Consider the following 134,343-nt stretch of genomic DNA (forward strand, 5'->3'; position numbering starts at 1 on the left):
CACACTGCAGCCTGCAAAGCCCCCAGCCACGTGAAGCTCTGGGTGGGTCGCTGGTTATGCTGACACTAAAACCGTCTGATCCCCCTACCACGGGCACCACAGGGATGGGGGAGCAGTTACTCTGTCATTGTCCAAAGACACTGTGATCCCGCCAGAGAGAGGCCATCTCCAGGATTGGGTCAGGCACAGAATTTGACTCAGGTGGCAGCGGAAGGAAGGAAGGTGGACTGGATCTGAGGTCTGGGGAAGCAGAAAACCAGGGTGTTGGGCGGCTGTGGATTGAGAAGACCGGGGAGACTGACTTGAGGGCTGCACAGATCTCTATGTTTAAGGGCTGTGGGGCTGGAAGGGAGAAAATCAGACTCCCCATATCACCAGCCATGTGGCCAGGATCAACTAGACTATACCACAGTAACAACCCCCAAATTCCAGTGGCTTCACCCAACAAGTTTATTTCTCACTCAGTCCATGTCTGGCTCAGTCAGTGGGGGCCTCTTCTACAGTCCCTTGGACACACAAGCAAGTGCCATCTCAACATGTGCTTCTGGAAGGGAGAGGCAGAAAGAAGGAAATCAGGGGTCTCTGTGCCAGCCTGGAGACGATCCGCATCCCTTCTGCTCCCAACTCAACCAAAACTCATCCTGTGACTCCACCCATCCACAAGAGGGCCAGAGGCTGAGCCTTCAGTGTGTCCAGAAGGAGAACTGGATTTCGGTGGCAATGCTAACAATTACCCAGGCTCTGAGGCTTCACAAAATACTCACTATTCCACTTCTCAGTCCACTGAATCCAGACATTCCTTCACCTCCTGATGACGCACTCTGGGAGGTGAGGGCAGGAATACACGGCTTGGCTGGATGGTGGGTTGAGCCGGGACACTTCTGTCTCCAGAACAGATGATCCACGGATCCACTGCTGCCCCCTCACTGCAATCCCCTGGCACCGCCACCCTCACCCACCCCTACACACACACATCAAAGCAGCAAAACAAAATGAGAGCCAAATATTTTGGTTTTTATTGAACTCACTGGGCTCAAGGACAAAAAGAAAAAAAATGGGATGAAAGAGGAGTAGGATGAAAGCTTGAGAGAAAGACAGATCCCCACAAACACCCCAGGCCTGGGAACCTGTCCCTGAGAACAGCAGTTAGGGGTCCAGGCAAGCTGCTTTCCAATTCTTCCCCTGCCCTTAAAGGTGCTAGCGACAAAGGGGACCACATGTCAGACCCAGGCACACAGTCCTTCTGTGCCCAGTTTCCAGGCTTTTCCAGAGAAGGAAGCTGGGCTGGTGGCTCTAGGCTTGCAAGAAAGAGAACGTAGAAAGGCATGGTAGGAGAAGGAGTTTGGGGATGGGGGAGGATGAGGGAGAAAAGCTCAGAAACCCAAGCTGGGCATTCCAAGAGGCTGGAACAAGAGGCTGCCCCAAGTAGGACAAGAAGTGAAGCGGTTCCTTTCTTTCGGAGGGGCTACTGCGCATTGGACTTTAGTCAGCGGCTTTTAACCCTGGACGCTTCTGTGCTGGTCTCTCACAGCTCAGGGCCCAGTTTGTATGATGTCAGGGCCATCTTGGCTGCAACGGTCCCCATGTGCAAAAGAGAAGGTTCAGGTGAACTGAGAACAGGGAGGATAGAAGGGTCTGGAGGACCCTGAGGAACTGGTCCTCCTCATGCTTGGACCTTTCTTTCTTCTTGGGTAGTATTTGGGAGTGGTTAGATGGAGACGCTGTTCTCAATGAGGGGAGGGTCCAGGTAGGTGTAGGGCAGCGCCAGACCCTGGTTCCGCTCCTGGATGTCCCTTGAGATCTGGGCCAGGCGGCTCTGGAAGGCGGCGATGCTCCGCCTCGGGGCCTCCTCTGTGAAGTGCTCATCTGGGTAGGTGCCCAGGGGCCTCTGGGAGGACATCAGGTAAGAGGTCAGGATGACATTCCGGATGGGATGGGGAATAATGAAGGACCACATGTAACAGCAAATCCAGTCAAGGTGGCTTCTAGTAGCACAATCCAGTTGCAGCCATTGTAAACACTTGCCCCAAACTGCCACCCCATGATCCTGACACGAGGCCCCCCAGCACCCAAACCCCAAACAGAGTAGGGGACAGAATGTGACGTAGGAGCCAGCCAACCCGAATTCAGTACTGCCTCTGCTGGCAAGCCTCTGCCTGTTACTTTGACTCTTTGAGACTCAATTCCTGCATCTGAAAATGGATGGGTTGAACCAGAAAAAAAAATTTTTGAGGCAGGGTCTCACTCTGTTGCCCAGGCTGGAGTACTGTGGTGTGATCATAGCCCACTGCAGCCTCAAACTCCTGGGCTCAAGAGATCCTCCCACCTTGGCCTCCCAAAGCACTAGAATTACAGGCGTGAGCCGCCGTGCCTGGCCTAGAAAATCTTTAAAGGTCCCTTTCATACCTGATCCAACTGATCTGTGAACTAAAAGAATGAACCACACTTCTCATACAACCTAGATCAACATAAACACTGCCCAGGAAATATACCCAAGAATATAACTATTACTTCACAATTTCACAAAATTCAACTCCTGAAAACAGCCAGCATCCTGGTTCTAAGGTATCTTCACAATCAATCACCGTGATGGAACTTTTGCCAACACAATCACCATCATCCTCCACTGCCACAATTTACAGCACGGCCAACCACAATCGAGAAATATCACTATGAGCTCCAGTCACTGCCATCCTGTGTACAGGACTGTCCCTCCCTCATGATCATATCACACAACCAGCTCATCACGACAACGCAGAGGTCCAGCCTCCTAACCAGCACACACTTCCTATTTACTAGAACCTTCATATAATTGTTGCCAATACTACTGATCTTTTTTTTTTTTTTTTTTGAGACAGAGTCTCGCACTGTCGCCCAGGTTGGAGTGCAGTGGTGTGATCTCAGCTCACTGCAAGCTCTGCCTCCCGGGTTCACGCTATTCTCCTGCCTCAGCCTCCCGAGTAGCTGGGACTACAGGTGCCTGCCACCATGCCTGGCTAATTTTTTGTATTTTTAGTAGAGATGGGGTTTCACCGTGTTAGCCAGGATGGTCTCGATCTCCTGATCTCGTGATCTGCCCGCCTCGGCCTCCCAAAGTGCTGGGATTACAGATGTGAGCCACCACACCCAGCCAATACTACTGATCTTTAACAAATTCTTTTTCTTGTTTTGTTGGATTGGCGAAGCCCTCCAGATCAATGTTAAATAGCAGCAGTAATAGTGGGCATTGGGTATTGTTTTCTTGTCTCTGACTTTAATGAATAGATATCTATGGTCTCACCATAAATACAGTGTTTTCTGAAATATACTTTTGGTTTTTTTTTTTTTGAGATGGAGTCTCGCTCTGTCACCCAGGCTGGAGTGCAGTGGCACGATCTTGGCTCGCTGCGACCTCCGTCTCCCGGGATCAAGTGATTCTCCTGCCTCAGCCTCCCGAGTAGCTGGGATTACAGGTAGCCACTACCATGCCTGGCTAATTTTCTTATTTTTAGGACAGATGAGGTTTCACCATGTTGGCCGGCTGGTCTTGAACTCCCAACCTCAGGTGATCCACCTGACTCAGCCTCCCACAGTGCTGAGATTACAGGCGTGAGCCGCTACACCCAGCCTAAAATATACTTCTAATCAAAAATCCTTAAGGGGGTTGCATTTTACACTGAGTTTTTATTAGTAATGGCTGTTCACATTTATCAAATGCTTTTTCAGCACATATTGAGATAATTATATGGTACACATCTTTACTGACGTAATGAATTATATTGCTAGATTGCATAAGGTTGAACCAACCTTTCATTCCTTTCATTCCTAGAATAAATTAGACTTTATCATGGTGTATTATTGTTTTATTATTTACTATTGGCCTTCATTGGCTGATATATTTTTAAGATTGTTGTAGCTAAGTGGAATAAGTATATATATATATTTTTTCTTTTTTTTTTGAAACAGGGTCTCACTCTGTCACCCAGGCAGAAGTGCAGCGATGGGATCACAGCTTACCGCAGCCTTGAACTCCCAAATTTAAGCAATCTTCCCACCTCAGCCTCCTGAGTAGCTGGGATCACAGGCATACGCCATCATGCCTGGCTAGTTTTTTTGTTTTTTGTTTTTTGTTTGGAGAGACAAGGTCTCACTATATTACTCAGGCTGGTCTTAAATCCTGGGCCCAAGCGGTCCTCTCACCTCTGCTTCCCAAAGTGCTGGGATTACAGGTGTGAGCCACTGCACCCAGCCTTATAATTTCATTTTTGTAATAACAGCTAACATGTAAGCACTTTACGTGAACCATCACAACCATACATCAACCCTTAAGACAGGTATTCTTGTTATTCTCACTTTAAAGATAAGGAAATAAAGCTTAGAGAGGCCATTACATAACTAAAGTCATATGGGTGGTAGGTGTGGATCTGGGACTAGAGCCTTCCAATGAGACCCACTGCCCTTCCTAAGAGTACTACCAGCAGGGCACGGTGGCTCACGCCTGTAATCCCAGCACTTTGGGAGCCCGAGATGGGCGGATCACCTGAGGTCAGGAGTTCGAGACCAGCCTAACATGGAGAAACCCCATCTCTACTAAAAATACAAAATTAGCCAGGTGTGATGGTGCATGCCTGTAATCCCAGCTACTCAGGAGGCTGAGGCAGGAGAATCACTTGAACCCAGGAGGCAGGGGTTGAGGTAAGCTGAGATCGCACCATTGCACACCAGCCTGGGCAACAAGAGCGAAACTCCATCTCAAAACAAACAAACAAACAAACAAAAAAGAGTACTACCTTTGTTAGGTGCTGACTCTATAATTCAACAAAATAATTGAGGAAACTTCCACCTTTTGCTATGCTTTCAAGTAGTTTGAATGATTTAGGAATCATTTGTCCCTTGGAGGTTTAAAGGGATCAGATCTTTTAAAACCTTTTATAATTTGTATGGTTTTTTCATCTCTTCTGGAGTTAAGTTTTAGGTATTTTATTTTCCTAGAAAAGCACTCATTTCGTCTAGATTTCCGAATCTGTTTGCATAAAACTGTAAGCAGTATTTTATTATAATTTTATTATAATTTTAAAAATCAGCTGGGCACAGTGGCTCACACCTATAATCCCAGCACTTTGGGAGACCAAAATGGATGAATCACGAGTTCAGGAGTTCCAAAACCAGCCTGGCCAACATAGTGAAACCCCATCTCTGCTAAAAAAGAAAATACAAAAATTAGCTGGGCATGGTGGCGCACACCTGTAATCCCAGCTACATAGGAAGCTGAAGCAGGAGAATCACTTGAACCCGGGAGGCGGAGGTTGCACTGAGCCGAGACCGCGCCACTGCACTCTAGCCTGGGTGACGGAGTGAGACTCTGTCTCAAAAAAAAAAAAAGTAAAAAATCTTCTCTGCATTTGTGGTTATATGCCTTTCCCATTCCTAATGCTATGTATTTTTGTTCCCTTTCTTTCTCTTTTTTTTCCTCCTTGATTAGAATTATCTAGGCCAGATGCAGTGGCTCACACCTATAATCCCAGCACTTTGGGAGGCTAAGGCAGGAGGATCACTAGAGCCCAAGAGTTCAAGACCAGCCTGGGCAACATAACAAGACTCTGTCTCTACCAAAAATCAAAAAATTAGCCAGGCGTGGTGGTGCCTGTGGCCTCAGCTGCGTGAGAGGCTGGGGTGGGAGAATTTCTTGAGCCCAGGAGTTTGAGGATGCAGTGAGCCGTGATCACGTCACTGCACTCCAGCCTGGGCGACCCTGTCTGGAGTTGACCAGGCTTTTTTTCAGACAACCTGACCCTGTCGAAAGAGAGAAAGAGAGAGAGAGAAAGAGAAGGAGGGAAGGAGGGAAGGAGGGAGGGAGGGAGGGAGGGAGGGAGGGAAGCAAAAAAAATAGTGCCACTTCTGGGCCTAGACTTGAAGAAATCTGAAAGCTTGTTTTCAATCTTGGAAGCCGGCCACCGTGCTATGAGGAAGTCCGGCTATCCTGCTGGAGAGAGACCCCTTGGAGAGTCCTGGGGGATAAGACAGCATATGGAGAGAGAGAAAAACCACACAGGTGCACTGAGGCCCCAGACATGTGAGCAAAGCCTTCTGGGAGCTTCCAGCCCAGCCCGGTCACCAGCTGATCGCATGCAAGTGTTTTACCCTAGCCAGTACCCTCTGGACTGCCCAGCCTAGCCCTGCCCAAATTTCTGATCCAGAGAATCTTCAGAAAAAAGAAATATGTCTATAGTTTTTTTATTTTATTGTATTGTGTTTTTTTTTTGAAATAACAAGTTTTATGTTTTTAAAATCAGGTTGACATCTAATTTCTGTTTTTCTTTTCTTTCTTACTTAAAGATGGGGTCTTGTTATGTGGCCCAGGCTGATGTGCAGTGGCTATTCACAGGCATGGTCATGGCACACTGCAGCCTTGAACTCCTAGCCTCTAGGAATCCTCTCACTGCGGCCTCCTGAGTAGCTGGGACTACAGGCCTGTGCCATTGCACCTGGCTTAATACTTGATTTCTAAAACTGTAGCATAGCCATCAAAAAAACAGAACACACGCACACACACCAAAGAAAGAAAGAGAAAACAAAGCAGAAGACAGAAATATGACACTGGATTCAAAGCCTACTTACTAGCTCTGCGCTGTTGAACAAATTGCTGAATCTCCCTGAACCTCAGTTTTCTCCCCTGTGAAGTGGAACTACCATTTATTGAACATCTATATGCCAGCACAGTGCCAAGCTTTTTTTTTGAGATGGAACTTCACTCTTGTTGCCCAGGCTGGAGTTCAGTGGCACCATCTCGGCTCACCGCAACCTCCGCCTCCCGGGTTTAAGTGATTCTCTTACCTCAGCCTCCTGAGTAGCTGGGATTACAAGCATGCATCATCATGCCCAGCTAATTTTTGTATTTTTAGTAGAGATGGGGGTTTCACCATGTTGGCCAGGCTGATCTCGAACTCCTGACCTCAGGTGATCCACCCACCTTGGCCTCCCAATGTGCTGGGATTACAGGCGTGAGCCACCACGCCCAGCTGCCAAGCATTTTAAATAGAGCTATGTATTTGTTTCATATTTTAAAATCATGTACACAAAGGATCTGATTTAATAACTGAGACATGATAGCTCCTCAGTGACAGCTGCCACTATTATTGTTGTTATAAGTTTCCAAGTTAAACTTTCTATAGTTTATAGGAGAGAGCCCTCCACCCTCATCCTGTTGTCTACTTATCCGTCATCCCTCTGGGAGCAGATAGGGACAGGAAACAGAGTACTGCCATTCCCAGGATATAAGGTAGCAAGTTAAAACTTGCCAGGAAGATCAAACATGTGGGATCTTTCTTTTTTTGTTTTTGTTTGTTTGTTTGTTTTTTGTTTTTGTGTCACCCAGGCTGGCGTGCAGTGGCGTGAACATGGCTCACTGCATTTTTTACCTCCTGGGCTCAAGTGATCCTTCCACCTTAGCCCCCCGCCCAAGCAGCTGGGACCACAGGCACACACTAATATGCCCAGCTAATTTTTGTGTTTTGGGTAGAGACAGGGTTTCACCATGTTTCCTAGGCTGCTCTTGAATTCCTAGGCTCAAGCAATCCACCGGCCTCAGCCTCCCAAAGTGCTGGGATTGCAGGCACGAGCCACTGTGCCCAGCAACATCTGGAATCTTTCTAGCACCAAAGGGAGTCAAGCGTGAGAAATAAGGATATTCACCTGTTAGAGAGCTTGTGTGCAAGACGGCTGGATGGAAACAAAGATGATGGGAACCAGTGATAAAGGGCTACTTGCCTGGCCTAAACTCAGATATTGGCCCCTCTCTAGCCTCCTGCCTCCAAAGTTGCCCTTTGCATCCATTCACACAGCCACAGGAGCACCCTAGCTAAAGCAGATTTAACCATTGGGCCTCAGGCTTAAAAGTCTTGATTGGCGGCCAGGCGCGGTGGCTCACACTTGTAATTCCAGCACTTTGGGAGGCCAAGATGGGTGGATCACAAGGTCAGGAGTTCGAGACCAGCCTGGCCAACATGGTGAAACCCCGTCTCTACTAAAAATACAAAAATTAGCTGGGCACAGTGGTGGGTGCCTGTAATCCCAGCTACTTGGGAGGCTGAGGCAGGAGAATCGCTTGAACCTGGGAGGCGGAGGTTGCAGCAAGCCGATACCGCACCATTGCACTCCAGCCTGGGTGACAGAGCAAGACTCCATGTGGGGGGGTGGAGGAAGCCTTGATTGGCTCCCCTTTGTCTTCTAAATGAATACTGTGCAGACAAAGCCCTACCTTCCTCTCCGCTCTGCTATTTCCATTTGTGATCCTACAAACACACCAGTGATTTCTCGCCTTCGTTCCTTGGTCCTGTCCTTCCCCCTCCCTAAAAAAGAACCCTGCTCCTCCTCTCTGTCCAACTCCTACTTGTCCTGCAGATTTCAGCTTAGATGTCACTTTCTCCAAGAAGCCTTCCTGGGTTCCCCCAGACCCATTTAGGTTCCTCAGGGCCCTGTCCTTACCCCTATCACCGGACTGTAAGCTCACAAGGACAAGGTTCATAGCTGCCCATAACAGTGTCTGGGTCACCACTGGTACTCAGGAAGTGTGTGTTCAATGGAGAAATTAACATGTAAGTAACTCCTACAATACGGTGGTGCCCTTTTTCATTGACATGTATGTCTCCTCAACTAGACCACAGGCTTCTTGAAGGCAGGAAGTTCTCATCCAACATTATAGGCCTGGTGCCCAGTGCTATGTGGACACATAGGAAGTATCCAACAAATGTTTGTTGAATGTTTGCATTAACACATGAGTAGTTGATGGATGAACAGTCAGATAAATGGATGGATGGACAGATTGGTAACTAAACTGGTATTCGCTTCAGTCTATGTCTTTTGGGATTATCATTTTCTGAAGAAACTGAAGAACCCAAGGCAGTTCTGCAGTAAACATAAATCCCGTCGGTCAGTCCTCAAGCCCCCAGACAAAGCCATCACCACCCCCACTGGTGGCCCTAAAGAACCCTACTCCCCTCAACACCCCCTATACACACCTGGTCCTTGGGTTCTTGGCTAACCAACCAGAAGAGGAGGAGGTTGTTACAGCTGATGTTCACTTCAGGGAGGGTGTCTAGGTAAGTCTTCAGGGTGGTGGTCCCCTTGGTCTGGGGTGGGGGCTGCCTCATGGATGATGGAGCATTGGGCATCCAGGCCCCAAAGTCATGCTGTGGAGACCCCCATCCCAGTTGGGTCAGTTGGCCAGAAGGGGAGTATCACCTCCCTCTTCATCATCCCTGATTCCACCTCTACCATCCTAGAGGTGATAGTTGGGAAACGAGGGGATCACGGAAAGGCAAGAGAGTTGGGAAATGAGGGGATCATGGAAAGGCAAGAGAGGAAGGGGTAGGGAGTGGAAAGTCCCAGAAGTGGGGCAGGAGGCCAGCTTACTCCTTGTCACTCCCCGCCCAGTGTTCCAGGACTGGGTGGGGTGAGTCACTAGGGAAGGAGGTGGCCCCAGAGTGGAGGTAATCCTAGAAAAGGGCCTTGGGTTGGCATGCCATACAGAGCAACCTGCTACTCCACCTGGCTGGGTTCTAACCATGAGAGGAGCCCCTAAGTTCCTCTCCCAAATTAACATCAACTTGAGTCACCATTACGACCTTGGACCCAGCTCCACCCAGTCATCACCCAATGCCAGCCCTTCACCCCACTCAGCTGCCCCTCCAACCCCAAGTCTAATCATAAACCCACCCCAACTCTGACCCACCCAAGCTCTCAACCCGAATTCAGGCCTCAAGTCCATTGCTGAGACCTGATGTCCCCAGGCCTGCCCTTTGTAGCCTCACCTGCCCACTGTTGACAGCAGCATGCTGGGCAGAGCAATTGAAGATGATTGCAGTGAGGAACTTCACCATCTCTCCTGGGGTGCACAGCCGGCTTGGGAAGCCTGGGTGTGGGGAGGAAGGGTAGAGGGTGTGGATGGAAGGTACTGGATTCCTAGGGCCAGCTCAGGACTGGGGGTCACCACAGGGGGAAAGTGAGGAAGTAGGGAACACCGAGCCACGACTGTCTTGTTGGGCTGAAGTTAGGGATGGCCATCACCAAGGTTTGTGGTCTCTGAAGTGGGTCAGGATAGGAGATGGGGGCTGGGATATGGCCAGAAAATCCCCGGCAGGCAGGGCCAATGACAGAGCCAGCTTCAAGCCCAAGTGCCCAGCTGCCTCTCCCTGACTTCCAAGGCACTTCGATCCGCAGCCCCTATTAGGATGTAATGATTTAATCCTACCCAGTTCACCAAGATTTGTTCAAGCACCCAGTATCCAACCATCCTCTGCTGGGCTTAGCAGCAGAGACCGATGCAGAGGGCGTGTTACTCAAAAGCTCACAGTAACGGAAGCAGAAGGAAGCTTCTAAGACCAGAGCTTGGCTCTTTGAGGAGAGGGCAGGCAGGGCAGAAAGGGGCACCAGGAGCAGAGTGGTTAGTGGAGGCCTCCTGGAGGACAAGAGGGGCCTTGTGAGTTGAAAGATGGATGAGCCTTGAATGGAAAAAAGACAACAGAGAAAAGCATTTCAGGACTGGAGAGGGGAGAGCTCCAAGGCTCAGCCCTTGGTCCCTTTGTGCTGTGCCTCACTCATCTCATCCAAGTCCATGGCTCTAACCACCTCCCACTGGCCAACAACTCCCAAATTCCCATCTCTGGCTGTGCCTGGCTCCTGAGCTCCAGACTCAGCCGTGGGCATTACCCTGCAGGCAGCTTACCTGACGTCCCCACCTAAGCATGTACACCACCTCACACTGCACACTGGCAAGAACAAATGCCCGTCAGATTACGTCACCCTTCGCTAAAACCCTCGGAGGGCTTCCTATCTCACTCACCTTGTCATAGCCCTACTTGATCTGGCCCCAGCCCCTTCTCCCACTTCATCTCCTTCCTGGCTGTTCACTTATTCGACTCCAGCCATGAAGGCCTTCCTGATAGTTCTCAAATGCACCAGCACATTCAGAACTCAAGGCCTGCACACTTACTATACTTCTGCCTGCTACTCTTGCCCCAATTATCCTCAGAACTAGCACCTGTACTTCCTTCAGGCCTCTACTAATGCATCAGCTCCTGAGAGGCCTGCCCTGGCCACCTCCCTGAAACGATCTCTTTACCTTGACACACCGTATCCCCTGATGCTGTTTCAGTTTTCCTCTTAGCATTCATAACCACCTGACATATGCTTGTTGATTCTCTCTTTCTCTCTCCAAAAGAATGTTAAGCTCCACTAAGGCCAGAATTTTTGTCTTTTTCACTACTAAACCTCAGCACCTAGAACAATACTTAATAAATAGCAAGAGCCCGGTAATTATTGGTTGAATGAAGAAATGCATGAGAGGGTAAGAAGCCAGAGCATGGGAGGCAGAAGTGGGAAGATTGCTCAAGCCCAGGAGTTCAAGACCAGCCTGGGCAACATAGCAAGACCTTGTCTCTACAAAAACAGTTTTTAAAAAGGTAACTGGATGCAGCAATGTGGTGGTGCATGCCTGTAGTCCCAGCTACCAGGGAGGCTGAGGCATGAGGATCACTTGAGCCTGGGAGGTCAAGGCTGCAGTGAGCTGTGATCATGCCACTGCACTCCAGTCTGAGCAACAAAGTGAGACCCCGCCTCAAAAAAAAAAAAAAAGCCAGAGTGGGAAGTCATGGGGTATTAGCAGGGTGAGGGAACAGGGAGGGGACCTAATTGGAGGTGAGGCTGCAGCGGCATGCAGGGCCATGTGGTTTCTGGGCAGTATTTCAGAGGATTAGCAGGGTGGTGGCCCTGCAGGCTTGGCGGGCAAGCAGTGAGAGGTGGGAGAGGTGGGACTGGTTGAGAAGCAGCTGCCACAATTCCAGAGCACTATGAGGAAGACTACAACTAGGGTGGTGACAACAGGGATCAGCCACCTAACTGGATTTAGGAAGACAGAGAGGGGAATATGAGTCAAAGAGAACTAAGGTTTGGAGTCAGGCTGACTGGACAGAGGCTGATGCAACAGAACAGAGAGGTTGGGAGGCAAGACCAGACATCTGCCTGGGAGTGTGTGGGAGTTTTCTGAAGGCTCTGTTCCTGGTTGAGTCTCTAAACTCAGAGGCTGAGAACAAAAAAGTAAAGCAGGCAGACACACCTGTAGTGTCAGCTACTTGGAAGGCTGAGACGGGAGAATCGATAGAGTGCAAGAGTTTGAGACCAGCCTAAGCAACAGAGCAAGACCCTGTCTCAAAAAAACGAAACCAGAGCGAAAACAAAAAATAAAAACAAAGAAGGGGACAGACCATCTATAGGAAATTTTCTGTAGTTCATATTGCCTACTTTTCCCCCATCGGAATATGGAACCTGACCAAAATGGTGAAAGAAACCCCATCTCTACTAAAAATACAAAAATTATCCGGGCGTGGTAGTGTGCGACTGTAGTCCCAGCTACTTGGGAGGCTAAGACAGGAGAATCACTTGAACCGGGAGGTGGAGGTTAACGAGTGTGTTTTCCCTTTTTAAATACTGTATGTGAATCTAGAATAGGTTTGTACTCATTGAAAGAGCTGTTGTCAATCTGAAGAATGTTCTGATGCATTAAATCAGAGAAAAAATGTAATAAAGTAAGACAGGAGAGTTGAATTAACCTCAGACTGACTGAGGTTAATGAGTGTGTTTTGCCTTTAAATACTGTATATGAATCTACAATAGGTTTATACTTGTTGGAAGAGCTGTTGTCAATCTGAGGAGTGTTCTGATGCATTAAATCAGACACAAATGAAATAAAGTAAGATAGGAGAGTTGAATTAACAGTAATTACATCCCCCTTTGGGCCTTAAGTAGGAAACAGACACCCCCAAATATGAAACAACTGCCCAAGGAGGGAGGAGCTGTCAGGATCAGCACTGATCATGATTAATAGGAGGTTTGCAAAACACAGGGAAGGGTCACCCTTTAAAAACTCCAAGGCCGGGTGCGGTGGCTCACGCCTGTAATCCCAGTACTTTGAGAGGCCGAGGTGGGCAGATCACCTGAGGTCAGGAGTTCAAGACCAGCCTGTCCAACATGGCGAAACAGCGTCTGTACTAAAAATACAAAAATTAGCCAGGTGTGGTGGCAGGCGCCTGTAATCCCAGCTACTCGGGAGACTGAGGCAGTAGAATGTCTTGAACCCAGGAGGCAGAGGTTGCAGCAAGCCGAGATCGTGCCTCCACACTCCAGCCTGGGCGACAAAGTAAGACTGTCTCGCGCCGGGCGCAGTGGCTCACACCTGTAATCCCAGCACTTTGGGAGGCCGAGGCGGGCAGATCACGAGGTCAGGAGATCGAGACCATCCTGGCTAACACGGTGAAACCCTGTCTCTACTAAAAATACAAAAAATTAGCTGGGCGTGGTGGTGGGCGCCTGTAGTCCCAGCTACTCGGGAGGCTGAGGCAGGAGAATGGCGTGAACCCGGGAGGCGGAGCTTGTAGTGAGCAGAGATCACGCCACTGCACTCCAGCCTGGGCAACAGAGCGAGACTCCGTCTCAAAAAAAAAAAAAGACAGACAGAAATGAAGAGAGGTTGGTGGCTGGAGGGGCCACGTGGCAGGACAGGAAGGGGGGTTTGAGAGAAAGTTCCCAGAATCCTCTGAAGTCCAAGATGGCTCCTACTGCACGTTGCAGAACATTGACAGAGCTCAGGAAGCTGAAATGAATGGGTGGGCTTGTGGAAAGTTCGAGGGACCAGAGGGGCACAGAGCAGTGGATGCAAGCAAGGGCTTTGGAGGCAGTCGGAGCTGGCTCGGAACCCGCCTTGCGCAGCCTTCTTTGTGCCTCTTTCCATATCTGCTAATTGGGGATATTAATAGTATCTTCTTCAAAGGCTGGTCAATAAATAACTGATGGGAGTAGGGGGTGGCTGAGCAAGTGCTAGCTCATCAGAGCTACACGGGAAGTGGGATAGAGAGGGGATACCTGAGCTTTCCCGGCCCAGGAACGCCTGAGCAAAAATCTCGCCAACCCAGGCCTGCAGCTCCGAATCCTGCTGCACAGATGCGTCACTGGGATAATAGTAGCCCACGATTTCTGAGACAAAGCTGCAGGAAAGAGAAGCTGGTACCACTGGAGTAACCACGGGCTCAGGCCTGGCCAGAAAACCGAGGCCCACTGCTGCTCAGGCGGCAGAGAGACAGATAGCCATGGGGGTTCAGTGGGGACCCCCAGGTGCAGCTGGAATCTGAGTGGCCGGGCTTCCCTTAAGTCCCACTCACTGCTGAGCCATGGGTGCTCCACACCTCCTTCCTGCACAGGGGCCTGGGGGCTGGGTAGGGGAGTGTACGAAGAGTCTGATTCATGCTGCCACCCCCCTCCCCACCCAGGAGGAAGGAAGACCTGCCTGCCCGAGGCCCCAGCCCATGCTTAAATGATGCATCAGCCCTGATACTCTGACTCCACTGGACACCCGCTCCTTCCCCTGCATCCACACACCCCCAAGCCCCTCTCTGGACCGCAGCTACCTGCCATTTCAGACGGGACCCCAAACTCAATTCATACCCTCAAGAATTCCCTATGCTAGGGTGTGAAAACACCTGAAATCCCCAGGCGCCATGAGCGCAGGGACCACAGTGTCCCAGGCCAGGAGACCGTGGTGGGACTGCTGGTCCCGCCCCGCACCTCGCACCTCTCAATGGCCGCCCAGATCTTCAGGCCGTCGTCTCGGTAGTGGTAGTTGGGGATAGCCAGGACGCCGCGGGCCCGCAGGCTGTCCGGAAGGCAGAAATTGGTGTAGGTGAAGTGGGCCAGGCCCGTGCTCATGAGGTAGATGAGGCCTTGCCTCCCGATGGACGTGACCTGAGGACACAGCACAGCTCGGCTCCCGGGCCGGCCCAATCCCCACCCTAGTGTCTGGGCACGAGATAGGGCTGGGGACTCGGCCAAAGGAAGGCCTTCTTCGGTTCGTGAAGCAATCCACTGATCAAATACCCACGAGGGCCTGCCTGACGCAGGCTGCGCAGCTTGACGCCCCATTACGTGCGTGGGAGGAGATCCTTAGGTATTTGGTAACTAAAAGAATGAACTGAAAGCCGGAGAGCCTGGCTGGGCTCAGGGTCAGCTGAGGGTACTGCTGGGGCTCAGGATGAGGCTGCCCTGCCTGTGGACTCGTGGCCCGGCGGGGCTGGGGGCGGTGGGCGGGGGCGGTGGGGCTGCCGGGCCGGGGGGGGACAGGGTCTGTGAAGGGGGCCGGTAGGAGACCGGAGACCGGCGGAGTGGGCGGGGCTGGTGGAAGAGGCAGGGATTGTACAGGTGTCCTCACACCCCGGGTGTCCTCACAAGGGGCTTGAGCGCAGAACAGGGCTTGGGGGCGGGTAGCGGGGCAAAGCGTCTTCCGGGGCTGAGATCAGTGACCCGGCAGGGAGGCCGCACCTGGTCCACGAGGCCCTCGGGGTTGAGCAGCGTGGCCCTCGCGATGGTGTTCACCTGCAGCGTGTATCGGGTGTGGGGGAGTAGGAGCTGCGAGCGGAGCGGATCAAGTAAGCTGAAGGCCGGGGACAAGGCCGCCCGGCCCCTGCCCCGCTGGGCCCCCACCCGGGGTCGCGGACCTTGTAGATGGGGTGGCAGAGCGGCAGCTGGCGCAGCGTGGCCATGGCGAAGGCCTCGCACAGCAAATGCGTGCACAGAAAGTGCGTGTTGTTTTCGTGCACCAGGAACTCAGAGTTGCGCACCCACGTCTTGGCCAGCAGCCAGTCCCATTCGGAGTCAGTGGGCAGGAAGATGGGGCTGTTGGGCCCGGGGGTCTGGCTGAGCTGCGTCCGAAAGGAACGAGGGGTGATGGGGCTCCGGGCTGCCGGTTCGCGCCTGAGCCCCCATCCCGGGGCGGCGGCGCCGGGCTCACCTGGATGGCCAAGGGCACCAGCGCCCCCTGGGGGCTGAGCCACAGCAGGCACAGTGGGGCGGCCACGTACTGCTGGCGGCCGTTTAGGCAGTGGGTGGGGGCCTCCGCCAGGATCCAGTAGTCCGCTAGGAAGATGTTCCCCCTCTGCAGAAGGTACACAGAGGCTGAGTGTCCCTCCCTACCCGCGCTCCACTTCCCTCCCGTTTCCCTGCCCACTTCCACCCCAGAGAGGAGCTGAGGTCCCCAGCTGAGGTCTCAGAAATTCTTGGTGCCTGAATTAATGGCCAAAGTGGGGTACCCCGCCCTTCCCAGAATGTCCGGAATGAGGTCTAGCTGAGTCCCTCCTTGTGCAACAGCTCGCCTGCTAGGACAAGCCAGCGTCCTCTCCTCCTCACCTCATACCTAGTCCTTCCCACTCTCAACTCAGATGGAATCCCCTTCTGACATCTGAGCGCCATGTTCATCCAGCAACAGCTAAATGAACACATGAGAACTGACCAACCATGTCTCTAGCTTTCTGGAGGAGAATGCCTGAGGGCTTGACTGCCCCAAAAAGACTGGGTCAGCCTCTTCTCCGACAACCTCAGAGCTCCTAGTTCTCCGTGATTTTCCCTGATGCATCTGGAGACCCTACCATTGGCCTGTCCTAAAACAGCCTTCCTCTAGGCCTCAGCACCTCTTCAGGAGGCCTCAAAACAAGGGCAAGCCTTCCTCCAAGATGTCCCTGCAGCCACCCTGCGCGTTCACACCATTTCACCAGGCCCCATCTCAGGCCTCAAAGCCTCCCAACTCCAATCTGACCCTCATCCATATCTGCTCTACTTAAAGTGTGCAGGACCACGGCTGCCCAGAGGATGAGGCCCACAGGTGAAATGCAGCCCGGGCCATTTCCATACCCTCCACACACATCCCTTGTCCATAATGGTGACACACCCACCTCCCACCTATCAGGCCCACTGCCCAGGTCCTTACCCACCTCTAGCTCTGTCTGCAGGCATGTGTCCTGTCCCAGCAAGGGGGCCACCATGTCATTGGTGACAGGCAGCTTGCTGGGCAAGCTGGAGATGCAGTGGAGCATGACAGGATTGACACCATTCAGGTACTGGTACCCGAAGAAGTGATCTTCACACCAGTGCTCTGTGACATACTCTGGGAGACAAGAGAGGGGACCAGTTGGTCTAGAAACTACTTCCCTAGATCCTAGTCCTGCCAAGTCCTTTGCTCATCATTGTGGTTTAGGTTTTCTTCCCAAAAACTCTATGAGGTAGGAATCATTATATCCTCAATTTAATACTAGACCCTAAGGGTCAGAGAGATGGAGTGATTTGCACAGCTGAGTGGCAGAGCAGGGATTTGAACCTAAGCCTTTCTGGACCCAAAGCCCGGAGCACTCGGTGGTTGGAGTAGGGGAAGAGAGTCATGTGTCCCTGATCAGGATCAAGATTCCCTAAATGACTGCGACCCTCTCCCAGGCAAGCAGAGTGTCTCTCTCTCCTGACTCCTCTGTTTTTATCCCCTCCTCAGAGAAGGTGCTTTGTTCTCCAGAGGAATCTGGAAGATGCCATCAGTGAAGCCAGGAGCACCTCCCACTCAAATCCAGCAGTCTCCCTGGGAGCGCTGGGAGAGGGCCCTTTCCCAGGAAGGAGAGGAAGGGGTCTGAGCACGAGATAAGGTGAGGAGCAGACATCTCCTGCCTGGCTCTGCTCACTTGTCGTGAAGGTCTTATGGCACCAGAAGATGTTTTGCATGTCATCCAGCTTCTTCCAGGAGCCCTTGCGATCCAACAGCCCTCGAAGCTTCATTCCCAAGGACCTGATGGGAGAGGAAAAGATGAGGGTGAGGTCTGGGGGCTAGAGTCTGCTGGGAATCACTGTGTCCCCCTCTGCCTGGAGGAACTGACAGGGTCCGTCCCCAGAGTAGAGATGCCTAACAATCCACATGGGAGAAAAAGTCTAGTGCCCAGTGGAGGCTCTGTGGCCTCGGAAGACCCTGGTTCGTATGCAGCCATCCCTAAGACAGGTCATTGCACTTGCACATCAAGTTGGCACACACGGCCCTATGGTGCAGACAAGCCGCCCTCACTGGTGTTTTGGCCTGTATTCTCCAAGCTGCCCTCTTGTCACAGACCTCCACTGGCTCCCCTCTGCCTACAGGACAGAGCCCCAGCTGCCAAGCCTGACTAGCCCATGGAGATCCCCACTTGCCAGCTTCTACCAACCTTTCCAGCATTTTCTCCCACCCTAGGCATTAGGCAGGGCCAACCAAGACCCGCTCTCCAAACATGCAGAGACATGCTTTGTACACTGGTTGGTAGAAGAGGGACTGACACGTGGAGGGATGCATACTCTTCATTTTGTGGATGTCTGTACTGTTTGAATTTTTACAGTGAGCATTATTTTTTTTCCTTCTTTTGAAGATGGGATCTCCCTGTGTTACCGAGGCTGGAGTGCAGTGGCTGTTTATAGACACAATCATAGCTCACTGCAGCTTCAAACTCCTGGACTCAAGCAATCCTCCTGCCTCAACCTCCCAAGTAGCAGGCACCACAGGTGTGCCCCACCATGCCCTGCAACATTATTTTATAATATGGAGAAACATGCTTGAAATTAAAACGGCTTTCCCCCACTTCCAGGTCTTCATTTAAGCTGCACCTCTGGTAGAAAGCCATCTACTCCATCTCTATGATAAAAATCTATCTGTTCTAGGCATGGCTCAGAAGCAAAGTCCTTTATGGAGCATTGCCTGAACACCTCCTTGGACACATGAACTCCTCCATGAACACATGCCTTGGATCTTTCACACTCATCATTTCCCACATTGTATTGTAAGCCCAGTGGACATATATCATCCCCATTATACTATGAGCTCCTTAGGGCAAGGACTTGGCTGTGTCTGCCCCACCATATCCAGTTCATAATATGCACTCACTAAATAAGCTAAATCAAAGGAAAGGGAATGGAGGCCAGACGCGGTGGCTCACGCCTATAATCCCAGCACTTTGGGAGGCCAAGGCAGGCAGATCACCTGAGGTCAGGAGTTCAAGACCAGCCTGGCCAACATGGTGAAACCCTGTCTCTACTAAAAATGCAAAAATTAGCCAGGCGTGGTGGTGCATCTCTGTAATCCCAGCTACTCGGGAGGCTGAGGTGGGAGAATTGCTTGAACCCAGGAAGTAGAGACTGCGGTGAGCCAAGATCGAGCCACTGCACTCCAGCCTGAGCGACAGAGTGAGACTCCATCTCAAAACAACAACAACGACAACAAAAGGAATGGAACATGGAACAAGTAGGCCTGTGGCAATAGGTCAATAACATAGGATGTATAAAGATGTAATGTGGGCTGGACGTGGTGGCTCACGCCTGTAATCCCAGCACTTTGGGAGGTGAAGGCAGATGGATCACCTGAGGTCGGGAGTTCGAGACCAGCCTAACCAACATGAAGAAACCCCATCTCTACTAAAAATACAAAATTAGCCGGCATGGTGGCACATGCCTGTAGTAGTCCCAGCTACTTGGGAGGCTGAGGCAGGAGAATCGCTTGAACCCGGGAGGCAGAGGTTGCGGTGAGCCAAGATCGCGCCACTGCACTCCAGCCTGGGCAACAGGAGTGAAACTCTGTCTCAAAAAAAAAAAAAAATGTAAGGTGCCCTGAATTGTGGGCACCTGGGGAAGGGAGGGCGGCAAGGGGGGATGAATGATCTGACAGGCCCCGGAACGATGTCACCTGGGCTCCTAAGCACTCACTCACTCACTGCACAAACACTTGCTGGGGGCCTGCCCAATTAACACCCAGTGGGTGGGAAAACCACGAGGAGTTCAATCATGAAAGCAGAGGCTGAGGAGTCTGGGTTCAGGGAGAGGGGAACTGGGGAGCACAAGGGGGAGACAAGGGCAGGAAGGGGGCAGACGGCATGTAGAGAGGAAGACTGTGGGGCAGGGAGAGGGAATGAGTCCAGAGAGGAGGGACTGGGGCAGGGAGAGGGGATACTGGGGATAGGGAGAAGGGGCAGTCTGGGAGCACGGGGAGGGGGATGGATGGGCAGAGATGTCAGATGTTCATTAGAGGGGCAATGGCCTCACGCAGGGATGGCATTGAAGAGCAGCGAGATCGTCTTGGTGGCTGAGTATCGAATATTGGGCTCCATGTACATCAGGGATGGGATGTCAATTTTCATGGGGAAGCCAGGCAGGTACCGATTCCCACTGCTGGGGGTCGGGGCAGTAGAAAGACAGAAACCAGTCAGTGGGCCCTGCAGCCCAGCCCCTTAACTCCTTCCCTCTTTCCTGCTTTCCGAGTCCCCGGGTCTCTCTTATTGCCGGCTCCTCCCCTGCTCTCTCTGTTCCTGAGCTAAAATAACCTCCTCACTCTTGTCCCCTCTGCCAGACCCTTTGGGGCCATCTCCCATCCTGATGCTTGAATGAAACTGCATTGTCATAGACCGCTACCCCTCTTCCTGGCTATCAGGACCCCATCCTCCCGACAGATCTTCCGCTTGACTTCCTTTCCCCTCCTTCCCAGGCTTTAATCTTCACCTGTCACCCTGGTCTACACAAGTTGTCATCTTTGTCAAGGCAAATTTCTTGTCTGACTCCATCTCCTGAAAGCTGTTGACGTCTACCATGCAAGGGAAGCCAGGAGCATAGATCTTCCAGCTTCCAAGGGAAAGAGGTCAGAGATGGCAGGTCATGCTCGGGATAAACACAAGCCTTAGCTTTAAAGACACGACTTCAGATTAAAACTTCAAAAACCACCTACTTTCTGGATGGGTGACAAGGAATTGGACATTTCTCCATGAAAGCACTGGGCTTCACATAGGGTAGCATTTGAGGATGGCATTAATGCCCACACTGGGTTAGAGATGGGTTTGTGTTGAGATTAAAATCATGGCCGGTTTAGTGGGGGAGGATGAGAAAGGACTGAGATTGGTGGATACTTCAGGTCACTTCCCATATTGGGATCTGGGTTACATCAGGGACAGTTGAGGGCTGAGTATGGATTCATTGGTGGTGTTGGGACAACTGTTACTATTGGTGTTCTCAGTTCAGACTCAGGGTCACTATTAAAGTGGGGTTAGGTCCAAATAAGAGTCCTGATCCAAGCTAGGCACACGAGGTTGAGAATGAGGTTAGAGTTAGGAACAATCTGATTAAGGCTGAGGTCACAATAAAGATGGGGAAAGAAGTCAAATTAGGCCACCCTCACCGGTAGCATTCTTGTCGGGCCCGGAGCTCCCGTGTCCTGTGATCCAGGAGGAGGGGAAGGGAGTCCTGACAAATAGTTCTTGCTGTGGGGAATGAAAATTACTCTTGGTATAAGTCTCTTTTCAAACAACATCTTCTGCAAATATTGCCTGAACCCCCTGACCCTTGAACCCAATCCGACAGCCACATCCCTGTGAAACATGTGGCGGTGCCCCCACGTTCTTTGAGTGTTCATCAGTAGAAGGGATTCAAGACAGCTTCACCCCCAAATTATAGCAATCTTCCCGATTGTTGGCATGTTTATCTCCCCTCCAGACTATAAACTCCCTGAGGGCAGAAGTCGTCTTGTATGCATTTTTCTTTTTTTTTTTCTTCCGTATTCCCGGTTTCTAGCATGGTGCCTGGCACCATGTGTATAAGATGCACTTTAAATGACTGATGAACAAATATATTTTGTGAAGCTATGGATGGATGTGCTGTGGAGATGGATGAGTTTATAGTGAGGTCTATGGAAAACTTATTATGGACCATGGGGTAATATTCATTTGCCTCACTTTGACCTAGAATATCCCTCCTTCATCCTGAGCCTCCTCCCAACACCCAGAGCAGCCCTGCTGTTGCCTCTCCAGATCAGATAGCTCTGGAAACTGAAGATACTCAAGCCCAGCATCCGCGGAAGGCCCCAGAAATTCAACAAGGAATCCTAGCAGCACCTCTCAGGGACTTCATCCACACTAGAAAAGCTAGTAGTAGGGGAGGGAATGGGGCCTCTCCAGCTAAAATCTCTAAGCAGTCAGGGCTTCTCTACCTGTTAAAATCTAATGACTCAGCGTGCAGGTTAGTTCCTCTCAGAGGTCCGGAGGAACTCACTCTGGAGAAGTGCAGAGGGAGGCTGTGGAAAGCAAAGTGCTTCCTATGTGTATGAGAGAAGGGCGCGTGCCTATATGAGTGTATCTGTCTATGTGAGTCTCCAGAAGAGTCAATACTGTCTGGAAAACCCTCGCATTTCAGGGCTTGAGAGGCTCCCTTTTTTCAGAAAACATCTACTTGGGAGCCCAGAGTTTCTGACCTCAATCTTATTCCCTACACTCTGGGGCTTTGTGAGACCCCACTCCTAATCCCAAAGAACACCTTCTGCAGTACAGTGTAGTCCTCGTGCCCGGCCCACCTGTTCCCGGCCTCAGCTCCACGGTGCGGTAACCTTCAATCCACTGATAGCAGGGGAAGTGGGATACAGTACCATCCGGTTCGGTGACACAGATGCGGCTGCAGTACCAAGAGTCCTTGCGGAAGAAAGCGTAGCGCTCCTTGTGTACACGCAGCAGCAAGAGCTCACCAAGCTCCGCTGTGCAACGCACCTTGTACTTCTGTACCTAAGGAGACCAAGACAGCAAGCAGGTGAGAGGCGGGGAACTGCCAAGGCGGTCCTTGCGCCTTGCAAGATGCATCTACACCGAAGCCTATTCGGGCATACAAACCTGAGCTGCTCCCAGCCCCTACTGGGCTTTTGTATAAATTAGAAAAAGGTTCCCCGGGCCGGGAGCGGTGGCTCACGCCTGTAAACCCAACACTTTGGGAGGCCGAGGCGGGTGGATCACCTGAGGTCAGGAGTTTGAGACCAGCCTGCCTGATGAAACCCCTTCTCTACTAAAAATACAAAAAATTAGTCGGGCGTGGTGGCAGGCGCCTGTAATCCCAGCTACTTGGGAGGCTGAGGCAGGAGAATCGCTTAAACCCGGGAGGTGGAGGTTGCAGTGAGCTGAGATCGCGCTACTGCACTCCAGGCTGGGCAACAAGAGTAAAACTCCATCTCAAAAAGAGAAGAAAAGAAAAAGGTGCCCGAGCACAGTGGGCACTGCATTTCACTAGGTTCCTAGGCCGGCTGGGAACCCTTGTGGAGGCCACCTGGGGCTGGCAGAGGCAGGCAGATCCCCTCCAGATAAGAGGAAACCCAGGCTCAGAGAGGGGAAGCGACTTGCCCAAAGCCCACTGTCAATTATGGGAGGAGTTTAGGAGCCAGGGGAAGTCCCTCGACTCCAAGTCCAACGCTCCTTCCTCTCCACAGTCCTACCTGGATGGAGTTCGTCATCTCCAGAAAAGACAGCGACCTCAATAGGGAAGGCGAGGAGGTCAGGGCCGGTATCCTGAGTTCAGCAGGATCTCAAGAGTCCAGGAGGAATACTCCTCCCGCCTGCGGCCCCTGCCCCTCAGAGGTCGCGCTTCCCTGTCTCCTTTGTACTCACCGATCCAGAGGCGAAGTCCCTGCCCATTCGATCTAGCCGCTGCTTGGGGCTTTCACCACACGTGCCCACCAGTGTGACAGAGATGTTGTCCAGTGTGCCGGCCCTCAGGTAGGGACCAGTGGTCACACACAGGCGGTACACTGCCATGATGGGAAGGAGGAAGGGATGCCCTGGCAACGCTGGCCGCGGCAGCAGCCGGCCTGGAGGAGGAGAGCGGCAGGCCGGACAGGGCTGGGTTTCTGGGTGGAGGGCTAGGGGCTGCGGGGCAGGGTAGGGCTGAGCAAGGGCCCAGCTCTCTCTGGGATGTTCCTGGGCTCTCTCTCTCCGAAGCTCCCTGCTGGCGGCTCGGGCTCCCTCTCCCCGCCCACAATCTTGCACTCTAATACTTGTTTGCTTGCCTCTGACACAGCCGGTCCCTCTGGCTGGCTCACCCAGATGGATATCAGGAGCCTGGGTTCCACTGCGGAGGGAGGGACCAGATGCTGAGATGGAGAGAAGGAGGAGGTGACGCCTGTATAATTGGAACACTGCCCTCCGCCTGGTCAGCGGCCCGGACTGATGCCCTGGAGTACTTGTCCGCCCACTCCCCAATGTCCCCCAAGATCTGTTCCTCCCCATTCCCAGGCAGAGATGAGCACAGGGCACCTGCATTCCTACGTGTGAATCATCCGTGTAAATCACTAAACAGTGGAGAGTTGCACTTGGTCATAAATCACACTTGACTGCAGCCACACGCAGGTGAGTCGCACACGCATTCCAGCACATGTCAAATGGTCAGGAACAGCTCCCCTATCACCCCATACACCGATCCCCCCACGCCTGGCCCTCTTTGTCCCCAGTCTTTGGCACGCCCGACCTCATTCTCTGCTCTGGAGTAGGGCAGGTAAGGAAAGCGAAATACAGCGCCGGCAAACAGCGTCTGAAGGCCCCGCGTGGCATTCTTTCCGCTCCAGGACCGCCCTGGGCCTGCGGGATCCTGGGCGGGAGCCCGGGTGTCCGGGATCTGGGCCACTTGGGACTGGGGAGGAACCTCTCGGAGAAGCCCATAGCCCGCAGCGGCCCCGCGCGGCCAGTTCCGGCGCCGCACCGTTCCAGCCTCTACTATGCTCCAGTCCCTGCGTCCCAGCCTCGGCTGGGGCTCTAAGAACCGGAGGCAGAGAAAGCTCAATCAGCAGCAGGCGACTTTCACCCGCCGCTTCCGAATCTGTGCCAAAATATTCTGCACAGATAAAATTTTCTGTCGGTTCTACAAGCCTGGATTTTCCTATAGAGAATTCTCTTATAAGCAAAGAGTAAAAAACCACCGCAGAGCCCGGATAGCTCAGTCGGTAGAGCATCAGACTTTTAATCTGAGGGTCCAGGGTTCAAGTCCCTGTTCGGGCGGCTTGTTTTTGCTTTTGGGTACCGCACTTAGCATGAAACGGTAAAAAAAATAGTCACTAGTTTTTAAAGCTAAGTGGGACAGAAACTTGGTTTCCACAAAATACAGCTAATGACGGTGGAGGGTAATAAACGTAGTTTAAAAACAGTACATACGCGAGCCGTATTATCGAACTTAAATTTTCTGGTAGCCACATTACAAAGAATAAAAAGAAGCAAGCGAAATTAATTTGACGGATCTATTTTACTTACCCTAATATACCAAAATCTTATTTTAACATATAATCAACATTTTAAAAATATTAATGAAATTTTAAGTCTTTTTGTTTGTACAAAGCCTTCAAAAGAAGATGTGTATTTAGAAGCTGGCAATACATCTGAATTCATATATTTCAAGTGCTCGATAACGGTGTCTACCATATCTAACAGCAGGTTTTTTGTTTTCGTTTTAAGTGACGGGTGTGGAAGACACGCAAAATAGAATGTCCAGTAATGAACACAATCTTGACAACCAATAAGAGAGAGGTTCCATGGTGTAATGGTTAGCACTCTGGACTCTGAATCCAGCGATCCGAGTTCAAATCTCGGTGGAACCTTAAGGGTTTTTTTGATGTCAGCATGTTGAATACTATTAATTGATTTTCACAGAGAGGACACTCCAATGACCCAAAATAATACGACAAAAAAAAAAAAAAAAGAAAAGGAAACTAGTATACTACCAATTATTTGTGCTTTTCCCACCGGGTAATTGAGTCCTATAACACAGTGTTAAGAGAACATACAATAAATTATTTAAATATGTTGGAAGTTGAGCTAACATTTGAAAACACGTTAAAATAGAGATGTTATAAAGAAACGAAATATTGCTTCAGCATCAGGTAGGTCTTAGCTTGAGGGATGGATGCAGGCCTATGATCTGTCTGGAAGACCAAACACGGAAGTTGATGGTGAAACCATTACCACGGGAATTCGTAAAATTACTTTCTGCATGTAAATAGATGTAACTTAACGCAATTGTTATCAGGTGCTTAATCCACCAGAAAAACTCCGGCCTGGCAGCGGTGGGATTCGAACCCACGCCTCCGAAGAGACTGGAGCCTAAATCCAGCGCCTTAGACCGCTCGGCCACGCTACCTGCACAAAAACTTAATGTCCCCGTTGTCCTCCTAAGAGACTAGAAGTAAGGAATGGGGCAAAGCTTAGCGTGTCAAATTGATCCGTCTCCTTTTCCACATCTTTTAGACTGGAAATGAAGAACCATCGAGACTCTGGACCGCACAGCAGCAGATGGCAGAACAGATAAACGAGAAGAGACAAAAACACACAGAAATTTACAACAAAACTAGTTTATTTGGGTGGGACTGTATGTGGGAGAGGAGAGCGCCTGAGCTGGAAACACCCCCCAAAGCGGGCAGCCGGAGCTCTGCACTCGCTCGCTCACCCATTTTCGGTTGCTCTCCCTCCCTGTTTTTTCGACCTATGTGAGCCCTCTCACCTGGCTAACATGCTTTGCGCCCGCTACCTCTACCTGGCTCGGCCTCTGAGATCCAAACCGCGCGCTCCTGGCATGTCCCACCCAAGTCCCTTAGCCCCACTCCCCAACCCTGCCCCGTTCCCACTCTACTACCCGTAAGCTACAAGACGCCACCCCCTACCAGGTGGCTCTGTGGCGCAATGGATAGCGCATTGGACTTCTAGTGACGAAAGAGCAATTCAAAGGTTGTGGGTTCGAATCCCACCAGAGTCGGTTTTATTTCAATTTTTCCTTTTTATCCGTTTTTTTCTTAAAGGCCCCCATCCCTTCTCCCCCTACCCTATCTCTCTCTCTTTCCACCATGGTTTCAATTTCGATCTCAGTTCCCGCTCTGCTCTCTTCTTTACTTACCTGTCTGCCCCGGGACTTGGGCCATGGAGAGCAGGACTGAGGGTAGGAGACAGAAGGGAAGGGAAAGTGGGCATGAACGTCGAGATAAAGGCAGGCCCCTGGCTCGGGGACACACGGGGATTTAATAACCACTTTATTCCATGCACTAGGGACTCGGGAAGGGACTGGGACTGGGCTGAGGGGCAGAAAGAGTACAATCCTAGACGCAAGGGAGAAGTTGGGGCAGGGAAAAGGGACAGGAACCAGGGAAATATATATTTATATAGATACTCTAATATAGACCACATCTCACCCGCGCGCTGAGCCCGCGCGCCCCGCCGCCCTCCCCAACACCTGCTTGCCCGGAAGCCCGGGTCCCTCTGCTGCCCTCGGGCTGGAGTCTCTACCCCACCCCTAGACCCTGCCCCCACCACCCCCCAAAGCTCAGGGCCAAGGTCTCCAGAAAGCGGGCGGCGGGGGCGGCGGGGCCTTGGGCGCCCCGTCTTGTCTGTGAGGCGGCGGTGGCGGCGGCAGCAGTCCTGTGAGGGGCGCCGGCGCGCCAGAATCCCCGGCGCGCGGGGAGCAGAGGGATGGGGACCATGCGCAGCGCGGGCTAGGGGGGCCCTGGTGCATTGGGGGGCGCTGGTGCAGCGCGGGGCCAAGGGCCGGTGCGGCGGGGTCCAGGGACGGGCGCGGCGCTGGAGGCCTCGGATCTACCGGCTTGGGCCGGGGCGGTTTGGGGCGCAGGTAGCCGTGCAGCGCGGAGAAGAGCTGGGCGCGGGCGGCCGGGCTGGCGTCGTGCGCGAAGGCCGCCAAGCGAAGCAGGCACTCGCGGAAACCGGACAAGTAGCAGCTGGCGAGCGCCTCGGCGTCCTGGACTGGGGACCGGGGAACCCCTGGAGCCGCGGCGGCGGGTGCGGCCGGCGGGAGCACAGGTGAGCAGGGCAGGGGCCCAGCAGGGGTGAGGGAAGGGGCGGGGCGCAGAGATACCAAGGCCGGACAGGCGCACAGAAACAGGAAGCCAGATGGACGGAGAGAGGGAGAAAATGAGGGAGACACAGAGACAGACACGCGCGGGTGTTATTAACCTCGCCTCGGAGCAGAACCGGCCACTCCCCAAGCCCACCATCCACCACAGGGCCCGCCCCCTCTGACCCGGCCGGAGCCTCCTGGCATCCCCCCGCCTCCCTCCGCTGCCCCACCCCCGTGCTGTACCCGGGGGCTCCACCCGGCTTCGCTCCCTCAAGTAGCCCACGGCGAACTCCAGTATCTCCGCTTTCTCCAGCTTCGGGTTCCGGAGGTTCTACAGACGGGAGGGGAGGGCGCAGAGACAGAAAGGGGTGGGGAGAAAGGGGGAAAGTGGCAGGGGGAAGAAGGGAGGGGCGGATGCGGGAGCTGGGGGTGCCCCCGATCGCATTTGCGCACTGCCCACAGAACGCGCGACCAAATGCGGAGTGGAGATGACCAAGGAAAGTCCTGGCCCACCCTGAGACGAAACTGTCCAATCCGAGGGGTTGGAACCAATGCCCAACGCGTGAGGAGGAGATTTGAAACCGCAACCCAGGGAATGAAATTAACCACCCAACAAGAACAGAAGCTGGCTGATCAGAAGCTGGCTATGGGGGAGGGGGAAGCGGACACTTAGAGACCCAAAGGGTGAAACTGACCCGCCCCGGGAGCGAAATTTACAGAACCAGGCGTGAAACTTACAGACCCGAGGGGAGGCGAAGAAGACCGCGTTCTGAGAGCGAGTGGGGGTCTGGGATGGAATTCCAAAGGCGGGACTCGGGTGAGGATGCCTTGGGGCCAGGGTTGCCAACCAAGCTTGTGTCTCCACCCCAGTGGGAAGCCCTGGGACGCGGGAACGGGAAGCTTGGGGACCCGGGGCTAGCGGAGGGACTGACCTGGTCCCGGGTCCGCTCCAGCAGCAGCAGCCTCAGCTCTTCCAGGCTGCGGTTGATGCGGTCCCGGCGCCGCTTCTCCACAAGCGGCTTCAGCATCTGCGACCAGCGGGAAAAGGAGAGCGGGCCGACCGGACCGAGACTCAGTGCGGCCGCGCCGGCGTCGGATCCCGCCGCTGGGAGAGCCCGGCTTCCACCCCGGCCCCAAGACCCCAGATTGCCTAGGGCCGGCCCCATTCGATCCCTCTCCGCTCCCCCTCCCAATGCCCCTAGATCAGTTTCTGTAGCTCGCCTCCCCGGATCTTCGCATTCTCCTCTCTCAGTCTCGTCCTCCCTCCTCCCCTCTCTGTGTCTCTCCTCCTCTTTTCTCTCTACGTCTCCGTCTCGTGCAGTTTCTCTTTGTCTCAGTGGAGAACTTTGGGGACTCTCTGCGCGCAGGCACGTGCGCCGCACGGTGCCGGGCTCAGAGCTGGCGGCCCTGAGTATAGAAAGGGAGATACCTAGCGCGACCGCGCCGCCTCTTCTCCCTCAAAACCCTCCAGGCCTTCACCTTCTCCACGGTTCTCCTAAAATCTTCCACCAGTCTGGGACCTCTGGAACCAACGCCCCGGGACCTTCTCTACAAGACCGCCTTGGCCCAGCCCCGCCCGGCTCACAGCCAGAGTGGAGCTAGTGCCTATCCTCTTCTCTTTTCCCACCCTCCTCCCTTTGCTCTGCCCTCTACTTGCTTATTTTACTCCAACACCGGCCCCCTCCCCAGGCCACAAGGTGCCGACACCCATTACCGAGGCCCCTAGTCCTATGTTTCCGCCGCCCACTCAGGTCTGGCTCTGACCCCTGTCCCCTTCTTCATATTTTGCAGCTTCCTGTCCAGCTCCTGGCTCCTGGAGTTCTGGAGCACCGCTCCCGTTCCACCCCTGCGTCCCCAGCCTCCCTCCAGACCGATGGCGTCAGAGGCCCAGTCCCCTGGCCAAACCAGGGACCTCTGCTCCCTCCCCTCCCGCCTCTCACCTTGGGGCCGTCCCTATTCTCAGCTCGATCCCGGGTGACCATTGCTCCTCCGGACCCTGTGTGGACCGGGTCCCTGCTCGCCTGGAGCCTTATATTCCTCGGCCCCAGGGTAGGAGGGATAGGACCCGACCCCGCCCCCTTCGGCACCCGGATTCTGCCCCTCTAGGACCCGGCACGAGGCTCCCGGAAAGAGGAGGAGTGAAGGGGGGAGGGGAAGGAGAGAAACTGGCCTGGGAGTATGGGAAGTGAGGGGTGAATGGAGGCACTGGCTGGTTTACGGACCATAAGGCTGTATAAGGAGGCGGGACCCAGCTGAAGGGAGGAGGCTAACAGGGGCAGAGCTCACTTGGGGATGAAATTCAGAGTTCCTCCAGAATTGCAGCTTTCTTGGAGGCTTACTGTACCCTCACTAACCCTGAAATAGAAGTTAGCACCTCTCAGCCCCCAGGCTGAATTTTATACATCATCTCCGAAGTTCGCTTCCTAGTCGAGACAGGGAGCAACCCGAGTGTGCTGGGTGAATCTGTCCGACTCAACCGAAGCTCTGCCGGGAGGTTGGAGAGGCGCTCTCTTCTATCTAAGCCAGTTACATTCAAGTCCCCGAACATCTGCGCGCCCACTATGCGGACAGGGCACTGGTCTAGGCTCGGGCGAGTCATAGTGAGATACGCAGGAGAGACCCAGCTTATCCCTGCAGGATCTAATGGAAAAGACCATGTGACACCAAGTAGCTATTACAGAAGCCCAGTGAAGTAGGTGCTCCGGGAAAAGGTCTCCTTGAGGATGGCTGGACTGAGGAGGAACTTCAAGGCAGAGGGAGCAAGTCTTTGAAACATAGGTAGGAGTGGAGAGGTCTTTCCACTTACAGTACATGTATTTGATTCAAAACTAGTCATAGGAGATTCAGGAGTGTAGCTGATAGGACACCTCACGCAAGTGTGCCCGCATTGCTTGCTTCTGGAGGCCCCTGGTGACTGTAGGGTAGCAGGGACCAGGCAGTTTTACTAAGGGAAAAGCAAGGGATACAAAAAAGGGATCAACACCCACCTCAAACCAAGAGCATGACCCTCCGCAGAACGATGCCTGACCACTCGGGGGCTTCAGGACAAAGTGCCTGAGAAGATAAATCAGAAACTGAACGGGACAGCCAGGTTGCCAGGGATAAAGACACGGAAAGACAGGGTTGCAGACCGAGACGGAAGATAGCTGTGAAGTCAGAGACCAATGGGGTTTCCTTCAAGCCCTCCCAACGGCCCTCCGCACCTTGGTTTTGTCACGGAGCCTTTCTTGCCATAGCCCGAGCCGGGAGAGGCACAGACCTTGAGGAGGGGGCTCCCATTTGGGATCAGAGCCCCCAGCACATCCCACCTCTCCGTCCTTCAGCCAAATGGGAACGCAAATGTGTGTCCCCATCAGCCCCCGCCGCCCCCCTCCTTGGGAACCTGGGCTCGGGCTGAATTTTTCTCACCTGCACGCGAGGCTGGGGGCCCCCGGCTGTTCGCACTCGGGTGTGGGGCCGCCCCTGGCCATATGGGGCGGCTTTATGGCCCGGTGGCCGGATCCGGACGAGAGGAAGGATGACTTGGCGCTCCACCCACGTCAACCATTCGGGACCATTTCCCTGGCCTAGACCGTTGTCTGTCCCGGTCCGCCTCAACCTCTTACAATCTCAGATAGGATCCCGGCAAAACTTACAAACCGCGCATTGGTGGTTCAGTGGTAGAATTCTCGCCTGCCACGCGGGAGGCCCGGGTTCGATTCCCGGCCAATGCACAAGCATACTTTTCTTTTCTCCCCTCCAAAAAGAGGATAATACATTTGGTAGCATTTCAAAGAAACATCTTCAATTAAATATTTCTACCAAATATTAATCTTAGCCTTTTGACTGTAGCAGAGTTTGCAGCCCCAGGCCTAAACTCCGATTCCGCACGCCCTCACACTCCCTTCCTCCCAGCCTGGGGGTCCTGCAGCATCCACACCCCCCTCCCTCCGCCCCCGGCCCGCACCTCCGCAGGCGTGACCCTGAGAAAGGACACAGTGCTCGGATCCCTGCCCCGGGGGTCCTCTCGGCCCCCCGCGGGGGAGGGGCCAGGTCTCCCCGCCCCCCACTCTAAATCCCTTGTTCTTTCCACCTCTCTTCCTCTGTTATTTTCCGTTCTCTCTGAAGCACGCTTCCTTTTCTTGAGTCTATGGGTCTATGCCTCTTTTGTCTCGCCTCCTTTCCGAGTCTCTGAGTGCCTCTTAGCTTCTCCATCTCTGTATCTCTCACGTTTTTTCCAGATCTTCAGCGACTTCTGCCCTGGGTCTCTCTGGGTGTCGGTGGTCTCCTCCCTCCGCATCTCTGATTCCGCATCTCTCGGCGTCTTGGCGTCTGCATCTCCGCCTCTGGCTCTCTCGGGTCTCTGGTATCTCGTCGTCTCTCCGAGTCTCTGTCGCCTCCCGGGACTCTGCGCTCCCACGCTCCTGCCATCCCCTGGGAAGCTCGCTAACACCTCCAGGTTCCTGCCACCTCCCCTCCCCGCCCCTTCCCGGCCGCTTTGATGCCGCACGCGTCGGGCCCGAGGGCAGGCGGGTGGGCGCACGGCCACCTGCGGCGACCACTTGTGAGCGGGGCGGGGCGGGGCGGCTGGGTGGGGCGGCGGGGCTCCCCGCGGTCCGCTCCCTTCCGGCGCGCCCCGCCTCCCTCCGCTCGCCTCCTCCTGGCTCTGTCCGCGGTCGCTGCCGGGGCCTGTGGGCTCGGGGCTCAGGTTCGCTGAGTGAATCTGGGTCTCGGCCTTAGTCTATCTGGGTCTCTCTCTCTCTGGAACTCACCCTGGAGCTGTCTCTCCCGTTTCTTTCAGCCTGTTTTATTTGCGCCAGGGTCTGGGTCTCTGTCTCGTCCTCGGATTGTATCTGTGACTGCCAATACTCTCTTCTTAGCGCTAAGTAGTAACCGTGGCCTCCAGAAGGAAACCGTTAAAAAAAAAAAAAAAGTGCATCCATCTATATGCCTGTGTGCGCAGCTGCTGGATTTATTCGGTCAGCCCATATTTATTGGGTGCCTCCTGTGTGCCGAGTACTGTAAAGGAGTACATTGGGTCTGGGCCTTCCTGAAGCTTATATTACAGTGGGAAAGACAGACAATAACTACGAAAGCAAAAAATAACATAAGATAGCTTCAGATGGTTATAAGGCTGTGGGAAGAAAACAACAATAACAACAACAAAAAGGTCGTGGCGATTACTTGAAAGTGAAGGGCTACTTTACTCTGGGTGGTAAGAGACAGCCTCTATGAAGAGGTGATATTTGATGCCAGCGTCGTCAGCAGACTTGAGTCCAGGCAAAAGGATCTGCAAGTACAGGCTCTGAGGCAGGAGAGCTATTTGCTGGTGGGAGCTGGAGACAGAGGTCCGGCGAACCCGGGATGGAGAATTTGCAGAGTGGCAGAGATCAGATTGGAGAGTCAGGCGTAGCCCATCCCACAGGATCTTGGAGAGTATTGAAGGAGTTTGGATTATAACGGCAATTGGAAGCCAGTGGAGGATTTTCATCAGGAAAGTTATATTCTCTGACTTATGTTTTAAAGATCACTTTGGGGCCAGGCGCGGTGGCTCACGCCTGTAATCCCCGCACTTTGGGAGGCCGAGGCAGGTGGATCACCTGAGATCAGGAGTTCGAGACCAGCCTGCCAACATGAGTAAACCCCGTCTCTACTAAAAATTAGCCGGTCGTGGTGGCATACGCCTGTAATCCCAGCTACTCCAGAGGCTGAGGCAGGAGAATCGCTTGAACCCGGGAGGCGGAGTTTGCAGTGAGCAGAGATCGCGCCACTGCACTCCAGCCTGGGTAACAGAGCGAGACTCTGTCTCAAAATAATAATAATAATAATATCACTTCGGACCGGACGCTGTGGCTCACGCCTGTAATCCCAGCACTTTGGGAGGCTGAGGCGGGCGGATCGCTTGAGCCCAGGAGTTCGAGACCAGCCTGGCCAACATGGCGAAACCCTGTCTCTATTAAAAATACAAAAATTAGCCGGGAGTGATGGCATGCGCCTGTAATCCCAGCTACTCGGAAGGCTGAGGCAGGAGAATCGCTTGAACCCGGGAGGCGAGGTTGCAGTGAGCCGTAATCGCACCACTGCACTCCAGCCTGGGCGACAGACCCAGACTCTGTCTCAATGAAATAAAAAAGAAAAAAGAAAAAAAAAATTAGCCGGGGGTGATGGTCCGCGCCTGAGAGGGGAGGTTGCAGTGAGCCAAGATCGCGCCACTGCTCTACAGCCTGGGCGACAGAGCGAGACTCTAGATAGACAGACAGACAGACAGATAGATAAAATTGAAAGATCGCTTTTGTTGCTATTTGGAGAATGAAGGCAGAGGGCTCATTTAGGGGGCTGGAGCAGTCTTCTCGGCAATGCCTTGAGGTGGTGGTGGGGAGAGAAAACATGAAGGGGTTACTCTTAGGTCTTTGTCTCAGGTACAGTCATGCATTGCTTAACGTGTGGATATATTCAAAGAAATGCGTTGCTAGGCAATTTCATTATTCAGACATCACAGAGTGTAGTGATGTAAACCTAGATGGTAGAGCCTTCTACACACCTAGGCTACACTGTACAGCCTATTGTGCTCCTAGGCTACAAACCTGTACAGCTAGATCATGGTACTGTACTGAATACTGGAGGCAATTGTACACAATTGTAAGTATTTGTGTACCTAAAAGGTAACGCATGGCACTACAATGTTATGATAGCTATGCGATCTTTGGGTGATAGGAATTTTTCGGGTTTTTTTTTTTCTTTTTGTTTTGAGGCAGAGTCTCACTCAGTTGCCCAGGCTGGAGTGCAGTGGGGCGATCCCGGCTCACTGCAACCTCTGCCTCCCGGGTTCAAGCGATTCTCCTGCCTCAGGCTCCCGAGTAGCTGGGATTACAGGCCCGTGCCACCACACCCAGCTAACTATTGTATCTTTAGTAGAGACGGGGTTTCACCACGTTGCTCAGGCTGGTCTCGATCTCCTGACCTCGTTATCCGCCAGCCTTAGCCTCCCAAAGTGCTTATCACCGTGCCTGGCGATAAGTATTTTTTTTAGCCCCATTATAATCTTTCTCTTGTTGCCCAGGATGGAGTGCAATGGTGGGATCTCGGCTCACTGCAATCTCTGCCTCCCGGGTTCAAGCGACTCTCCTGCCTCAGCCTCTCGAATAGCTGGGATTACAGGCGTTAGCCACCATGCCCGGCAAATTTTTGTATTTTTAGTAGAAACAGGGTTTCACCATGTTGGCCAGGCTGGTATCGAACTCCTGACCTCAAGTGATCTGCCCACCTCGACCTCCCAAAGTGCTGGGATTACAGGCATGAGCCATTGCGTCCGGCAATCCCCATTATAATCATATATATATATATATGTAGTCCATCATTGACCAAAACATTGTTATGCAGCGCATGACTGTAACTGGGTAGGTGGTGGTGGTGGCTTTTAACTGAGATGGGAAACCCTGTAGGGTCGGGGAGAGGTTTAGGAAGAGAAACCAAGCATTATACTTTAGCCATATTAGTTAAGACATCCTGGCCAGGCGCGGTGGCTCACGTCTGTAATCCCAGTACTTTGGGAGGCCGAGGCGGGTGGATCACGAGGTCAGGGGTTTGAAACCAACCTGGCCAACATGGTGAAACCCCGTCTCTACTAAAAATACAAAAACTAGCCGGTTATGGTGGCATGCGCCTGCGGTCTCAGCTACTCCAGAGGCTGAGGCAGTAGAATCTCTTGAACCTGGGAGGCAGAGCTTGCAGTGAGCCTAGACTGCGCCATTGCACTCCAGCCTGGGTGACAGAGGAAGACTCCATCTAAAAAAAAAGACATCAGAGTAGAGGTCAGACATAGGTTAGGGATATACAAGTTTGGGGATCAGAGCTGGAGGGTAAATATGCTGGAGTGATTGGGAGATAGATGTCTTTTAATGCTATAAGACTGGAGCACCTAGAGAGAAAGTGTGGCGGGAAAAGGCTGAACATGGGCCGGGTGTGGTGGCTCATTCCTGTAATCTTAGCACTTTGGGAGGCTGAGGTGGGTGGATCACCTAAGGTTAGGAGTTCGAGGCCAGCCTGCCCAACATGACAAATCCCCATCTCCACAAAAAATAGAAAAATTAGCCGGGCATAGTGACGCACGCCTGTAGTCCCGGCTACTCAGGAGGCTGAGGCAGGAGAATCGTTTGAGCCCGGGAAGCCGAGGTTGCAGTGAGCCAAGATTGGGCCACTGCACTCCAGCCTGGGCATGAGAATCTTCTCAAACAAAAAAAAAAAGAAAAAAGAAGAAGAAGAAAAGGCTGAACATGGACCTCTGGGGCACCCCAACACTTAGAGATTGGTTGAGGAGGAAGAATTGGCAACAGAGACTAGAGTGATCAGAGAGGCAACAGGAAAAGCAGGGGGAGTGGGGTGTTCTGGAAATCCAGAAAAGAGGGTGTATGAAGAAGGAAATTTTGTTATCTATTGCACAGAATGGTTAGTAATAACGTATTGTATATTATGAAATTATTAAAAGTCTATTTTAAATGTTCTCACCACGAAAAAATAAATAGATGAGGTGATGGATGTGTTAATTAGCTTGATTTAATCATTCTACAACGTATCCTTATATGGAAACATCACATTTTACCCCATAAGTATATATAAGTATTTGTCAATTAAAAATAATAAGTGAGGCCGGGCGCAGTGGCTCACACCTGTAATCCCAGCACTTTGGGAGGCTGAGGTGGGCAGATCAGGAAGTCAGGAGATCAAGACCATCCTGGCTAACACGGTGAAACCCGGTCTCTACTAAAAATACAAAAAAGATTAGCCAGGCATGGTGGCAGGTGCCTGTAATCCCAGCTACTCGGGGGGCTGAGGCAGGAGAATGGTGTGAACCCCGGATGCAGAGCTTGCAGTGAGCTGAGATAGCGCTGCTGCACGCTAGCCTGGGCGACAGAGCGAGACTCCGTCTCAAAAATAATAATAATAATAATAATAAGTGAATGAACACTTTTTTCTTTTTTTAACCTGTATCCAACAAGAATAAGTAATTTTTTCCTTTTTCTTTTTTCTTTTTTTTGAGACAGAGTCTCAAAAGTCTATTTTAAATGTTCTCACCACAAAAAAATAAGTAGATGAGGTGATGGATATGTTAATTAGCTTGATTTAATCTTTCTACAATGTATCCTTATATGGAAACATCACATTTTACCCCATAAATATATATAATTATTTGTCAATTAAAAATAATAAGTGAGGCCGGGCCCAGTGGCTCACACCTGTAATCCCAGCATTTTGGGAGGCCGAGGTGGGCAGATCTCAAAAAAAAAAAAAAAAATTAGCCGGGCATGGTGGTGGTGCCTGTAATCCCAGCTTCTCGGGAGGCTGAGGCAGGAGAATTGCTTGAACCCGGGAGGCGGAGGTTGCGGTGAGCTGAGATCACGCCACTGCACTCCAGCCTGGGCAACAGAGCAAGACTCCGTCTCAAAAAAAAAAAACTGTGCATACCTTCAGCATTTAACTGCAACTGATAAAGGCCAGTCTCTACTCTGGCTGCTCCTGCTGCCCGTCCATCACATCACCACTCATCCCCAGTGTTAGAGTGGCTGGCTGTGAGCATTTTGGGGGATCTAGTTGTGGAGAAGGTGAGTTGGATTTGTGGGATACATTTAGATGATTTGTAGTCACTTCCATATATAGTTGTTTTTTTGTTTTGGGGTTTTGGTGTTTTTGTTTGTTTGTTTTGCTTTGTTTTTGAGACAGGGTGTCTTGATCTGTCTGTCCCCGAGGCTGAAGTGCAGTGGTGAGACTGCAGCCTCAACCTCCAGGGCTCAAGTAATCCCCCCACATCAGCCTCTGGAGTAGCTGGAACAGCAGGTATGCACCACCACACCCAGGTTTTTTTTTTTTAATTTAAATTTAAATTTAAATTTTATTTATTTATGTTTTTTTTGAGACGGAGTCTCGCTCTGTAGCCCAGGCTGGAGTGCAGTGGCGTGATCTCCGCTCATTGCAAGCTCCGCCTCCCGGGTTCACATCATTCTCCTGCCTCAGCCTCCCCAGTAGCTGGGACTACCGGCGCCCGCCACCACGCCCGGCTAATTTTTTTGTATTTTTAGTAGAAACGGAGTTTCACTGTGTTAGCCAAGATTGTCTCGATCTCCTGACCTCGTGATCCACCCGCCTCGGCCTCCCAAAGTGCTGGGATTATAGGCGTGAGCTACCGCGCCCGTCTAATTTTTATTTTTTGTAGAGACTGGGGTCTCACTATGTTGCCCAGGCTGGTCTCAAGTGATCCTCCCATCTTGGCCTCCTAAAGTGCTAGGATTACAGGCATGAGACACAGTTCTCAGCCAATATTGAGTTAAGTTAGCCTCCTCATCTAGGGTAGGAATGGCTTCCAGGGATACTCCTATTTCCTTTGCCCGGTCACTAGGCTTCATGCTGGAAGTGTGCAGGGCCAGAGGACACATGTGATATGAATGTCTGATGGCTCTTGACATTATGAGTCATGGGTGGTAGAGGAGAAACAAGATTTGAAATGTAGAGAGTTAGCAGCTAGTCTATGGAAAGTGTTATAGAGCTGTGAGGGCAGTAACTACTACAAATAGCTGGTTTGGCACAGTGGCTCACATCTGAATCCCATCACTTTGGGAGGTCAAGGCAGGTGGATTGCTTGAGTCCAGGAGTTTGAGACCAGCCTGGGCAACATGGTGAAACCCATCTCTGCTAAAAATACAAAAAAAAAAAAAAAAAAGAAATAGCCAGGTATGGTGGCCTGCTCCTGTTTCAGCTACTTGGAAGGCTGAGGTGAGAGAATCAGCCGAGCTGGGGAAGTCGAGGCTGCAGTGAGCTGTAATTGTGCCACTGCACTCCAGCCTGGGCAACAGGAGTGAGACCTTGTCTCAAAGAAAAAAAATTAAAACTGTTATTTTTCTGGACAGTGTGGCATTTGTCGTCTTTTATTTTATTTTTACTTATTTATTTATTTTTGAGACGGAGTCTTGCTCTGTCACACAGGCTGGAGAGCAATGGCACCATCTTGGCTCACTGCAACCTCCGCCTCCTGGGTTCAAGCGATTCTCCTGCCTCAGCCTCCTGAGTAGCTGGGATTACAGGCGCGTGCCACCACGCCCAGCTAATTTTTGTATTTGTAGTAGAGATGGAGTTTCACCATGTTGGTCAGGCTGGTCTCGAACTCCTGACCTCATGATCCCCCCGGCTCAGCCTCCCAAAGTGCTGGGATTACAGGCATGAGCCACTGCACCCGGCCATTTGTCACCTTTTACAATTTGTAAGTTGTTGCAATTTCTCATTTCACTCTAAATATTATTTTTTGTACCTAATTTTGTACTTTTTTCCTTTTTTTTTTTTTCTTTTTTGAGATGAGGATCTCAATATGTTGCCCAGGGTGGTCTCAAACTCCTGGCCTTAAGCGATCCTCTGGCCTTGGCTTCCCAAAGCGCTGGGATTCTAGGCCTGTGCCACAACACCTGGCCATATTTTTCCTTAAACACTTAAACAGTTGTTTCCCTCCCCACCTCCCCCTTCTAAATTATTTAAGCTTCAGACTCCCGGACCTAGGGCTGGGTAATTTTCTGTAGCTCGTTGGTCCAGTGCAGATGTGGCCTATGAAGATGTTCTCCCACTCCTATCCCCAGCGTATCTGTGTCACAGAGTGTCAGTGGGGGTCTCCGTGTAGTTGCACGCCTCTGCGTCAGCGTGGGCCTGACACAGTTTGTGGCTGTGTCCATTTACACCGTGGTCTAACAGCGTGTGTGTGGACCTCTGAGCCTCCAGCCTCTTCCTGGCTGCCCTTTCAACAGTGGGCCACACTGGGGCTTGGGGGAGGGGAGCTCGTGTCCCACATGCGCTGGGCTTAAGGAACGCAGGGGGTGGGGAAAGAACGGAGTAGCCGGTAGAGGGTCCCAGCCTTCCCTCCCCCGTTGTGAAGTCTCCCCAGTCCTGGTTTCCAAGACTTAGCTCCTCCCTCTTCAGTTCTTCAAAAGGAAGGCTGGTTTCCTGGGAGCCCCCGGGCCGTGGGTAGAGGGAGTTCCTGGAGGGTTGGGTCCTGGGGGACTGGGGGTTGGGAAGTAAGGGGACCAGGACCCTGGGCCAAGGAAAGACCGGGATAGACGCTCTCCAGGCCCACAAGGCAAACTTAAGGTCTTGCCCCGCTCAGCTTGCCTTGGGTGGCAAAATCAAAGAAAAGAGAAGGGGCAGCACACACCCAGGCAGAGAAAACAGGGCAGTGAAACCACTTAAGGAACTTAAAGCCCCACAAACACAAAAGGTCTGGATCCCTGAACCTCCTTTATTCTTCAGCACATATTTATAGGGTGCATACTGTGGGGCCTCCATCTGTCCTAGGCCCTGGGGATATAGCCCCAAAAGAAACAGACAATGATCTCTGCCCTTATGAGTCATACATTCTTTTAGGGGAAACAGTCAATGTACATTATACAAAGCATATCATTTGTTAGATGGTGCTATAGAAATAAATTAAGCTTGGGTGGGGCGCAGTGGCTCACGCCTGTAATCCCAGCACTTTGGGAGGCCGAGGTGGGCGGATCACCTGAGGGCAGGAGTTCGAGACCAGCCTGGCCAATATAGTGAAACCCCATTTCTATTAAAAATACAAAAAGTAGCCAGGCGTAGTGGCACATGCCTGTAGTCCCAGCTACTAGCGAAGCTAAAGCAGGAGAATCACTGGAACCCGGGAGGCAGAGGTTGCAGTGAGCCAAGATCCGGCCATTGCACTGTAGGCTGAGAGACAGAGCTAGATTTCACCTCAAAAAAAAAAAAAAGAAAAGAAAAAAATCAATCAGAGAAGGGGAGTGGAGAGTGAGAATTTTAATTTTAAATGTCCTCAGGGACGATCAGCGAAGGATTCATTGAGAAGGCGAAATCTAAGTGATGACTGGGCAGGTTATGGGATAACTGGGGAAGAACATTTCAGACAGAGGGAACTGCTAGCACAAAAGCCCTGAGGTGACAATATGTCTGGCATGTTCAGACTTTCAGAAATTTTGCAAGAATAGTACAAAGAATTTTTATTTATTTATTTATTCATTTTTTGAGACAGGGACTCGCTCTGTTGCCTAGGCTGGAGTGCAGTGGTGCCATCATAGCTCACTGTAGCCTTGAACGGTTGGGCTCCAGTGATCCTCCTCAACCTCCCAAGTAGCTAGGACTATGGGTGTACACCGAATGGCCTGGCTAATTTTTCTATTTTTTGTAGAGATGGGGATCTCACTACATTGCTCAGGCTAGTCTAGAACTCCTGGGCTCAATCAATCCTCCAAAACTCCAGGATTTGCACAGGCGTGAGCCACTGCGCTTTATTTATTTATATCAGTATTAATTTTGGGTTTTTATTTTATTCATTTATTAGAATCCATCACAATCTTTATTTTAATGCTCAAATTGTCCCAGATTTAGCCAATGGGAGCCCCTTTGGCTGCAGACCCTAGCTGTTGTGTCTTTTTTGATACACACTCAATATTCTTTGAGCATTTCTTTACATTCTGGTGCAACAAAATGTTCCAAGATCGTCTTGTAATTCCTCAGCCCCAGTCCTGGAATCAGCCTCGTCTCTATGGAGTCCTGGTTCATTTTAGCACAGAGTGGCATTTAGTAACCAAGATCTGGGCATTTAGTATGGGATATCATTGTTTCTAGGCTCACTCAGTGGACAGAGCTAGGAAATATGTGTATGTGTATATGTTGTGTATGTGTATATATTTATTATATTTATTTCTATATCTGTACACATAAAAACCATGAATTCATATTGATACCTCCATGAGAAGACTTCAAAGAGAAATGACAGAATCCGATTTATGTTTGTTTGTTTGTTTGTTTTTGAGACGGAGTCTCACTCTGTCACCCAGGCTGGAGTGCGGTGGCACGATCTCAGCTCACTGCAACCTCTGCCTCCCAGGTTCAAGCGATTCTTCTGCCTCAGCCTCCCGAGTAGCTGGGACTATAGGTGCACGTCACCATGCCCTGCTAATTTTTGTATTTTTAGTAGAGATAGGGTTTCACCATATTGACCAGGCTGGTCTCAAACTCCTGACCTCATAATCCACCTGCCTTGGCCTCCCAGGTGCTGGGATTACAGGTGTCAGCCACCACGCCTGGTCCCTGATTTATGTTTTAAAAGGATCAATCTACCCAATATATTAAGAGTAGAGGCCAGCCAGGGGCGGTGGCTCATGCCTGTTATCCCAGCACTTTGGGAGGCTGAGGCGGGTGGATCAAGAGGTCAAGAGATCGAGACCATCCTGGCCAACATGGCGAAACCCAGTCTCTACTAAAAATACAAAAATTAGCTGGCCATGGTGGTGCGCACCTATAGTCCCAGCTACTCGGGCGGCTGAGGCAGGAGAATCGCTTGAACCCAGGAGGCAGAGCCGTGCAGTGAGCGGAGATCGTGCCACTGCACTCCAGTCTGGGTGACGGAGCCAGACTCCATCTCCAAAGAAAAAAAAAAGAGTAGAGAACAGGCGTGGTGGCTCACACCTGTAATCCCAGCATTTTGGGAGGCTGAAGAGGGGTGGGGGGTGGGGATCACTTGAGGTCAGGAGTTCGAGACCAGCCTGGGCAACATGGTAAAACCTCCATCTCTACTAAAAATACAAAATTTAGCTGGGCGTGGTGGTGCACGCCTGTAGTCCCAGCTACTTGGGAGGCTGAGGTATGAGAATCCCTTGAACTCAGGAGGCTGCAGTGAGCCCAGATGTCTTGGAGGCAGAGCAAGACACTGTCTCAAAAAAAAAAAAAAAAAAAAAAAGTAGACTGTCATGGAACTAGCCAGGAAATAACTTAGGGAGTATTGCAATAATCTAGGTGAGAGATGAGTATGCCTTGGACCATGGTGTAATGGCAAATAGTGAAATGTTAGACTTTTTTTCTTTTTTTGTTTGAGACAGGGTCTCATTCTATCACCCAGGCTAGAGTTCAGTGGTGTAATTACTGCTCACTGCAGCCTCAACCTCCTGGGCTCAAGTGATACTCCCTCTTCAGCTTCCCAAGTAGCTAGGACAACAAGCATCCTCAGCTAATTTTTTTTTTTTTTTTTTTAATTTTCACAGAGACTGGGGTCTTGTTATGTTGCTCAGGCTGGTCCTGAACTCCTGGACTCAAGAGATCCTCCTGCCTTGGCCATCCAAAGTGCTGGGATTACAGGTGTGAGCGACCACACCTGGCCGTAACATATTTTAAATAGAAATTGCTCATTTGATGTAGAGTAGGACAGAAAGAGAACAATCAGGGACAATGGTAAGGTTTTTAGTCTAAATAACTGAAGGAATGGAATTTCCGTTTACTGAGATGAAAGGACCACAGGTGAAGGAGGTTTGGGGAAGAAGCCTAGGAGTTTGGTTTGCATTTTTTTTTTTTTTTTTTTTTTTTTTTGAGACGGAGTTTCACTCTTTTTGCCCAGGCTGGAGTGCAATGGCCCGATCTCGGCTCACCGCAACCTCCGCCTCCCGGGTTCAAGCGATTCTCCTGCCTCAGCCTCCCGAGTAGCTGGGATTACAAGCATGGGCCACCACGCCCGGCTGTTTCTGTTTTTAGTAGAGACAGGGTTTCTCCATGTTGGTTGGGCTAGTCTCGAACTCCCGACCTCAGGTGATCCGCCCGCCTCCGCCTCCCAAAGTGCTGGGATTACAGGCACCAGACACCGCGCCCGGCCTTGGTTGGCACATTTTAAGTTTGTGATCTGTATTAGGTTTTTCCAAGTGTAGATGATATGTGGGCAATAATATATAAGCATCTGTAATTCAGGGAGGAGTTCTGGAGCTGGAGATGAAAATCTGGGATGTATTAACGTATTACCTGATATTTAAAGCCACGAAACTGGAAATGACCAAGGTAGTGGGTACAGATAGAGAAGAGGTCGGAAAATTGAGCCTTGGGAACAGTCCAACATTTAGAGATCCAGAAGGTGAGGAGCAGCAAAGAAGTCTGAGAATAAGCTGCTGATGAAGTGGAAGGAATATCAGAAGGGCGTAGTGTCCTAGAAGCCAAGCGAAGAGTGTTTCTAATGGAAGAGTGAGCATCGGTATCAACTGCCGCTAAGTAATCGTCAATAGATTTAGCAATGTGATGATCATTCGGCAACCTTAACAAGGGCAGCTTTGATGGGAGCGGTGGACACCTGATTAGAAAGGGTCCAAAGGAGAGTGGGAAGATGGAATTGGATAACTTGCTCTGTTTGCTGTAGAAGGGAGTAGAGAAATTGAGTGGTAGCTGGACGGGCGTGTGGGGTCAAGATAGCTTTTGTTGTCTTGCTTCTAAATTGGGAGAAATTAGTGTCTGTAGGCTGATGAGAAAAATCAAGTAGAGAGGGATTTTTTTTTTTTTTTTTTTTTTGAGATGGAGTTTTGCTATTGTTGCCCAGGCTGGAGTGCAATGGCGCGACCTTCGCCTCGCGGATTCAAGAGCTTCTCCTGCCCCAGCCTCCCGAGTAGCTGGGATCACAGGCGTGCGTCAGCCACCACGCCCGGCTGATTTTGTATTTTCAGTAGAGATGGGGGTTTCACTGGTCTCGGACTCCTGACCTCAAGTGATCCACCCGTCAAGCCTCCCAAAGTGCTGAGATTACAGGCGTGAGCCACTGCGCCCGGCTGAGAGGGAAAATTTGATGGTGTAGGAAAAAGAGCGGTGTCCTTGAGTGGGCCGGGGGGATGGGAAATCTAGTAAAAGTAGGGGTTGGCTTTAGGTGGAAGCATTCTTCTACAATAATGAGGGAAAAGAAGAGTATGCGGTCACCGACTAAATTAGGTAGGTAGGTAGGTGCGATGTGAATGTTGATGGGAAACTCCGAAATGCTTTATTTTCTCAGTGAATCCGTAAGTAAAAGCTGAGGGACGATGAAGAAGGGATTCGTAGTTTGAGGTGAAGATAGGAATGAAACAGTAGCATGGGGCAGTATGAGAGTGAATGAATTGGAGGAAAGTAACGATTGCTGAGTAGCACTAAGGAGCCACCTGAGTGTGGTGGCGGTAGGAATTGAAATCGGCAGTAAAAAGGTTTTTGCAGGTCGATAGGAGTATGCGAGTCGCAAGAGGGCGCTCGCGGGCTGGTCCCTGAGGACCGAGTCTCTGAGATTCTCAGAATAACGCGGGAGATTCTCCAAGGAAAGAACCAGAAAACAAACTGCTTTTTCCTTCTCCAGAGACCGAGATACCTAATACCAAAACTACTGACGCTGTGAGCAGGATTCGAACCTGCGCGGGGAGACCCCATTGGATTTCGAGTCCAACGCCTTAACCACTCGGCCATCACAGCCGCGTGCGGCCTCGGCCCTGCGCAACTATAGCTGCCTATCAACACGCCCGCCTCCAGCCGGCTCCACCCCCGCCGCCTCGAGACGCCTGCGCTCGTGCGCCTCTGCTCGGTGGCGCAGACCATGCCTTCCCTCCAGCAGCTGTCAGCGGCCCCACTGGAGCGGCAGCTTTCCTATTCTCCCTCTCCTCCCTGAGCACAGGATAGAAACAAAACGGGTCCAGATCCGAGTCCTGTCTTCCATACTCTTGAGGACAGACCCTGAGATGCCTACTTCATGCTACTTCATGAAAGCGAGGTGAGAATCTGTAGTTTCCAATACACCAAAAGTGCAGGGAAAAGGAGGCCCAAAGACGGATTGGCATCTAAGAAGAATCTTAGGAAGATTCTAGAAGAAATGTTTCTTAGAAAGGCCCTTTGAAAGTGGAGAAGTGTATTTGCAGCAATAATGTATCACTCCCCATTAACTCAGGCACCGCTGGGATTCGAACCCAGGATCTCCTGTTTACTAGACAGGCGCTTTAACCAGCTAAGCCACGGCGCCGGCGTAAGTCAGGTGTGCCTCAAGATAAATCAACTCTTAATGGGTAACAGTAAGTGAAAATCAGCAAACTGCCTGCAGTGGTTCCTCAGTGACTCATCCCTTCCTAAGCTACCTCTTCCTTTTCAGGTTCTGAGCCAAAGGGTTAATGCTTTGCTCCTCCATTCTTCCACACCTTTGGGGCCAACTCAACCATGAGTGAGCACATGACTCCATGTGTCCCTTAGCTACCTAGACTGACCTGCTGAAGGGCCGTGTGGTGACCAAGAAGCCAAGGAAGGCCGGGCGCGGTGGCTCACGCCTGTAATCCCAGCACTTTGGGAGGCCAAGGCGGGCAGAGATCACCGAAGGTCAGGAGTTCGCGACCAGCCTGACCAAAAATGGTGAAACCCCGTCTCTACTAAAAATACAAAATTAGCCGGGGGTGGTGGCGGGCACCTATAATCCCAGCTACTCGGGAGGCTGAAGCAGGAGAATCGCTTGAACCCGGGAGGCAGACATTGCAGTGAGCCGAGATTGCACCATTGCACTCCAGCTGGGTGACAGAGCGAAATTCCATCTCAAATAAAAAAAGGAAGCCAAGGAACACAAACACCCTGGAATACCTCAGGGCACCACGGGGTTAAGCGGAGTTCCTCTGCCTTGGCCACCTGTGACCCGGGCTGGAGCTCACCCAAGCCTTTGGCCACACGCACCTGTCATCTCTCCTTCCCAGGGCAAACCCAGCTGAGGCCGTGCTAGAGGGGACAGCAGAGTCTGAGCTGGGCGTGGACGTAACAGGCTCAGCAGGGCCCTCACCTGGACAGGATGGGGGGAAAAAGGAATGGGGGTCGTCAGGAGATGGCCCTGTACACCCTCACTACAACCTTTCCGGAAGCAGGGCCACACCTCCCCTCGACACGCTCCCCTCACCCCAACCCCAAACTTCATTCCACAAAGTCCTGTGCGTTTTTATCTTTTTGTATTAAAAAAGTAGTAACAGACACAAATATCAAAAACACAAATGCCATCGGCAGAGGGTACAGCTGAGAACGCCTGGGTCCCACCTGAGGGGCAGCACCAGGGACTCCATGGTCCACCAACCTCCCCCACCCCAGAGCAGCTAGGGGCTGGAACCCCCGGGTCCTGCTTGGGCCTCAGGCTCTCCTCCCATCTGGGGAGGAGGTGGGAGACAGAACTGTCTCCCCCAATAAATAAGTGCAGCCCCAACCCTCAGGAGTCGGATTCAGGCTCAGCTGGAATATGGAGAGGCCACTTCAGCAGCTTGTCAGCAACTCTGTCCAGGGGAGGGAAGGATTCCTCTTCAAAGGTGGGAGGTGACACTCCTCTGGGCTGGGCTGCGGAGTTCTGCTCTCTGCTCCCTAAGAGGCCAGAGGCAGCCCCTGGATCCTAGGCTGGTGATGGGGGTCCGGCCCCCTATGGTGGGAGAGGCTGGGGCAGTTTCCCACTGGTTGGTCTAGCCACATCTGAGTTCTGAGAATTGGGACATAGGAGAAGAAAGCCTCTCGTGGACCCCTGGAGATGGTCCCAGAATGGAGTCTAGCTGGTGCAGTTTCCTGCTGTAGGTAAGGCCGGACTGGATGAGCTCCTGCCTTCGTCCTCCTCCATGGTCAAGTCCTGAGAGCTTGAAGCCTTGGCCCCGCCTTGGGCCTCCTCGCAGCCCTCACCCTCACCACTGCCGCCACCGCTGCTGCCCTGCTCGCCTCCACCCTCTTCCATGGGCTCCAGCCCCAGTCCATCCAGCTCTGAGAAGAGTGGGTCATCGGGGTGACCAGGCTCTTGGGTGCTGCTCCCACAGTCCACACAGGCCTTGGTGAGAGAAATGGACATGAGAGAGTCAGACAGCGTTCTCACTGCTCACCTGCCAGCCCAGCTTCCCACCCCCAGCCCACTGTGCTTCCCGAAATGTACTCCCAAGAAGCACCAGTCCACACAGATGCACCTGCGGTCCAACAAGGTTGGACAGTGCCTTGTGCCCTCTACCCAGATGCCGTTACAGGACAGTCACAATGCACATTAGCGTAGGATAGGCTGTGAAAAGTTCTGCAAAGACTCAGGCAGCTTAATATTCTATAATCCACAGCAAATTTAGTGGAATCAACATTCTTCAGAATTAATGATCCCAGGACATCGAGGAGATCAGCCCTTGGCCTCGATCCCTTGAACTTGAGCTCAATTCTTTTTTCTCCCCGTCCCAGGCTTCTCTCACCATCACATCAAGAGCCCGAGGCAGTTGGCCCTTCCGGACCCAGGAGTGCACAGCGCCCAGTTCCCGCCGCTGGTCCTCAGAAAACCGAGGCTGCTGCTTCTGCATGGCTCGGAGCCGCTCCCGATCCTGCTTCAGCACAGAGGTCATGTCCCTGCCCGAGAAGGGGTTCAGAAGGCAGAGGCTGGGATCCAGAACCCAGACTAGGACCCGTGAAGCTGGCATCCTTCCTCTACCACAACTTCCCACCTCGTGCTCCTCCCCTAAACTAGGGCTATGGGAAGTCAAGTCTTCCAAGACCAGGAAACCTGCTCTCCTCCTGGGAGGAACTAGTAACAGGGCTCCAAGGGGTAGGAAGAAAGGAACCTTCTATCCTATCCAGGGCAGAGCCAGCCACAGAAAAGAAAACTGCCCCCACTACTACTTCTGAAAGGAAGGCCAAGAAGGCCTCTGAAAGCCTCACCTGGAGGGCACCTGGTAGGTCATCATGACGCGCTGGTCAGCATTAGCCATGAGCAGCCAAATGGGATCCTGGAGCACGTACTTAATCACCTGGTCCCCGGGCTCAGCCCCGCCCCGAGCAGCCCCAGCCTCAGCCTCAGAAGAGTCGATGCTGCCAAAGTATTTGCTTGTGTGGCTGCTCTGGCTGCTGCCTGTGAAGTGGGGGGTACACCAATGGGAGTCAGGCTGGCTGCATACCCACTGCCGGGGCCTCACAAGGCCTCCCTCAAAGGCCACATGTCCGTCCCAGTGGCCTTAGGAAGCTCCGCCAAGACGGTGCCTGGGCTCCCGGCTCCCCAATCACTGCCCTACCCTGGGAGATGCTGGAGGTGGGGTACTCACGAGTGATGCTGGCTGAGGTGCTGCCCCCCTCATGGGAGCCTGAACCAGACCCAGAGCCCAAGCCAGAGCCCAAGGAGCCCGAGGCTGCGGAGCCTGTGCCGGAGCGTGAGTCCTCTTGCAGCAGAAGTTCCAGCAGGTCACTGGAGCCGGAAAGTGCGTCCTGATTGGAGGACTCAGTGACCTCCACCTGGAGGAGGAGACGGGCGCAAGGAGGGATGGAGGGGTCAGCACCTAGGCCTCTCTTCAACTGCTCTCACGGGTTGTGGGGAGAGGCACATCCAACCCCAGTAGTCTCTGCTCCCCACTTCGTGACAGTAGGGCCAGGCTGAGAGAGAAGAAAGCTGGCGAAGAGTGGGGATGTGAGGCCAGACCCTTTCCAAGTGGCAGATGCTCTCTCAGAAGTTATTGAGATGTCCTCACCACCTGTCAAGACAGACAGGACTGTCCCTTCAAAGAGGAGGTAGCCAATTTCTGCCTCATTCAGAAACTCAGCTGGAGTCTCCCTCCACCTCCTGGAGGCTGAGACGCCGGCCTGGCAGAGACAGCAGGCAGCACAGGGTGGCAGAGGGGCGGGGCTGGGGTGGGGGCTGGCGGGCGGACGCAGGGGTCAGTGCTCACCAGTCTGGCCTCTGGCTCAGCAGCCTCCTCACTGGGAGGTGGGGGCCCAGCACTGCTCCCAGGGCCCCCTGCGACAGCAGCCCCCTCAGCACGGGGGAGCTCCTCGAGCTGCAGCAGATTGAGCTGGAGTGGAGAGCTGCATCTCGAGTTGAACAGCGGAGAGTCCGGGCAGTGAGGAGGGCTGGGGGGGAGGGCGGGCAAGGATGGAGAAGGGGAGTGCGAGGCAGGAGTGGGAGGCCCTTCAGCAGGGGTCTGGAGTGCCCCATAAGGATAGTTGGATGGGGTTGGGAACAGATAGTTAGGGAGCACCAAGGCCACCATTGGGGTCACCAAAGGGGCGGGGAAAGCAGCCGGGGGCACAGATGTGGGAGCAGGGGGAAGAGGCTGGGGGCCTCCTCGAGGAGAGAACACTGGCAGAGGGTAGGGCTGGACAACCGCTGGGAAGGGGGTAGTGGCTGGTGGGGTGGGCCAGGGGGTGGAGGGTGGCACGGGTGAGGGGTGTGAGACATAGCAGGGCGCTTCAGCCCGAGGGTTCTGGTGGTGGCGTGAGCGCTTGGCTTTGGATCGGCAGTGGTGTCGGCGGCTTGGGGGTGCGGGGCCGTGGTGGCAGCCTGTGGGGAGAGACTAGGGTTAGCAAGGGCCTGAACCTGGGGTTAGTGCCCCTGCTACCCACACTGCCCTGACACTCTGACCAGGGAGAGGACAGGCCAAGGTCCCAGAGAGAGCTTCTCAACCCACACAGAATGGGGGACTCAGGAGGTGGGGCACCTTCAGGGAAGAATCACAGGAGCCAGGGACAAGGGGATTTATTGAGAAAGGAACAAGGCCAGGGAGAGGTTACATGAGGGGTGGAGCTGGGGGTGTGCGGAAGATGGAGGCACGCTGGCAGATGGAGGAAGCAGGGTGAGTCCATGGACACATGGACAGGTGGCTCTGGTCCATCCGCCAAACTCCTGTGGGCACTGCCAGCTTAGGCGTTCGTCCTGCCCATCGAGGCCGTATTCTGCCTAGCTTGCAATGGAGTGAAGAGTGGAGCTGGAAAGCCCAGTCCTGAGTCCTGCGTCTGCCTGCAGGGGGTCTCCCTCAGGCACCTGGAGGGGCTGCCTTCCACCTGCCCTTGAAGCCCAGACCCCACCCAGAGTTGGCCCAGAATGTATGCATGTCTCTTCATCAGTGACAACTGACTCCTAAGTGGGCATACTTCCCTGCCCCTGCCCCCAGGCTAGGCCTGAAGTCGCTTACCTGGAGCACAGCACCTCTGCCTGCCCATCCCAGTGCCATCCCCCCAGGCTGCCCTCCTCTGGCTGCAGCCCGGAACCTGGCCTAGTGGGGAGAAGCTAGCGAGGGGCCTGTTCCTAGGCAGGGCCTGGTGGTGGAAGCCACACCAGCCTGGCTCCCTGGAGCAGAAACACCTCCCTTAAGACCCACCCCCGGACAATCCAGTCCTAGACTGGGCAGAGGGCAGGCTCCAGGAGGCCCCAGGTGGCTACCTCGCTCGCCAAGGGCTGAGGGAGCTGTGGAAGAGCTGTCGAGTCCACGCAGCCTGCCCAGGTCTCGGAAGCGGCTGAGGAAGGCTTGCTCCTCCTTCTGTGTGTGCAGGGACAGCACGGCCTTGGTCAGCCCCACTGGACGGTAGGCATCTGGGGCTGGGTCAGGGGCTACTGTGGGGCTGGGGGCTGGGCTGGGGGCTGGGCCTGGGGCTAGGCCAGGCAGGTCCTCCATCATGATGATGTCTGAGGAAAGTGAGATAGGGAAAGGTCATCAGAATCACCTCAGGGGTCAACACATCCATACCACACCCTCCCTGTCCGACAGCCTAGCCAACCCCTGGCAGCTCTGCCCCACAGCCAAGCCTGGTCCCCATGTACGTTTCTTGGTCACCTCTCTGCCAACGGCTGGCCCTGGGTCCTCCTCTCCATGCAAAGCTGGCCCAGAAGAAGAGACGATAGATACTCAGGCCCCTCCAGTGGCCACTCCCTGCCAGGAACTCTACTGGGATGACCCCTTCACAGCTCTTGTTGGAAGAGAAGCCCACCCCTTGGCCTTCTCTCACACATTTTCTTGTTTCTTTTTTTTGAGACAGAGTCTCTCTCTTTCTCCCAAGCTGGAGTGCAGTGGTGCGATCTCAGCTCACTGCAACCACCACCTCCTGGGTTCAAGCGATTCTCCTGTCTCAGCCTCCCGAGTAGCTGGGACTACAAGTGCGTGCCACCACGCCCGGCTGATTTTTGCATTTTTAGTAGATACAGGGTTTCACCATGTTGCCCAGGCTGATCTCGAGCTCCTGATCTCAGGTGATCCTCCTACCTCAGCCTCCCAAAGTGCTGGGATTACAGGCCTGAGCCACCATGCCCAGCCCCTCATAATTTTCAAGGTCAATATCCAAAGACCCTTCAGGGATCTTCAATTTTCCTTGCCTTCAGACCCTCTGTGGTCAGCATCTCAGGGCAAACCCCCTACCCCAGACTTTGTGTTTCAACTGACAGTAACAATACAAGAAACAGAACAGGGGTAGGGCAAAGCCTAGAAGCCTGGCAGGGAGGGGAGAGCAAGAAGCAGTAGCCCCAAGCCCCAGGTCAAGGGAGGCCTCCTTCTCTCCATCAGGGCCTAGAGGGGAGGGGAAAGGCAGGAGGGAGCTCTAGCTGGGAGACCGGTGGAGCCCAAGCACTGCCCCCCAACTCCACGCCCATACCCGACTCCGGGGGCTTCTTGTCTCCCACATGGACGATGGTGGAGCTGAAGCTACACTGACTGGTGACGGACACCACGCTCTCCGCCTTATTGGCCAGGGCGAGCGGGCTCAGGGTGCCTCCCACCACTGGCTCCTTCCGTGGGGTGGCCCCCTCCCCAGACAGCACTGCTGACGGCGGATCTGTGCAGAGAGATGGTGCCAGTTACCATCCCCACCCCCATCGGGAAGTCAGGAGAGAGGATCCCAGGGAAAAGGGGAAGGGGATGGTGGTAGAGAACAGAGCGAACAGTCTGGAGACCAGGAGGCTGGGGGAGGAGGGCAGGGCAGAGCAAGAGGGCCCAGAAGCAGAAGGGAAAAGACACAGGGCCACCAGGCCAGGACGGGGCAGTGGGAGCAGGGTGCATTGGATCTTTACCTTTCTTGGTCCCCACAGAGACTGGACCTGTCCTCTGCCTGTCGTCGTCAGAGGCTGAGGAGGTGGTATAGGAGGATGAGGAGGCACATTTACGCTTAGTGGTGCTGGGGAGGTTGCAGCTCTCCAGGTACCTGGTGATGGACACAGCAGAGGGCATCAGAGCAGGGCTTAGGGTGGGCAGGGTTAGAGCCTGAGGTGGAGAAGATACCTGGCAGGCCTTACCTGAGGATGCTGTCCAGGCAGTTGATCTGTTGGTAGGAGCAGCTGGAGGCTTCTTTCTTCTCGGCCTCCTCAGGGGCCAAGGCTAGTGGGGCCTGGATGGGAGCAGAACCCATCTCCAGCTCTGGGTCTGGGGATTGGCAGGGAAGGGCCTTGGCCTTGAACGTGCCTGTAGCTGGGGCAAAGAAAGAAAGAGGAAAATAGTCTTCTCAAGCTCACATGGAAAAAAACAGCAAATGGGTTGGGGGTGAAGGTCAGGGGACCCCCCAGGTCTGTCTCTTCACCCACACATCGTCATCAACTCACCAGGGAGGCGGGGCCGGGGCTGAGGCCGGGCCCGAGACTCAATAAAAAGCTGCTGGCCTTGGTGCTTCACCAGATGCACATCCTTACAGATCTGCTGGAAAGTCACCTGTGGGACGCAGCAGCACAGTGAGCAGAACCAGGGGGTGTCGCCAGTGTCAGGGGCCAAGGGCACAATAAAACAAGAAGGTGCCAGTGGGGAGGCACAGACACCTTGATGGAAGCAGGACAAGAAGAAAAGGCAGGAAGGAGAGGGCAAAGGAGGATCGGGCAAGACTCTGGGACTGACAGTGCTGGTTCCAAGAAGGAGAGGGGAAAGGGCGATTAGAGGGTGAGGTAGGAGCAGGTCACTCACTGGCGCAGGAGGCCCAGGCCCCTCTGCATCACCCCCGTTGCTATCACTGGAGGACCCAGGGCTGTGGAGAGGGCCTGGGGATGTCATGGGGCCGACTCCACATAGTCCTGTGGGGCTGGGGCTGTGCACCGGCTGCAGCGGGGAGAGAGCAGGTTAGATGGCTTGATCCCACTTCCCACCCTTTTTTTCACCTCCCACGCTCCCTCTCCGCTACTCTCACCTGCAGCAGCAGCCGGTGGATCTGCTCTGACAGCTCCTGGATATCAGTGTCCAGGGACGGAGCTGGGCTGGGGGCCGGGGGAGTGAACACGTCCTCATTCAGGGGGGCCCTGTAGGGTGGGGAAGAGTGAGTCCAGCCCTGGCCCAGTCCTGTCCCCCACCGCACTGCCCTATCCCCAACGCCAGCTCGGGGGCATGGCCCACTTACGTGCGTACTTTGTGGCGGCCCAACACGAAGGCTACCTTGCGGCTCCAGGGGTGCACAAAGCCAGCCCAGCTGGTGTCCATGGTGACATACTCCCCGTTGCGGGCACAGAAGCGGATAGGGGAGTGGTCAAAGGGCTGGCCCGCCAACTGCAGGACTGATGGAAGTGGGAAAGGAGGAGGGATCAAAGGGAGGGAGAGCTGAGTAAGAGGGAGGCCATGCCGCTGGAGATCCAGGAGGCCAAGGCACCAAGAGACACAACCACAAGGGCAGCCATTCAAAAGCCCAGGACAGTGGGAAAGGCGAGCAGGGCGAGAGGAACTCACTCTTCTTGTGGATAGCCAGCATGAGGGGTCGGTCCTCAGGATGCAGGAACAGGAGCACTGGGGCCCCCAGGAGGTCCTGGGGCAGGTAGCCCAGCAGGGGGGCAGCCCTGAACCAGAAGGAGGCATCAGAGTGGCCATGGCCTCAGCCCTGGCTGCCCTCGTCTCCTCTAGGTCCTATCCTCACCTTTCATCCACATCCTGGAAGAGGCAGCTAGGTGTGTGCCGCGTAGTGAAAATCCTCTTGTCAGGGGGTATCCGGGGAGCTGAAGCACAGAAAGTGTGGTCACTGGGTTTCGTCCAGAATGCCCAACTCCTCAGCTGTCCACTCTGCCTGGGCCCAGGCTGGCTGACGATCTGCCACACAGCTCTGCCCTGGGCACTATGGGCCCAAAGATGGTCTGGACCAATCCTATGCCCTGTATCAGTAACACGACTGAGAGCAGGCAAGGCATTCTTCTCTGCCCTCGTCTAGCTTGGGGACCTTATTCAACTCTACCTGTAAAAGGAGCTCAAATCCTCATCTTACAATAGCTTTTCTTGTTCCAAATTCAAAGGGTCTGGTTCATGCCTCCCAAATTCATGTCTGGCCATGAGGAAATGTCCTTCCCTCCCAGCCCCCACCAGGCCAGGGCCTTGACCTGCCCACCTTCATAACCCGAATGGATGCGCTCTGCAATCAGCAGGCAGCACGGCTGTGCAGGGGCCCCATCTGAGACCCGGATCTTGGTCACATACGGGGTTAGGCGGAATGGCTGGTACCGAGGCCCTGGATCCCGGTCAGGACCTCCTCTAGTAAAGGAGAGAGGAGCATTAGGGACTTTCAGTAGACAGCCACCCACTCCTCCAATCACAAGGTCATAGCAGACAACAGCAAAGACGCTAGGGAGGGGGCAGGAGGAGGCAGAGGTAGGCTGGGCACGGTGGCTCGCGCCTTTAATCCCAGCACTTTGGGAGGCCAAGGCAGGCGGATCACCTGAGGTCAGGAGTTCGAGACCAGCCTGGCCAACATAGTGAAACCCTGTCTCTACTAAAAATACAAAAATTAGCTGGGCGTGGTGGTGCATGCCTGTAATCCCAGCTACTTCGGAGGCTGAGGCAGGAGAATCGCTTGAACCCGGGAGGTGGAGGTTGCAGTGAGCCGAGATCGTGCCACTGCAGTCCAGCCTGGGCGACAGAGTGAGACTCCCTTTCAAAAAACAAAAACAAAAACAAAAACAAAAACAAAAGGAGGAGGCAAAGGTCTTCTCCAGTTCCCCTCACCTACCTGATACGGCAGAAGATGGACTTCTCTTGGGTAAAGTCCCTGAGGCCTGAACCTGGGACAGACAGGAGAGGAGTGAGCACAGCCTCCTGCCCCTTCCCTAGGCTGCGAAGAACCCACTAAGGGAAAGTCTGGGTCCCCTGGCCCCTCACAGCAGGAATTTCCTGGGACTGCTCATGCCTCCCCACAGCGCTTGGGCACCTCACCTGCTGAGGCCCCTGTGCCCCAGGTGGGCAAGCGAGATGGAGCAGTGGAACCATAGAAGACTCCCACATCCTGGGGAGCCAGGAGCTCAGAGAAGCGGGTACCCCGGAACACGTCCCGCTTGCAACGCAGCAGGACAGCTGCCTGCTCCGAAATGTAGACGATTCGGCCCGTCAGGAAGGAGACAGCCACTGAGAAGGTATCCTGGCAGGAGAGGGAGAGCAAGAGCAGATTCAAGAGCTGTGGGAGAAGGGGTAGAGGTGCATCGGGATGCAGAGGCCAGGCCGCCGCTGACCTGGTTCCGAAGCGTGTACTCAGACGTGATGTGCTCCAGCTCCTCCAGGGTATAGGTGGACATGTCCATGGAGCAAGGCTCGCTCTCCTCCAGGCTCCACTGCTGGTAGTATTCCTGGTTGGCTGCAGGGTGGAGGCAGTGAGGCATTCAGTAAGGAGGCTGCCTCAACACAGGAGCCCAGGCCCAGGCCATTCCCTCTTGGGACACACCACTTACCCTGCACCTGCTTGACACAGGCCAGTGCGTACTGCAGCGTGGCCAGGGTCCCAGAGCGGCCCTTGCCCCGGTGCTCTGGCGGCAGTCGAAGCTTGAGCTCTCGAAGTGCTGTCATGAGTTCCTTCTGGGTCCTCGCCCGGGCTGACTGTTCACTGCTGCGGGGCCCACAGGGAAGAAGGAGATAAACACATTAGTCCCAGAGTGTGGCCTGGGCCCCTAGACCTCTCCTCCAGCCTCACTCGACGTACCTGCAGCCACTGGTGGACGGGTTGTCCTGCTCTGAGCTGGCACTCAGAAGGCTGTAGGCAATGGAACTGCTGGGTGGGGATGGGCTCTGAGAGTTTGTGCTAGGAGACAGCAACAGGCCCAGTTACAGGTAGGGCCAGCAGTGCGAAGCCTTTCACCCAGCTCTGCCTGCTCACAAGACCATTCCTAGACCCAACATACACATCCATACACACCTCTTGCTGCTCTCAGTGGTCTCCAGCAGGGCTGAGTCCTTGCCGTTGCCTGAGGAGGAGCTGTGTGAGCTCCGCTGAGATGCACCTCTAGACTCATGCCCATTGGACTCATTGCCGCTTGAACCATTGCTGTTGGCATCGGTGTCATCGGCCAGGCTGGGGCCTGGGCAAGGCCGGTGCTGTGGGGGCCCAGGGGATGGGACGCCCCCAGGACAAAATGATTCCCCAGGCCTGGGGTCCCCTCCCCCATCAGCCCCTTCTAGGGGGCCACTCATGTCTGGGCCATGGGCAGAACAGAACAGAAAAGGCGGAGAGGCCACCACGGATGCACGAGGGGGCCTGGAGGCCTGGCTGAGGGAGTGAGGTGGAAGATCTAAGTCTCTGAGGGTTGAGAAGTTCGATCACAGCCAGTACCTGGAGAGGGAGACCAGGAAGCAGGGCTTGCAGAAAGCTGGTTTGTTAACTCCAGAGCACCTGCTGGCTTCACTCAGACCTTCCCCTGCCTGGCCTCATGCAGGACTGATGGGAGTGGAACCCAGGCCTGGGGCTTCCAATGGGGAGTCAGGAGTTTCCTGTACCCTTAGGGGGCTGCAAGCGGGAGAAAGGTTCCCCGGGGCCTTCCTTCACATCCCCTGCCACCATGGCCTGAGCAGTCAATGACAACTACGGCTGTGGGCAAAAACCTGGACACTTCCCATTCCCAAGTTCCCATTAGGTGTCCACTCTGCCTGGGCCTCCAAGGCCTCGGAGCAGGGGGTGAGCTGGTCGCCGCCTATATTTAGGTCTCCATACTAATTTTATCCGGGGGCGGTGCCACCCCCGCTGCACATGCGCGCCGACGTGCGCGGCCCCACCACGCGCTTCCGCCGCCGCCACGGTCGCCAGGGAAACCGACGTCAGCTGCTGAGCTCAGCGGTTGCTGGAGGGACCACAGGAGGGCGGGAGGAGCGACCCCTCCCCCATTTCCCGGCGGAAGTGGGGGAACGGCCCACTCTCACACTGGTGGGCGCGGCCGGGGGTCACGCATCCCTTACATATCCCCAGTCCCAGGATAGCTCGGTGGCCGTACGAAGTGGGACGGCCTATTAGGATTCCAGGGTTGGTCCTGGCTTCCCCAGGACGAAGCACAACGGCCACCGCCCTCGGCGCAAAAGCCCCTCAACCTGACTCTCGCCTGGATCCCAGTCATTCTGGTCAAGACAACACAGCCTTTCCTTCTTTAGCCCCTGCGCTGCTTCCCCACCACAAGGACCGAAGCCGGCAACCTGCCATCATCAAGGACCCGAGGATCCTCTCTCCTCAGTCCCCTACTTTTCTGGCCAGACCCCCCCCCGCCAACCCCAAGCCTTGGGCAGAAAACGCACAACAGCCAACAGATCGTTCTTCCCCTACTCCCTGTCCAACCACACCCCCACTACTGAGCATTTTCTGAGCGCCAGGGGAAAAGGGAAGGTTGTGGCCAACAGCAGGAACTAGCGCTGGGAACGGGATGTTCTAGTCCGAAGTGGGCTGACATCACAGGCGGCGCAGGGCCAGGGACTGGAGAGCAGAGACACGGGGAGCGCTGAAAGCCTAATAGGGTCCTGGTACCGGGGCAAACCTGGGGCCCCTCGAGTAACGAGCAAGAAGACCGGGGCATGCCCGGTGAGAGTCGGCTGTGGGGCCGGGAAAGCTGGGACGGGGAGGTGGGGACAAGCTGGAGGTAAGGTGAGTGGGTCAGGAGTGCAGACTCCCGGTGCAAGATTTCGAGGAGGACTTCGGTCCTTGGGGGCAGGGAGAGGGTGGGTAGCGGTAAGGACGACAGTGTGCCCTCTGCCTGGGCCGAAAGTAGCCCATCAGATTGGAAGTGGCAGCGGTCCGGCTCAGGGACGAAGATCGGCCCCAGGATGGCCGCAGAGATGCCTACCTGGTCGCAGGAGTGTCCTCCGCCCGGCTGCCCGCCGCCGCTCCAGCCCGCAGCCGAGTGGAAGCTCCACCGGGCGGGGAGGCGGGTTGCATAATGCCGGGCACTGCCCCCTCATTGGCCTCTTGCCGACGAAGCCGCAGGCCCCGCCCCCGATTGGCTGGGGATCTCTTCCCGGCGCCTGATTGGCTAGTGGCCTCCACTAAGGTCGGGGCTGTGTCACACACACGGGCGCACGTGGACCTGGGTGCTGGTGCTGGGCTGAAGAGCCCCAGACACCGCCCAGCCAATGGGCGCAGGACGCTTGCACACTGAATAATGGAAGGGAGGAGAGAGGGAGGTACGCTGCGCCTCTTTAGGGAAAAAGCCCGGGCCAGAGTAGGTGCTCAAGACTTGTCTACTTCCTGAACGCACTAGCCTTGCAGAACACAACATCTCGGCATCTTCGCCTTTCCAAGGGTGAGCAAAAGGAATGGCGCTGCAAGTTAGGCCACGCTGAATGAGATGGGTGGTCCTTGAGAGGAGGGGAGAAACAGAAACCTGCCTGGGCCTCTCCTGGGTTCCTCTCCCAACCTTGTTCCCTCCCAACCTTCGTTCTACATAATGAAGCCCTTTAACCGAAGCACTTCCTCTGACACTTCAAATCCTGGGAGAGGACAGTTAAGGGTCCACGTGTGATTGGTGGGTGAGTGGGTGGAGGAAGGATGCGGACAAAAGAAGGGGCGACCACAGCCAATAGTGGCTGTGAAGGGAAACAATGGCAGGTGCTTCTATGGCCACTCAGAGACAGGGTCTCCGGACAGCCTACGTGGTGTCTAGTACTTCCCTCCAGAGGACGCAGCCACCAACAGTTAGGGCTGCCCCAAAAGTGGGGGCCAAGAAGCCAGGACTACAGAGGGACCAAGGGGATGGCACAGAGAAGAGGCCAGCTGGGGCCCTAGACAGAGAAAGGTGGGGTGGCAAAGGCTTCACATTTCCACTGCTTGGAAAAGAGAAAGCCAAACTCCAGGGGCCCAGACGAAACGTCATCTGTCTCATTCACTGTAGTCTCCAGAGCCCAGGACAGGACCTGACACATGGCAAGTGATCGATAAACATGATTTTTTTTTTTTTTTTTAAACAAGGATAGGTTGGGGAGGTGGGAAAAGAGTGTCAACAGGAGAAAGGGGGCTGGGAATTCTGATTCTCTAAAAGAGGGGAGTAGTCCTAGAAAGAGAAGAGGGGCACGATTTGCTGGCAATAAAATGTTAGTCTGGGCTCAGGAGAGCTGCAGTTACACAGCCCCCTCCATCCAGGACCGTGATGAGTAGTTCCTCGCAGGGCTCCCTGGAAACGTGGGTAGTAGATGAACAGGCCTCCAAGCAGCTGCTGACATAATCATTGTGGGGGCACGCCCCTCACTGTCACGTGGCCTAAGCTTTCTCGAACAATGAGGGAAGGGTGAAGGGGAGGGCTCTGTGGAAAAGCTGGGACAAGAGTGTGTTATAAATTAACCCAGAAAAATCGAAACAGGAAAACAAAAAAAGATTCAGGAGCCTGGAGGCCGGGCGCGGTGGCTCACGCCTGTAATCCCAGCACTTTGGGAGGCCGAGGCGGGCGGATCACCTGAGGTCGGGAGTTCGAGACCAGCCTGACCAACATGGAGAAATCCTGTCTCTATTAAAAAAAAAAAAAAGATTCAGGAGCCTGGATTCTCAGTCTCCTCTCCCTGAAAATGAACCTCCCCACCCCAACTCATACTGCGGCCTTGGCCTTGTCTCATTTGCAGACACCTCTCCCCCTGGAAACATGGTTTTTCTCCCCCTTCAGGGATTTCGGTGCGATCTCCCCTAACCCAGGCAGTCCTTGCTCTCCCGCCTTCATCTCCCTATCTGTCTTTTGCATAGACAAAAGGCTCCAGCCCTCCAGCAGCCCCCGCTTGCTCCCAAGACTCTTGTTGTCCTGCTTCACCGTCCCCACAGTAACCAGGCCCTGCTGCCGTCAATGGAGGCGAGGGGGCGAGAGACAGCAGTGACGTCAAAGCGGAAGAAGGGGGCGGGGCGAAGCTGCCGCGGAATGTGGGGCAGGGAAGCTGGAGAGACTGGAGAGGCAGCGGTTTGGGAGGCGGCCAGCCCGAGAGGGCGGCGGCCAGCGCACTTGGGAACATCATGTTCTCTTGGCTGGTGGCCCAGGACATGCACCCAGCCTGGGCGCCTCCCCCAACCAAACGACAGCCGTCCTGTCCCAAAGCCAGGGATTCCTGGAGAGAGGATTAGGAGGAAGGGGGCCCCCTCCCCACACCTCCCCCCCACCACGCCTGGCTCTCTTTTCAGGACTCCCATCTGCCCGCTCCTCAGCTTGTTCCTGCAGCTCTGGCTTTTCCTCTCTCCCAAACTGTACACATCTGCTGGCCTGGTACCAAAGACCCAGGGCGGAGAAGTTGGAGGTCCAGTCTCTGGGAGAGAACACGCACCTTTGCTCCCTTCCAGAAGCCCCCTCAGAGCCTGAATCTCTTGTTATTATGGCAGCCGGCAGGGGGACAAGGAGGGGGGCGCGGACAGGGAGGAGAAGGGGCCTAGGATGAAAAAATCAAACGGGGACAGAGCAAGTGGCCCAGTCTGGGGCCTGGATCCTGGGAGAGGGCTAGAAGGGAGGAATGAGGGAATTTGGACTGCTGCCTGAAGACCAAAACAGCCAGGAAGAGGGAAATGGGACGCCATCAAAACTTGCAGAAAAACTTGAGAATATAAGACTAGTTCCCAGCCACAGCATTCACATAAATCTCTCACCATAACCCAGGCATTATGCTAAGCACTTTATATTATCTTATTTCATCCCCAGAACAACCCCGTGAGATAGGTATTATTATCCCCATTCCATGGGGGATAACTACGGCACCGAAGTTACTAAACTTGTCCAGTGCCTCATAACATGGTCTCAAGCTCTTAACAAATGGAGCCCAGGATTCAAAAATCTGAACTCTAATAATGGCTTGTCATTCTGGTTTCTTACCCTTAAGGAACCTGTGAGGTGTTAACCAACCTGTAAGCTGCATTCCAGCACTGGCAAACCTGGCCTCTCAAATATCCAGCCAATTCTAAGTTTGGTGCCAGGAACACTGACTCCATCCAACCCCTTTCTCTTCCTTAGGCCTAATCCCAAGACACTGTTTGCACTCCCCACACACTTAACATCATAGCCCGTTTTCCCAGGCTCACAAAGTGCTTGAGATCACCCAAGCAGCTACCAGCCCCAATGATTTCCTACGAAGCCCACTTCCTCACTTTTCTACTTTACCTCAGGCCAACTTTACCAGACGCCTGGCCTGGTTGTTTGTACAGACAGATACCAAAACACCCTGTTGGTGCCTCCCCACCTCTAGGGGCTCGGGAAGACGTGCACAGCCAATCTGCCCAAACCCCAACCCTATCCTCTCAGGACTCAATAGTTGCTACCCCACGTCTGTTCTCAAGGACGACTCTGAGGCCTAAACCCTTCCGTTTAACATGAGAAAGACACCCGGAGCCGTAACGGGACTGGCTCTGGGTCTCACAAACTAAAACACCATCCTTTCTCATATCAGCATGCCAACCCTTTGGTACGCTCCGACTTGCCCTACCAGGGCCTCCCTCCCGCCTCCGAACCTCTGCCTCTTTCAAGTGTTTAAGGAGACCACCCAAACAGCAGCCAATGAAACATCCTCCAACAGCTCTCAAAAGTCCCGTTCCGGTACCTCCCCGGGAGCAGGGGCTCCTTCAGTCCCGACCTGAAAAGGATCTCCCTCAGGTCGCAGAGGGCTTCCAAGCCCTTCCCCCCGGGCAGTCAAGTGTCCAGGGACTCCACGGGGGCGAGGGATCTGATGTCACTAACTCCCACCCCGTCCCTCTAGACCTGAGTTCACGGTCCCTATTCTCCACAACCATCAGAGCTCCCACCGCAGCTATCACGTATTTGCATGATCCCACACACACACTCTATTTAACACCTTCCTAACCGACCACACATCCCCGGAAAAGTCCACACCGACCGCCCCGCATCTCTCCCCCATCCCCGAGCACTCACCGCTCGGCGCGCACGCACACTCCAAATTTCTTCTAGGACTTCTAGCATTACACTGGCTCCTCCAAACCCGCCCACGGGCCGGGCTGCCACGCCCCCCACGCTTATTGGCTTAGGGGCGCCGACCCATGCCCCGTGCCGCGTGCAGCCGCCGGCCCCCGCACAGCCTCCATTGGCGCCTCCGGCCGCCATAGTCTTCTCATTGGTCAGCAGGCCAACGGGGGCGGGAGAGATACACGTGAGAGAGGGGCCGCCCCAACGCGGCGATTGGAAGCCTGACCAGAAACCACGCCCTCAACACTTCTGAGGTTCTTATTGGCTAGAGAAATAACCCCCGATCTGCCAAGATTGGTGACATAAATGCCAGTCCCGCTCTCCAAGCTTTCTCATAGGCTGAGAGGTCTTGGAGCTGTAGTGTACACGTGCCGGAGGTCTCACGCGGCAACTTGTTTACCCAGAAGCTGGGGATTTTCCTTGACGACACTCTTAACCACGGCTGCTAAATCTGCGCAGGCGCAGCGAGCGTGACCTGCACGCAGGCGCAGACGTGAGCGGTGGCAGCGTATAAGGCGCACTTTGTACAGAGACCCCGGCGTGACAAGGGCGTCTCTGGCGCTGGGGTTCCGGCTCTGGGTCCCCGAGGCTCCCTGAAGCTGGAAGGTGAGAGTATTAGGGTGAAGCGGTCTTCAGATCTCAGCACGGTGTCTTGGTGACGATGAAAATAAGAGAGCCTCTTCCTGAGTTTTCTGCTGGCCAGGCCAGGCGCTTCTCACAAACTCTGAGGAGGCCAGCTCACATACTGCCCCCCCCTCACAAATGAGACCGAGATCCAGGGGGGTTACATAATCTGTTCGCCTGTAACACGCTAGTCAGTAACAAGGCGAAAACTTGAACCCAAGTCCCCGACACCATAAAGCAGGCGGGTCCTAGGGCCCATGGGAACTCTTAAACCTGGAAGGGATTTGAGTTGGAAGTGCGAAATCCTGAGCACTGCCTGGCATATAGTAAGACTTCAATCAAGTTGGACGTTCTGGTAATGATTGTGTACCTAATTACAAGAATCACGGTGGCTCACGCCTGTAACCCCAGCACTTTGGCAGGCTGAGGTGGGTGGATCACTTGAGGTCAGGAGTTTGAGACCAGCCTGGCCAACATGGTAAAACCCTGTCTCTACTAACAAAAAAAAAACCCACGGCCGGGCGCGGTGGTTCACGCCTGTAATCCCGGCACTTTGGGAGGCCGAGGCGGGCGGATCACGAGGTCAGGAGATCAAGACCATCCTGGCTAACACGGTGAAATCCCGTCTCTACTAAAAATACAAATAATTAGCCGGGCGAGGTGGCGGGCGCCTGTAGTTCCAGCTACTGCAGGAGAATGGCGTGAACCCGGGAGGGGGAGCTTGCAGTGAGCCGAGATCGTGCCACTGCACTCCAGCCTGGGCGACAGAGCAAGACTCCGTCTCAAAAAAAAAACAAAAAACAAAAATCCCCCCAAAAATTAGCCGGGCATGGTGGTGGGTACCTGTAATCCCAGCTACTCAGGAGGCTGAGGCACAAGGATTGCTTAAACCCAGAAGGCGGAGGTTGCGTGAGCCGAGATTGCACCACGACACTCCAGCCTGGGTGACAGGGTGAGACTGTCTCAAAGCAAACAAAAAAAGGCCGGGCGCAGTGGCGATTCTCCTGCCTCAGCCTCCCAAGTAGCTGGGATTACAGGTGCATGCCACCACGCCTAATTTTTTGTATTTTTAGTAGAGGTGAGGTTTCACCATGTTGGCAAGGCTGGTCTCGAACTCCTGACCTCAAGTGATCTGCCTGCCTCAGCCTCCCAAAGTGATAGGATTACAGGCGTGAGCCACCACGCTCTACCTAAAATATACTCTCATTTGTTCAACATCGTGTTAAGTGGATTTTTTTTTTTTTTTTTTTTTGAGACAGTCTCGTTCTGTCACCCAGGCTGGAGTGCAGTGAGGTGATCTGGGCTCACTGCAGCCTCCACCTCCCAGGTTCAAGCAATTCTCTGCCTCAGCCTCCCAAGTAGCTGGGATTACAGGTGCCTGCCACCATCCCCGGCTAACTTTTTGTGTGTGTTTTTAGTAGAGATGTGGTTTCACTATGTTGGCCTGGCTGGTCTTGAACTCCTGACCTGGTGATCCGCCCACCTCGGCCTCCCAAAGGGCTGGGATTACTGGCGTGAGCCACCGCGGCCGGCCACTCATTGTTGAAGCACCTGGGAACAGGGATACTAAGATGCCACATCGGGGCCTCCTGGACCTACAGGCTGTGGCAGTTCAGTGTGGGGTCTAAAGTCACAAGTCATACAACAGAGTACAGGGGTGGTAGGCCATCTACAGGCAGCTCCACAACATACTCAGCTGTGTCTCTGTGAGCCTATTTAAACCACTATTTACTAACCCCGTCTGGGCGCTGGCACTGGGTTAGGCACAGAGGGGAAGACATGCTTTACAGAAATGGCCAACTACTTCATCTACTGCTGCACGGGAGCCACTGCAGAGCATCTAGAAGTTAAATCGAGGAGTAGAAAGGAGTCCAACAGCAGGAACATGCCCCAGGAAAGGGAAACAAAAGCTGGGAACCCTAGACCATAGGGCGCACCGGGCTTAGAGACACAGGGGCTGGTTATGACACTTCCCATTACCAACTCCTAGTGCCCCCCTGTGGCCGCTTTGAGAATCACACTTTGCCCTGCCCAAGGTCAGGGCCTGTTGCAAAGTCCAGTCCATTACCAATGTATCTCTCAACCTTCCTGGTATACCTTCCGATCCAATATTATTCCCATTGGTTAAGAAAAGATCTTATTCTCCCCCCACCAAAAAAAAAGATAGAAAAAATAAAAAAGATCTTAGACAACACCTGGTTACTCATTACACATTTATTGTACATTTTCACAATCTGGATGCGCCACAGAATTGGGGGCATGGGGTGGGGGAAGAGGGGGGCAGGGGACACTGGGATAATATGGGGGGTCTAGAACACAGCACCCCCACCCCCAGCATCTCTCCTACCCTTTCACACCACAGCTTAGATATCCCTGCTCCCCCTCCACACAGAAAACCACAAGTGTGGGGGGAAGAAAGTTTGGGGGCCCCCTCCCGTGGCAGGTTAAGGGACTGTACCCTCAAACCCTTAAAATTGTGCCATTTAAAAAGACAATAGACCCTTCCTCAATCACTTCACCCAATGAGAGGACAGCTCTCTCTGGGCTCAATAGCCCTGGAGAGGGGCGAGCATCCCCGTTTTCCAGCAAGTCCCATACACACATTGGCAGTGACTAGTACCCCCACCCTAAATTCGGGGGGGCAGTCAGAGGAGCTGGGCAGTGATGGGGGCAACACCCCCCAAACTGGGGAGGAAGGTTTTCAGTCCAACCCCCAGCGGGGGTGAGGCCAGAGATTTCAGGCAGGAATTGGGGGGATTCTCTGCCCTGCCCCACTCCTCCCCAAGGCAGTGATGACCCCCCCACACACACTGGTAGCCACCCCTCTCAAAAGAGATCAATTGTGGCCAACCCCCAACTCTCCTGGTGGGAGGAGGAGGTGGATCAGGCAGATGGGAGGGAAACCCCATGGGAATGTCAGTTGAGTACCCCACATGAAAACTGGGGAGCAGGAATGTAGGGAGAAACCCCAAGTGGCAGAATTATTGGTCCATCATAACATACTGAACTCCAAGACACTTACATACCAGCTGGGGGAGGGAGAGGAGGGTCCAAGAGGTTTGGAAAATGAGGGTAAGGGAGGCAAACTGGACTAGAGGGGCTAGGAGGAGGCAATGCTGGGGGCCAGAGCAGCTTGGTTCCCCAAAAGCCCAGGCTCCCCACCACCTGCGAGTAATGTCGTGCAAATGAAAATGTGACACAGGAACTAATGGGGACTAACTCCTCAGTAAAAAAAGAAACACAGGTTGAGAGAAGAGTGATGGAACAAAAAGAAATGGAAAGGGATGGCAGTATGTAATGATACGCTAATTAACATGCTGGACGCTCCCAAAGACCTTGGGATTCTTAGGACCAAGTGGGGCCAGTCTCAGAGCCTCCCAATGAATGCAAAGAAGATGCACCTAAGGAAGCCTGGACAGGTGCTTTTTGTTTTTTGTTTTTTGTTTTTGAGGGCAGGGCAGAGGGAGCATGACGGGGAGAGGGAGGAGGAAAGGGAGGCCTGGGTGGGAGGAAGGATCAGCTAAATCTGAGGGAAGAAGAAGGAAAGGAGAGGGACTATTGCATAGCAGATGCAAATGAAGGGACTTGGGGCTAGTCAGGAAGAAAGGGAAAGGGAAGGAAGGCAAGAGAGAGGAGGTGAAGGGAACCTCAGGAAGGGGTGTTAAGGACAACCGGAAAAATCATCTAGTAATAAAACTACAAACAGACCAAATATATATAATATTATATATGTATAAATAACAGCTGGCTATTTACAGGGGGACACACACACGGACACACACACGCACGGATCCAGGGGAGGGGGTGCTGAAAGATATGGCTGAGAGGTGGAGGAACGGCTGAGGGTGGGGGGAGAGGCCCTTCTCTAGGCAGGGCAGACTCCTCGGGGATTTAAGTGCTGAAGTAAACTGTGGAGAGAGGGGAAGAAGATGAGGAAGAGGGAGAGGGGAGGGAGAGAGAGAGAGAAAAAAAGAAAGCAGTGTGTCAGGCCTGGCCCTGCTCCAATCCTCCCCACTCCCCAGCTGGCTGACACCCCTACCCCTCTCTTGGACTCAGTTTTTCCATCTACAAAGCAAGGGGCTAGACAGGTAGGTTCTGAGGCCCCTTCCGCTCCATGGTATGGCCTTGAAGCCACAGACCCTAATCCTCTGAGCCTCTGAGACCACAAGCTCTCAAATAATGGGGTGGTTGGCTTCCTGGTCATGTCTCAAGCCCCTGGTCCTTTCCTTTCTCCCACTCCTCAATTCCAGGGTTCTCAGACTGGGCTCTTAGGCCCAAAAGATCCTCAATGGATACACCACCTTTCCTATTTCCAAATGTTAACAAAACTGCCAAGAACCAGGCAAAATGCAGGCTAAATAACATCAAAGTTTTTGGCTCTAGATGAATCAGATGAATCTAGATGAATCAGAATTGCCATTAGCAGCTATATGTGTTTTTGGCTGAAGAGTAAAAACTAGGTTAATGACCTTCAAAACCTAGAATCCACTGGGGAAACCTCTCCAGGGAAAGGGCCCCATTCCCACCCTACTCACCTATGATGATGATGAGGATGATGGCGCAAATCACTCCCAAGATGATCATCATCTGGGGGTGAGAGGAAAGGATCAGTAAGACAAACTATGATACCCCATTCACCCGCCAGTCCTCCTTCCTGTCCCCACCCTTACCTTGAGGTTTTTCCACCAGTATTTGCGCTTGAGCTTGGCTGCACTTGTTTCAAACTGGGAGGCCCCCGCCTGGAGTGCATCTGCACGGTCGTCCAGCTCCGACAGCTTCTGGTCCCGCTCCAGGACCTTGTCCACGTTCACCCTCATGATGTCCACCACCTGGGAGAAGGCCCACGAGGCAGGGAGGTGTGCCAAGGCCCACCTCAGTGAGGGCAATCCTCATGTGCCCACCGTGCCACACATGGAACATGCACCCTGATGCTGCCAGGTTAACATGCCAAGGACACACAGAACATGCCTAGCACACCTGGGGACATGCAAGGAGCACACATCAGGGGCATGCTGGTGACATCTCAGATGTCATAGCAACACCCTCCCTCTATGGAGGCTCAGGCGCTCTGTCCATCATCAGAGCACACCTGCCCAGGCTGGCACACCCCAGGCTAGCAAAGCTGATAACACCCCAGCGCCCTTCCAAGTGCGTGCTGACAGGGAGACAGGGATGGGGCATGGTATCTTTGTCCGTAAACCCACAGGCGTGAACTGTCATCACGCCCAAACCAACATGGGCCCCTACACCTATACGCCAACCCCCAGGGTCCTTCCTACTGCTTTTGACTCCCCCCACACTCACCTCATCCACCTGGGCCTGGGTCTGCTGCAGTCTCCTGTTACTGGTGAGGTTTGGAGGGGGTGCAGGGGGACCACCCTCCCCAGCCGGGGCGGCAGGGGGGGCCGTGGCAGCGGTAGCAGACCTGAGGAGCAGGGACGGATTAAGACCCAGGGCCTGCAGCCTCCCGGCCCCGCGGCCAGGGCTCCGCCCATCCACCTGTCCATCCTCGTCCCTCCAGTCCTCCTTTTCGGGAGGAAGGCCACCCGATGGAAACCCTGGTCTCGGTCCAGCCCCACCGCCGATGAGCTGCGTGACCTTGAGCGAGACCCCCCCGGCCTCAGTTTCCCCGCCTGTCAAATGAGGGCGACCTCACAGATGCGATCCGAGTCGACCCGAAAAGACAGGCGGCCGCGGTGACAGGGGCGGGGCGGGGCAGGAGGACACGGGGTCCGCTCCTTCCCGCGGCCATTGCCCAAGCCGGCCAGCCCGGGACGCGGGGCTCCTCGGCCGCCCGCGCGCAGTCACCGGCTTGGGCCTGGCCCCGGGGCGCGGGGAACGCGGGAGAGACCCCGGTCACTCCCCACGGCCGGTTGCCAAGGGCGGCGGCCGGCGCAGGGAAGCGCGGTGAGGGTGGCGGGCGGCCGACTCACATGGCGGGGGCAGCGGGCGGAGGACTTGGCAGCGGCAGTGATGGCGGCGGCTCGCGCTGGCTCCGACTGGCGCTGGCTGCCCGGGACGGAAAGATGGCGGCCGCGCGTCACCCGCATCCGGGCACTGCGGGCGGGGGCGGGGCGCCGCGGGCGACGCGTCGGGAGCGGGGCCGCGGGGGCGGGGCGCTGCGGGGCGGGGGTCGTGCCGGGCAGGACCACGGGCCCCGCGCCACCGTGCCCCCCGGCAGCTCCCTCGGCACTCGCGGGACCCCAAGGCGGGCTGCTGCGGCTTCCCCAAACCCACCGCCACCCCACCCTGTCTGACCACAGCCGCCCCCAAACCGCCTGCCACCTGCCCCTTAGGGCACACCGCAGCCTGGCCCTACACCTAACCCCCAGACCACTCCCTCAATCGTGAACCCAGTAAACCAGCCCCCACCCCACACAGCCCAAGGTCTTGCCCCGCGCCCAGGTCCCAGCACCTAGCGACCCGCCTTCAGCACTTGGAATGGGCTGGAGTTGGGAAATCAGAGAGAGCCAGTGCAGGTGCTGGGGCAATACCCAGAGCGGGGACCCTGCTGCTAGGGTGGAGAGGCGTAGGGGAGGTTGGTCCCAACCCATCACCGCTGGTGGATGTCTCAGAGGAAGCCTAGGGTCCCTGGCCACTGGGTAGGAGGGTAGGAAGAAAAGATGAGGCAGGCTCTTCCCGCCCAAACAAGTCCAGGAGGGGGAGGACGGGGGAGTGTCTACAGGGTGTGGGGAGGGGGCTGCCCCGCCTCACGATTAAGGTTCAGACTAGGGGTACTTAACAGCTGGAGCAGGCCCGACTGAGGTGGGGTGAGCTGAGGACCCCGAGGAGGAGAGCACAAGGCTGCCGGGAGTGATGGGGGCAGGGGCTGCTTCACGTGGTGGCTGCTGACTGGCCAAGACCTAGCTTTGCCCCACTTGGGTCAGCGACCCCGACTGCAGGAAAGGGCTCAGGCTTTGGTCTCAGGCACAGGGAGGGCCTGGGCCAAAAAAAAAAAAAAACCTTTTTTTCTTTTTCTCTCATTTTATTTTCTTTAGTAGTAGGCACAGTGGGCACAGGTTACAAGGTGCTGCTTTACATGTGTATTCGCCTCGCAGGTGTGACCTTGGACAGTTGCCCCCCTCTCTCTGGACCCCAAATACATTGCATATGCAGATACTAAATCCATATTTGTTAAATGGCTTGATGTGGATAACATAGGAGATTATCCCTGGCTGGTCTCCATTAGGCCCTCTAAGCACACCCAGCAGCTGTATACACTCCCACCCAGCTTGTCAGAGAAGATGGGACCAGGGGAGCTGTCGCTCTGGTGGAGTGCAGGGGGTCAAAGCAAGCCTCAAGGGTGCAGGAGGCATTTTAGGCGAGGCCCTTTGGCCCTGGGGTGGGGGTGCTTACTACATCCCTGGAAGGTGCAGGGAGGCTGATGGCCTTGATCTCTAAGACAAACAGGAACCAGCTTCCTCCCTCCCCCGCCCCGGCTTCCCAGGGCTTCTGGGTGTGAGATCCTCCCCCACTGCAGTGCCCCACGCCCTCCCCACAGAAGCCCGGAGACTGGCTCTGTCACCAGAGGTGTCATTTCCCAGCTGTCTGGGGGAGGTGAGTGAGCAGGGAATGTGTGTGCTGGGTGTGGGAACTCAGCCCAATCTAAGAGAAGATACTCTTGGCTTCCTCCCCCTCAGAGGAGCAGCCGCGTCCCTGGTCCTTGTGCACTGACAGTCCCGGGTGGCTCAGCCTATGTGATGAGAAAGAAAAGAGCAGCTTCCATGGGGGTCTCAGATCATGCTATGAGATGCTGGCTCCTGCTTTTTGGTCTTGAGATGATTTCTCTTTGTAGTCAGAGAACAAAGATGCCAAATTCCAGCCTTTTAAGTTCAAAACCCTCAGTGTCTGTCAGGGTATAAATAAGACAGGGAGGATTGGAAGAGGCAGGCACAGGAAGCCCTTCCGCCCCCAGTTGGACACCCTGCACTAACTGAGGGGAGCCTAGTGCAGAGCCAGGCAAGACATTTGATGCTGGTTTGGGGGTGATGTGGAAGGGACAGAGCCCCAGATACACGGTCAAGGCCAGGGGTCGTGCTATTGCTATTGGATCGAGGGGGCGGCAGCAGCAGAGTAGAAATGAGGGCATGTGTGACCCACGGAGATGAAGGGCCCAGGAGGATTCATCTCAGAAAGAGGACTCTCATCCAGCAGCCCCTTCCCACCCCACCCCACCTAGGCTGTGGCTCAGAGGAACTCCCCAAATTTAGATCAGTGGCGGAGGTGGGAGAAGGAGTGGGATGACGGAGTTCACCTGGAAGTGACTGAGAGAATGTTTTCTGCAGGCAGGTGGAATGGAGACCCAAATAGAGGTAAGTTGAATAATAGAAAAATAATGTATTTGCATAACTCAGATTTGGCTTCTACATGTACCGGCTGCGGGAATTGGCCGATGAATTTCTAGGGTACACCCCCAAGACTCATTCAAAGGATTTAGGGGTTCAAGGTGATTGTGATGTAGGCAACAGAGACCACACTTTTTTTTTTTTTCTTTTTTTGAGACGGTGTCTCTGTCTGTCGCCCAGGCTGGAGTGCAGTGGTGCGATCTCTGCTCACTGCAAGCTCCGCCCCCCGGGTTCACGCCACTCTCCTGCCTCAGCCTCCCGAGTAGCTGGGATTACAGGCGTGAGAATGGCGTGAACCCGGGAGGCGGAGCTTGCAGTGAGCCGAGATCGTGCCACTGCACTCCAGCCTGGGCTACAGAAAGACTCCGTCTCAAAAAAAAAAAAAAGAAAGAAAGGAGCTGGGTCGTTCCCACACTGACTCATGAACTTGCTTCATCCACATGAATCAAACCTGACTGAACTTTTAATTTCAGAGGCCTGTGTGTCCCTCAGTGCAGCTTGTGAAGTAAAGGCCTTCTAATGAGTAATAGAAAGGTTAGCCCTCCACCATTGCAATCAGCTGTGACGTCTGGTGAACCCTCCAGGCCAGAAGGTTCTCAGAGCTCCCTGTCCAGCTCTGGGCTCCTGGAAGGAGGGGACACTCCAGGGACCCACTGTGTGCCAGACAGTTGGCATGGATTGCCACATGTGCTCAATTTGTTTTTATTTTTACTTATTTTTGAGATGAAGTCTCACTCTTTCACCAGGCTGCAGTGCAGTGGCGCGATCTCGGCTCACTGCAACCTCTGCCTCCCGGGTTCAAGATATCCTCCTGCCTCAGCCTCCCAAGTCCCTGGGATTACAGGCGTCCGCCACCATGCCTGGCTAATTTTTCTATTTTTAGTAGAGACAGGGTTGCGCCATGTTGGCCAGGCTGGTCTCAAACTCCTGACTTCAGGTGATCCGCCCACCTTGGCCTCCTGAAGTTCTGGGATTACAGGTGTGAGCCACCATGCCCGGCCTTTTAAATTATTTTTTTTGAGGCAGTCTCCCTCTGTCACCCAAGCTGGAGTGCAGTGGCACAAGCTTGGCTCACTACAACCTCTGCTAATTTTTCTGTTTTTAGTAGAGACAGGGTTACGCCATGTTGGCCAGGCTGGTCTCAAACTCCTGACTTCAGGTGATCTGCCGACCTTGACCGCCCGAAGTGTTGGGATTACAGGCGTGAGCCAATGCACCCGGTCAAGAATGTGTCTCTTTTTGTATTAAAGCATAATATAAACACATAAAGTGGTATCTTTTTAATATGTGAAGTTCTCTCTGAACAAGTACCAAGCACAGTGCCAGGGACGAGGCAGGCAAATGAATAATAAACTATGGTGAGTGCATAGCAGGCAGATAGACTGCTAATGGGAAGGATGGGTTTGGGCAGGACCTATGTGCCCAGTATTCTATAGAAGGACAGTCCTAGTTGGGCTGGTGAAGCACTGATCACTTTTTACTGGTTCGACCAGGGAACCAGCCAGCAGAGCAGGCCCAGGCCCCTGGCCACTGGGAAGCAGGGCAGTGTGGGTGGTGGGGGTGCCACATACCAGAGCCCTATATGGGTGGGAGAAGACATAGGCAGATCAGAGTCTCCTGGGATTGGGTGCGTGAAAGGACTCCTGGTTCCAGTCCCTCACTCTCCAACCCTCCATTCATTAGAGATTCACTGGGTTTAACAAGCTCCTCTTGTTTTGAAAGGGGGAGGAATTCTCCTCCAGATAGAGAGGTTGTCAAGAACCCACATCCTTTTTATTTATTTATTTATTTATTTTTGAGACGGAGTCTCACTCTGTTCCCCAGGCTGGAGTGCAGCGGTGCCATCTTCCGCCTCCTGGGTTCAAACAATTCTCCTGCCTCAGCCTCCTGAGTAGCTGGGATTACAGGCGCCTGCCATTAATCCCAGCTGATTTTTGTATTTTTAGCAGAGACAGGGTTTCACCATGTTGGGCAGGCTGGTCTCAGACTCCTGATCTCAGGTGATCCACCTGCCTCGGCCTCCCAAAGTGCCGGGATTACAGGTATGAGCCACTGCACCTGGCTGACATCTTATTACCCTCCATATTACACGCCAAGCCCAGAGCCTGGCAGGTAGCAGGTGTTCAATAAACATTTGTTTAATTGAGTCAACTGATTTGGCCTAACAGCCAGGAACTTGGGTTCCAGTCCCAGCTTTCCCACTCCGCATGGTGTCCTGGAGCAAATGCCTTTCTCCTGGGGCCTCATTTTTCTCATTTGTTAAATGAGGGCTCTTTCATTCTACAATGCCAGGCATTGTGCTGGTATCAGAAGCTACAATAATAAACACAAAGAGAGATTGTTAAAACAGCATGATCTTTGCTGTGATGGACTTAATGACCAAGACACTTGCCAACCCTCCTCAAACAGATTAAACCAAAAAAGAAGAATCTTGTAACTAGAACACAGCTAGAAACAGCAGGATCCAGGTCTTCAAAAGATGCCATTGGGGATCTGTCTCTCTGTTCTTCAGCTATGCTTGCCTCTGGTATAGCTTCATTTCCACACAGGCAACATAAGCAGCTGCAGGCTCACATTTGTTTAAAATGTTATAGTTTTATATATATTTATATCTAGTTTATAGAGATGGGGGTCTCACCATGTTTTCCAAGCTGGTCTCAAACTTCTGGCCTCAAGTGATCCTCTGGCCTTAGCCCCCTAAAGTGCTGGGATTATAGGTGTGAGCTACCATGCCCGGCCCCAAAAATGTTACAGTTTTTAAATTTTTATTTGTTTTTTCAGAGACATGGTCTCACTCTGTCACCCAGGAGGGAGTGCAGTGGCACAATCAAAGCTCACTGCAGCCTCGAACTCCTGGGCTCAAGTAATCCTCCCACCTTAGCCTCCCAAGTAGCTGGGATCACAGGCGGAGACCACCACATCCACATCCAGCTAATTTTTACAATTTTTTGTAGAGATGGGGGTCTCATTATGTTGCCTAGGCTGGTCTCACACTCCTGGGCTCAAACAGTCCTCCTGCCTTGGCCTACCAAAGTTCTGGGATTACAAGTGTGAGCCACTGCACTCAACCTTGTATATTAAACACACACACGAACACACACACACACACAATTTATCTTCAAAATTTCAAAAGTTCAAAAGAGTATGTGCAGAAAGTTTCTCCCCCACCCTGTATCCCAGCCACTCAATCTGCTTTCTCACAACAGCCAATACTCCCGGTTGCCTGCGCCTCCTTTCAGAGATGGTCCATGCATATGTAAGCAATCGTGTTTGTAGTTTTCCTCTTTTTTACACCAGTGGAAGCAAACTACATGCACTTTTCTGCACCTTGCTTTTGTCACTTAATGTATCTTGTATATTGTACCATTATACTGCATAAAATTCACTTTCTTCTGGTGGCATAGTATTCCACAGTATGGATGTATAAGAATGTAACCAATCCCCTACGGACAGACATTTAGGTTGTTTCTAGCCTTTTGCCAATACAAGCAGAGGTGCAAAGAATATCCTACACATTCCCCTTTCAACTGTGTGCAAATATGTAGGGCTAATTCTTAGACATGAAAATACTAGTCAGGTGTGGTAGCTCACACCTGTATTCCCAGCTACTTGGGAGGCTGCGGTGGGAGGCTCACTTTAGCCTAGGATTTCCAAGGCTTCAGTGAGCCATGATCATGTCACTGCACTCCAACCTGGGCAACAGAGTGAGACCCTGTCTCAAAAACAATAAACATAACAAAAATAAATCCTAGGTCAAAGGAATAGGTGTTTGTGATTTTGATTTTCATGGGAATTGCTAAATTGCTCTCCATAGATGTGTTACCAGCTTTTACTCTCACCAACAAATAGGCAACGCCTGTTTGCCCACACCCCCTCCAACACTCTATGAAATTTTTTGGTGATTACAAATATGCAAAGTTGAAACATGATCTGCATTTCTCATTTATGAATGAGGTTAGGCACCTTTTCATATAGTTGAGAGTTTTTTGTATTTCCTTACCAGTGAAATTTCTGTAGAAATGTTTTGTACAGTTTTATTGGGTTATTGGTATTTATCTTGTAAATTTGTAGACTTATATATGTCAAAATTAGTCCTTTCTCTGCAATATGAATTTAAAATATTCCCCCTAGATTATCATCTATTCTTTAACTTTTGCTTATGATTTTTTTTACTATGCATAGTTTTAACATTCTAATATATATTTAAGTGTGTGTTTTCATTTATGCCTTCAGTGTTTTATTACCATACTTTGAGACTTCAAGACCAGCCTGGGCAACAAAGCGAGACCCCGTCACTACAAAAAAGTTAAAAAATTAGCTGGGTGTGTTTTTATCCGCCTGTGGTCCCAGTTACTCCGGAGGCAGAAGTGGGAGGATTGTTTGAGCCCAGAAGGTCAAGGCTGCAGTGAGCTGTGAAGGCAACACTGCACTCCAACCTGGGTGACAGAGTAAGACTCTGCCTCAAAACAAAACAAAACAAAAAAAGCCATCAAAATTAGCCAGTAGTGGCAGTGGGTGCTTGTAATCCCAGCTACTAGGGAGGCTGAGGTGGGAGGATCGCTTGAGCCTGGGGCAGCTGAGGCTGCAGTGAGCTATGATCATGCCGCTGCACTCCTGCCTGAGCCACAGGGCAAGACCCTGTCTCAAAAATAATAATAGGGCTAAGCAGGGTGGCTCACATCTGTAATCCCAGCACTTTGGGAGACTGAGGTGGGCAGATCACCTGAGGTCAGGAGTTCGAGACCAGCCTGGCCAACATGGTGAACCTCCCCCCAACCCCTGTCTCTTCTACAAATACAAAAATTAGCCAGGTGTGGTGGCACGCACTTGTAATCCCAGCTACTTGGGAGGCTGAGGCAGGATAATCACTTGAACCTGGGACGCAGAGGTTGCAGTGGGCCGAGATCACGCCATTGCACTTCAGCCAGGGCGACAGAGGGAGACTCCATCTCAAAAAAAAAAAAAAAAAAAAAACAGAGGGGAGGGGATGGGAGATCAGCCGGGCGTGGCAGCATATGTCTGTAGTCCCAGCTACTTGGGAGGCTAAGGCAGGGGAATCGCTTGAACACGGGAGGCGGAGGTTGCAGTGAGTCGAGATCGCACCACTGTGCTCCAGCCTGGCGACAGAGCAAGACTCCGTCTCAAAAAGAAAAAAAAAAATTAAGTTATTCAAAATATAAAGGTTAAAAGTTCCAAGATTTATTTGAATACTTTTATGCCTTTTTTTTTTTTTTTTTTTTTTTTTTAAGACAGAGACTCCCTCTGTCACCCAGGCTGAAGGGCAGTGGCGCGATCTCGGCTCACTGCAACCTCCGTCTCCCGGGTTCAAGCGATTCTCCTGCCTCAGCCTCTCGAGTAGCTAAGATTATAGGCACACGCCACCAGGGCTGACTAATTTTTGTATTTTTAGTAGAGACGGGGTTTCACCATGCTGGCTAGGCTGTTCTCGAACTCCTGACCTCAGGTGATCTGCCCACCTCGGCCTCCCAAAGTGCTGAGATTAAAGGCATGAGCCACCGCGCCCAGGCTAATTATTGTATTTTATAGCATGCTTTTATTTCCAGGAAGAGTCCAGGCTTCTCTTTTCCCAAAAGTTCCAGCAATAGTCTTGTTGTCAAGGTTTATGCTTGAAGCAATCACCGCGCCCAGGAAAACACAATGAGCCTAGAGAGGAATGGAAGCGAGTGGCTGTCAGCCTCTTCCTCACCACGCCGACTAACAATAAGGGAGGGTCTCCCAAAAGAAAATGGTGGTGCTGCCGGGCGCAGTGGCTCACGCCTGTAATCCCAGCACTTTGGGAGGCCGACGCTGGCGGATCACAAGGTCAGGAGATCGAGACCAGCCTGACCAACATGGTGAAACCTCGTCTCTACTAAAAATACAAAAATTAGCCGGGCGTGGTGGCGCGCGCCTGTGATCCCAGCTACTCAAGAGGCTGAGGCAGGAGAATCGCTTGAACCCGAGAGGCCGAGGTTGCAGTGAGCCGAGATTGCGTCATCGCACTCCAGCCTGGGCGACAGAGCGAGACTCCGTCTCAAAAAAAGAAAAAAAAAAAAAAAAAAAAGAAAAAGAAAAGAAAGAAAGAAAGAAAAAGAAAAGAAAAAAAGAAAATGGTGGTGCTATTACCAGAAAGAAAGGATGGATACTGAACTGGCAAAAACAGATGTCCACTATGATGGGAGAATCCTAAGACCCAATCAACTCAGGGAAAAGACACTGAGCAGTTATCACAGGCCTGACACTCTGCCTCTGCTACCCTTCTCGCCTGACAGACAGCAGTGGCCGGCGCCTGTAATCCCAGCTACTCAGGAGGCTGAGGCAGGAGAATCGCTTGAACCAGGGAGGCGGAGGTTGCAGATCGCGCCACTACACTATAGCCTGGGCGACAGAGCAAGACTCCATCTCAAAAAAAAAAAAAAAAAAAGTGTGAGTGTGGATGAAGGAACTGAGGCAGAAAGAGGAAAAGTGACCTCCTGCCCATCACACGGCCAAAAAAGAGAAAAAACCGCACTGGGACCCCGGCAGGCAGTCTGGCTGCAGAGCTTGTTCCTGTAGTCCTGGCCCTAGGCTGGGGCTCACATAAGTGAGCTGAGATCTGGAAACCAGCAGCATCTAGTTGATGTTTGAAAACAAGAGATGGATGACGTCACCCGAGGAGTAGTGATCACCAGCACTTATGGAGCAAGCAGAAGAGACAACCCAGTATTATGTCCCCAGTAACTGACACACTGCAGGTACTCAATAAGTATTTATTGAATGAATGTAAGAAGGAACAACCAGAACAGTATAATAGTAGGCAAACCAGGTGAACCATTGTTTCAAAACTAAGGGAGAAAAAAGTGCAAAAGAGGGGAGTGGGCGAAACCCGGTGGCTCATGCCTGTACTCCTAGCACTTTAGGAGGCCTAGAGGCCTAGTGGGGAGGACGGCTTGAGCCCAGGAGTTTGGGACCAGCTTGGGCAACACAGTGAGACCCTGTCTCTATAGAAAATTTTAAAACAACCAGGTGTGGTGCTGCTCACCTGTAGTCCCAGCTACTTGGGAGGCTGATGCAGGAGGATCATCTGAGCCTGGGAGTTCGAGGCTGCAGTGAGCCATGATCCCACCACTGCACACTGCACTCTAGCCTGGGCAACAGAGTGAGACTGAAAAAAAAAGGGGGGGTGGTCAACATACCATATGCTGAAGAGAGGTCAATCTCAAGTCTGAAAAGTGACTCTGGATTTGGGAAGAAGTCATTGGTGATGATCAGTTTCTTGGGGGTGTACTGGTAGATTTTTAACAACCAACTCTCCAAAAACTAATATATCCATGTATATACATCTGCGCCGTGCACTCCTGCCTTGGCAACAGACCAAGACCCTACCTCAAAGAAAAAAAAATAGTTCCTATTGAATATCATCCTGAGGGCAACCACCCTGTGCACAAGACTACAGATACTTACTCCTGAAAAGTGAGCGTTAAAGTTATCAAACGACAAAGAACAATGACTCTATTTACATTATTTCACTGCCTAAATTCCAGAAAGCAACAAAAACCAAATCACAGTTTTCAAGAACAAACAAATTTAGTAAGGTTGTAAAATAAACAAATACTAAATTATTACAAACAGAAAATCATAACTATGTCCACAAAACTATAACAGTCGATAAGACACAACAGAAAGTGATCGTCAGGAAGAATCAGATAGGAGCAATCAGGGTGTTGCAAATCCTGATTACGCAGAGACGTTAATCACGTTTCATGCATCTCCAATCATCATATTCTAATCTGCCCTCCAAAGGAGGAACAGGTAAGGATTATCCCACCTGACGATAACCGTAAACTGCCGACATTCCGCACTCAGTGAAAAAGACTCCGTTACAAGCTAGGGTGAGTTTATAACGCGTTGGTATGACCAATCCTACTATTTAGCGTCCTTCCAGTTGTTTTGCCATATTTGCTTGCACATTAAAAAAATTTTTTTTTCATTCGGCTGCCGAAAAGGAATAAATTACTTCTTCCCAGAATGCTCCGATCAGTTACGTGCTGGACGTTCTAACTGTACGCACTTTCTATTTACATATCTCCGCCCACTCCCTTCCGCCAGGCACCTACCGTAATAACCAAAATAGAAGCGATACCAAGTATCTTACGGTCTGCAGGACTAGAAAACAGCGTTGTTTTTTTTTCTTCAGTAGTTTAGCCATCTCAGTTGTCCCCTAAAACTGTATATAAGTCTTAATCTTACTACAAAACATATTTTATTACAAAGCACTAAATACAATGCGGATAATCCCAGACTCAAGACGTAATTATTCCAACACATATCCTCCAGCAGAAGCAGTTTCCGAGGGGAGAACCGAAGCCTATGCCTTCCTTCTTCCAGGAATACGAAGCGGCCCTTGCCCCTGTAGCCTTCGTCCTTAGGTTCCCGTCATGAAGGTGATCAGAAGGGTTTCTTTTTCAGCCCAAAGACGGTGACGAATAAAGCCATTTCAGTGACAGCTGGAAGGGCACTACCAAGGCAAGTGGTAGATTCAGAAACCCTTTCAATATAAATATCCAAATCTCCAAACCAGAGACCCCACCTCTGAAAGTGTAGGGCAGGTGGCATGGGGGGTAGGGGATGAAACTTTAAAAGACTACAGGATGTTGAGTGGATCTGGTATCTCACACATGGAGGAAAGGGCTGGGTAGGAGAAAAACCTTCAGGTTTAGGGCCAACCTTCCTCCCTCATCCCCAAATATTGGATGCTACCACACCTGCAGAAGACAAAAATGTACCAATACGTAGTGCACTCCCAACGCTCGAATATGAAGAAGGACAGGGCCACGGATGCACTACAGTGAGCCCCAATGGCTTGGGAAGGCACCAGATTAAGGAAAAGTCTTTGGATCGACAGACAGTGATGGGTCAGAAAAGGCCAGTGGTGGGGCTGGCATCTGCATTCAGGTTCATCCCTTGCTCCCTCACCATGTTTCAAGGGCTAGAGTCAGCAGCCCTGACTTCTGAATTTTAGGACAGTCATGTGAGGAGAGACCAGAAGTGACTGCACAGATCGGACCTCAGGCTACCCTACCTCTTATCTATGGGCCAGCCTGGATCCTTCAGATGAGAGGTAAGAGTAGGCTCTCCTTCTGCTATGCCACAAAGGAGTGCTGACAGCGACTTAATATGCGCTGGAATCAGCCTCCAGTGTCCTGGTCCTCCTGGTCCACAATTCTCTGACCCATGTGCCTCATCTCCGTTGCCTCTTCTGAGTTCCCACTGTGCTTTATATCTTTTGTTTGTTTTTTGACAGAGTCTTGCTCTGTCACCCTGGCTGGAGTGCAGTGGCACCACCTCAGCTCACTGCAACCTCTGCCTCCCGGGTTCAAGCAATTCTCCTTCCTCAGCCTCCTGAGTGGCTAGGATTACAGGAGTGCGCCACCACGCCCAACTAATTTTTGTATTTTTAGTAGAGACGGGGGTTTCACCATGTTGGTCAGGATGGTCTCGAACTCCTGACCTCAGGTGGTCCACCTGCCTCGGCCTCCCAAAGTGCTGGGATTACAGGCGTGAGCCATCGCGCCCTGCCTGTGCTTTCCATCTTCACACACTTCTATAGCACAGTGCTTATCACACTGAATTAGAGATTTGTATCTACCTCCTCCTCACGGTAAAAAGAAACGGTGGGGTTTTTATTATTACTATTATTTTTGTAGACATGGGGTCTCACTATGTTGCCTCCTGCCTGCGCCTCCCACAGTGCTGGGATTACAGACGTGAGCCAACATGCCTGGCCAAAAACTGTATTTTACTCTCATTTTGGGATTTTAAGTGCCTAGTAAACAGCAGGATTTAGCACATGGTTGAAGATCTTTGAACTGGAGGGATTGGCTATAGCAGACACTATTGTGTCAGGTGGCTGAAGGGAGTCCTGATAGAAGTGGGTCGTGTGGGAAAGGTGGGCAGGCAGAAAGGATACAGATGAGGCTCTGGGTGCTGTTGAACATGGAGACTCCTGAGAGGAAACCGGCCAGCTCCACTGCAAAGAGGCCCAGGGTGACAGAGAGCGCGGCCACCAGCCTGCAGAGAGGAAGTGGACTGGCCCAGGCCTTTGGACTTCTTCTAAGACCCCTCCACTCCCACCACCTCTTCGTTCTGGCCACCCCGTCCCAAGAGCTCACTGAATATCCTGCTTGTCATACTCCTCGGGGGTGAACGTGAGAGGCAGGCAGGCCTGTATGTTGCTGTCCTGGGAGCAGGGCAGAGAGGAAGAGAAGTGAAAAAGGGGCAGGCTGCAGGGCAGGCCTGGGGGCGGCGGGAAACAAGAAAACCCAAGTGGGTAAGACGCTGGGAGGGGGCAGGGTGGGACTAGGACCACTCCGAGATGGGAATGGTGGCGGACTGAGTGCAGCCGTGGGTCTTACCCGGGACCAGAATAAGGTGATGACGACCACCAGATGCGCCAGGAGCGTCAGGAAGCGAGACGGCACGAGCCCTGAGACCCGGCCCATGGCCCTCGGGGATAAGGGCGGCGGTCTCTGAGGCTGGAAGTTCAGAGACAGCGGCTCCTGAAGTCTCCCCGCAAGCGGACAAATCTAGACGAACGCCTCCTTCCCGCCTGCTCAGGCACCGCCCAGTTGCCTTGGTAACCGCGTACGCGGGCGCGCCGCCGCGTTCTCGGAAAACCTCGCGAGAGCAGTACATTCTCCCGCTGCTGCGGGTCTCTCAGGGCCAGCGAAGGTCAGGGGTACCCGAAGGCGCTTCTAACCTAACGGCTGGGTACCCGCGCGCAGCCAGGCCCTTTGCTCCTCAGAGGGTGCTAGGTGGCACAGCCCCGCAGCCCCCGATCTGGCCACGCAGGGCCGACGAACGGAAACCCACCCTGGCCTAGCTTGGGGACACCGCTGCTTCCGCGGTTGCCCACGCCGGGAGCGGCCCCCAGCCCCAGCTACACTGCCCAGTTGTGGATCACTTGAGACCGCTGCCACCGCCACGCCGGTCTGAGTTCCCCGCCATGCCGAAGACTCAGACCTGCTCCCCTTCCCCTCCTCCGCATGCCTTTAGCTTCCCACCAAGCTGGGCCTGAGAAACAAGGGACCCGAACCTGGAGAGGCCGGTGTTCCTGGACTGCTCGGCAGTCACAGATTGTCACGGAGCCCCTGGTTGTCTGAGGACCCCAGGCCTGAACCTTCCTTGAGGAAGACTGATTTCTCTCAGACTACTTTGCTCAGTTTGGTGAGGGATTTGCAGAGTGCAAAAAATGGCCAGCGTCCTTAAACTAGCATGGGGATAAGAGCAGAGCAAGGTGGCTGGAAAGGGTGGGAGTGGACGAAGGGAATGGGACAGTCCCTGCGTCTCTGGGAAGCTTGGAACCGGCTGGAAGGGAAACTCAACTCAGATTTCTTTGTCTCTTGGAGGTGCTGGGCCTCCGACATTGCCCAGCTACAGTCCAAGAAGCTCTTATCATCGGCGACCTCATGACCTTTGGGCCTCAGCGCAGGTCCCTGCAGATCTGAAAGTTCTTTAATTGCTGAGTCAGGTCCCATCCTCAAGGAACCTCCCCGCCCATCTCCCAGGAGAACAATCTCTTCCTACTCCCCACTCCCCATCTCAGTGCTTTTAGCCAGTTTAAACTACAAGCCCAAGAGGCATTTCTCATTCCTTCAACAAATATTTTTATGTTTATTGATTACCTAGTAAGGGTATTCTAGTCAGGGAGATCAACAACAGACATGCAAACAAATAAATCCGTAAGATAATAGGTGCTACAAACAGGGAAACGCGGGCTGGGCACTGTGGCTCACACCTGTAATCCCAGCGCTTTAGGAGGCCTAGGAGGGCGGATCACCTGAGGTCAGGAGTTCGAGACCAGCCTGACCAACATGCTGAAACCCTGTCTCCACTAAAAATACAAAATTAGCCGGGCGTGGTGGCGCGTGGCTGTAATCCCAGCTGCTCGGGAGGCTGAGGCAGGGGAATCGCTTGAACCCAGGAGGTGGAGGTTGCAGTGAGCCGAGATTGCGCCATTGCACTCCAGCCTCTGCAACAAGAGCGCAACTCCGTCTCAAAAAAAAAAAAAAGAAAGAAAGAAACGCTAGAATTATAATTCTATAAAAATAGGGCATTTATTTATTTTATTTTATTTACTTTTTTTGAGATGGAGTCTCGCTCTGTCGCCCAGGCTGGAGTGCAGTGGCAGGATTTCGGCTCACTGCAAGCTCGGCCTCCCGGGTTCACGCCATTCTCCTGTCTCAGCCTCCTGAGTAGCTGGGACTACAGGCGCTTGCCACCACTCCCCGCTAATTTTTTGTATTTTTAGTAGAGACGGAGTTTCACTGTGTTAGCCAGGATGGTCTCGATCTCCTGCCCTCGTGATCCGCCAGCCTCGGCCTTGCAAAGTGCTGGGATTACAGGCATGAGCCACCGCGCCCAGCCGGACATTTATTCTTAAACTTTATTTTAGAAACTTTGGCCAAAAATTGGTCGGGAGCGGTGGCTCACGCATGTAATCCCAGCACTTTGGGAGACCGAGGCAGGGAGATCACCTGAGGTCAGGAGTTTCAGACCCGCCTGGCCAACATGGTGAAACCTCATCTCTACTAAAAAAAAAAAAAGTTAAAAAGTTAGCCAGGTGTGGTGGCGCCCGCCTCTAATCCCAGCTATTCCAGAGGCTGAGGGAGGAGAATTGCTTGAACCCGGGAGGCAGAGGTTGCAGTAAGCCAAGATCGTGCCACTGCACTCCTGCCTGGGAAACAGAGCAAGACTTCGTCTCAAAAAAAAAAAAGAAAAGAAAAGAAAAGAAATAAAAAGAAAATGCGCTCTGGGACCAGAAGCAAAAGCCCATGCCTGTAATCCCAGCACTTTGGGAGGCCAAGGCGAAGTATTCCTTGAACCCAAGAGTTTGAAGCCAGTCTGAGCAACATGGTGAGACACCTCTCTCTATTAAAACAATAATAAAGGCCGGGAATGGTGGCTTACGCTTGTAATCCCGGCACTTTGGGAGGCCGAAGCGGGCGGATCCCCTGAGGTCAGGAGTTTGAGACCAGCCTGACCAACATGATGAAACCCCGTCTCTATTAAAAATACAAAAAAAAAAAAAAAATTAGCCGGGCATGGTGGCACGCACCTGTATTCCCAGCTACTCGGGAGGCTGGGGCACGAGAATCGCTTGAACCCAGGAGGCGGATGTTACAATGAGCCGAAATTGCGCCACTGCACTCCAGCCTGGACGACAGAGCAAGACTCCAACTCAAAAAAAAAAAAAAAAAAAAAAAAAATATATATATATATATATACACACACACACATATATACATACATAGATATCTTTTTAATAAAGTTTTAGGCCGGGTGCGGTGGCTCACGCCTATAATCCCAGCACTTTGGGAAGCTGAGGCAGGTGGATCATCTGAGGTCAGGAGTTCAAGACCAGCCTGGCCAACATGGAGAAACCCCATCTCTACTAAAAATACAAAAATTAGCCAGGCATCGTGGCATGCTCCTGTATTCCCAGCTACTCGGGAGGCTGAGGCAGGAGAATCTCTTGAACCCACGAGGCGGAGGTTGCAGTGAGCTGAGATCCCACCACTGCACTCCACTCTGGGTGACAGAATGAGATTCCATCTTAAAAAAAAAAAGTTTTAAACAGTAAACATTAATATTTTCGGAGTCTTATATAGTATTATTAAGACACGAAATTGAAAAAAAGGAATGATTTATAGGATTGAGGGTCCCTAAAATGTTGAACTCCTATATATTGAAACTGTGTAATGACATTTTCATATAAACCATCTCTTTAAAAGACAACACAGCCTTTTCTTCATATTGGAGACAATGTAATCACCAAAACTTGCTTTTATCCCCATGAAATAAAAGATTGTGATTTTCTAGACTTTACTGAGGAGTTACTATTATTATTTTTTTTTTTGAAAGGAGGTTCAACAAAGTCTCTCTTTGTTTTTTTTAGACAGGGTCTTGCTCTGTCACTCAGGCTGGAGTGCAGTGGTATGATCATGACTACAGTGACTCTCGACCTCCCTGGCTCAGGTGATCCTGCTGTCTCAGCCTCCGGAGTAGCTGGGACTACAGACGCATGCCACCATGCCCAGCTAATTTTTGTATTTTTAGTAGAGACCACGTTTCACCATGTTGGCCAGGATGGTCTCCATCTCTTGACCTCGTGATCTGCCCGCCTTAGTCTCCCAGCACCCAAAGTGTTGGGATTACAGGCGTGAGCCACCGTACCTGGCCCTCTTTTTTTTTTTTTTTTTTTTTGAGACGGAGTTTTCACCTTTGTCACCCAGGCTGGAGTGCAATGGCACAATCTCAGCTCACTGCAACCGCCGCCTTGTGGGTTGGGGTGATGCTCCTGCCTCAGCCTCCCTAGTAGCTGGGATTACAGGTGCCCGCGACCATGCCCAGCTAATTTTTGTATTTTTAGTAGAGACGGGGTTTCACCATGTTGGCCAGGCTGTTCTCGAACTTCTGACTCCTGACTTCAGGTGATCCACCCGCCTCGGCCTCCCAAAGCGCTGGGATTACAGGCGTGAGCCACCACGCTCGGCCAGTTCTTTTCTTAACTGTTGGACCCCTTCAAAGCTCTGAAGATAGTTTCAAACCTCCCTGCTCTCCGGATGGACAAGGAAACCCATCAAGTTTTCTCCTTTGAAATGACCCCCATTGCATTTGATTCCTAAAATGAGTGATAGTAATGACACCTAATTTACAATGAGAGATGAGCTTCCTGTATTCTCCAATGCAGAAATTACAGCATAGCAAGCATTCAAACGTTCTTAGGAGAAAGATACAAAGACTGAAGTTTCAGCCTGGGCAACATGGTGAAACCCCGTCTCTACAAAAAAATACAAAAAATTAGCCAAACATAGTGGTGCACACCTGTAGTTCCAGCTGCTTGGGAGGCTGAGGTGGGAAGATCACCTGAACCCAGGAAGTGGAGGCTGCAGTGAGCCATGATCACACCACTGCACTCCAGCTTGAGCGCCAGGAGTGAGACCTGTCTCAAAAAAAAAAAAAACTGAAGAACTCTCCATGCTTTTCTTCCCTCTGTCTGTAACTTACATGCATTTTCGACCTAGACCTTCAGAGGTGAGCTCCCCCAGTGAGAGGTTTCTCAAATATAACTGTTCACAGATGAAAGAAGTTGTCATAGGCCAAAAGTGAGGAAAATCCAGGACCTGCTTTTGCAAGGTTTTCCAAGGTCCCTGAATAGAAGGAAGTGAAAGAGTCAGCTAAATGAAGATCTAGGGAAAGAGCATTCCAGACTGAGGACGTAGCAAGTGCAAAGATGGTGAGAACAAGCCAAGTGTGTTCGTTGAACAGTAAGGAAGGCGGCATTTCAGAAACCTAGTGATGGAAGGGGAAGAAAACATCAGTGTGGGGTTTGTTAGGTAAACAGGGGCCAGATGAAGCCAGGCCTTGCAGCTACAGGGAGGGACATGGTCAGGTTGGTGTTCTAGATGATGACTCTAGTTGCAACATGGAAAATGGATTTTAAGCAAATTTTATTTTTATTTATATTCTTTTTTCATTTTTTTTCTTTCTTTTAAGCAGATTTTAAACAGAAGGCTAACAATTATCCAGAAGAGACAGGATGAGGCTTGGACCAAGGAGGTGGAGGGTATCAAAAGATATTTAGAAGATAAAGGAAGTCTGGACTTGGTGCTGTGGGTGAGTGGGAAAAAGGGAGGGTCAGGATGGCTGTTAGATTATGGGGGCTCTGACAGCTGGAGGTCTGGGGCATTCTGCTTATAATAGGCCTTCTGGGCCAGGCGCAGTGGCTCACGTCTGTAATCCCAGCACTTTGGGAAACCAAGGCAGGCGGATCACGAGGTCAAGAGATTGAGACCATCCTGGCCAAAATGGTGAAACCCCGAATCTACTAAAAATACAAAAATTACCCAGGCATGGTGGTGCGCACCTGTAGTCCCAGCTACTCTGGAGGCTGAGGCAGGAGAATCGCTTGAACCTGAGAAGCGGAGGTTGCAGTGAGCCGAGATCGCGCCACTGCACTCCAACCTGGCGACAGAGCGAGACTCCGTCTCAAACAAACAAAAAAAGGCCTTCTGCATAGGGGACTTACTATATAAGTAACGAGGTAGTCACATTTCATGTCCTGAATTGATAAACAGTGAGTAGCCTGTCCTGTCATTTTCCATGACCTCGGTTCACAGAAGCCTGCCCTATAGAGACGCTATTTCTGCCTGCTCACAAAACCGATATTTAGAGCCAGCCAGTGGCCATAGGAGGTACTGCTGGTGACGAGGTGTCCCCCCCAAGTGACTACTCACTCCAGGACTGGGACCCGCAAGTACTAAGATTTGAACTCTTAATAAAAGGAGTTAAAAATCTTTTTTTATCATGGACAAATTCAAACATGAAAAAATAAAGAAAATAGCTGGGTGCGGTGGCTCATGCCTGTAATCCCAGCACTCTGGGAGGCCAAGGCGGGCGGATCACGAGGTCAGGGGTTCGAGACCAGCCTGGCCAACATGGTGAAACCCAGTCACTACTAAAAATACAAATATTAGCTGCATGGTGGCAGGTGCCTGTAATCCCAGCTACTCGGGAGGCTGAGGCAGCAGAATCATTTGAACCTGAGAGGTGGAGGTTGCAGTGAGCTGAGATCGTGCCATTGCACTGCAGCCTGGGTGACAGGGCAAGACTCCTTCAAAAAGAGGGGAGGGGAGGGGAGGGGGAAAGGGGAGGGAGGGGGGAGGGGGAGGGATCGGGGAGCGGAGGCGAGGGGTGATAATGAACCCTTCTATTCTGCTTCAACAATTATCAACACATGGCCAACCTTGTTTCAGGTATACCCTCCCTCATAGCACACACCAGGTTATTTTGAAGCAAATCCTAGACATCATCAAACAGTTCAAATTGCCCAAGTGTCTCCTACATACTTCTTTTTTCTTTTACAGTTTGTTTGAATCTGGGTCCAAATAAAGTCTACACATTGCACTTGGTTGTCATGTCTCGATCATCTTGGGTCCTGCCTCCTCCCTACCCCCTCACCTCCTTTCTCCTTCTTTTCTTTTCTTGCAATTTATCAGTTGAAGGCATTGAGCCATTTCTCGGCCTTATTCTTGTGATGTGATTTAACACGTTCCTCCATGCCCTGCATGTCCTGTAAACTGGTTCTTAGATCCAGTGGTTGGTTAGTCTCACGTTCAGTTTTCTGGTAAAAACATATCATGAGTGACGGTTTGTTCTCCCCATTCCATTGCATCAGGACGCCTGCTTTTCCCTCTTTTTCTGGTGTTTAGGCTGAGCATTGGGTTCAGGTATAGTCAGACTAGGCAACAATTATAAAATTCCCCATCTGTTTTTCACCTAATGGTTTAGTTGATCATCACTGCCTAGCTCTGTTATTTCATTAGGAGTTGCAAAATTGGGATGTCCTAATTCTATCATTCTGTAGTAAGAACTTGCCATCATCAATTTGTTTACCATGAGATACAGGTCATACAGGAAATGCAGGATAAATGTGTGGGTTTTTTCTTATGATTTACCAGTTTTCAGAAAAATGAGTTGGTTCTCTAGCATCTTACAAAAGTAATTAGTTGTTTTTAATATCATTATGAACTTGTACATTTTAACATCTTTTGTGTATTTCAATCCATTGCAGTTATTCTTTTTGATGTTCAAATTGTCCCAATTTTGTTCGGTGGGAGCTTCTTCAGGTTGGTGCCTAACCTTTCTTTTTTTTTTTTTTTTTTTTGTGACGGAGTTTCACTCTTGTTGCCCAGGCTGGAGTGCAATGGCGCTATCTCTGCTAACCACAACCTCCGCCTCCCGGGTTCAAGGGATTCTCCTGCCTGAGCCTCCCGAGTAGCTGGGATTACAGGCATGCGCCACCACGCCCGGCTAATTTTGTACTTTTAGTAGAGACGGGGTTTCTCCATGTTGGTCAGGCTGGTCTCGAACTCCCGACGTCAGGTGATCCGCCCGCCTCGGCCTCCCAAAGTGCTGGGATTACAGAAGTGAGCCACCGTGCCAGTCTCCGTCTCGGTCTCCTCCTCCATCTCCGTCTCCTCCTCCAACTCCTCTTCTTCCAGACAGAGCGAGACTCCATCTCAAAAAAAACAAAAAAAAAACAACAAAAAAAAAGATTATATGACTATTCAGGTGGCAGGGAGATTAGAGAGGAGCCTGCTACAACAATCCAGCAAGAGAGGTTGAGGGGTTGTCGGTGGGATGGGGAAGGATGGTTGACAGGGGGATTATTGAGGAAATAGAATTGACAGGATGTGGTGACTGGAAGTAAGACGGTAGAGGGAGGGAAGAATCAAGGATGCATCCCCCCGCCTGGGCCTGGCCTCTCTCTGGGAGTGCAGAAAGACTGGAAGGAATTATGGCAGGGTCAAGTGAAAGTATCAGCAGGCACTACACATCTGAGTCCAGAGGTGGGAGCGAGATTCAGGAGCCCTTAGCACGCAGGAAATAGCTGAATCCGTAGAACATGTGTAGCATGAGGAGAGAAAACCTTACCCGAGGAAAACCAGGGTTTACAGGGAGAACAGAAAAAGAGACTGGAGCTGGGGGCGGTGGCTCACGCTATAATCCCAGCTCTTTGGGAGCTCGAGGCGGGTGGATCATCTGAGGTCAGGAGTTCGAGACCAATCTCTCCAACATGGTGAATCCCAGTCTCTACTTTAAAAAAAATAAATTAATTAACCAGCACCACGCCTGTAATCCCAGCTACTCGGGAGGTTGAGGAAGGAAAATCGCTTGAACCCGGGAGGCGGAGGTTGCGGCGAGCGAGAACGCGCCACACAGCACTCTAGCCTGGGCGACAGAGTGAGACTCCGTTTCAAAAAAATTTATAAAAGAAAAAAGAAAAAGAGACTGGAGCGGGGAGCCACTTAGGAAGGGCCAGCAGACTAGCGTCAAGACACCTATGGGAAATGAGGCTCATGGAGAAGATGTTGCCTGGAGTCGGTTAAGGCCAGGCCTGAGAAAGCCTGTTGGCTTTGACATCTCTGTGGTCCCTGATAACTTTCGAGAGAGCCACTGTGTAGAAATTTGGCTTGAATGGGAAGGAATGAGATACAGGCATGTCCTCTTGTGCCATCTCGGCCTGTTGAACTCCTTTCATTCTTCTAGAAACATAGCCGGGCGCGGTGGTTCACGCCTGTAATCCCAGCACTTTGGTTCACGCCTGTAATCCCAGCACTTTGCGGGGCCGAGGCGGGCGCATCACGAGGTCAGGAGTTGAAGACCAGCCTGGCCAACATGGTGAAACCCTGTCACCACTAAAAATACAAAAACTGTAGCCGGGAGCGGTGGTGGGCGCTGTAATCCCAGCTACTCGGGAGACTGAGGCAGACTTGCTTGAATCCGGGAGGCGGAGGTTGCAGTGAGCCGAGGTCGCGCCGCTGCTCTCCAGCCTGGACGACAGAGTGAGACTCCGTCTCAAAAACAAAAACAAAAAAACAGAAAAACAACAAAAAGAAAACGTATGTTGGCTGGGCATGGTGGCTCACGCCTGTAATCCCAGCACTTTGGGAGGCCGAGGCGGGCGGATCACCTGACGTCGGGAGTTCGAGACCAGCCTGACCAACATGGAGAAACCCCGTCTCTACTAAAAGTACAAAATTAGCCGGGCGTGGTGGCGCATGCCTGTAATCCCAGCTACTCGGGAGGCTGAGGCAGGAGAATCCCTTGAACCCGGGAGGCGGAGGTTGCGGTGAGCCGAGATTGCGCCATTGCACTCCAGCCTGGGCAACAAGAGCGAAACTCCGTCTCAAAAAAAAAAAAAAAAAAGAAATACCGATGTTTGTGGTGGTCAAAATTAGAACAGAGGTTGCCTCTGGGAAGGGAGGAGTGGGGATCCGTAGAGAAGGGACATGCAAGAACCTTGAGAGAGGAAAATGTCCTATATGCTTTTAAAGACTTGTGATTTGCGCAGGTGTATGTATCTGTCAAAACTCATCAAAATATAAACAAAATTTATGTGCCCTCCAACAGTTGAAATACCGATATTTTTCAAAAGTTTTACATACCGATCTCAGAGCTCTTCCCTGGACCGTTTAAATCAGAATCTCCGAACCCGGGGGTTGTGCGTGGGTGCATTCGAAGGCTCCGCAGGCAATTACAAAAGTGCAACCGGAGAGGAGACCTGCTGCTGGGGGAGCAAATCTCTTACCCCTTCAGGTGTCCTAGGCTCTGGCACTGCTCTGTCACGTTCCGTCTGGTTCCCATCCTTCCATCCGTTTCTAGGCAGGTCCGTCCCCACTGGGCTGTAAGCTTTGGAATCCCCTGGCGATCAGCTCGGGACCCTCTATCTGGGCGTTGGCAGGACGCCGGGGGCCGGGAGGGACAGACCGCTAAGCCTGGATCCCATAGTCACTGCCCTGGGGTGCCACTCGCCCGGCTCGTCCTACAGGGCTGCTCGGCGAGCGCAGATACGACCCCGCAGCTGTTCAGAGGGACAGAAATGCCCTAGGTGCCCATCCATGTCTCGATTCATGACCCTGGCCTGCTGGGCGCACAGTGGTCATGGGGAGACCTGAGCTGCCCGGTGGCCGGCCGACCTCGTGGCGCAACGGTAGCGCGTCTGACTCCAGATCAGAAGGTTGCGTGTTCAAATCACGTCGGGGTCAGCGGTGTTCTTCTTTTGTTTTTATTACCCTCCCTTATTTTAAACTACGGCCAAGCTTCAGCGTTCAGGTCATTGAAGAAGCAATATCTCCTTGGGGCCTGAAGGAGAGGAGTTTCTGGAAGTTCCGAGGCCGCCCCGTCTGGACAGCCCAACCATCTCGCGGGGGTTTTTGCGATGGATCCGGGTACCGTAATTCTGGGCGGATAACGCGGGTCCTAAGATAGGAGCAGTTCTAGACCTCTCAGCAGAGGGAGGAGGGTCGGGCGATCACGCATGGAAGAAGTCGGTCTCTGATCTACGAGTTCTCTTTCCAGTGCGGAGCGGGTTCCTTCAAAATGTGCAGCCTTCACGACGGAGGCGAGCCCCACCTGCAGGAAGTTCAGGTCCCAGAGATGTGAGATGCGGAGGGCGGTCTGTGCAGCGACAAACGTCTGTAGACGAGGTGGCCGAGTGGTTAAGGCGATGGACTGCTAATCCATTGTGCTCTGCACGCGTGGGTTCGAATCCCATCCTCGTCGGCTAAGGAAGTCCTGTGCTCAGTTTTGTAGCACCAAAACTAGGATTTCTCTTGCTATCCCCAGTCACTCCATTCAGTTTTCGTGTCTTTCCCAGCTGTATCCATCCTTTCCGCATTTTCCAGTGCAGCCGACTTTTTGTGACATCTTTGTATTCATTCTCTGCAATTGAGCTGACCTGGCCAAGGAAATAAGATCCAAGGCGCCTTTCCGGCGGCGCCGTGGCTTAGTTGGTTAAAGCGCCTGTCTAGTAAACAGGAGATCCTGGGTTCGAATCCCAGCGGTGCCTCCGTGTTTCCCTACGCTTTTGCCAACATTAAACATTGTGAGGACAGTTGCAGAAACTCATAACTTCCATCCTACATGGTTTACTCACATACCCATCTATCCTCTCCCGGTGCATCTGCCACACGCTGTTGGATTTTTTGCCCTTCGTGCACATGGTACTTGCGCCTCGACCTGCAGTTACACCAGTCGCATCATCTGTACTTGCCAGTACTGTCTGTTACTCGTCTACGTGCTCAGTTAGTCAGTGTTTGTGTTCTGTTTTCATTTCTCATAAAGCAGTCCCACAAGTGAAGGTTTTTCCCGAGAAGACTGAACAGTAGTGTAACTAAATAAACTTATTTCAAATGTTTTCCAGCAACTGGCCGGTTAGCTCAGTTGGTTAGAGCGTGGTGCTAATAACGCCAAGGTCGCGGGTTCGATCCCCGTACGGGCCAGGATCGAAACCTTTTCGAAGGTACGATTACCGCACTCCGTTTTAAAGCCGAGTAACGTCACTGGAGAAAAATAGCGCCACATTTCCAATCCCAGAACAGAAAGCGAATTGGAGCGCATTCTAAAGTGGGCGTGTCTTGAGAGGAAGGGATTGAGAGAAACCGGGGTTGTTTCGTGATCTTTGCTTCTACATCTTATGGCCATGATATATGGCTCCTGAACTTACTGTGTGAACTGTAAGGGACAAATTTGTCTCAAACCACGTGGCACTGGTGTGCAGAGTGTGGGAAATGGTCAGGAATGGACCTGACAAGTGTTCCCAGTCTTCCTCCAGAGGTAAGATGTCCGTCCAATCCACCCAGCCCCTGCCTATTCATGAGGACCTGAGAAGACAATTTCTTCCCCTTCTCTTCTAGAGCATCTTTTTCACGTTTCTGTGGTTACCGGATCTCTGGGCCCCTGTGAGTGATTATCTGTGTCCTCACATTTCCCCTCAGACCAGATGCTTAAGAGCAAGAACCATATCTTTCCCCACGGAGCCTGAGACATCTCCACCCCCACCCCACTCCCAGCACCAGCCCCAAGGGAGCTGCGTGAACAACACCGACCCTCATTCCCATTCCTTTGGCTTATTAATCACTGTAACCCCACACAGACTCAGCCTCAGCCTTCGCAGCAGCAGCACTTTAATTCCACAAAAACTCAGAAAGCCAAAAGTGATTAGAACACTCCACAACAGGTGAGCTTCAAAACCAGCAACATTCTACCTGAACCCTGAGAGCAGTGAGACGCCTCCCACCTCACCCCCTCCGCCGTGCAACCCATTCCTCCTAGCTGCACCCCGGTTCTGGCTGGGGAAGTGGTATGGTAGAGGGCCAGAGGGCAGAAGCAGAAGGCTCTCCATCAGCAGGGATGCATCTTTGCCTGCGGGGTGTTTGGCCAAGGACGGCACAAGCTCCCACAGCCCCTGGCACCTGAGATGTGGCCACTGGAGTCAGGATAGCCACAGTGGGGGCTGGGGCTTCCTCTGTCCCTTTCTCCTGATTACGTGTGGGAGTCACGTCCTCACCTTCAAGCAGACCTAAAGCCCTGTGTTCCCAGGGCTGGTGCTCTAGCTAGGGAGGAGAGTTGAGAAGAACAGGGTAGCTACAGATGGCCAACTGAATACAAGCAGAGCAACATCCCTTCCCACCAGGAGAGCCGTTAGAACTTCCCCATATACACCAGCCTAAGGCCCAGCGAGTGGGCACGGGCCAGCTGAACGCATCTGGAAGAGCCTCCAACACACAGGCCTCCCCTCAGTGGACACTTCCCACCAGGACTCCCTGAAGAGTCCTTAGGGTCCTGCTGGGCCCTGCCCTGGCCAGGCCCGGCCTCTCCTGTCCTCCTGGTCACTTGCACAGGGCCTCCAACACCTCCAGTGTACGTCGGATATCCCGGACTTGGCGCGCCAGCCCCTGAACCGGCTGCAGAGCCCGCTCCAGCTCCTCGCAGCGCGCCAGCAGGGTGTACATGCCCTTGATGCTCATGTCCACGGCTTCACCTAAGGAGTCCACAGCGTCGCGGTAGGTCTGGATGCAGCCCACGCTCAGCGCCGTCAGCTCCTGCACCGCGCCACCCAGACCGCGAAGCAGACGGTCCACCCGGCCTCCCAGCTCCCGACTCAACCGCTCCAGATCCCGCAGCACCTCGGGGTCGATGGGGGGAATGGCCGGTGTGGGTGTGGGTGCAGGCGCTGGGCAGGGCCGCGCAGGGGCAGAAGGCGGGGGTGGAGGGGCGCCGCTCAGACGGATCTTGAGTTGCAGGTTGTTGGCGACAAAGTGGGTGAGGTCGCCGTGGCGGCTCACTGTGCCTTCGAGCTCCAGGGGACTGGAGATGGTGGCGCGGCGTCCGCCGCCCGCGCCTGACTCGGCACTCCCTGAGGACCCGGCGCCACCGCACGCCTCGCTCAGCCCGTCCAGGCTGCGGCTGTCCTGAAGACGGCTGGAGAGCGAGCGGCCGGCTCTGCCGCCCGCGGCCGCCTCCTCGTCGTTGTCTTCCTCCTCCTGCTGCTCAACATCCATCCCGCCGCCTGGTCCCCCTCGACGGCAGTCCCTCCCGGAGGCGGGCTTGCCCTCGGGCGGCGCCGGGTTCTTGTGCCGGGAGGACAGGGGAGGATCGTGCTCTGCACCCGGCGCCCCCCTGCGGCTCCCGGCCCCAGACGGCGTCCCTTGAGGGCCGGGCTCGTTCTCCAGAGCCTCCCGTTCCGGCCGGTGGACGACGCCGCAGCTTGACGTCTTCGGGGACGTCCTGGGGTGGCGGTTCGCGCCCCCAACGTTCTCGGCCTCTTCCTTCCCAGACACCCGGAGGCCTGAGGGCGGCTCAGAGGACGTTCGGCCCGGCCCGCCGCCAAAGGTTGGGGCCTGATGTTCCGCTACAGCCAGAAGGTCCGTCTCGGGCCCGGGCCGCCCCCGAGACGACTCCATACTGCAGGTGGGGGCCGCAACCGAGGAATTGGTTCGCCCCGGCTCCGGAGGCGGTGGCTGCGCCTTTAAGGGGCGTTGGTAGAGGCCCGCCGATTGGCAGCGGCTGACAATGGTAAGGACAGGAAAAGCATTTTGATTGGTCGCGGCGACCAGGAAGTCCCGGAAGAAGAGCTGTTACTGCACAGCGGAACACACGTGAACGCCGGCAGGGTGGAGAGAAGGAGGTGACAGCTGCTCCCGTCGCCCCGCCCTTTCTGAAAGCTGATGGGGCAGATCTTAAAGACCAGGGTCCTCAAATTCCTGAGTACCGAGGGGTGGGGCTCAGATTCTTTCTGCCTGTAATTGTACCCACCCCACAGTGATTGCTTAGCAAAAATACCAAGTGGGGAGCCCACTTGGGGTTCCTAGAGAGGTTCTTAGGATGAAAATGTCATATCATGCTTGGACCATCGGGGTTGAACCTAGTTGACTAAAAAGAAGGAAACCAGAAGTCCAGCATGAGCATGAATGGTTTGCTCTATCTTTCTTGGTTAACAGACCTAATCACTGAAATGCTCAGAGCGACCCACTATGGTCAAGGCAGCGGCCTCTGGGCTTTCCTATGCGTTTGTCACTCTTGTTCTGTGTCTCTTGCCCCTTTCACATTGAGGGGTCTCGCCCCTTGGAGGATGGCGTGTGATTTTGCCACGAGGTAAAATATTCAACAAATGAAATGATCACAAATTTTGATATGTGCGATACAGGAAATAAGGTGTTATGACTGAGAATATAACTGAGCAGGCACCAGTTTAGATAAGGGGTCAGGAAAAGACCTCTTTGGTGAGACTTTTAACTAAAAAGAACCAAAAAGACGCAGCCACCCTCCAGGCAGAGGGAAGAAAACTTGAGCTACCTCTCAGAGACAAAGAAGTCTTGACGTATTCAAGAAACTGAGGTGAGGGGGCAGGAGACATTGGGACTAAAACAAAATCAGCAAGGTAAGGGGAAGGATTTCCAGCCAAGGAGCTGAACAAGCAGCAGGGGCCACGTCATGCAGGGGGCCTTGTGGTTCCTGTTAGGGAATGGAGATTTCCTCTAAATGCAATGGTGCAGCGACATTGGAAAGGTAAATTGCAACACAGCCAAAGCTCGGAGACATCAGTATTTTTTTAATTAATTAATTTATTTATTTATTTAGAGACAGAGTCCCACTCTGTCATTCAGGCTGGAGTGCAGTGGCGCGACCTCGGCTCACTGCAACCTCCGCCTCCTGGGTTCACGCGATTCTCCTACCTCAGTCTCCCGGGTAGCTGGGTTACAAGCGCCCGCCACCACGCCCGGCTAATTTTGTATTTTTAGTAGAGATGGGGTTTCACCATGTTGGCCAGGCTGGTCTTGAACTCCTGGCCTCAAGTGATCCACCCGCCTTGGCCTCCCAAAGTGCTAGCATGACAGGCGTGAGCCACCGTGCCCGGCCAGACATCAGTATTTAATAAAAACAGTTTGCTAACTCTCCTTAGCTGACAAAGGATGTGGTTGTTCTTTCCATTTGGATAGAGAGATGTCTTGAGGCAGTGTCATGCCAGCATTCAAAAGTGCAACTCCCCAGAACTTCCCAGCACTACTATCCCCAGGTGCCTGCCGGGGTCCTAGCCAGCCAACCCTAATGATAGTAGCTCAATCTTTCACCACGCCTGAGGAGTCCACAATTGTCAGCTGTCTGTATCTTATAGTCACCTGCAGCTTGACAAAACCTGTCATTCCTTGGCCCTAAAAAAAAAAAACCTAAAAAGCTCATATATAATTGGGCTGGGTAGGTAGATATTCTTTAGAAGATGGGAGGACTTCCCTTGAGAATGGGAAGCTGAGCACAGGAAGAGAGTGATGTGATGGGATTCATGTTTAGGGATTACTGGCTGTTGTAGAAAATGTTTACAAGGGAGATGGTAGACCAGTGAGGAGGCGGTTCCAAGTACCAGGTGATAGTAGCTCAGCCTAGCATGATGTGGATGGATGCATTCTAGATGTATCTTGAAGATTTTAGCGGAGAAATGGGCTACCCAACGTCTCTCTGTGTAGGGGAAGCTCCTCACTCCTCAACTCCCCATTCCCTGATGTGTTGGTGCAATGACAGCCAGGAACAGGCACGTGACCCAAAACTGGCCAATTAGAGTACTTCATCCTTCTGACTGCAGATTGGCTCAGGGAAAGGCACATGACCCAAGGTATGACCAGTAAAAATCCTCCACAGTGTTGTTTGTTTCTAGCTTTGTGGAGAGTCTGAGACGCCTTTCTGTTCTCTTGAGAGCTCAAGCTGGGTATCAGCTTGTCCATCTTTCATGTCCAGGAGATCACTGTCTGTAGAAGGAAAGAATGAGGCTGATAAGGAAGAGAACCAGAGACAAAAGATGAAGAGGCATGAGTTCTGAGAGCGTTTGAATTCCTGTGCCAGCCTAAAGATAGCCCCACCTTTATTCTTCCTGTGATTTGGTTCCTTGCCCCACCCCTATCGCACCACCTCCCCCGCAAAACCTTGTTTCTTACTACGGTGACTTCTGTCTCAGTAAGTGGAAACTCCATCTTCCCAGTGGCTAAGGCCAAAAACCCTGGAGTTGTACTTGACTCCTCTTTTTGTCATAATCCATGGCCAATCCTTTAGGAAATCTTGTTGGTTCTGCTCGAAAATACATCCAGAATCTGACCACTTCTCATCCTTACCATTGTTTCTGCCCTGGTCCAAACAACCATCATTTTTGGCCTGGATAAATGAAGTTGCTTCCCGAATGGTCTCACTTCTTCTACCCTCACCTCTCTACAGTCTATTCTCAATAGAGAACCAGAATGATCCTTTAAAAATGTAAATTATCACGCCTGTAATCTCAACACTTTGGGAGGCCGAGATGGGCGGATCACGAGGTCAGGAGATCGAGACCATCCTGGCCAACATGGTGAAACCCCGTCTCTACTAAAAATACAAAAACATTAGCCCGGTGTGGTGGCGCCCACCTGTAATCCCAGCTAATCTGGAGGCCAAGGCAGGAGAATCACTTGAACCCGGGAGGCGGAGGTTGCAGTGAGCGGAGATTGTGCCACTGCACTCCAGCCTGGCAACAGAGCGAGACTCCGTCTCAAAAAAAAAAAAAAAAAAAAAGCCAGACATAGTGTTGCACACCTGCACACCTGGAGTCCCAGCTACTGTGGAGGCTGAGGCGGGAGGATTGCTTGAACCCAGAAGGTTGAATCTGCAGTGAGCTATCATCGGACTATTGCACTCCAGTCTGGGCAACAGAGCGAGACCCTATTTCAAAAAAAGAATTAACTGATTAGTTATGCTCCTCCTGGAGCTAGGGATGGGTCAGTTCCTTCCAAATTCAAACAGTTGCGACATAATGGGAAGGCAGGAGGGGCTGTCAGGAGGCTACCACAGTGTCCACTACAGTACGGTTCTGCAAAGTATGGCCCAAGGGCCAAATCCAGCTCAACACCTGTTGTTATATGGCCATGAGCTAAGAATGCTTTTATGTTTTTATTTGTTTGTTTGAGACAGAGTTTTGCTCTTGTTGCCCAGGCTGGAATGCAGTGGCGCAATCTCAGCTCACTGCAACCTCTGCCTCCCGGGTTCAAACAATTCTCCTGCCTCAGCCTCCCAAGTAGCTGGAATTACAGGCATGTGCCACTATGTCTGGCTAATTTTGTATTTTTAGTAGACATGGGGGTTTCACCATATTGGTCAGGCTGATCTTGAACTCCTGAGATCAGGTGATCCATCTGCCTCAGACTCCCAAAGTGCTGGGATTAAAGGCGTGAGCTACCCTGCCCAGCTGTTGAAAATAATCTAAAGAATATGAAAGTTGGCTGGGCATGGTGGCTCATGCCTATAATCCTAGCACTTTGGGAAACCGAGGCGGTCGGATCACTTCAGGTCAGGAGTTCAAGATCAGCCTGGCCAACATGGCAAAAACCCTGTCTCTACAAAAAGTACAAAAATTCACCGGGAAGCCGGGCATGGTGGCTCACACATGTAATCCCAGCACTTTGGGAGGACGAGGTGGGCGGATCACCTGAGGTTAAGAGTGCCAGACCAGCCTGACTAACATTGTGAAACCCCAGCTCTACTAAAAATACAAAAATTAGACGGGCATATTGGCGGGTGCCTATAATCCTAGCTACTCGGGAGGCTGAGGCAGAAGAATCGCTTGAACCAGGGAGGCGGAGGTTGCAGTAAGCCAAGGTCGCTCCATTGCATTCCAGCCTGGGCGACAGAACGACACTTCATCTCAAAAAAAAAAAAATTAGCCGGGCGTGGTGATGTGTGCCCATAGTCCCAGCTACTCGGGAGGCTGAAGCACGAGAATTGCTTGAACCCAGGAGGCAGAGGTTGAAGTGAGCTGAGATCACACCACTGCACTCCAGCCTGGGTGACAGAATGAAACGCTGTCTCAAAAAAAAAAAAAAAAAAATTCAAGGTCTATAAATTTTTATTGGAACACAGCTATGTTCATTCACTTATGTATTGTCTTTTTTTGTGTGTTTTATTGTTGTTGTTGTTTTTGAGACACAGTCTCGCTCTGTTGCCCAGGCTGGAGTGCGGTGGCACCATCTCAGTTCACTGCAACCTCCGCCTCCCAGGTTCAAGTGATTCTCTACCTCAGCCTCCCGAGTATCTGGGACTACAGGCATATGCCACCACACCCGGCTAATTTTTTTATCTTTAGTATAGACGGGGTTTCACCTTGTTGGCCATGCTGGTCTCAAACTCCTGACCTAAGATGATCCGTCCACCTTGGCCTCCCAGAGTGCTAGCATTTCAGGCTTCAGCCACAGTGCCTGGCCTCCAACAGCATTTTATTTTATTTTATTTTATTTATTTGTTTTTTTTGAGACGAAGTCTCACTCTGTCGCCCAGGCTGGAGTGCAGTGGCACGATCTCAGCTCACTGCAAGCTCTGCCTCCCGGGTTCATGCCATTCTCCTGCCTCAGCCTCCCCAGTAGCTGGGACTACAGGCGCCCGCCACCACGCCTGGCTAATTATTTGTATTTTTAGAAAAGATGGGGTTTCACCGTGTTAGCCAGGATGGTCTCGATCTCCTGACCTCGTGATCCACCTCGCCCCGCCTGGCCCGCCTCGGCCTCCCAAAGTGCTGGATTACAGGCGTGAGCCACTGTGCCTGGCCCCCAACAGCATTTTAAAATATAGTTTTTAGAAAGTAAAAATTTCTATGTATGGGCCAGGCACAGTGGCTCACGCCTGTAATCTCAACACTTTGGGAGGCCGAGGCTGGCAGATCACCTGAGGTCGGGAGTTAGAGACCATTCTGGCCAACATGGTGAAACCCCGTCTCTACTAAAAATATATAAATTAGCTGGGTGTGGTGGCACATGCCCGTAATCCCAGCTACTTGGGAGGCTAAGGCAGGAGAATCGCTTGAACCTGGGAGGTGGAGGTTGCAGTGAACCGAGATCATGCCATTGCACTCCAGCCTGGGCAACAAGAGTGAGACTCCATCTCAAAACAAACAAACGAACAAACGAAACAAAACAAAACAAAATGTCTATGTATATTAATGCAATTGGGAACAGCCCATGTTATACGTAAGAAATGACTGTTATTTCCATCTTAAAGACTCACAAAAGGCCGGGCGCAGTGGCTGGCCGGGTGCGGTGGCCTGTAATCCCAGCACTTTGGGAGGCCGAGGCAGGTGGATCACTTGAGGTCAGGAGTTCAAGGCCAGTCTGGCTAACATGGCGAAACCCTGTCTCTATTAGAATCGCTTCAACCCAGGAGGCAGAGGTTGCAGTGAGCCGAGACAGCGCCACCACACTCCAGCCTGGGTGACAGAGTGAGACTCTGTCTCAAAAAAAAAAAAAAAAAAAGACTCACAAAAATACAAAAATTAAATAACTTGGCCAAGGTCACATGGCTAATAAGCAATGGAGAAGTAATTCAAAGTGAGGTATGCTGACTCAAAGTGAAAGCTCGATCGTCCACAGGTCTCACCCCTCCATAGGCCAAGTAGGGGTGGGGGGCAGATTATCCACCCCCAATGTTGCCAGTGCCCACATTACTTCACAGAAGTAGAGAGAAGTTATCTGCCGACCTATCAGGGGAACAAGCAAGGCTGGATATCATTTCTGCTTTCTTTTTTTGGCATCTTCCATTCAGTGGGAAGGTAAGGTGATCATCAAGTCCCAAAGATGAACAAATGCCCCAGTCAGCTATGCTCAGCATTTAGAAGAATGTCAACTAGGACAGTTTTCTCCCCATACCCCAGGACACCAGCCCTTGTATTGTCTGTGGGGCTTGTTGAGTGGGATGGGGGTGGAATGCAGGTTTTATATGGCATGTAGAATTATGCCATGGTTTTACATTACATTTGGGGATGGCTCTTACTCTGGATACTTGGAATTTTCACCTGTGAGGAGATGATGTCTTTGTTTTCTTTTTTTTTTTTTTTTTTTGAGATGGAGTTTCCCTCTTGTTGCCCAGGCTGGAGTGCAATGGCCCAATATTGCTTCACTGCAACCTCCACCCCCGGGGTTCAAGAGATTCTTCTGCTTCAGCCTCCCAAGTAGCTGGGATTACATGCACCCGCCACCACGCCCGGCTAATTTTATTATTATTTTTTTTTATTTTCAGTACAGATGGGATTTCACCATGTTGGCCAGGCTGGTCTCGAACCCCAGACCCCAGGTGATCCACCCGCCTCGGCCTCCCAAAGTGCTGGGATGACAGGCATGAGCTGCCGAGATCAGAGCTTTAGTGATGGAAGTGGAAGAGCAGTTAGAGAGGAGCATCGATTGGTGGAGAAGGACCAGAACTCTTAGGGCAGGGCTTCTGAACCCCCCAGAACTACCTGGGGAGTTAAAAACTACATGGATGCTCCAGCCTCAACCCAGATCAATGAAATCTGAATGTCTTAGGGCAAGGCCTGGGAGTTTTTGGGTTTTTTGTTTTTGTTTTTGTTTTTGTTTTGAGACAGAATCTCGCTCTGTCGCCTAGGCTGGAGTGCAGTGGCACGATCTCGGCTCACTGCAAGCTCCGCCTCTTCGGTTCATGCCATTCTCCTGCCCCAGCCTCCCGAGTAGCTGGGACTACAGGCGCCCACCACCACGCCCAGCTAATTTTTTTTTTTGTATTTTTGGTAGAGACAGAGTTTCACCGTGTTAGCCAGGATGGTCTTGATCTCCTGACCTCGAGATCCGCCCGTCTCAGCCTCCCAAAGTGCTGGGATTACAGGCATGAGCCACCGCGCCTGGTCTCCTATTTACTTTTTAAGTCCTTCAGATGCTTCTAATGTGCAGCCATTGTTGATAACCCCTGAAGATAGGACCTTGCCAGCCATGATAAGGAGTTTAGATTTTATTGTAAATACACCGAAAAACCAAAGGAGGGTTTTGAACAGAGGAATGATATGCTGTGACTTCGACTGTTGGGGGAATGGACTCTAGGAGGCAGCAACAGAAGAAGCAGAGAGAATAGTTAGGAGGTTGTTATCATCACCCAAGCCAGAAAGGATGGTGGCTTGAACCAGCATGAGAGTGATGGGGTGTGTGTGTAATAAAGGTGGGCCTCTCCATGGATTTGGTTGGCAATAGGAAGAGGTGGAAGATCTGGGGAGGTGAGGAAGAAAAACGAGAGAAACCAGGAATGATTTCTAGGTTTTGGACCCAAGTAACTGGGTGGTAAATGATAGTGCTATTGACTGAGATGGGGAAGTTACAACTTTTTTGATTGGGTGGGCAGTGAATTAAGAATACTATTTTAGGCCAGGCGTGGTCGCTCCCGCGTGTAATCCCTGCACTTTGGGAGGCCAAGGTGGGTGGATCACCTGAGGTCAGGAGTTCGAGATCAGCTTGGCCAACATGATGAAACCCCCGTCTCTACTAAAAATACAAAAAAAAAAAAAAATTAACTGGGCATGGTGGCGTGTGCCTGTAATCCCAGCTACTCAGGAGGCTGAGGGAGGAGAATCTCTTGAACCCGGGAGGCAGAGGTTGCAGTGAGCCGAGATCATGCCACAGCACTCCAGCCTGGGCAACAGAGCAAAACTCTGTCTAAAAAAAAAAAAAAAAAGTACTATTTTAGGTATGCTCACTTTGAGAAGCCTATTACATTGCCAAGAATGTGTTAGTCTCAAGCTTGATAGGGACGTCAAAGTGAGAAATATAAATGTGGGAGTCGTATTTAAAACCATGGGCTGGGCCGGGTGTGGTGGCTCAACCTGTAATCCCAGCACTTTGGGAGGCCGAGGCGGGCGGATCACGAGGTCAGGAGATCGAGACCATCCTGGCTAACACAGTGAAACCCCGTCTCTACTAAAAATACAAAAAATTAGCCGGGCGTGGTGGCGGGTGCCTGTAGTCCCAGCTACTCAGGAGGCTGAGGCAGGAGAGTGGCGTGAACCTGGGAGGCGGAGCTTGCAGTGAGCCGAGATCGCGCCAACTGCACTCCAGCCTGGGGGACAGACTCCGTCTCAAAAAAAATAAATAAATAAAAATAAATAAATAAATAAAACCATGGGCTGGGCCGGGCACAGTGGCTCACACCTGTAATTCCAGCACTTTGAGAGGCTGAGGCGGGTGGATCACGTGAGGTCAGGAGTCCAAGACCACCCTGGCCAACATGGTGAAACCCCTACTGAAAATATAAAAATTAGCTAGGCACAGTGGCACGCGCCTGTAATCCCAGCTACTGGCGAGGCTGAGGCAGGAGAATTGCTTGAACCCGGAGGGCGGAGGTTGCAGTGAGCTGAAATTGTGCCACTGCACTCCAGCTTGGGTGACAGAGCGACTCCATATCAAAAATAAAATAAAAATAAAACCATGGATTTGGCACAGTGTCTCAGGCCTGTAATACCAGCACTTTGGGAAGCTGAGGTGGGAGGATCGCTGGAGCCCAGGAGTTCAAGACCAGCCTTGGCAACAGAATAAGACCACATCTCTACAAGAGAAAAAAAAATTACCCGGGTGTGGTGGTGTGCACCTGTGGTTCCAGCTGCTCCAGAGGCTGAGGCAGGAGGATTGCTTGAGCCCAGAAGTTCAAGGCTGCAGTGAGCTGTGATCACACCACTGCACTCAAGCCTGGATGACAGAGTGAGACCCTGTCTCAAAAAAAAAAAAAAAGAAAGAAAGAAAGTCGAGGCCAAAGATTTCATATTTGATACACAGATTCATGTGTTCCTGGATACCAAAACCAAAGTTGCCAGTATCCGAGAAGTTAAGAAAAAATAATTCATACTCCCATACCTTTGGACCTTTCTCCAGGATTTCTTCTGCCTTGGCCCCTGGAACTGTGCAGTCAACAGTAATCTTTTCATTTCTCCTGAAAACAAAAGATCTAACAGTGCATCTAGTTTTGGAAAACACAGGGGTCTGGCCTGTGAGTTGCTCCAACACCTTGGCTGCGCCCGTGTCAGTCTGTCGTGACTCTTCTCCACACAGATATTGAGGCAGAGCTTACAGATATAAAGTTGGCCTGAGCCAAACTGCCTGGCCTATTTTTTTTTTTTTTTTTTTTTTTTGATGCTAGATGTTGTATGGTGATGAGAATTATCCAGCCAAAAAAAAAAAAAAAAAGGATATACATATATATATATGGATATATATGGATATATATGTGTGTGTATATATACACACACACATATATATATACACACATATATATAAATGGTAGAAAAGCGAAAGGGGACAATTACTGGAATGAAGTTGTTGAATAGTAGGAGGCCTGGGTTCAGAGTATATCTGGAGGGGCTCCCTGACAGGACCACTTGAGAAAGGGAAAGGCAGATAATAGGTGAACAGAGGTAACTTGGGGGAATTGGTGATTGGAATGTACAAGACCCCTGTTTGCTTCTGCTGTTTCTCAGAGAAGAGGGGGATCACTAGTGTGGGAGCTGTGGGGAGCTTTGGTGTTTTCGGGAGTAGAAAAGCCAATATAATGGGGATGCTTTGTAGTGTTAGAGTAGGTAGACATGAAGGCAGGAAAGAGGGCCTCCAGGTATGTTGGGCATTTGTCAAGCCATGGTCAAGCCATTAGAAATCTGTCCCTCTGACATAAAGCAGGAGAAGGGAAGAACTCCCAAGCTGTCTGGTTCTCATCGAGTGAAGGACCGGCAGACATACAACTATCCGTCTGAGATAATAAATGGCCATCGCTGGCGCCGGGAATAAGAGGAGTCTTGCAATAGAGAAAACACCTGGAGTTAGCAAGCCATCACCCCTATAAGGTTTTAAGTATGTGCAGTGAAAAAGGAAAATGGTTGAATTTGATCAGTATCTAACCTTCCTGTGGGGGCTCTGGACCAGAAAGGGAGAATTGCCCCTAATGAGCATGCGCTGGACTTCGGTAAACACTGCGCATGCGGTCCCTCCCAAACGTCGGCAGGCCACTGCGCATGCGGCAATTAAGCCACAGCCCGCTCAAGGGAAGAACTTGAGGAGGAGACAGAGAGTACGGGAGAAGGTAGGGGGTATAAAAACTCTAAACAGGCCGGGCGCGGTGGCTCACGCCTGTAATCCCAGCACTTTGGGAGGCAGAGACGGGCGGATCACGAGGTCAGGAGATCGAGACCATCCTGGCTAACACAGTGAAACCCCATCTCTACTAAAAATACAAAAAATTAGCCGGGCGTGGTGGCGGGCGCCTGTAGTCCCAGCTACTCGGGAGGCTGAGGCAGGAGAATGGCCTGAACCCGGGAGGCGGATCTTGCAGTGAGCAGAGATTGTGCCACTGCATTCCAGCCTGGGCGACACAGCGAGACTCAAAAAAAAAAAAAAAAAAAAACTCTAAACAAATAAAAGGAAGGAAGGGGCACTTGATTTTTCAAGTCTCCGGCCTGGTCCTCTTCTAAGTGTACTGTCTTTTGTAATAAACTCTCACTTTGCTTAAAATCAGTTCTGCCTTCTGCCTTAAACCTTGCCTTTGGCCGGGTGCGGTGGCTCACGGCTGTAATCCCAAGACTTTGGGAGGCCGAGGAGGAGCGGATCACGAGGTCAGGAGTTCGAGACCAGCGTGGCCAATATGGTGAAACCCCCGTCTCTACTAAAAATACAAAAATTAGCCGTGCATGGTGGCGCGTGCCTGTAATCCCAGATACTCGGGAGGTTGAAGCAGGAGGATCACTTGAACCCAGGAGGCGGAGGTTGCAGTGAGCCGAGATCGCGCCATTGCACTCCAGCCTGGGCAACAGAGCAAGACTCTGTCTTGAGAAAAAGCAAAAACCTTGCCTTTATCTCGTTTGAATTCTTGCCCTCGAGGAGACAGAGGAGCGAGGTTGCTGCAGAGTTGCAACTCCGGAGTTTCCAGGATAGCTGCAGACTTACCCGCAGGTAACAGTAGAAGTAGGAGTCAGCGTTAAGGTTGTGGGAAAATGGGTGTCCTTCATTATTGCCGGTGGGAGTGTAAACTGTCCACCACTTAGAAGGGCATTTTTGGTGATATCTATAGACCGTTGACCTGCGTGTACCCAGCATTACCATGTCTTTCTCTAGATGCTGGTACTCTCCATTGCCATGTCTTTCTTCAGATGTCCCCTGGAGGACAACTAGAGACCATCACAAACGTGCACAGGAGGCACTCAAAAGACACTGGCCACAGTGCAAAGCACTGGAAATAATCTGCATGTGCATCCACTAGAAGGGCTTTAAAAAAAACCCTAGGGATATCCATATTAAAAATTATAGGCTGAAAGGCCGGGTGCGGTGGCTCACGCCTGTAATCCCAGCACTTTGGGAGGCCGAGGCGGGCGGATCCCGAGGTCAGGAGATCGAGACCATCCTAGCTAACATGGTGAAACCCTGTCTCTACTAAAAAATACAAAATAAATAAATAAATAAATAAGCTGGGCGTGGTGGTGGGCGCCTGTAGTCCCAGCTACTCGGGAGGCTGAGGCAGGAGAATGGCGTGAACCCAGGAGGCAGAGCTTGCAGTAAGCCCACGGCACTCCAGCCTGGGCGACAGAGAGAAGACTCTGTCTCAAAAACAAAAAAAAAAATTATAGGCTGGGTGAAGTGGCTCATGCCTGTAATCCCAGCACTTTGGGAGACCCAGACGGGTGGATCACTGGAGGTCAGGAGTTTGAGACCAGCCTGGCCAACATGGTGAAACCCCGTCTCTACTAAAAATACAAAAATTATCTGGGCTTGGTGGCACATGCCTGTAATCCCAGCTACTCAGGAGGCTGAGGCAGGAGAATCGCTTTATCCTGGGAGGTGGAGGTTGCAGTGAGTTGAGATTGCGCCACTGCATTCCAGCGTGAGTGACAAAGCAAAACTCCGTCTCAAAAAATAAGAAATAAATAAGCACTCTGCCCATTTCTTTCTCCCTAGAGATAGCCAGTTTCAAGTCTTTTCACTGTTTTATTTTGATTTGCTTTGGGTATTTACCATACTTTTTTTCTTGAGGTGGAGGATCACTCTGTTGCCAGGCTGGAGTGCAGTGGTATGATCTCGGCTCACTGCAACCTCTGCCTCCCGGGTTCAAGAGATTCTCCTGCCTCAGCCTCCCCAGTAGCTGGGACTACAGGCACACACCACCATGCCCAGCTAATTTTTGTATTTTTAGTAGAAGCAGGGTTTGACCATGTTGTCCAGGATGGTCTCGATCTCTTGACCTCGTGATCCGCCCGCCTTGGCCTCCCAAAGGGCTGGGATTACAGGCATGGCCTACTGAGTCTGGCCTACCATATATATATTTTTATATATTTTTAAGTTGTTAAACAACAGTCATGTATATTTTATTTTTATTTTTTTAATTTTTATGTTCTCAGGGTGTACAAGTACAGATTTCTTTTTTTTTTTTTTTTTTCAGATGGAGTCTTGCTCTTGTTGCCCAGGCTAGAGTGCAATGGCGTGATCTCAGCTCATTGCAACCTCTGCCTTCCGGATTTAAGCAATTCTCCTGCCTGAGACTCCCAAGTAGCTGGGATTACAGGCGTGCACCACCATGCCCGGCTAATTTTGTATTTTTTTAGTAGAGACAGGGTTTCACCATGTTGGTCAGGCTGGTCTCGAACTCCTGACCTCAGGTGATCCACCTGCCTTGGCTTCCCAAAGTGTTGGGATTACAGGCATGAGCCACCACGCCTGGCCCCTACCATACGTTTTTAAATCACATGCTTCTGTTGCTGTTTCTTAAGTTTTCAGTTTTAGGCATGACCTGTTTTTTTTCCTGCTATAAAATTCAAGGAATTCACTCTTCCACCCCACTGCCACCATAATTTTGGTTAGATTTATTCATTTGACAGTAGTTACTGAATGTCCTCTACATTCCAGGCACTGTTCTAGAGGCTTGGTGTAAAGCAATGAATTTAAAAAAAAAAAAATCAATCAATCCGGCCAGGCACAGTGGCTCACGCCTGTAATCCCAGCACTTTGGGAGGCCGAGGTGGGCAGATTGCTTGAGGTCGGGAGTTCGAGACCAGCCTGGCCAACATGGTGAAACCCCGACCCAGTCTCCACTAAAAATACAAAAATTAGCTGGGAGTGGTGGCACATGTCTGTAATCCCAACTACTCGGGAGGCTGAAGCAGGAGAATCACTTGAGCCCGGGAGGCGGAGGCTGCAGTGAGCTGAGATCACACCACTGCACTCCGGCCTGGGCGATAGAGTGAGACTCTGTCTCAAAAAACAAAAACAAAAAAAACACAAAAACTTGGCCAGGCATGACACAACCGTAATCCCAGCACTTTGGGAGGCCGAGGAGGGTGGATCACCTGAGGTGAGGAGTTCAAGAGCAGCCTGGCCAACATGGTGAAACCCCATCTCTATTAAAACTACAAAAAAATTAGCCGGGCTTGGTGGTGTGTGCCTATAATCCCAGCTACTTGGCTGGCTGAGGCAGGAGAATAGCTTGAACCTGAGAGGAGGTTGGAGGTTGCGGTGAGCCAAGATTGGGCCACTGCACTCCAGCCTGCACGACAGGGTGAGACTCCGTCCTGCTGTGTAGCCAGGCTGGAGTGCATTGGTGCGATTTGGGCTTACTGCAACCTCCACCTCCCGGGTTCAACCGATTCTCCTGCCTCAGCTTCCTGAGTAGCTGGGACTACAGGTGTGCGCCACCACGCTCAGCTAATTTTTGTATTTTTAGTAGAGATGGGGTTTCACCATGTTGTCCAGGATGGTCTCGATCTCTTGACCTCGTGATCCGCCCGCCTTGGCCTCTGAAAGTGCTGGGATTACAGGCATGAGTCACTGCGCCCAGACTTAACTTTTTTTTTTTTTTTTTTTTAAAGACTCTGAGTAAACTATGAGTAGAATAGCCCCTGTTTAACCTGATAAAGGGTATCTATCAAAAACCTACAGTAAGCATCATGCATAACAGTGAAACCTCGTGTCAGGAACCAGACAGAATCACTGCTGCTTCTATTGGCTCCTGTACTAGATCCTGACCAGAGCAGTGAAATAATCAAAGACAGCTTCTAGGGTACAGAATTGTTCAGTTGCTCCTACGTTGCAAAAGGGCAGAGAATGAAACAGAAAAGGAAAAACTAGAAGTTGGACAACCAAGAGAGAGGTGAAAGAAGGTGGCCAGAGATGGATGGTGTTCCAATGTAGCAATGGGGAGCCAGGGCCCCCAGTGCCCCCGGGCTCTGGGAGTCAGAGCAACGGAAAGAATAGACAGTGAGGGTAGAGGTGGAAGTGGGGGTAGGGGTGGGGGTAGCTGGGAGCTGACCAGGTGGGTGTCAGAGCTGAGAGGGTAGGGTGTTACCAGGGATAGCAAAGTAATGCTCATCCCGGCTCCGCAGGGTGAGCCAGCTCTCCTTCTAGGGAACAGCTTCCTCCACAGCAAAGCCTCCACCTAGAAACATCTACACTCATCAGTACAAAAAGCTTCAGCCTTTATTAAACAAAGGAGGAGGTAGAAGACAGATAAGGGAACAGTTCAGGATCCCTTCTTTCCCCTATACATACACAGACATACAAACACACACCGAGTGAATGACAGGGACCATCAGGCCACAGATTGAAGGGCAGAGGGAGGCAGCACCCTCCGAGAGTTGGCCCGGACCCAAGGGTGGGCTGAGACCTGGGCCAGGGGCAGCCGTTCCGAGGGGTTATGCCTGAGCAGTTTGGAGATGAGGTCCTGGGCTCCCGTGGGCACAGAAGCGGGGAACTTTAGGTCCACCTGCAGGTGTGAAGAGATGGAAGGGCTGCATTAGTTTCACCCTGGCTACATCTTCCTTGACATCTTCCTTGACAACCCATTCTGTTTGGAGTTACTTAGGGCCACACAAATACACTCCGCCCACCCCCAGCCCCCCAGCTCCTGGCCTCAGCAGCTGGCACGAAGCCCAGGCTGCCCTCCCACCTTGACGATGCGCCGATAGGTCTCGTTGTGTGATGCACTCTCAAAGGGTGGGTTCCCCACCAGCAGTTCATAGCAAAGCACTCCAATGCACCACAGATCCACCTTCTCGTTGTGTGTGCGCCCCTCAATCATCTCTGGGGGCAGGTAGTCCAGGGTGCCACACATTGTCTTCCTCCTGGGAGGGATAAGAGGCGTGGGCAGGGGTCCCAGTGACATAGGAACTCTCCTTTCCCTGCTGCCTGATGGCAGGGAGCCAAAAGACCACAGGATGTACCAGGGAAGAGGTCCAGCCAGGCAGGGCCACTGGAGTGGGGGTGGGGTTGGGGTGATGATATATCCCAAAGCCCCAGAGGTGAGCCTGCACACAGCCCAGCAACTCCACACTGAAGGACATATCTTAATAAGATACCCCGATATGAGGGCAGTGTTCATTTGGAGTTCATTGGGGACATCTCTAATGCCCATCAGGCACGTTCTGCTTAAGTAAATCAGCTACTATGTGATACTATGAAACCATTAAAAAATGATGTGGGAGGAAAAAAGGCCACTGCTCCGGGCTTTTTTGAGACAGAGTCCAGGCTGGAGTGCAGTGGGGCGATCTTGGCTCACTACAACCTCTGCCTCCCGGGTTCAAGTGATTCTCATGTCTCAGCCTCCTGAACAGCTGGGATTACAAGTGTGCACCACCTGTCTGCTTAATAAATTTTGTTTTTAGTAAAGATGGGGTTTCGTCATGTTGGCCAGGCTGGTCCGCTGGTCTTGAACTCCTGGCCTCAAGTGATCCACCTGCCTTGGCCTCCCAAAGTGCTGGGACTGGTAGGCGTGAGCCTACCAGTTTTACCATTGGCCCGTACGGGCATCGAACCCGCGACCTTGGGGTTATTGGCACCACACTCTACCCATTTTTCTTTTTTTTGAGATGGAGTCTCACTCTGCCGCCCAGGCTGGAGTGCAATGGCGCAATCTCGGCTCACTGCAACCTCCGCCTCCCAGGTTCAAACAATTCTCCTGCCTCAGCCTCCCCAGTAGCTGGGATTACTGACGTCCGCCACCACGCCCGGCTAATTTTTGTATATTTAGTAGAGACAAAGTTTCATCACGTTGGCAAAGCTAGTCTCGAACTCCTGACCTCAGGTGATCCGCCCTCCTCGGCCTCCCAAAGTGCTGGGATTACAGGTGTGAGCCACGGCGCACGGCCCCTGGAGAGGTTTTAATGGCCCAGCCTCACACCCGGGGCTGGCCTCCCAGGCCACCATACCTCAGGGAGGGCGCATGCACAGACCAGCCGAAGTCAGCAATCTTCAGCTCTCCCTTGAGCCCTAAGAGCAGATTTTCTGGCTTTATGTCTCTGTGAATCACCTTCTTCCCATGGCAGTACATTAGAGCATCTGCCAACTCCTCCATGATCTGGGAGGGGCAACGACAGGCAATCAGACAAGGATGGACCTCCAGCTACAAGCAGCACACCCTCAGCCTCAAGCCCCCTACTGGCGCCCCGGGTGCCCACCCGCCCGGACCGTGGCTGTTCGCTGCTCGTCAAATGTGCGGCTCTTCTGCAGCTCCTTGTAGAGCTCCCCGCGTGGGGCATACTCTAGAATCAAGTAGATCCTCCTCCGGTCATAAAAATAGTTGTAGAGACGCAGGATGTTGGGATGGCTGGGGGAAGAGACAGAGGAGGCCTCAGGCCAAAGGCATAAAAGAGCTGGAAAAGATGATAGGAGCAAACTGGGATCAGACGTGGCCCAGGCCGTGGACACCAGGGCTGGGAGTGGTAAGGGGAAACTAGAGGCAGATTTCTGGATTCAAGGCTCGCTAGGACTAAGAGCTAAACGGGGCTCACTAGCCATAGCTACAGAGAAAGCAATCTGGATGAAGTGGGGCTGAATGAGGAGCTGGGGGTGAGGGAGCAGAGGGGCTTCGGCTCAGGGGGCATCAACCCATACTGCAGGTGGGCCTGGATTTCGATCTCTCTGCGCAGCTGATGCTCCACGCCCTCCTTCTCTATCTGGGACTTGAAGAGGACCTTGAGCGCCACGATGAAATGGCTTTTCTTCTCCCGAGCCAAGTACACGTTTCCAAACTTGCCTTTGCCCAGAGGACGCCCAATCTCAAAGTCATCAATTGTGAAGTGTCGCCTGCTTAGAAAGTGGAGGAAGGCAACTCAGAACCGGTTTTGGTTATTAAGAGGTTTGCTTTCTGTCTGCTTCTCATCCCATCCTGTCCTCTGCCCCACTTCTCTTCATCCCTTCTCCTCCTGTGCTTAGGTTTTATCTCCCCGACTTCCTGCCTGTTCACTGTCCCCTCACCCCCGTCCACCCCAAGGCTTGGGGCACTTACGTTAAGATGTTGGGTGTCCCACTGCTATTCTCCACCACCTTCTGGCCAGGGGCAGCTAAGGAGAGAACAGGTAAGTTGAATGCGAACAGGGATGACCTTCTCATCCCTAAACCCTCCCACAGATGGTCATCTCCCCAGCTCAGTCCTCTCCCCCTTGCCCCAGTTACCTGTGGGCTGGACATTGGAGCGGCTCATGAGGACAAGTGCAGATGGGGTGACAGGCTCTTTCCGGAGGACTCGCTGGGGCAGGGTGCTCAGGCCAGATGGAGCCTGAGAAGGAGCAGGGGCTAGCTCTGAGGGTGCCCTTGTCTGATGACCGGGGTGGAATGTGCTGCAAGCAGTATTTCAGCCCCTTGCTAAAGAGCCACCCACCCACCTACCCCCAATTCAAAGAGAAACACTGATGTGACAGTTTTGCTTCCCAGCCTCTGCTCATAGTCTCATATTAAAATGGGTTATTAATAAACAACCTAGGGTCAGGCGCAGTGGCTCACGCAGTCAGGAGTTCAAGACCAGCCTGGCCAACACGGTGAAACCCCATCTCTACTAAAAATATAAAAAATTAGCTGGGTGCGGCCGGGCGTGGTGGCTCATGCTTGTAATCCCAGCACTTTGGAAGGCTGAGGCAGGCAGATCACGAGGTCAGGAGTTTGAGACCAGCCTGGCCAACACAGTGAAACCCCATCTCTACTAAAAATACAAAAATTAGCTGGCCGTGGTAGCGCGCGCCTGTAATCCCAGCTACTCAGGAGGCTGAGGCAGGAGAATCGCTTGAACCTAGGAGGCAGAGGTTGCAGTGAGCTGAGATCGTGCCATTGCACTCCAGCCTGGGCAACAGAGCTAGACTCCATCTCAAAAAAAAAAAAAAAAAAAAAAAATTAGCCGGGTGCAGTGGCAGGCGCCTGTAATCCCAGCTACTCAGGAGGCTGAGGCAGGAGAATCGCTTGAACCTGGGCGGCAGAGGTTGCAGTGAGCTGAGATCGCGCCATTGCACTCCAGCCTGGGCGACACAGTAAGACTCCATCTCAAAAAATAAATAAATATAAAATAAATAACCTAAGTAGGCCTAAGATAAGGGGCAAAGGACTCACACCAACACCTAACATTTCACCTCTTTGGCCCTGGCCCACACTTTTCAGGCATGAAGCTGTTCAACCTGTATAAGTCCTGCCCATAACAACACAGTCATTCATCCAGCGCCTCACTTACACCACAGTAGAGAGCTGGGCCAATGAACACCCACAATTCAAGGGGTTTAGCACAGAGGTATTCTCAAAGTCTCCTAAAAAGCTTAGTTTATTAAGGCTTAGATAAGATGCTTGAGGCCTTGAATGTTATAGCAATAACCAGGATTTACACTTTTGCAAGAACAGGCTTTAAGGACACTAAGAGCTACCCTGATGGCCCTGGACCACTTCTCACTTTCAACTTCCTCTTCTTCTTTTTTTTTTTTTTTTGAGAGGGAGTCTCGCTCTATTACCCAGGCTGGAGTGCAATGGCGCCATCTCGGCTCACTGCAACTTCCACCTCCCAGGTTCAGGCAATTCTCCTGCCTCAGCCTCCTGAGTAGGGGGGACTACAGGCGCATGCCTCCACGCCTGGCTAATTTTTGTATTTTTAGTAGAGACGGGGTTTCACCATGTTGGCCAGGATGGTCTCGAACTCCTGACCTCAGGTGATCCACCTGCCTCAGCCTCCCAGTGCTGGGATTACAGGCGTGAGCCACCACACCTGGCCTCACTTTCAACTTCTCAAAATAATAGATACACTTTCTTTTAGGAGTGACCAAGGTAAAAGTGACAATGGTTTCTCATTCAGACTCCATTCCTGACAGCCTCACTCAGTGCTCCATGAGGGAGGGAGCTGATGCACAAGGGAACAGACAGACTCTCCAGGAAGCCTGAGCTCCACAAACAGGGAGCAAAGCCTGTGCAGGGCCCCTTCCTTCTTCTGCAGCCAAGAGAAGAAAGCCCCTAGGCCCCTAAAAACCTATTCCCAAATAGTGATATTGGTACAGATCTACAAATAAGCAAGTTGAATAAAATACAGTCCAGAAATAGACCCACATATATGTGGGAATTTGTATATATAATAAAGCTGGCATTGCATATCAGAGAGGAGGCCCTTCAATAAAATCTGTCTGGACCATTGGGAAATAAGTCAATTTAGATCCTTACCTCAATTTAGTCGTTAATTCCAAATTGTAATTTAGACTTGCCCTGGGCCTTTTAAACTGTACCTTTATATCCTTTTAGAGTCTATTTCTATTTGCTGTCTAGTTTATTTTTTTCAGGATATGGGTTGGGAATCATGGCCTGAAGGCCAGGCCCTGGCTGCTCAGTCCCAGATATCATTTGTATGTGACGAGCCCTGCAGAGGTCCTCACCGGCTGGGAGTCACTGGCTGGTCAGATTCACGTTGGCAGCACCTGACAGGATGTGGCTACAAATGTCCAGACCGGGTTCTGTCATCAAACTTGGGGCCCGTACTTTGGAGCATAACGGGGAAGAAAGTGCTTAAAGGATTGCTCATTGCAGGATCTCAAGTTTCCTAGCAGGAACCGCCATGCGGGGTCATGGGGGCGCAGGGACGGAGGGAAGGGCCTTACCGTCTGCCGGCCGTAGGGCCAGGGGTAGGCGTTCTCCTTCTGGGCCATCCTTAGAGGGAAAGGGGGAGGAGAGCTGGGCGGAGAAGGGAAACAGCCGTGAGAAGCAGAGAAAAAGAGAGAGAGAGGGAGGGGTTGGACCGATCGAGCCAGAAGCGCTAGCCCGAGCTGGTAAAAGGGAGCAGGTCAGCACACTAGCCCCAATCCAGGCGCTGGTCTCACCGCCCCCACCCTGCTATCGTCCCTACCTCATTCCAGCCCTGCGGCGTGCGCGCAGGCCAGCCCAGCGGACCCTCTGATCTGCCTGATCATCTGCCCACTCCCGGCCCAAGGCCTGCGACAGGAGGCCAGCTCACCTGGGGTCCAAGGCACTGCTATTCTCCCGGCCGCCCGCAAACGACTGAATCTGCCACGCCGCGCCCTGGCCAAGGACTTTTCAAATCTCCCGCCCCGGCCCCATTGGGTGAGCTCGTCGCCCATGCCTAGTTCCCATTGGCTCGATGTCCTGTGACGTAAGTCGTGGGAACCCAATGGAAGAGGCGGAATGAGAAGGGCGCATGCTTGGCTTCCAGCTTAGGAAAGTTTCCCCAAATTCCCCCAGTGAATTATCTTGCTTTTTCTTTTCTTTTCTTTTCTTTTTTCTTTTTTTTCCTTTTCTGAGACAGAATGTCTCTCTGTCGCCCAGGCTGGAGTATAATGGTGCTATCTCGGCTTGCTGCAACCTCTGCCTCACGGGTTCAAGCGATTCTCGTGCCTCAGCCACCCGAGTAGCTGGGATTACAGGCGCCCGCCACCACGCCTGGCTAATTTTTGTATTTTTAGTAGAGACGAGTTTTCGCTGTGTTGGCCAATCTGGTCTCGAACTCTTGTCCTCAGGTGATCCACCCGCCTCGGCTTCCCAAAATGCTGGGATTACAGGCGTGAGCCACCGTGCCCGGCCTTCTTTTTATAAAAAAAAAATTAAATCTTTAATATAACTGGAGTTTATCCCTATGCATGTATGAGCTGGGGTCTAACTTCTCTGCCTGATGGAGCGCCAGTTATGTCAACACCATTTGTTAAACAAACTGCCCCAACAGAATTTAAATGCTGCCCTTGATATATAATGTTAGCATATTTACTTGTGTCTATTTCTAGACTTTGTATTCCGTTGTTTGCTCATTTGCCTGTGTGTTTATTCTTGTGTCATTACTATGTCGTTCTTAAAAGTTCTGACATTCCTGGGAGGAGTTTTCCACCAGTAGACCTTTCGTTGCAAGATCTCTGTTAGCTGCCGTGTTGTTTGGGCCCACTTTCATTTTTCCCCCTTCCTGCCACACTCCCTTCTTTTCTGCTCTTCCTAACCCTCAGTTTCATTACTGGGTTAAATAAATACATTTTGGGGCCTTCTATGAAATAACCAGTGGATATTTATTAAGTATGTACTGTCCAGCACTCTTCTCCTTTCTTCTCTCTATTTTTCCTTTAGAGGACCACCTGTCTCCCCAGTCTATGCAGTCGATTTCTGTAGTAGTTTCTGTTGCTGACAACCCCAAATCCCTAGGATGATGAAGACCTATTTAAATCTCACTTTTTTTTTTTTTTTTGAGATGAAGTTTCACTGTGTTGCCCAGGCTGGAGTGCAATGGCGCAATCTCAGCTCACCGCAACCTCCTCCTCCCGGGTTCAAGCGATTCTCCTGTCTCAGCCTCCCGAGTAGCTGGGATTACAGGTGCATGTGACCACGCCTGGCTAATTTTTGTATTTTTAGTAGAGACGGGGTTTCATCACATTGCTCAGGCTGGTCTCGAACTCCTGACCTCAGGTGATCCGCCCGCCTTGGCCTCCCAAAGTGCTTGGATTACAGGCGTGAGTCACTGCGCCCAGCTTTATTCCCACTTCTGAAAGCACTTAGGGTTTTGAGGATTTGAGAAGGAAACCGACTCCATTCCAAGTCCAGAAATGAGCCCCAATTGACTTATACTAATTAATACCTTTTATTCCAGATTATGGTTATTGGATCAGGGATAAGCATGTGATTTAAGTGGGCCAGCTAGTGGGAATCAGTTTCTTGCTCAGAATGCTGGGCAGCTCAAGGAAACACTTAACGTTTACTGGTTTATCATAAAGTGTATTACAAAGGATATAGATGAAAAGATGTATAGGGCAAGGTATGGAGGAAGGGATTTCTGGAAGTGAGCAGGGAAGCATGCAGCCCTCATTGCTGCTTCTAGTGCTACTGAAGGAAGCAGCTTGACATTGAAGCCTATAACATTGCAGAAGGCAGAAGAGAGGCCTGGAAAGAACTCCAGGACTTGATGACATTGTTGAGCCTCTACATGCCTACGTTAGCACTTTTCTTACATGAACAATAGAGAAGATTATTATTCAGCTAATATCCTTTCTGAATGCATTCTAAATGCTATTTGCTGTTTAAGCATATTGTGTAGAAAAAACAAACCATGGCTAGGCTTGGCGACTCACGCCTGTAATCTCAGCACTTTGGGAGGCTAAGGCGGCTGTATCACTTGAGCCCAGGAGTTTAAGATCAGCTTGGGCAACATGTGAAACCCCGTCTATACAAAAAATACAAAAAAAGTTAGCCGGGTATGGTAGTGTGTGCCTCTAGTCCAGGCTACTTGGTAGGCTGAGGCAGGAGGATCAGCAGAGGCCGGAGGTCAAGGCTGTGGTGAGCCATGATTGCGCCACTGCACTCCAGCCCCGACATTAGAGTGACACCCTGTCTCAATAAAAACAAAAAACGGTCAGGGCGCAGTGGCTCATGCCTGTAATCCTAGCACTTCGGGAGCCCCAGGAGGGTGGATTGCCTGAGCTCAGGAGTTCAAGACCACCCTGGGCAACATGGTGAAACCCCGTTACTACTAAAATACAAAAAATTAGCCAGTTCTGGCCAGGCGCGGTGGCTCATGCTTGTAATCCCAGCACTTTGGCAGGCCGAAGTGGGTGGATCATGAGGTCAGGAGTTCGAGACCAGCCTGGCCAACACAGTGAAACCCATCTCTACTAAAAATACAAAAATTAGCTGGATGTGGTGGCAAGCACCTGTAATCCCAACTATTTGGGAGGCTGAGGCAAGAGAATCGCTTGAACCTGGGAGGCGGAGGTTGCAGGGAGCCGAGGTCGCACCACTGCACTCTAGCCTGGGTGACAGAGCTAGACTCCGTCTCAGGAAAAAAAAAAAAAAAATTAGCCAGTTGTGGTGGTCGGTGCCTGTAGTCCCAGCTACTCAGGAGGCTGAGTGAGGCACAAGAACCTGGGAGCCGAGATCACGCCATTGCACTCCAGCCTGAGCAACACAGCAAGAGTCTGTCTAAAAAAACAAAAACAAAAAAAGACCCAATTTTTCCTCTGCCCTCACACCACAGCAATCAACACAGGAGACTTCTGTGACCACATGTGTGGAGATTTTACTCCACCACCAAGCAATCAGTTCTGCAATCAAGCAATCAGTTCTGCAGCAGACATCAGCTGGATGTCTTCCAATTAGATTCTGACACTATCTACCTGGAGAGAGCATCAGATCCCCTAGGTTGAGGGCTCAGTCTCACAAGACTGCCCCTCTCTTTGGATGCCAACTGCAAGCCTCAGGTTGTTTTTACCTGTACTCATGACTAACTGGGTATAAGTTGGGGTTCCTACAATTCCCTCTTTATGTTCAATGAATTTGCTAGAGTGGCTGACAGAACTCAGGGAAAAATGTTTACTGGTTTATTATAAAGGATTTTTTTTTTTTTTTTTTTTGAGATGGAGTCTCTCTGCCGCCCAGACTGGAGTGCAATGGTGTAATCTTGGCTCACTGCAACCTCTGCCTCCCGGATTCAAGTGATTCTCCTGCCTCAGCCTCCCGAGTAGCTGGGATTACAGGTGCCCACCACCACGCCCGGCTGATTTTTGTATTTTTAGTAGAGACAGGGTTTCACTACATTGGCCAGGCTGGTCTCGAACTCCTGACCTCAGGTGGTCCACCCACCTCGGCCTCCCAAAGTGCTGGGATTACAGACGTGAGCCACCGTGCCTGGCCTTATAAAAGATATTACCAAGGATACAGATGAAGAGATGCACGGGGCAAGGATGTGGGAGGGAGCTTCCATGCCCTTCTGAGGTGTGCCGCCCTCCAGGATGCTCCACGGGTTCAGCTCTCAGGAAGCTCTCTCTACCCCATCCTTTTGGGTCTTTTATGGAGACTTCATTAAATAGGTGTGATTGAAGCATGACGACTGTGTAGAAATGTGATTGGACAAAGAGGGTATGATCTAGTACTAATACGCTGAGTGGGGAAGCCCAGCAAGGCCTGTCTAGATTCTTCTTGGCTTCTCTGTGCAGTATTCCTTCCACCTTCTGAAATGGGGGTCTTATGACCTATAATTGAACAAGATTGTTCAGAGAATTTCTTTATGGCCAGCTTCAGGACAGAAAGGAAAGCGGGAAAATAAGAGTATACATATATATACACACATATATGTGTATATATACGCATATATGTATATACACATATATGTGTATATATGTATATATACACACACATATATACAAATATACATACACACACACACACACACACACACACACACATATATATATATACAGTTTGTTTGTTTTTTGAGACAGAGACTCGCTCTGTCGCCCAGGCTGGAGTGTAGTGGTGTGATCTCGGCTCACTGCAACCTCCGCCTCCCAGGTTCATGCCATTCTCCTGCCTCAGCCTCCCGAGTAGCTGTGACTACAGGCGCCCACCACCACGCCCAGCTAATTTTTTTATTTTTAGTAGACATGGGGTTTCACCACATTGGCCAGGCTTGTCTCGAACTCCTGTCCTTGTGATCCGTCCGCCTCAGCCTCCCAAAGTGCTGGGATTACAGGCATGAGCCACTGCACCTGGCCCTTTTTTTTTTTTTAAGACAAGGTCTCTTTTTCCGAGGCAAGCACACTTGCTGCACAATCATAGCTCATTGCAGCCTCAGAACAAGTTTGGACTTGGTTACACCAATTTGCTTCTTTAATCTATCAATTTACCTTTAACTGCCCGCACATCAACGTAGTGAAATATACCTCATGTATTTGCATTGCCATTGTCTCTTCTGTGGAGAGGAGAGAGCAGGCAGAGATGGGTGGTTGTCAAAGGGGACTTAAGCTTTGCCTTTAATGTTCTAATTTTTTAGAAGATGTATAGAGTCATGGAACTGTTTGCAGGATTAAATATTAATGACAAATAATCTCTAAAAAGAAGGTGCGGACCGGGCATGGTGGCTCACGCCTGTAATCCCAGCACTTTGGGAGGCCGAGGCGGGTGGATCATGAGATCAGGAGTTCGAGACCAGCCTGGCCAACACAGTGAAACCCATCTCTACTAAAAATACAAAAATTAGCCGGGTGTGGTGGCGGGTGCCTGTAATCCCAGCTACTCGAGAGGCTGAGGGAGGAGAATCGCTTGAACCTGGAAGGTGGAGGTTGCAGTGAGCTGAGATCATGCCACTGCATTCCAGCCTGGGTGACAGAGCAAGACTCTCATCTCAAAAAAAAAAAGAAAAAAAAAAAAAGAATTGAAAGGGAGTATCATAAATATTCAGAAGCAGTGTTACTCACAACAGCCAAAAGTTGGAAGCAACCCAAATGTCCATCAACTGGTGAATGAATAAACAAAATGTCATATATCCATAAAATAGAAACTTACTTAGTCCTAAGAGGAATGAAGCACTGATATTTTATTTCATGGAAACCATGAAAACAGTATAAACAAAAGAGGCTAAGCTGAGCACAGTAGCTCATGGCTATAGTCCCAGCACTTTGGAAGGCTAGGGTGGGCAGATCCCTTGAGCCCAGAAGTTCCAGACCAGCCTGGGCACCATGGCGAAATCCCTTCTCTACAAAAAACACAAAAATTAGCCAGGTGTGGTGGTGGGCACCTGTAGTCCCAGCTACTCAGGAGGCTGAGGCAGGAGAACCACTGAACCCAAGAGGCACAGGTTGCAGTGAGCCGAGATGGGGCCATTGCACTCCAGTCTGGGCAACAGAGCAAGACTCCGTTTAAAAAAAAAAAAGAAAGATAGAAAGTTCACATATTATATGATTGCATTTACACACGATATCCAGCATAATATTCAGCATAAGCAAATCCACTGGGACAGAAACAGATTAGTGGTTTCCAGAGACTAGGGGAAGGGAGAAGGGGGAATCCAGAGTAAGTGCCAATGGTTTCTTTTGGGGGGGGCGATTAAAATGTTCTGGAATTAAATAGTGATGATTGATGCACCACTGTGAGAATATACCAGAAACCCTTAATTGTACACTTTAAAATTGTTAAAATGGTAAAATTTATGTTAAATATAATTTACCACAAAAAATTATAAAATACCTTTTTTTTTTTTTTTTGAGATGGAGTCTTGCTCTGTCTCCCAGGCTGGAGTGCAGTGGCATGATCTCAGCTCACCACAACCTCTGCCTCCCGGGTTCAAGTGATTCTCTTGCCTCGGCTTCCCAAGTAGGTGGGACTACAGGCGTGCGCCACCATGCCCAGCTAATTTTTGTATTTTTAGTAGAGACGGGGTTTCACCATGTTGGTCAGGCTGTTCTCGAACTCCTGACCTCGTGATCCGCCTGCTGCAGCCTCCCAAAGTGCTGGGATTACAGGCCTGAAGGCACCGCGCCTGGCTCTTTTTTATTTATAATTATTATTATTATTTTTTGTCTTTTTTTTCTTCCTTTTTGTGGAGAACAGGGTCTCGCTATATTGCCCAAGCAGGTCTCGAACTCCTGGGCTCAAGCTATCCTCCCACCTCTGCTTCCATGAGAGCTGGGATTACAGGCGTGAGCCACCGCGCCCGGCCTTATTATTATTATTATTTTCAAATGGAGTTTCACTCTTGTTGCCCAGGCTGGAGTGCAGTAGCACAATCTCAGTTCACTGCAACCTCTGCCTCCCGGGTTCAAGCGATTCTCCTGCCTCAGCTTCCCGAGTAGCTGGGATTACAGGCGCCCGCCACCATTCTGGCTAATTTTATTTTTATTTTTTGAGACAGAGTGTTGCTCTTGTCGCCCAGGCAACCTCTGCCTCCCAGGATTACAGGCGTGTGCCACCATGCCTAGCTAATTTTTGTATTTTTAGTACAGACAGGGGTGTCGTCATTTTCACCAGGCTGGTCTCGAACTCCTGACCTCAGGTGATCCACCCATGTTGGTCTCCCAAAGTGCTGGGATTACAGGCGTGAGCCGCCACACCCATCCAGGAATACACTTTAAAGGCACTTGTGTGACTACTATTAAATTAGTCAAATCTTAACACATTTTGCTATATTTGTTTATGATGTTTTTTTAAATGAACTAAAAGGCATACAGGTGGAGTTCCAGTGTAAAATTTCAAGAATTAGGCCAGGCGCTGTGGCTCATGCCTGAAATCACAGAACTTTGGGAGGCCGAGGTGGGTGGATCACGAGGTCAGGAGATCGAGACCATCCTGGCTAAGACGGTAAAACCCCGTCTCTACTAAAAATACAAAAAAAAAATTAGCCTGGTGTGGTGGCGGGCGCCCGTAGTCCCAGCTACTAGGGAGGCTGAGGCAGGAGAATGGCGTGAACCCAGGAGGCGGAGCTTGCAGTGAGCCGAGATCATGCCACTGCACTCCAGCCTGGGAGACAGACAGAGACTCCGTCTCAAAAAAAAAAATTTTTTTTCAAGAATTAGGTCTATGTATATTGTTTGTCTACCATTTTCTTCTGTGGTTGTTATGGATGAAATCGTGTCCTCCAAAATCCATATGATAAAGCTTTAACACCCAATGTAAATGTATTTCTAGACACAGCTTTAGGGAGGTAGTTAAGGTTAAATGAGGTCATTTGAGTGGAATCCTAATCCCACAGGGCTGGCATCCTTAGGAGAAGAGGGAGAGACTCCAGAGTTCTCTCTTTCCCTGTGGGCACAGAGGAAAGGCCATGTGAGGACACTGCAAGAAGGCAGCATGTAAAAGCCAGCAAGAGAGGCCTCAGCAGACACCAACCCTGATAACATCTTGATCTTGGACTTTGAGCCTCCAGAACAGTGAGAAAATAAATGTCTGTTGTTTAAGCCACCCAGTCTGTGGCATTTTGTTATGGTAGCCTGAGCAGACTAATACAGATTTTAAGGTCAGTGGAAAACTACAGGCACAAGCACTCAGTTCAGGTAGGACTGCTAGTGGCTTAGACCCTTCAGGAACAAGGTTTGGGTCTCCCTACCAGGGAAATAACCAGGACCAGTTGAGGGGCTTGTTGAAGACAATGGGAAGACAAAATGTGTAGTAGAAGAAGCTAGTTAGGCCAGGTGCGGTGGCTCACACCTTTATTCCCAGCACTTTAGGAGGCTGAGGCGGGAGGATCACCTGAGGTCAGGAGTTCGAGACCAGCCTGGCCAACATGAGGAAACCCCGTCTCTACTAAAAATATAAAAAAATGACTGTGCACGGTGGGTCACGCCTGTAATCCCAGCACTTTGGGAGGCTGAGATGGGTGGATCACCTGCACTTTACTGCACTCCAACCTGAGTGACAGAGCAAGACTCCATCTCAAGAAAAAAAAAAAAGAAGCAGCAGCAGCAGCAGCTAGTTATCAGCTACCACTATGTGTTCAGTTAGAGAAACAAGGACTGTAAGTGTATTTCCTTTTTTTTTTTTTTTGAGACGGAGAGTCACTCTGTCGCCCAGGTTGGAGTGTAATAGCATGATCTCAGCTCACTGCAACCTCCGCCTCCGAAGCTCAAGTGATTCTCCTGCCTCAGCCTCCTGAGTAGCTGGGATTATAGGCATGTACCACCATGCCTGGTTAATTTTTTTGTATTTTGAGTAGAGATGGGGTTTCACCATGTTGGCCAGGCTGGTCTCAAACTCCTGACCTCAGGTGATCTGCCCACCTTGGCATCCCAAAGTGCTGGGATTATGGGCGTGAGCCACCACACCTGGCTTGTATTTCTTCTTTATTTTGTTACGAATATATTTGTGTGTGTGTTTCAGCTAATAAATGTATACAAAATGATAGAATTAGGAAATGATCATTTTGCATCTCCTTATGAAATAACTAATGCAGGCAAGGTTTTCTGGTTGCCCTGGCAGTGAGAATGGTGGTGGGACTGCTGGGTAGCCAGCCTCACAGCCAGCTCCGCCTTAGGTCGCCAGAGTTCCTATGCTGTTACCTTGCTCAGGTCATCAGCAGTTCTTCAAGCACCGTTTCTGCAAGGACTGGTCAACTGTCTGCCTTTGTCTTGGACATAGTGATACAGTGACACAGTGACGGCTGTGGCAGAAGGTGGGCAGGGGCAAGGAAGGGGAAGGAAAGCGGAGCACAGATTTTAACCTGGGCAATGTCTGCTGTGTGGATGGTGGTGAGATGGCCCAAATTCTTCCCCATCAACCAAAGCCAGTCACACTTACAAAGGTATTGTTAGTGGAGGAGAGAGAAGTGAAGGGAATAAATTTCCCGTTGGAAAAGACAAGGCATATAGGGTGGCTGGCTTGGACTTCTTTCTTTCTTTTTTTTTTTGAGATAGAGTCTCCCTCTGTCGCGAGGCTGGAGTGTAGTGGTGCCAATCTCGGCTCACTGCAACCTCTGCCTCCGGGGTTCAAGTGATTCTCCTGCCTCAGCCTCCCAAGTAGCTGGGACTACAGGCATGCACCACCTCGCCCAGCTAATTTTTGTATTTTTTAGTAGAGACGGGGTTTCACCAAGTTGGCCAGGATCGTCTTGATCTCTTGACCTCGTGATCTGCCCGCCTGGGCCTCCCAAAGTGCTGGGATTACAGGCGTGAGCCATCCCACCTCACTGGTTTTGTTTTTCAGTATACTGGAAGCAGCCAAAATGCACGTGGTCCTGGGCTTCTAGTGACTGCTGGAAAGTCTGGAGAAAAGTAATATTTGTATTTAATATCCTTGTGTTCAGTGTTAAGTAAACATACACGGAACAGCAGAGATTATTAAAAACATTAAAAAAGGCCAGGCACAGTGGCTCACGCCACTAAAATACAAAATTATCCGGGCGTGGTGGTGCATACCTGTAATCCCAGCTACTTGGGACGCTGAGGCAGGAGAATCCCTTTGAACCCGTGGGCGGAGGTTGCGGTGAGCCGCGATAGTGCCATTGCATTCCAGCCTGGGCAACAAGAGAGAAACTCCGTCTCAAGGGAAAAAAACATACAAACAAAAAATAATAATTTAAAAAATTATTTAAAAATTTCCATACAACAGGGATTTTTTTTATTTTTAAATTTATTTTTACTTTTATAGACCTTACGGATAGATTGCAGTTTTGCCACAGGGATATATCACATAGTGTTGAAAGTCTGTACCCAACTTCTGAATGACGTTCATATTTGTCTCATTCCCCTCCTATCCTTCTACTGAGGAGGCTTTTTTTTTTTCCTATCCTGAAAAATGTCACTGTAGGTTTATTTGATTAGGGAAAACAATTCTTCGTTTGACCCCGACGTGATTTGAACACGCAACCTTCTGATCTGGAGTCAGACGCGCTGCCGTTGCGCCACGAGGCCTGTATGAGTGCGTCACTTGATGGGTCTGTTGAGCAGCAATAACGGCGGACTTTTGTCACGAAGCCCCACCTTTAAGATTTGTCAGCGCATTTCTCTGAAGCACCAGCTGACGAGATGTGGGCGCACGTACGTAGGAATTAAATTCATCCTCTGGATAAATAATAGAGAGGCAAATTGTGTTCAGGCGCATTTGGCTTAAGGCCCAATTCCTTAACTGGAATCACATTGAGCTCGTTGAGTTCACTCTACAGAGAAGCCATTTTTATACGTCTAGGACTTTTTTTTTTTTTTTCTGGAGATGATAAATCATTATGGTGTCGCTGCAGTTCTCGCCCCCTGGACAAATCTTAGACGTAATCCCAGCTCTGCCGGTGACTCAGCTTCTCTGGATCTTGGTTTCCTCGTCTGTAGACTGGGCATAACCCTACAGGTTCATGTGGGGTGAGTGGCGCGCGCTAGCGGTGAAGGTCACTCACAATTGCGCGCTGGGCAGACGACGGCAGCCATTACTTTTACCTCGATTTCACTGATGCTGTTTTCCTGGATCCGCACGGGTCCAACCCGACTCACCCCAACCAACCTGAGGTATGAAAACCGGGAAAGTAGTTAGTACCAGAGCGTTGGTGGTATAGTGGTGAGCATAGCTGCCTTCCAAGCAGTTGACCCGGGTTCGATTCCCGGCCAACGCAACTCGTTTTGGGTGTTCTTTTTCCCCCACCTTTTCCTTTTCGTGTTTTCTGGGCCCCAGCATCGTTGAGGGTTTTCGTGAGGTTTTCCTGAGGAAGCTTCCGTTCCGAAAGGACCCACTTTCCGCTACACCCGCGACCACGGCCGGACCACCGCGCTCCTGGCGGATGCGCCCTGCAAGCCCCTCCAGGCGAAAGCAGCGCGTCGGAAGCTCGGCCCGGGGTTGCCTACTGTTCCCGGAACGCAGTGCGAATCCACAAAAAGCAGGGAGGCGAAAGGAAACAAAAGCCCGGGCTCTGCACCTTGGACGGCTGGGGGCCAAAGCTACTTGCCCAGGTTCAAGCAGAGACTGGAAATGCGCACTTCCGTCAAGGAGGGAGCAAGCTAGATCAAGTCTGACCGCTAATGAACATACTGAGCGGAGCAGATAATGGCCACTTTAGGTACACGTTTGAACTCTAAGTTGCTTGAAGTAAAATGGAAACTTAGAATGCGAGCTGGGGAGGAAGGCCAAACTCTCCTCCCCTCCTCCTTTCCCTCTTTTTTATAGCTCCATCCCAGGAACCAGGACAGATTTAATGAAAGCAAAAAGATGGAAGTTTCAAAACTACCAGTACTCTCCCCGTCGGGGAATCGAACCCCGGTCTCCCGCGTGACAGGCGGGGATACTCACCACTATACTAACGAGGAGGGACCCGCAAGTATTTCTCTCTGAATCCTTGATGTGGGACTTTACACTCGGCGTGGTGACAGCAGGGTTCCTAGGGGTTCTGTTCTTCCAACCACTGATAAACGCTGACCAGAAACTATAGGTGTATTTCAGGCACCAATCGTCAGATGGAGTGACCGAAAGAGACAGAGTGCCTTCAGGGCTGCAGAGAACAAAGTTCTGACAATTCCTGAGCTCTCCCGAACACTGTCATCCACAACTATAGATTGACGGCTGTCCATCAAACCGAAACCAGGCTGTGGTGGCCGAGTTGAGACACCAGGAAGGAAGTCAGGAAGCAGAAAGGGAGCGACCTGCCTAAGTCTGGGCGTGCCTCATCTCTTCCTGACATGCCAGGCGGGTCTGAGGACTGAGATTCTTTCTGCTACCGCGGTGCCACAAAAGAGCTTACTGTACATTGATGACTTTCAGTCAGGCGTCCTGCAGCGCTGGTCAGGTAACACATTCCTTGAAGACACTCTTGTCTCAGCAAAAGGTAAAGGAGGGCTCGTCCGGGATTTGAACCCGGGACCTCTCGCACCCGAAGCGAGAATCATACCCCTAGACCAACGAGCCGACGTGCAAGTGTTCCCGCGAACCGCCTTAGAGGTCGTGCCAGGCTTGCTGTAGTGCTGGGTCCACTATGCATGGCGGAACGGTCCTGGCGCGCGCTCAGGAACCAGCCTCCCCCAGGCCGAGTATTTTGGAGCTTGGGGCTGGGAATCTCTTGGCTCCGGGCCGCGAGCTCCGGCTCCTCCCAGGAAATAGCGTCAAGGAAGTGGGAGGGAGTGGCCTCGGCCTCGCCCCCGCGCCGCCCTGCACGACCGCCTTGAACACCTGGGTTGCTGCTTCCTTTGGTTACCGACTTGGTGCCATTCCGTAACCTGGGATCTTGACACTTCCCGCCTCCGCCTGCGGTCCTTGGACCTAGCCCTTCGTTGCAGAGCTTTGAAGAGAAGCGGTGGAGTTGCTTGCTTTCGGGACGGGCCGGAGAAATCACTAGGGGAACACCAGTCCCGGTGTCTCTCTATCCTCCTGGGCTAAAGGGCAGGGCAAACCCCGGGCCAGACCCGTCAATAACCCACGGGTTCCCCAGACCGCATGGCAGTGCCCAGGCGAGGGAAAGAGGGAACGATTTCTGGGTCCCAGGAGACCCACGGAGGAGGGCGTTATTGAGCTGGGTGACTGGAGAGGGACAGGCTTTCCACCCTGCAGTGGGGCGGGGCGCAAGGCCAGGCGACTAGTCTCATGGCTTCCGGACTGTAAGATGAGGTTACCCCTACTCTGCAGTCTAACCTCTGCTCTCCAGTCCCCTCCTAGAATGGCCTAGAAGGAGACCCTCCTGCCTGCCTCCTAAGACCCCCCCGAAGGCTCTGAGGCACGTGGCCGCATGAGTGTGGTCGAAGGCTTGTAGACCCGGTTTGAGGACTTAGCAGTGTCCCCAGGGCTGCCCAGTGAGCCTCTGCGCTCTTAAACACTCACCATGCTTCTCTTACTCCGGAGCTGCCCAGAGTCCCAGCAAGATCTGGTGGGGTCAGTAGCAGACCACGTGTCCTGCCTTTCCTCAGCTCAGTGCTTGTTCTGGGGAGTCCTCCCAGCGGGGTTCTGGCCTGCATCGGCCCTGGACAAGCCTGGTGGCATCTCTGGAACCATTTTGTTCTACACCCCATTTGTGTGATTTGTGGGGCCAGGCCGTTCCTAATGCCCAACCCATAGATACGTTGACGGGGCTTTCAGTGAAGGATTCAGCTCCTATTTGTCCTTTTCCAGGTGCCCCTGGACAGACAGTGGGGAAGGGCAGCAGAAGTTAGCCCACCCTCTCCCATTAGTGTCCCGTCTTTGAGATGGGTAAAGAGGTTCTCAGGGCTGATCTGGCATCTCCTCCCCCATTCCTACCCTTTTCCAATTCCTGTCTCCCTCCCCTTGGGCCCCAGCTTTCTCTGCAAAATAATCCAGTCACCTCTTCCCTGGCCTCAGGCACTTAATCTCTGCAGAAGAGGAAGCCTAAATCCTTTATGACTCTTATGAAAGCTAAGGTCCTCTTCGCCGGGCGCAGTGGCTCACACCTGTAATCCCAGCACTTTGGGAGGCTGAGGCGGGTGGATCACAAGGTCAGGAGTTCAAGACCAGCCTGACCAAAATGGTGAAACCCCGTCTCTACTAAATATACAAAAATTAGCCAGGCGTGGTGGCGGGCGCCTGTAATCCCAGCTACTCAGGAGACTGAGGCAGGAGAATCGCTTGAACCCGGGAAACGGAGGTTGCAGTGAGCCAATATTGTGCCACTGCACTCCAGCCTGGGTGACAGAATGAGACTCCCTCCGTCTCAAAAAAAAAAAAAAAAAAAAAAAAAAAAAAAAAAAAAAGCTATGGCCCTCTTCCTAAACATGTATACAATCCAGGGAGTTCACACATAATTCCATCCACATACCCCACACTTTATTTTTTCCTTCAGAAAAGTGTGTACATAGACCCCACTTTTAATAACCAAGCACTAACAAACAGGTGATCATTCGTTTATTTTATTTTATTTTATTTTTTGAGACGGAGTTTCACTCTTGTTGCCCAGGCTGGAGTGCAGTGGCGCGATCTCGGCTGACCACACCTCCTCCCTCCTCCAAGGTTGAAGCGATTCTCCTGCCTCAGCCTCCCAAGTAGCTGGGACTACAGGCGCCTGCCACCACGCCTGGCTAATTTTTTGTATTTTTAGTAGAGACGAGGTTTCACTGTTACCAGGTTTCACTATGTTGGCCAGGCTGCTGGTCTGGAACTCCTGACCTCGTGATCCACCCGCCTTGGCCTCCCAAAGCGCTGGGATTACAGGCGTGAGCCACCGCGCCCCGCCATACATGGCAAGTTTCTACATGGTGTTTCAGACTTAGCTGATCACCCTCCACCCTCAGGCCAGATTAGATTCCACTTCTCCCTGTTCTTACAGTGCCCTTAGTGCTGAAAAGGGGAACGTGCCTTGTTCATTTGGTTCTGCACAGGGTCCAGCCCAGTGCTTGGCACAAACATGGTCTCGGCAGTGCTGCATCCCTAGCTTGACCTGGAGGTAGCAATTCCTTCAAGCCATTTGCTCATCTTACATTGGTTCGTGGGCCATGGAATGGTGTCGAGAGCTTTCTGCCTATCTTCCAAGGAGGTTTAGGTCCTGCCAAGAGCTCACAGATCCTGTTTCTTGCCTTATCTCCGGCATTTATTTCTTCCTTAACCAGCCTAGCTTCAGTGCTCCAGAAACGTGCCCCTGCCCTTCCACACCAGGATCCCTAGGGACTCCCGAATGATGCTTTCTTGGACTCTGTTCACATGGCCTCAGCCCTTCCGCACCCTGCTGCAGGAAACCTGGTGCCAGGCCAGGCCAGCCGGATCCCTGCTTAATCCTTACCCTGCTGCAGGAAACCTGGTGCCAGGCCAGGCCAGCCGGATCCCTGCTTACTCCTTACCCTGACATCCCGCTCGTGGAGAGGGATGGAGGTGACTGCAAGTGAAAGACCAGTTAGAGTACCGCATCTAGAAGCTGTGCCAAATTTTAAATACTGTATATTTAAATATATATTTTTATATTATATACTATATGTATAAAATTATGAGCCACCAAACCCAAAGAAATATAATGAAGAGCCAAACAAAACAAAGTGGCTCAGGTTCTAGGGGACGTCCTAGGGTGGGGAAAGAGGCCTGGAAGGTGGGCAGCCCCTTCCGTCAAGGGTGGGGCGGCCGCCTAACCCAGTCCACCTGCACCAGTGGGGTGTGGCATCAGTTTAGCAAAGGACCCTGAGGCCTATGCAGCATTTCTGCCCCTAAGTTAGAGAACCACCTTTTAGAGTGGCGATCTCATGGGAGTGGCAGCTCGACTCAGCAGGAAATGTGGGTGCTATGAGTGCAGAACAGAAACTCTTACGCGTTCTGATATAAAAACAACACATGAAGGGATGTGGATTCTGTCGCAAAATCACGCTATTTCAATTGAATTAAAGGCACCGCTGGGATTCGAACCCAGGATCTCCTGTTTACTAGACAGGCGCTTTAACCAACTAAGCCACGGCGCCAAAGCTGCTTTACCGATTTCTGAAATTCATCTACAAGAATATAGAGCTAGGAACCCGGACCGAGCTTTTTCAGATCTTTCTAGAACTAATTCGGTAAATCAACTGGCTCTTGCATCACTTGCCCATTCCTCGGATTTCCTTCGATGTCCAAAGAAGTTAATCATAGATTTCAAACCAAAATCATAGATTCTAAATCAAATTCTCGATTCTAGAATTCCTAAATGAGGGGTTTGGAGGGTGCCGACTGGATCATCCCGTCCTGGAGGAGAGAAATATGGTATGTTGAAGAAAAAATACTACGTAGTCGGCAGGATTCGAACCTGCGCGGGGAGACCCCAATGGATTTCTAGTCCATCGCCTTAACCACTCGGCCACGACTACGAAGCTTCTAGTTTTGCTTTCATCCAATGCCTTTCTTACTTCCCTTGACTGACAAACATTTGCCTGCATCAACGCGCTTCCAGGAAAAAAAGACGCGGCGGTTGCACGGGAACCTTCCTTTCACCAGGGTGCCCAGAGACTCCTCCCTTCCAAGCCTTCGGGAGCGCTAGTGATTCAGGGAACAGGAAGCAGTAGGTGCAATGTAATTCTGTTACCAGAAGGCAATTGGCTCCGGGTAGAAACTTCTGGGTAACAGCAGAGGGTTAGAAAACAAAACGAAAATAGCCACCCGCTGGCCCGTACGGGGTTCGAACCCGCGACCTTGGCGTTATTAGCACCACGCTCTAACCAACTGAGCTAACCGGCCAGTTGTCTCCTACCATGCCTCCAATCTTAACATAGGGTATTGCTACCATAAAAGCAGCGTAAATCCCAATATATGGGTTTAGCCATGCTCTAAAGGTCTCCCAAACTCGAACAAATCCTAATAGCCAGGAAGAAATGGCCTCCCAGTAACTCTGAAAGATGTGCCTCAGCTCATCTTTCCACCTCTCCACCTATCAGTCCCCAGTAAAGAAATGCGGCAACATCAGCCAAATGCATTGGTATCTCCGAAGAATTGTTCCTAGATCCTCTAATTCTGTGGTTGTGATTTCGGAGCACCTTCTGGTCTCATGGTGTATTGATCAAGGATCTGCCTTAGGCTGGGCCCTTAGGAAACCTACAGGGCTGACCGTAGCCTGGGGCCCTATAGCACAGGCACCCAGAGTCCTCACCTGCCCCTGCTTGTGCCTGGCACTTGCCTCCCCCTACACCTTCTTTGTGCTCGTGAACACCTCTAGGCGTTCATACTTGACTTCCTGCAGGGCCCAGCCTTACTGACTGAGACCATCATAGCTATGCTCTCTGCCTTGCCGCCAACTCCCCGATTTACTTCCTTTACAGACTGACTTTGGTATCATTTCTTCTGCTGGACCAAAAGCTCTTCTCTTCCAAATCACTTTCCACCTTTGGCCCTGGTGGCAAAGGGCTGAAATGATGATGAACGACTAGGAGTTCCTCGGAGGTGGACAACTAGGAGTCAGGAGGCCTGGGACCCCAGAGATGAGTACCAGTGAGAAATGACACCAGAGGGCTTCATTGCAGGTCAATGGGCCTGTCACCATCACCCCACAGCGAGCAAGTCTTTTGTTCCCTCAGCTCCTGCCACAAAGTCAGAACCCAGGTGCTCAGGGCCGCCTGTGAATGCAGGTGCCTTGTCCCAATCAGAGGAAATAAAATATTAATAGTGCCATGATTTCCTGTTGCCACAATTTCACCAAGGCAGGCTGGCACCAGAACACCAAAGAAGAGAAATTACAGTGGAGTAGCAGTTTGTGAATCTGGAGTCCTTGGTTCAATCACAGAACAAGTAGGGGGAGGAGCCAGCACCTAGGCCTTCAGGTTTTCAGCAAGGAAGGACTCTCAGGCCATCCTTGCAGTTCAGTTAACAGGAGGAAGCAAGGATCCCCAGAGAGCTGGAGTACTCTGACTCTCGGATAGAAAGGCAGGACAATCGGAGCCTGGGGTTCACATGAGTCAGGAAAGGGAGCTCTCCACACTGGAATCGCTGTAGCCGAGGAGGTTCTGAGGTGAGAAGAGAGGAAAACACACGTCTCAGGCACGTGGCTTTTAGTTCCCACCCACCATTCTCCTCCCTAACTCCAGAAATTCCCCATCAGTCCCTCATCCCTCTTCCTCCCAGGGACCCATCTATCTGTATCACCATGATCCCCGTATCATCATGATCCCCCCATCTCCAACCTTACCTAATGGGACGATCTTAGACGGTTTCCTTTCCAGCTCAAAAGAAAGCACAATAGGACGGAGGACAGAGGGGCTAGTACAAAGTGTCCAGAGGAACATGGTCATGGGCTCGTCAACCCTGGCTGAAGACTAGAAAGAGAAGGTCAAGGTTAACTGGCTCCTAAACCCTCTGCCAAAAGCCCAGGAATTTGGGTATCCGAGTCCCTCCCTCACAGCCACATCACACCTCAAGTTGGGCTCCAGGCCCTGCAAACTGCAAGACCACTCTGCCTGGCACTCGGACGAACTCTAGGAGGGAGGCCCACTCTCTAGGACACAGCCCTAGTGCTGCTGCCACATGGTGATTCCTACAGGTCACCACGGCTTCGGCAGTCCCATCCTCCACCAGGAGCCTATGGGGAGCAGGAGGAAATAAAAACGCCTACAGCAACCCAGGTTGCCAACACCCTGGACCCAACATGCCTCCCTCCCCGCTGTTTGCAGTCTTTGGCTCAAAGATTTAGGAGCTTACCGTCATTCATTCGTTCAAAAAATATTAAGCAATTCTCATGAGCCAGGAATTACGCTAATGTAGAAATTGCAGATAGACAAAGTGGTCTAATAAGTAAATGGCACAATGGGTGCCCGCCTTGTGCTCTCACCTG

The 134,343-nt window shown here is 51.9% G+C and overlaps 8 protein-coding genes, 3 long non-coding RNA genes and 17 other non-coding genes across 51 annotated transcripts in view; 9 read left to right on the forward strand and 19 right to left on the reverse strand.

Moving 5' to 3' along the window:
• Positions 1-994: 994 nt before the first annotated feature.
• Positions 995-24,200, reverse strand: ALOXE3 (arachidonate lipoxygenase 3). Its single transcript, XM_024235150.3, has 16 exons — positions 24,112-24,200; positions 23,256-23,715; positions 22,181-22,385; positions 21,014-21,095; positions 20,344-20,463; positions 19,891-20,016; positions 17,520-17,623; positions 16,788-16,960; positions 15,812-15,955; positions 15,519-15,722; positions 15,343-15,429; positions 14,600-14,769; positions 13,894-14,015; positions 9,789-9,889; positions 8,997-9,167; positions 995-1,888 (listed from the first exon to the last, which is right to left on the reverse strand). Exons 1-16 carry the CDS (start codon positions 24,192-24,194, stop codon positions 1,709-1,711), a joined length of 2,532 nt encoding a protein of 843 aa, XP_024090918.3. The 5' UTR covers positions 24,195-24,200; the 3' UTR covers positions 995-1,708.
• A 365-nt stretch (positions 24,201-24,565) lies between these two features.
• TRNAK-UUU (transfer RNA lysine (anticodon UUU)) lies at positions 24,566-24,638 on the forward strand. The gene has a single exon. It is a non-coding gene; the product is annotated as a tRNA-Lys (tRNA).
• Positions 24,639-25,159: 521 nt separating this feature from the next.
• On the forward strand, positions 25,160-25,231 carry TRNAQ-CUG (transfer RNA glutamine (anticodon CUG)). The gene has a single exon. It is a non-coding gene; the product is annotated as a tRNA-Gln (tRNA).
• A 457-nt stretch (positions 25,232-25,688) lies between these two features.
• TRNAL-UAG (transfer RNA leucine (anticodon UAG)) lies at positions 25,689-25,770 on the reverse strand. The gene has a single exon. It is a non-coding gene; the product is annotated as a tRNA-Leu (tRNA).
• Positions 25,771-26,295: 525 nt separating this feature from the next.
• Positions 26,296-26,382, forward strand: TRNAR-UCU (transfer RNA arginine (anticodon UCU)). The gene is given in 2 exon segments: positions 26,296-26,332; positions 26,347-26,382. It is a non-coding gene; the product is annotated as a tRNA-Arg (tRNA).
• A 256-nt stretch (positions 26,383-26,638) lies between these two features.
• HES7 (hes family bHLH transcription factor 7) lies at positions 26,639-31,373 on the reverse strand. 3 transcript variants are annotated; one of them, XM_054536206.2, is made up of 5 exons: positions 30,880-31,373; positions 30,459-30,525; positions 28,404-28,499; positions 27,715-27,802; positions 26,639-27,395 (listed from the first exon to the last, which is right to left on the reverse strand). In XM_054536206.2, exons 1-5 carry the CDS (start codon positions 30,939-30,941, stop codon positions 26,944-26,946), a joined length of 765 nt encoding a protein of 254 aa, XP_054392181.1. In that variant the 5' UTR covers positions 30,942-31,373; the 3' UTR covers positions 26,639-26,943. The 3 variants fall into 3 exon arrangements, with proteins under 3 accessions (XP_054392181.1, XP_002827045.1, XP_054392182.1); XM_002826999.4 differs by lacking the exons at positions 30,459-30,525; positions 30,880-31,373 and adding an exon at positions 29,412-30,451; XM_054536207.2 differs by lacking the exons at positions 30,459-30,525; positions 30,880-31,373 and adding an exon at positions 29,186-29,392.
• Positions 31,114-31,184, forward strand: TRNAG-GCC (transfer RNA glycine (anticodon GCC)). The gene has a single exon. It is a non-coding gene; the product is annotated as a tRNA-Gly (tRNA).
• A 13,245-nt stretch (positions 31,374-44,618) lies between the features above and the next one.
• On the reverse strand, positions 44,619-44,700 carry TRNAS-CGA (transfer RNA serine (anticodon CGA)). Its single transcript has one exon. It is a non-coding gene; the product is annotated as a tRNA-Ser (tRNA).
• A 467-nt stretch (positions 44,701-45,167) lies between these two features.
• Positions 45,168-45,241, reverse strand: TRNAT-AGU (transfer RNA threonine (anticodon AGU)). Its single transcript has one exon. It is a non-coding gene; the product is annotated as a tRNA-Thr (tRNA).
• Positions 45,242-46,182: 941 nt separating this feature from the next.
• Positions 46,183-62,223, reverse strand: PER1 (period circadian regulator 1). Of its 6 annotated transcripts, none has more exons than XM_024234497.3 (23): positions 62,021-62,223; positions 56,077-56,490; positions 55,864-55,962; positions 55,616-55,770; positions 55,400-55,521; positions 55,107-55,308; positions 54,904-54,955; positions 54,286-54,428; positions 53,824-53,902; positions 53,640-53,746; positions 53,317-53,470; positions 53,110-53,218; positions 52,890-53,021; positions 52,538-52,643; positions 52,235-52,406; positions 52,013-52,143; positions 51,598-51,777; positions 50,396-50,638; positions 48,906-49,516; positions 48,288-48,474; positions 47,908-48,097; positions 47,448-47,598; positions 46,183-47,047 (listed from the first exon to the last, which is right to left on the reverse strand). In XM_024234497.3, the coding sequence occupies exons 2-23, from the start codon at positions 56,349-56,351 to the stop codon at positions 46,778-46,780; spliced, it is 3,870 nt and encodes a 1,289-aa protein (XP_024090265.3). In that variant the 5' UTR covers positions 56,352-56,490; positions 62,021-62,223; the 3' UTR covers positions 46,183-46,777. The 6 variants fall into 6 exon arrangements, with proteins under 6 accessions (XP_024090265.3, XP_063574079.1, XP_024090264.3 ...); XM_063718009.1 differs by lacking the exon at positions 62,021-62,223 and adding an exon at positions 57,983-58,121 and having other exon boundaries at positions 56,077-56,255; XM_024234496.3 differs by lacking the exon at positions 62,021-62,223 and adding an exon at positions 57,983-58,121.
• Positions 58,201-60,812, forward strand: LOC129051205 (uncharacterized). The gene is made up of 2 exons (XR_008515289.2): positions 58,201-58,438; positions 59,866-60,812. It is a non-coding gene; the product is annotated as an uncharacterized LOC129051205 (long non-coding RNA).
• Positions 62,224-64,894: 2,671 nt separating the features above from the next.
• Positions 64,895-68,768, reverse strand: VAMP2 (vesicle associated membrane protein 2). 3 transcript variants are annotated; one of them, XM_024234499.3, is made up of 5 exons: positions 68,629-68,768; positions 68,000-68,120; positions 67,366-67,524; positions 67,231-67,282; positions 64,895-66,603 (listed from the first exon to the last, which is right to left on the reverse strand). In XM_024234499.3, coding segments are annotated over exons 1-5 (351 nt in total). In that variant the 5' UTR covers positions 68,631-68,768; the 3' UTR covers positions 64,895-66,586. The 3 variants fall into 3 exon arrangements, with proteins under 3 accessions (XP_024090267.1, XP_054392183.1, XP_063574081.1); XM_054536208.2 differs by having other exon boundaries at positions 68,195-68,639; XM_063718011.1 differs by lacking the exon at positions 68,629-68,768 and adding an exon at positions 68,347-68,624.
• Positions 68,769-77,775: 9,007 nt separating this feature from the next.
• Positions 77,776-81,667, reverse strand: TMEM107 (transmembrane protein 107). Of its 5 annotated transcripts, none has more exons than XM_024234500.3 (5): positions 81,435-81,667; positions 81,192-81,259; positions 80,990-81,090; positions 79,785-79,881; positions 77,776-79,537 (listed from the first exon to the last, which is right to left on the reverse strand). In XM_024234500.3, exons 1-5 carry the CDS (start codon positions 81,519-81,521, stop codon positions 79,468-79,470), a joined length of 423 nt encoding a protein of 140 aa, XP_024090268.1. In that variant the 5' UTR covers positions 81,522-81,667; the 3' UTR covers positions 77,776-79,467. The 5 variants fall into 5 exon arrangements, with proteins under 5 accessions (XP_024090268.1, XP_054392187.1, XP_054392186.1 ...); XM_054536212.2 differs by having other exon boundaries at positions 79,806-79,881; positions 81,435-81,657; XM_054536211.2 differs by having other exon boundaries at positions 79,806-79,881; positions 80,990-81,108; positions 81,435-81,641.
• On the reverse strand, positions 78,721-78,854 carry LOC112129777 (U8 small nucleolar RNA). The gene has a single exon (XR_002912131.3). It is a non-coding gene; the product is annotated as a U8 small nucleolar RNA (small nucleolar RNA).
• A 9,892-nt stretch (positions 81,668-91,559) lies between the features above and the next one.
• TRNAW-CCA (transfer RNA tryptophan (anticodon CCA)) lies at positions 91,560-91,631 on the forward strand. Its single transcript has one exon. It is a non-coding gene; the product is annotated as a tRNA-Trp (tRNA).
• Positions 91,632-92,066: 435 nt separating this feature from the next.
• On the forward strand, positions 92,067-92,148 carry TRNAS-GCU (transfer RNA serine (anticodon GCU)). Its single transcript has one exon. It is a non-coding gene; the product is annotated as a tRNA-Ser (tRNA).
• Positions 92,149-92,360: 212 nt separating this feature from the next.
• On the forward strand, positions 92,361-92,434 carry TRNAT-AGU (transfer RNA threonine (anticodon AGU)). The gene has a single exon. It is a non-coding gene; the product is annotated as a tRNA-Thr (tRNA).
• A 359-nt stretch (positions 92,435-92,793) lies between these two features.
• On the forward strand, positions 92,794-92,867 carry TRNAI-AAU (transfer RNA isoleucine (anticodon AAU)). The gene has a single exon. It is a non-coding gene; the product is annotated as a tRNA-Ile (tRNA).
• A 667-nt stretch (positions 92,868-93,534) lies between these two features.
• Positions 93,535-95,818, reverse strand: BORCS6 (BLOC-1 related complex subunit 6). Its single transcript, XM_002827001.4, has one exon. It carries the CDS (start codon positions 95,328-95,330, stop codon positions 94,257-94,259), a length of 1,074 nt encoding a protein of 357 aa, XP_002827047.2. The 5' UTR covers positions 95,331-95,818; the 3' UTR covers positions 93,535-94,256.
• A 1,101-nt stretch (positions 95,819-96,919) lies between these two features.
• LOC129051206 (uncharacterized) lies at positions 96,920-105,612 on the reverse strand. Of its 3 annotated transcripts, XR_008515292.2 has the most exons (4): positions 105,591-105,612; positions 104,556-104,631; positions 98,482-98,607; positions 96,920-97,667 (listed from the first exon to the last, which is right to left on the reverse strand). It is a non-coding gene; the product is annotated as an uncharacterized LOC129051206 (long non-coding RNA). The 3 variants fall into 3 exon arrangements; XR_008515290.2 differs by lacking the exon at positions 105,591-105,612 and having other exon boundaries at positions 104,556-104,839; XR_008515291.2 differs by lacking the exon at positions 105,591-105,612 and having other exon boundaries at positions 96,920-97,688; positions 104,556-104,839.
• Positions 105,613-110,122: 4,510 nt separating this feature from the next.
• Positions 110,123-116,027, reverse strand: AURKB (aurora kinase B). 8 transcript variants are annotated; one of them, XM_009251272.4, is made up of 9 exons: positions 115,915-116,027; positions 115,562-115,634; positions 113,121-113,223; positions 112,954-113,008; positions 112,560-112,751; positions 112,134-112,272; positions 111,875-112,023; positions 110,617-110,791; positions 110,123-110,433 (listed from the first exon to the last, which is right to left on the reverse strand). In XM_009251272.4, the coding sequence occupies exons 2-9, from the start codon at positions 115,607-115,609 to the stop codon at positions 110,260-110,262; spliced, it is 1,035 nt and encodes a 344-aa protein (XP_009249547.1). In that variant the 5' UTR covers positions 115,610-115,634; positions 115,915-116,027; the 3' UTR covers positions 110,123-110,259. The 8 variants fall into 8 exon arrangements, with proteins under 8 accessions (XP_009249547.1, XP_054392191.1, XP_054392190.2 ...); XM_054536216.2 differs by having other exon boundaries at positions 112,134-112,318; positions 112,702-112,751; positions 115,915-116,023; XM_054536215.2 differs by having other exon boundaries at positions 112,134-112,318; positions 112,702-112,751; positions 113,121-113,262; positions 115,915-116,023.
• A 9,727-nt stretch (positions 116,028-125,754) lies between these two features.
• On the reverse strand, positions 125,755-129,514 carry LOC103892773 (uncharacterized). Its single transcript, XR_008514954.2, has 2 exons — positions 127,425-129,514; positions 125,755-126,644 (listed from the first exon to the last, which is right to left on the reverse strand). It is a non-coding gene; the product is annotated as an uncharacterized LOC103892773 (long non-coding RNA).
• TRNAW-CCA (transfer RNA tryptophan (anticodon CCA)) lies at positions 125,993-126,064 on the reverse strand. Its single transcript has one exon. It is a non-coding gene; the product is annotated as a tRNA-Trp (tRNA).
• Positions 127,965-128,036, reverse strand: TRNAP-CGG (transfer RNA proline (anticodon CGG)). Its single transcript has one exon. It is a non-coding gene; the product is annotated as a tRNA-Pro (tRNA).
• A 455-nt stretch (positions 129,515-129,969) lies between the features above and the next one.
• CTC1 (CST telomere replication complex component 1) overlaps positions 129,970-134,343 on the reverse strand; it is a 23,465-nt gene continuing 19,091 nt past the window's right edge. The window contains 4 exon segments of one of the 2 annotated variants that reach the window (NM_001131079.1): positions 129,970-133,519; positions 133,702-133,828; positions 133,926-134,091; positions 134,341-134,343. The exon segment at positions 134,341-134,343 is cut by the window's right edge and continues 62 nt beyond it. In NM_001131079.1, coding sequence (NP_001124551.1) covers positions 133,380-133,519; positions 133,702-133,828; positions 133,926-134,091; positions 134,341-134,343 — 436 coding nt within the window. In that variant the 3' untranslated portion in view covers positions 129,970-133,379. 2 annotated transcript variants of the gene reach the window in all.
• TRNAT-AGU (transfer RNA threonine (anticodon AGU)) lies at positions 131,439-131,512 on the reverse strand. The gene has a single exon. It is a non-coding gene; the product is annotated as a tRNA-Thr (tRNA).
• TRNAS-AGA (transfer RNA serine (anticodon AGA)) lies at positions 131,812-131,893 on the reverse strand. Its single transcript has one exon. It is a non-coding gene; the product is annotated as a tRNA-Ser (tRNA).
• Positions 132,187-132,260, reverse strand: TRNAI-AAU (transfer RNA isoleucine (anticodon AAU)). The gene has a single exon. It is a non-coding gene; the product is annotated as a tRNA-Ile (tRNA).

Source organism: Pongo abelii, chromosome 19 (genome assembly GCF_028885655.2).
Source record: "Pongo abelii isolate AG06213 chromosome 19, NHGRI_mPonAbe1-v2.0_pri, whole genome shotgun sequence".
NCBI lineage: Eukaryota > Metazoa > Chordata > Mammalia > Primates > Hominidae > Pongo > Pongo abelii.

What these genes read in the sequence shown, in the direction of transcription:
- TMEM107 (XM_054536210.2), bottom strand. Translation starts at nt 81,521, where the DNA reads ATGGGCCGGGTCTCAGGGCTCGTGCCGTCTCGCTTCCTGACGCTCCTG. An exon ending in TCACCTTATTCTGGTCCCGG is followed by an intron (nt 81,260 to 81,434) that starts GTAAGACCCACG and finishes CCCTGCTCCCAG; the next exon opens with GACAGCAACATACAGGCCTG. An exon ending in TATGACAAGCAGGATATTCA is followed by an intron (nt 81,109 to 81,191) that starts GTGAGCTCTTGG and finishes GGCCTGGGCCAG; the next exon opens with TCCACTTCCTCTCTGCAGGC.
- ALOXE3 (XM_024235150.3), bottom strand. Translation starts at nt 24,194, where the DNA reads ATGCCACGCGGGGCCTTCAGACGCTGTTTGCCGGCGCTGTATTTCGCT. An exon ending in GCCTGCAGACAGAGCTAGAG is followed by an intron (nt 15,956 to 16,787) that starts GTGGGTAAGGAC and finishes TACCTTCTGCAG; the next exon opens with AGGGGGAACATCTTCCTAGC. An exon ending in CCGAGGGCCTCGTGGACCAG is followed by an intron (nt 14,770 to 15,342) that starts GTGCGGCCTCCC and finishes CTGTGTCCTCAG; the next exon opens with GTCACGTCCATCGGGAGGCA.
- BORCS6 (XM_002827001.4), bottom strand. Translation starts at nt 95,330, where the DNA reads ATGGAGTCGTCTCGGGGGCGGCCCGGGCCCGAGACGGACCTTCTGGCT.
- VAMP2 (XM_063718011.1), bottom strand. Translation starts at nt 68,447, where the DNA reads ATGGCCGCGGGAAGGAGCGGACCCCGTGTCCTCCTGCCCCGCCCCGCC. An exon ending in CCCAGGCCCAGGTGGATGAG is followed by an intron (nt 67,525 to 67,999) that starts GTGAGTGTGGGG and finishes GCCTTCTCCCAG; the next exon opens with GTGGTGGACATCATGAGGGT. An exon ending in ACTGGTGGAAAAACCTCAAG is followed by an intron (nt 67,283 to 67,365) that starts GTAAGGGTGGGG and finishes TCTCACCCCCAG; the next exon opens with ATGATGATCATCTTGGGAGT.
- PER1 (XM_024234497.3), bottom strand. Translation starts at nt 56,351, where the DNA reads ATGAGTGGCCCCCTAGAAGGGGCTGATGGGGGAGGGGACCCCAGGCCT. An exon ending in TCCATCTTCTGCCGTATCAG is followed by an intron (nt 54,429 to 54,903) that starts GTAGGTGAGGGG and finishes CTCCTTTACTAG; the next exon opens with AGGAGGTCCTGACCGGGATC. An exon ending in CTCTGTGGGGACCAAGAAAG is followed by an intron (nt 51,778 to 52,012) that starts GTAAAGATCCAA and finishes CTCTCTGCACAG; the next exon opens with ATCCGCCGTCAGCAGTGCTG.
- AURKB (XM_024235314.3), bottom strand. Translation starts at nt 115,609, where the DNA reads ATGGCCCAGAAGGAGAACGCCTACCCCTGGCCCTACGGCCGGCAGACG. An exon ending in GGCCCTACGGCCGGCAGACG is followed by an intron (nt 113,263 to 115,561) that starts GTAAGGCCCTTC and finishes CCCGGTCATCAG; the next exon opens with ACAAGGGCACCCTCAGAGCT. An exon ending in ACGAGCAGCGAACAGCCACG is followed by an intron (nt 112,024 to 112,133) that starts GTCCGGGCGGGT and finishes TGCCCCTCCCAG; the next exon opens with ATCATGGAGGAGTTGGCAGA.
- HES7 (XM_054536206.2), bottom strand. Translation starts at nt 30,941, where the DNA reads ATGGCCAGGGGCGGCCCCACACCCGAGTGCGAACAGCCGGGGGCCCCC. An exon ending in GCCCCCAGCCTCGCGTGCAG is followed by an intron (nt 30,526 to 30,879) that starts GTGAGAAAAATT and finishes TTATCTTCTCAG; the next exon opens with GCACTTTGTCCTGAAGCCCC. An exon ending in TGGAGCGGACCCGGGACCAG is followed by an intron (nt 27,803 to 28,403) that starts GTCAGTCCCTCC and finishes TCCCGTCTGTAG; the next exon opens with AACCTCCGGAACCCGAAGCT.